We start from the raw sequence: 121896 nt of genomic DNA on the forward strand, positions 1-121896 counted from the left end.
AATAAAGAGATATAAAAAACTTATTTTTTGATGGATTTCTTTGGTCAGATGATAACAGTTTGATCAACTAACAAAGATGATCATAAAATTTGGTTATATGATTGCAGACATTACTTCTTTAAGTTGTAGCCATTTGAATAATTTAGAAAACCTTTAAATTTGTGAGCTTGATCAGTACCTTTATGACCAAAGTATCAGTAGCTGAGACGAAGCTGTTCCAATTACCATTAAGTGCGTCTGATGAAAAGTTCATTTTGACATTTTGATAAGAGTGATGACCAAGAGAAAGTTTGGGTTAAGTTATGAATTCTGTAAAGAATGTCGTCTGTGCCTCGTTGACCATTGTATAAATCTACTGATTGGTTGTTGTTTGTTGGGTCGTGTACACAATTTGTGTAAATAACAGGCAAGACCTCTAGAATTCTCTACTTGCTCAATTGTTAGTTGCCGTTTTGTTTGAGTGGAATGGAGAACTTGGCTCGTAATTTGTGCAGTGTCAACATCTTGTTTCAACAACTTACGTACCCCATATTGAATCTCCTTTTCAAATCAACTTAATACAATGTTACAGTGTCAATACTCAGTAATTCTAGTTTTACCATGATATATCAGCATTGTGCTGAGGTCATTTCAAAACATCGTCAAACCGCCTCTTTCTATTTAACGTAAATCTTTATAGGCTCGACACTTCCAAAGGACTATTTTTGAGTACCATTGTGACGTGGTTGTGTTGATAAGTTTGAGGATAGTAAAATAAACGTCATCAGTAAAAAGACTTTATTTACCGAGTAGGTAGGATCAAGGAGTGTAGACCTATAGCTCATTGTTACTGTTGTTGATTAAGTGAAAAAGAAAAGAAAAAAAGGATTTAATTATAATGAAAGCTGGTGTTGACTAAGGTTTAGATGTACAGTACCAACTTGGTTTAGTGTCGCTGCTATTTAATTTACTGGATTAACTCCATGGCAATGTGTTTTTTAGTGAATAGTTAACAGTACCTATTGGGATTACATAGTGTCATTGATGTTTTATACATAAACTGGTAATATTGTTTTTCTCATCAACATTTCTGATACTGGTAAGATTTTTTTTCTGTGTTTTGGTAAAGAAAACTATGTTGATTTGAATGACATTTTTTTTTACCCACTTGCTTTGTTTGCTCTTGGAATTTTTTTTCCTTGAATTTGCCTAGTTTCAGACAATGAGTTTCTGATCAATTGATTATTATTAATATATGCAACAAAAGTTAAAAAGTTTTGAGTAGAATGTAAACTGAAAACATATATGTTTGATCCAGTAGGTCCAGGATTCAATTCTTGTATAGATTAAAACAATATGGGTACTTTTTTTCAACCTTGTTTTCTATCGTCATTGAAGGTGGTTCAGAACAGACGGATTCAGTTGTGATATATAAAATCAACTGGCTAGAAAATTCAGAGCTAGTAATTGTGGTTGGAAGCGGTTAATCATGCTGCCATTTTAATTCTAAATCTAGATATTAATACTTTAAATATGGATTCTCAAATATATATTTCTGAAAAATTTGCGAATTTTGCTTTCAATCGCTTGCACTTTAAGTTTCATTACATTCAAAAAAAAAAAAACAACAGAAATCAAGCTGAAAATATTTGATGATGTGGTTTCAAAATGTCTGCCATACTTGTGTCTGATCGATTACATACTTTCTTCACAGACCTTGTTTCAAGTTAAAAATAGTCAAGAATGTTGAATTGTTTACCTGGAACAAATTTTGTAAATTTGTTGCCAGGAGGGCAATCCCTTTATTGGCAACTTTTTGTTTTTCAAAAATCTGGCCAATGGAAGTTCAATCAACTCAGTTCAACTGTCACTAAGTCAGCACATGTTAGGATTTAATTCTAGAATGTATTTTAGACCAAGATGAAAGATAGTAGTGAAGACCAAAGAAGAAACTTAAAGGTTGTTTCTTTTTTAGTTGTGCTAATCTTAGATAGAAATGAGGATATTGACACGGATACAATTTGATAACTATGGTGCTATGTGAATAAAGAGAGAATGTGTAAGACTTGTTCTTTGGTTAAACTTGATAATAATAATAATAATAATAATTATAAACACTTTAGGCCCAATACACAAGGACAAGATCCTGTCTAACCTTCAGTCCATGGGGACGATACAAGAATGAATGAAAAAGTTTAACAAATACACAATTACATGTGTATTAAATGGATAGATTATGTTGCTGTGATCAAGTACATGTGTATTAAATGGACAGACTATGTTGCTGTGATCAAGTACATGTGTATTAAATGGACAGACTATGTTGCTGTGACCAAGTACATGTGTATTAAATGGACAGACTATGTTGCTGTGATCAAGTACATGTGTATTAAATGGACAGACTATGTTGCTGTGATCAAGTACATGTGTATTAAATGTACAGACTGTTGCTGTGATCAAGTACATGTGTATTAAATGGACAGACTATGTTGCTGTGATCAAGTACATGTGTATTAAATGGACAGACTATGTTGCTGTGATCAAGTACATGTGTATTAAATGGACAGACTATGTTGCTGTGACCAAGCACATGTGTATTAAATGGACAGACCATGTTGCTGTGATCAAGTACATGTGTATTAAATGGACAGACTATGTTGCTGTGATCAAGTACATGTGTATTAAATGGACAGACTATGTTGCTGTGACCAAGTACATGTGTATTAAATGGACAGACTATGTTGCTGTGATCAAGTACATGACCACAAAAGATGTACAAACGCTCACAATTTAACCATTATATATATATATATAAAGCTCGATTTTACATCTCATCTAATCTTGCTTACCAGCTGATCCTTGGCCAAACTTTTCTTTCAATTTTCATACTAATTTAAAGCTAACCCAGAGGAAGTATGGAAGCCTAACATAATGAAGGTCAACAGACATGAACTTGTCAGACTTGTATTAAGCAAGTAGTAAGGGAAATTCTTAAACTTGCTGCTTACTGAAGGTGGTTGTTGATAAAGGGCCAGGCTGTACTATTTTCAGACAAAGATCATCATAGGTATAATAAAAAAAAATGCATATGGATCATTTCTACTTGCTGTTGATCATTCCGAATAGAGCTGACCATACTACAAGTTTGACTAAGTTGTTAACCAAAGATCTTATTGATCGTGATTGTTGTTAATTTTAGAAGGATAGGGAAAAAAAATATCATCAGGCAATCCATCCATTCTATTTTCTGAATAGTTTCAGACCTTCAGAAATATTAAGGATAAGATATAGTCTAATTTAGACTAAGATAAAGTTTAAAACTGGTTAAAAATACCCTCCTCCATTCTGTATTAAACTGTTATCCTATGGTGGTTATGGTTGCATATTAGGACAAAGGTTGGCTGGAAAATTGAATAAATGCGCATTTGGGCCTACCAACATGCATGATTGTTTACATTGGAGACCGTTTATTTGATACAATGACGTCAATGAATAACAATGTCATTGGTTAAAATTACTACGCCTAATGTCTTGGTGATGAGGCAATGGCGTTTATTGTGATATAACCGCCACACGAATTTGTATTGGTCCAATGGAAAAAATAATAGCTAATGTAAATAATCTATTGTAAACCTTCTTTTAACGTAACTCTGCCAAATGATAAAAGTCACATAAATAGTTTTGGCTGACCAATAAAACGACAAGTCTTTCACCGTAATCCTTACCACTTAAATCTTTAGTCTTTCCAACATTGTTTGTTAGTGCCTTTTGGTACTGGGTTTACGCTAACCCAATTATAAAAATATGTCTTATGTAAACTTGACTTCATGTAGACAACTAGGAAAAGTTGAAAATGTTAAAAAGATTATTTTTAAACTTGTCATTTTTTAAACTTTCACAAACATTCTAAAGTTCATTTGTCAAAATGTGGCAAAAAATTTTGTTGGTCAATTTTGTTGGTTTAGTTAACTTAAAGGGATTGTAAAAAGGTTTTCTAAATTTTTTATGTGTATCAGGGACACTGATAGCATCAATTTGCACTATTCCAATTTTCAACCAGACATCTGTAGTTCCTGCAATTCCTGCAATTCCATTAAAACTAATAGTTTGATGACATCACTAATAACAAAGGGCCTCTTGTGATATATGATACAGGCTTTGCTATTAGTGACATTATCAAATACTTATTTTTTTATGGAATTGCAGGAACCACAGAATATTAGAATGGTGTAAATTGATGCTATCATGTCACTGAACTGATACACACAAGAATTTAGAAAAAACCTACACAAAATCTTTTATGTGAAAGTGTATGATTGGATTTGCAAATTTGGTGTTAACAAACTACACAATGCGTGAAAAACTTGTTCAATAAATTATATAACCTACATATACTAATTGTTGTTCTAATAACACAATACAGGTGATTTTTCATAATTATCTCTATTATAGATTAACCCTACAAAATATATGATAACTATAATCATCAGACCAGCTGGTGTATTCCATTGTACACCTAACACTAGGATGGTTTATCAATAACATCACATTGTCATATTCTAAATAGTGTTCTCAGTCAAGCCTAGTGTTTATTTCAACCAGTCTAGTGTCATGTTATCATATTGTATAAAGCTAAATATCATTCACATACTAGTTCCTGATGGATGAAAATATTCTGATAACTATTGACCGAATTAAAAATGTTGTTGAAACAGATTGTAAATAGACAAGGGTATTCAACTTTAATTCAGTATGTGGTGCCCAGCCTTAGTATTGTTTCTCTGTGTGGGTGCTTACACCAAAAACACCATATCAGACCAGGCTTGACAGCAAATATTTATAAGTGAACACCTTTATTGACCAAATTTGACATGACATAGAGCTCTTGCTCTCAACATGGCATACTTGTATCCCCTTGGTTGGTGTGTCAATTGATAAAATGTGACATGAGACTGAGCTCGTGCTCCTGACTTGGCATACTTGTATCCCTTTGGTTGGGTTGTCAATTGTTAGACAATTTGACAGTAGATTAAGCTCTTGCTCCTAACTTGTATCTTCTTGGTTGATAGAATTGATAGAATTTGACAGTGAATAGAGAACCTCAATCCAACAATACAACAATTATTTTTGGTTCAAAAAGTCAAATTTTTAACTCATAAGTTCACATTTGTAAACAAATTTTGATTATGTTAAATTTTTGAATAAATTGGACCTGGGTTTTGAGCAAGGATTTTTAGCATCCCATGGAAGAGACATTTTAGGACCATATAAACTTTTTCTTGGGAAGTTTACCGATAATTATTCAACAGAAGAATTATAACCTATATTGTTTGACAGTGTAATATACAGAGTAGGTGATAGTAAATATATATTATTAATAGAAAAATACATGACTTTTCTATCTGTATATATTGATTCTTGCTCTTCACTAATGAAGGCCTGAATCTTAAATGGAGAATGGATTAATAGGTGAGTGCCTTGTTCAAAAAAAATATAATGACTGTTGATTTTGTCTTATGGCTAAATTTATTTAAATTTGTAGACCTATACTACGTCGTGTTGTCTTCACAAGGTTGTGTTACCAGCTCTGAGTTTGAGCAATTGCTCTAATAAGTTTTTTAAAGGGACAGTTGCGCCATTTTGGGGGGTTGATTTTAATCTTGAATATATGTTAATAGTCTTCAGAAGTACTACAAATCACATAATTCCTTTAAAAATACTTCAAACTAGGAATTTTACTCACTAATTCTATATATGCCTTTTTCTTTCTATATATATCACAGAGTATCTTAAATTGATGAGTTGTCCCTTAAACATTCAAATGCAGGTAACTCTGGATACACATGGATTTGAAGGCTCAAAGTTCGACTGTGAGCTTTAAACGTTTCTGAGACTAAAGTATGATTGTTGAAAAAGAAATGGCATACCTGTCCCTTTAATGCAAGCACAAGTCGAAAAGGTGTCTTATAATTTCCAAAAAGGTAAGTAAGTGATACATAGATATATGTAAAGCCTTTTATGATTGGGCTCATTTAATAATTTTTTGAGCCGTTTGGATCCAAACAATGGACCATTTTGATTGGAAATTTTGAAGTGGAAAATATTTGGCAATGGTTATCACTAATCACAATTAAGGCATCTTTGAATAAATACTACTTTTCATGCAATATACAACAATGTGAAGGATAAATTTGGAAATCTGCTATAAATCCTCTAACTACTTTGGATTTGATTAGATCTTATGTGTGGTTTGTACATGTATATTAAGTTAGGGTTACTATATCGTGAACAGAATAAATTAGTATTATATTGTGTCTATTATGACATCACAATGATGTGATGTAGGTTTAAATTGTTGTGATTATTTAGTTTTCTTTATCAAGTCAACATTGTAAGTTGGTGAGTGGAATTTGAAATGAGGCTGTGGGAGTCCTGTTTGATCAAGTTAGGGCCAAGGTAAGCTTACCTTGTGGCTTTTTATGTAAGAAACAAACACAGCATACTTTTGCGGAACTCAGAGCTTTTTCAAACATCCATCTTTGCATCAAGATCAGATCCTGTGTACCTTCAAGAGGCCTTCTGTCCTTTTTTCTTCACATACAATATATACCTGATCTTTTATCATGACCCTACTATTCTTGTATTTTTCACTGAGTGTGCCTTTCAATATAGTTTTTGATCACAATTCTTCTTCCATAAATCATGGTTTATAACTCCATTCTAAATCAGATTTTCATGAAGTATGTTATGCCTATGCAGACAGTATGTTGGTAAGGTAGCGACTTGATTGATTTTCATGAATTAGAAACAGTATTAGCAGACTTTGATATATTTGAGTGCCTGAAATTAGTTTTGCTTCAAATTTTGTGTATCCTTACATTATGCCATAAAATTTGCTGCATTGAGGCCATCACTCATCTATTATTTTACAGTGGACTGTTTAATATATTAATGAAAGAAAGGCCTGACATTGGACCAATGACCAACAACTTTTGACATGACTGTTAGTAGTATGTACGTGTGATGAGATAAAATGAACACTGAAGACCTTACGAACTGATGGAATTTCGTTGTGTTTGAACAATCAAGAATTTGTCATTCTGTTCAGATACTTGAGTTTGAATTGCGTCTTGCCTAACGCACTCTCGTTCTCGATCGTTAAACAAACAGATGACAACCATTAAATTTATATCACTAACAAGCTATATAAACAAAATAATGATAATAAAGAGTATTAATGTTGTTTTGTTGATGTCATTGTGTTAATTGTCCTATGAATTTTTTATACTTGAGTTTATTTTGTTATTGCCTTTGGTAAATGTCATGTTAATTATCATTATTACTTTATTAAATAAATAGATTCTCTGGTGCTCTATATCAATAATAGTTTACTTTTTACACCTTCATCTTTATAACTTGATTATTCCAATACAGTTCAAAGAAAATTCTTATGTTAAAGGGACAGTTAAGCAATTTTTGGGAGTCGATTGAGAGTCGTCATTTCAACATACAAACACAGATAATTCTGGACACACATGGATTTGAAGGCTCATATTTTGACAGTGAGCTGTGAGCACTATTACTGATTGGCTATGCTGAAGTAAGATACGATTGGTAAAAAAAAAAATTACACATCAGTCCCTTTTAGGTACCAAAAAAAATTTTTTTAGTGTGCACTGCAGTTATGCCTGTTTTTACTTCTACATAAGCTCTTTAGTGGCATAAATATAGGAACGTCCTGCTTGTTTCCCAAATTACAGCCGAAAATTGCAAGTTTTCACAACCAAATGCTGAAATGCGTATTCTGGATGCTGTTCATAACATTTTACCAAAGATTTTGGCTTCATTAGTACAAGTTGTCATATTGTTACATTAAAATGAATAAGCACTTGGCCATTATTTTTTAAGACAAATGGCCTCAATTCAGACAAGAGTTTATTGCAGGCAATGTGTTATTGTATTGAGAAAGATCAGTATACATAAATGGATGAATAATTTATTAAATATCATTATATTAGTTGCTTAGATAAGTTTTATCTGTGATTCCCTTAAGATGCAGGCTTTGAAACCAGATATTTATATTTTAGTTGACTCATAAACAAAATAAAAGGCAATGCATAAACAATTATATTATATATTTATGTTCAGAACAATATTTACACATAAAACACAATTAACACCAATTTATGCTCCAATAATTCCTTTCTGGTTTGTGTTGCTAGGCAACATTGGATCGGTCAGTGGAAAATACAGATAAGATATCGTGTGGGGCCAGGTAGGGTATACTTACTCTACTAAACACCTGATACCACTTTTCATTATGGAATACTTACTCACTTATGGTTGATATACTTCCTCAAAAGTTCATTAGCTGCTACCAATGTTTCACAAAATTGTTGTTTGGGATTTCGGGTTTTGTTTTGCGGTTTGGATCGTTAGTACTGGTTTTATGTATTTCAGATATCAGCAAGTTTGACATAAAGAGTTTGTATAATTGAAAGAAATGAAATGAAATGAATGGAGTTTTACGTCCTACTCTTCTGCACCATGTGGGCTAATGCAGGGTGCCATGAGGGAAATTTTTGCCAGGACAGGGGCATTAGCCTGCTCTTTTTCGATTTCCAACTGTCAAGGGATCTTTAACGTGCTCAGCCTCCCATCTGAACGACTAGACACTTTTTCCATGTCAGCCCCTCTTACCTGCATCACTGACAGGGGGAAACTAGGTTGAAAAATCCGAAGGTATTATCTCGACCTATGCCGGGATTGAACCCTTAACCTTCAGGTTAGCGAGCAAGCGTCTAACTCACTGAGCCACCGCGGCTCCCTATAATTGAAAGATCAATTCAAAAACTACTATGAGCATGAAAGCAGCAAATTTGATGCACTGACCATAGCTGACTTAGTCATATCTAGTAACTCAAAATTATCCCTTTAAAATTGCTGTCAAGAATTAGAAGATAACTACATGTAGGCCTATTGAAATATTAAAGATGGATTTCCTTATTTTTTGGTGTCAAATTAAGCAAAATATTGGATTAATTGGTGTTTCTAATGAATTATCATGTCATTAGAACACCTCTACTTTCTATTCATATAAGTATTAGCATTTTCATTTTCATAAATAAAAATAAGGGAACCCATCTTTAACAGCATCCGCATTTTTCAGAAGTTATTTCTGGAGTATTAGTCTGTGTAAGAAATAAAACTAATTTAAATGAACAATAATCCCAACTAAAATTCTAAATCTGAAAGGAGGTTATGACTTTCATTATCATATATAATGGATAATAGCTAATGAAACTATGCAGATAATTTTTAGCAGTGTATAGACTACTATAATCAACAGAAAACTTTTACACTGTGAAATTATAAATTTGAAAAAATAATTCCTGGATTATTAGTCAGTATAATAATAATGATAATGTAGAAGATAATATAATGTAAACAATATGTCAATAATTATGACACTATGGTAGATGTTGACATGACATTTTGACTGACATCTCATTATGGACATTGTTTCTATTAGTGGTTAGATGACAACAGTTTATTCATTATAGTAAGTAGATTATTAACTGTAATATGAAGTTTCTCCTTGAGTTGTATTAGGAACTTTTTGGGTTTTTTAAATTTTGAATCATATGTATATTACCGCCAACACCATTTGATGATAAACTTTTCTATGATAAAATCCAGCTTTTAAGAAATTGGATGATAAAAAAAAATTGAAAAAGGAAAATGTCTACTGCTCTGTATTTACATATAAGGGGGTGAGAGCCGACACCAGGTCAACTCTCGAAAGCACAGGCTTAGGCATCAAACTTTTTCTGGCCTTGAGGACCCGAGGCATCTAATCATATTAATGTTGCTGTTTGACAACAAAACTGAACATTGATAAACTTTTAAAATAACATGTGTAAGGTCATCAAATTTTTATTTGAATGTTTTCGAGATTTAAATAAATCACAAGGTAGTTGTCCTACATAGATCCATTTTTGTTAAAATCTTTTTTAATATGTTCTACATATGCAGTTATTTCTTCATTAACATAATAAACTTGAAAGTAATTAAGAAGTTAAGAAGCATTTAGTAGATGACGAGTCATTGTCATGGTAAAGTTTAGTATAATTAATATAAACTGTAGTCTACTAAATCAAATAGGAGACTTAAGTGGTTTGACCGCTGGTCAGTTTCAGACCAAAACTATTGCCTCTAAATATTGACTAGTAAGTTTGCTTTGTCTTAAAGATAGTGTGTGTTTCACATTGTTTTAAGATTATATACTCCTAGAAACTAGAGGTTAGTGTTCTATATATTTATTTCTCTGTTTTGTTTATTACTAGTTTCATTTCTTTATTCTAGGATTGACCATCACCATATTTGTATATATATATTATTATGTAGTATGTATAGCCGTATTTCAAAGTTTTCCAGAAAGTTTATAAACATATTTCAGGTGAAATTTGTGTATAGGGATTTTTTACATTCACATGATCACATTTCGTCCTCAGAAGTCTTATAATCTATGTCTATTAAGGAAATTGCTTTAAGAGGATGTTTACAAATTTTCACTATCAAAAAGGTCGTAAACCATACCTGAAAATATTTATTAAAGGTACAGATGCTTTATTTTTTGGGGTTGATTTGACTCTTGAATATCTGTAAATAGTCTTCAGAAATACTAGAAGTGTATGAAAATTGCTTAATTTCTTTAAAAAATACTTCAAACAAGGAATTTTAACTTACAAACTCAGATAATTCTAGACACACATGGATTTGAAGGCTCAAATTTTGACGGTGAGCTGTAAACACTATTAATGATTGGCTTAGCTACAAAATTCCAATATCTGAGACTAAAGTATAATTGATCAAAAAATAGCACTTCTGTCCCTTTAAGCTTTAGAATATAGCTATATCTATCATTGTATCATGGAGATCTTGGATGACTTCTTGTTTCATTTCATGACTGACTTATGGATAGCAATTTTGATAGTCATTCGTCAATTTTTTCCATGTGCTTGACATATTACATAATACAATTGGAGATATATACTAGTAATAGAAGTTGTTGAAGTAGAAGTGGATAGTGTAATATTGTTTTCAAGTAGGAGCTATCAATGTTATCTCAAGCACTCTCTATATTCTGTTTGAGTCTTTATTAAAACATGCTATCTATGTAAACAAAGTAGTCTATTATTTATTGATATCTTTGATAAATACAAGTGCAGATATAGTGATATTAGATTTGTCAGCTTTTATTTGGAATTTTGGAAATTACTTTTTACAAGTGTATATTATACTGTAGTAGCGAAAGGCATAGTAATTTAGTGTTTATATGTATATGTACACACACCATATAGAAGGTAATTCTGTATAACTGAATTAGATAACAAAAGATCAAGAATAATGAACATGATTTTGTATCATTGCTTGATAAAGACGAAAGCATCATCGTTGAAACATTGCAAGTTATTTATTAAAGTAATTGTTATCCATGTAATTGTGTCCAGTTCTGATTTGACACATGTATGAAATATTAAATCATATTTTTGAAATTAATATTTAATATCATTTTTCCAACAAGTCAACAAATCTGACAATGAAAGTTAAATCACTTGCAGGTTGTTATTACAATTAACATGAGGAGTTTTGCCAGTGATGTCATAATATTATTAATCTGCAAGTGAGAATGTTAAAAAACCTTGGCAGTGCCAACAATCTGAACTTTGAGTTTGACTTTCAACTGTCTTTACTTAAGGAAACTTCTTAACTACATTTGGCCATGTATTCTCGAAATGATCTTAGTGCTAGGATGTCCTAGACACAGTGTTAGAAGATAAGAACCTAGGACATCCCAGTGTTAAGATCTTCTCGAGAATATGCCGCATGATGGTAGTTTAGTAGAAAAAGGGCGGCTAGTTTGTGATTCATAGTCTGGCATTCTAAAGAAAACTCAAGCCCGTAGCAAGTCAAGGGTCTCAGGGGGGCAAATTTTTTGAAGGAAAGGAAGGCTCAACTATAGTCATCTTAAATTTTTTTGGCCGCCCTCTTGCTACGGGCCTGCAAAAACCTGCTGGTATATATCAAAACAAATTAAAATGGTTTACTTTGGTATATTAAGTGGTATTTGTTGCAGGTCAATTATTGTGGAAAGCCTAATGCAGTTGGATAAAACAGCTTGCAAAGTTCCCAAAGTTGTTGGCGTCGTGAATATAGCTGACTGATTATTACCTATCTCTCCAGACATAATAGTTTGTTTACATTCATAGACAAACAAACAAACAAACAAACAAAATAACCTACATTTCTATACTCAAAACTGTGTTTCTGTTGTCCACAGGTTTACTATGATAAATGTGTTGTTTGTTGACTAGCTTTGATGTTTTTTGTTGACAAATGATAGAGTAAAATACCTTACTAATACCTGTTTCTCTTCACCTAGATCCAAACAGGTTTCTTTTCAGTTGGTCAACTTATTTTCCCTTTCTCTCTGTCACTTATGCAATATTTTGGAGCTTTTTTTTTCATCTTTAAAGCATCAATTGAATTTTCTATTAATGGCATCCATTAAAGAAATATTGTCATATACAATTTTCACTTTATCAGATGATTCAGCTAATGTCAGATATCCAGAGCAGAGCATTCTTACTCTTTTCAAAACACCTGATGTTACTTCTTTTTGGAGAAGTCCACTGCTATACAACTATTACTCCCAATTTTGTCATACTTTGGATGGGATTTTTGATTTACGAAAATTGGCTTGCTTGTACAGATTTTTATTATCCATAGTGCTAAGTAAATCAATACCTGCAGTTATTTTCTCCCTTTGTTTAGTTTATTTGTATACAAACTTTCGATATCCTTTCTGAAAAGTGATATTAGGATCTAAAACTTAGTTGTATCAGCTGGTAAAAAATTGTCCATTTCTGGCTATTTGATTATCCTCTTTTTTTCTGTTGATTTGACAATTTATTTCAGTAAAAGAGATCAAATGATTGTGAAGAACAAAAGTTTTTTTTATTACAGCCAGTTATTTTCATGAGATAAGGGCATAATGTGTAAGCATAATGTGTAAGCATTTATGTGCTTTTGTCAGTTTTGTTATGTGGGCGGTATATATAACCTATAAACTTAGTATTCAAAGTACCAATATATTACTAAATGATATCCAATAGGATGATGTGTATTATACTAGTCGATAGTGATAATCACACTATTTGTCATTCAATAACATTCTATTCAATTTACATCAGGTGTGACAAATAGGAGGGTTGGTTGAAAAGTTTATTAAAACTTCTACAATTAAAGAAAGCAACAACAATATTGAACAAGGATAATAACTTGGGTTCACAAAGGATCCTATCTACCAGCTGGTCCTTGGCTCTTGGCATTGATCTTTCTTGTATTGTCCTTACTCATTGACAGGTGGGTAAAGATCATCAGAATTTCACTAGCCGACTGAGATTGGAACCACCATTTGTTCAACATAACCAAGCAAATTATGTCATGACATAAAAAACCAAAGCTCTTACCAACTGTGCTAACGAACCTTATGAGGCATGCTTGATACAAGTATGTTCTTATATCACTTTCTCTGAAAGACACAAAACTTTTCTATCAACCCTCCTACATCAGATGTCACAAATCATATCTCTAATTTACAATAGAATAACTGTGAACTATTTTGTATTATTTTGAATTTCCTTGAACCTCATTGACTTCTCAATAGGCTAATGATAAAAACAAACACAGTGTGTGAATTGGATAGTGCTTGAGTTGTATCGTTGATGTTTAATTCAGTTTCAACCTTTTGTATTGGTTGTGTTGGATTTCACGGAGACGACACGAAAAGGCATGATATTTTATTTTGAAAAACTGAATAACTTTTCTTTGTTATTTTAAACATGTATTCAAACAAGTGACTTTAGAACGTTTTCTTTCAATGGATTTATCGTGAATAACTGTAAGTCAAGTTTGAAGTTTTTAGAAGTAACACTCACCATCATATTTTTAACATGAACTAGATTTGATTCAGGATTTTTTGGTAAAAAAATTTTTCCCAAAAAGTTCTAATTTTAGATTGATATAGAAGTGGATTAAAATACAACGATTTCAAAAAGAGGAGAAATTGAATCTCAAAGATAAGATCAGGTATTTGTAGATTATGAGACATTTTTTATTTTTTAAGGATTGTAAAGAGGTTTTCTAAACTTTTTATGTGTATTGGGGAGACTGATAGCATCAATTTGCAACATTCCAATTTTCATTCTGACGTCTGTGGTTCTTGCAATTCCTCTAAAACTAACACGTTTTATGACGTCACTAGAGGAAAACTACATCTATGGTATTAATAGTAGCTAACAGTAGTTCTCCTCTAGTGACGTCTTAAATGGGAATGGTTCAAATGGTCATCAGTGTTCCTGATACATATGAGTATTACAAAAGGTTAATAAAAATATTTTATGATTCAAAATTCATTTCCTTGTGTTAGTTAAAAAAAACTTGAATGGTAAGATCTAAAGAATTCCTATAATTTATGTGGTTAATTCAGTAGAAATGTAGCAGAAGTACAAGCTTACAATTTTTAACTAACTTATTCTACCAGTTTTCATATCTGAATTTGACCGTCAAATTAAAATACATTATAACTACAGTGTATCTAGATATAGTCAATGTGAACTAGTGGTATTTTTCTGGCCTTGTTTTAACTAGGTGACTGTGTATTTATTGTGACCCTGTGCCTACAAAAACTTGTTAAACATTATCAAACTAGACAAACTGTCAAGTAATCGATGAGAAAGTGGTCATGTTGTTTCTCTATTGTCTTTATTACATTTTATTATAATATGTTTGTCTCTCTGTCTCAAACAGGTAAGTGGTGTATTATTTCTCTGATAGTTTCATATCTCTGATGGTGGATTTTCCTCTGATACTTTCATATCTGTGATGGTGGATTTTCCTCTGATACTTTTAGCAAATCGGGTTCTTTCTTAAATTATTAGAAGTGACTAAAATGGATTTTTGTTTTTAGTTTTAAGAGAGATTCTGAAACAGGCAGTGGAACTCTTTGATGATGTGTTTTTACCACATTTTTGGATCACATGGAGTTTTCTGTATCAATCCGTCATTTTCTTTTAACGTTTGGAATGTTGATGGTATGTTTGTGCTAAAAAAAATAAACAGATTTTTGAAGTTGGGTATTAATGGAAATCATGATTTTTTATTCTCATCTTCAGACGGGTTCTGTACATGTTATATTCTAGGTAAACTATAATTTATGACATCTTAAGGGATTTGACTTCTGATTTGTCATTTTGATATTGATATGAAGCCAACTCAGCATGATGTTGTCTCATATGACCAAAATGATATTTTAACCAGACAGTTAATTACTGGTAATAGGATATTATAAAATTAATTAACGTTTCATTTTCTTCTTACATTGATCTTCGTGGCCATCTTTGGTTTGATCTTCTGCTTCTTTTGGGTTATTTTTGTACATAGTCTGCTTATATGAAATATGATTAGCAGTATTTGATTTGGCTCATGAAGATAAGCATAAAGGAATTATGGGATTTCCAACATTCTACTTCCGAAGATTATTAACATATATTCAAGACTAAAATCAATACCCCAAGATGGCGCATCTGTCCCTTTAAATTAAACACATAAACACTGCCCAATATGGTAATAAAAGTAAAACAATACTGATCAGTTAAATCCTTACCTTAGATTTGAATATTTTCTTTCTTAGAAACAGGTCAATCTCTTATCAGTTTTTCTATGAAAGACAAACAGAAATTATCCCATGTGAATTCTTCAGCAATATCTATTTGTTCCAAGTCAATTTATTTTTCCAATTTCAACATTTCATTGTTGAATGTTGTCTACAAATATCTGACTTAATGCATGGCTGAAATTTATATTTTTATGAGGTATTGTCCTGGCAATGCGAAATTTTTTTTTTATTTTTTCTGTATTTTACGTCGATAAAAATATACTTTTTGTAAGTTTACATTGAAAAGAAAAACATTTCCCTCCTAGAACTATTATCCAAATATGTCCCAAATCTCGACAGAAAATTGTCCTCTGTTAAAACAAATTTTGAAGACATAATGTGTGTTTATGTTAATATTTTTTATAACAGTACTATTTTGAGGCTACTATTCCAATTCTCAAAAAAAATAATGGAAAAAATTCAAAAAACTTTTCTCAGGCAATAGCTAGCTGTCATGAAGGGAAATGTGGCTTAAGCTATGTTAATTATACTTCCGTGTTAGTGGACATTGCTGTATTATAATATGTAAATTAAACCCTAAAGTTAGAGTGTCTCGAACTATAAAACATGTGAAGTCTGTTCAAGTCTGTTCAAGTCTGTATTTGTGTAGTCTGTTCAGGGTTTGTTGATAATTGAACTGCAAGAACGGAGCAGGTGTTCTCTTTACAAATGCATGTCAAAAAGACTTAAAACAAATTGACAAAAAAATATAAATTGACTCTTTCTTGAGTAAATTTATTTAAAGGTAAATTTGCACTATTATTTTTAGCAATTTCAAGTGGAATGTTCAATGATGTAGCATAATATACTCCATTCAGTCCAAAAATCTGGTTTTTTTTTACTCTTGGTCATCTTATGAAGGGTGCCAAAAATTCACCGATCAATTCTGGTAAATTTACCAGTTGATGAGTTGTTTTATGAAAATGAGAGCACTATCCTTGAAAAGTTATACATTTGGACAGTAGTGTAGTCTCCACAAATCTTTATAGCAAAGATTTGGCTTCGTTAATAAAAGTTCAGCACACGACGTTAGGGCTTAGATATTTTGATTTCTTGTTTAGTCTTGTGGAACTGAAACTTTCAAGGTTTCATCCAAAAAATGGTTTATGCTTGTCGTCGGTTTTTGGTAATTTAATGTTATCTTAGTTGGCAGATCAATATTCTGATAGCTTGCCTCTTTAACAAATCAGTTCAGCTGTAAATAGATATGAAAAGGGATTTTTGTCATGAAGTACAACTTTGACTAGTGGACAAGATAAGCTCAGAATTTGCAGTTTTTTGAAAAACATTTCCTGATGAATTACTTTCATTATTTGTGACCATCATTTACTCTGAAATTTGACCTTGTTCAAAATACATCAACCATGAATTTTATTTATTTATATCTGTTAACCAAAGTTTGAAATATTTCCTTTGTAATATGATTCTAATACCTTCAAGTAATTAAGAGCCTTTTGATATGTTGAAATAAGGAAGTCAAATATTTACTATTGTACAATTTCCCATTAAAGTGGCACAAGCATGAGCCATCAAACATCAACATAGAAGCTATGTTTGATCTGATTATAATATGGATGATTTGGTTCATGTTTTACACCTGACGAAATATTCAGATTGATTTTAATCAGATTGTAATGTGTTATCTCAGTGCAGTTGCTAAAATTTGGCTAAACAAAGGTATATTTTGGGCACATAACATAAAATATGGGTTTTCTCTGATAAAAATTTGAGTTCTATATGTATGATTTGAGTTCTATATGTATGATTTGAGTTCTATATGTATGATTTGAGTTCTATATGTATGATTTGAGTTCTATATGTATGCTATCAGATGTTTGTACAAGCGTTAAAATGATTGGAAACTCCAGTGTAATTGTTTGAAAATTTAGATTATTTATCGATTGGTCGATTTGAGTAACTTCCTTCAACTGAGATTGAAAAATTAGGATCAGAAACATTCTAGTTCATCGTGTGGTAGAAGCATTGGCAGAGCCAGGTTTACATCCATGGGGGGGCCAAATATCTGAGATTGCACAAATTAAAAACCTAGTTATGAGATTTTTGCCCGAAAAACTGTTGGGGCTACGAGGGTGGAGCCAGCTGCCCCCCTCTTTGGCTACGCCACTGGCTGGAAGGCTTGGCTACACAATCCCCTAAATTATCCAAACATGTCCACTTTAACCTTTAACCTTCTTGACATAATGTTCACCTTATTTATAACATGTTGACTTAAATTAACAATCCTTCTTTAATTGGTATCATCATCAATGATGTCAGCCATTTTGTCTTCTGTTAGGTTAGATATTATTGTCTCATTGAGGAAAATAATTACCTCCATGTCAAAAGAGTTAATGTACTATGACACACTTATGAGTGTACTTTTTTATGTTTCCTCAATTTGTATGAAAACCATGAGTTTCCTCTTGAATTTTATTGTCAAAAGGTGTGTCATCTTCATGGGTTTTTGTTGTTTTATGTTTTTCAGAAGTTGAAGTGAAGTGATGACCTCTGGTATTCTAATTAATGGAGTATTGTTTTAAATGTTATAATTGAAAGTGTTTAAGTGTTTTAAGTGTACTATGTCGTTTGGATTATTTGTTATATTAATGGCTATACATGGAGTATATGATACGTGATGCCAGCCCCAGCCGATTCCCCGTTTTTGTCAGAAAATCAGACTGGCACAGTTTATATTCGGATAGCTATACCAGAACTTAAAATACAGGTAAGACCCTTTCTTTTCTTTCTTTTTTCCTTTTTTTTTTGGAAAGATTCCAACAACTAGTCTACTGAGGATTAAAAGAAATAAACTTTGTAGATTTATATGCTTAATCAAGTATATTATTTCTCTGGAAGTTTATTCAAGCCCATATCCTTTTTCGAAGTCAAAAATATTTGGCATATAAGATGATAAGATGATCCTAGAACTTTCAAGATGATATAAAACTAACAAAGTGAATTTCAAGTGTCATTGAACAAAAAACTAATTATAACATTTACATCTGACAGTTTAGATTTCTTCTACTTTTGTTTTCAATATAGTAAAGGATTCATTGAATCAAGATAATTCTCATGGAGTAAGCAGGGGCAAAATGGGTGTAAGACGGTGTGGATGGGACCTGTTGGATGCCCAATGAACATTTTCAGGGAGCATTAAACCACTTAACTCTCAGATAATTAAGGCTTTAATAAAATAACTTACTGTCTTCTTTTCTATATTGTCCTGTTATAACTTTGAACATGATTTGTTTTATTAGAAATGTCTACAGTTTGAATTAGATGATACAGTATGGCAGGCAAAACAACGAGTTTTAGCAGCATTTTCAAAGGTCAGTACTCCTTCTTAGTTACTCAGATTCAGTTCTAAAACTTGTACAACTCATGTGGTTAAGGTGTTTATCCAATTTTAATAGGTTGACGAATTGCATTGAAAATATGCCCATGAAAAATTCGCCAAAATATGTTAGTAGTCTTTCTGAATAAGTTGCAGATTAAGTTGTTTTAGTTTCTCTGAGAGATATTGCTCTCACGATCCATAAGAGACACGATCTATCTAAGAAGCATGCAATGATGGAAATTTCAGAGAGATTTAAGATTATAGGATGTCTTGTTTATTTTGTGAGACAATTTGACCATACATGTAAGTCCATGGATGCTTAGTGCTAAGTACTAACATGTATCTGAACTTGCTGCCATGAATTGACTGAGCTAGCAGAGTCTTCAAGAAAAAGGCAGTCTTCTATAATGAAATCTTTGGAAATTAAACTAGTTCTAAAATTTGGGTTTTCTTATGGATGTGTTGGTCAAATTTTGGATCTCGAGGTTGATTGAAAAAGTTTTATTTGAATGTTAACCCCTGATTTCAAATTGTCAGTGATAATATTTTGACAGGAAAAAATCATTCAAAAATACTGTCTGGGTGGTAACAGTTATCATGTTCAAAAAAAAAAATATATCCATGGGCACGGATTATCGAAACTATCCTAGCCCTAGGATGCCCTAGGTTCTTATCTTCTAACATTGTTTCTTGGACATCCTAGCACTAAGATCATTTCGAGAATACGTGGCCAGGTTACCAAGTTTAATTGGCAGAAATATTTTTAGTCTTTTTAGGTTTGTTCCTAAAAATTGAGCCCTCATGAAGAATGATATTTAATCTTTAATTCTGTAATTTAATCTTCCATTAAGACATTATTTAAGATGGAGAAAACATGTTTTTCTACCTCCACATAATGAGAGTTAGATAATGTTAAACTAACTACTTGATGATTTTTCGATTGTTTAAACTTTGTTATTCCCAAACCATTGACATTACATTTCATCCAAATTACAAGTTAAAAATAGATTTTAATTCATTTTGACCATTTTAAACAGTAACAATTCTTGAATTGTTTGCAAGAAAAACATTATTTTAATGAACAACTGTTAGATTCACAAAGATTTGGTTAAATTTGGAAGAAATTTCAATTGTACACAGTATTATCGGAATTCATATGTTTGATTTGGAAAATTTGAGTGTTGTATCCCACGATGGATTATCAATATTATAAACTTGTTTTGTCTCTCGACAAATTGAGGCCGTTTGGTGTGAGTTTGGTTTTATTTAAGTGTGAATTTTGTTTGGAGAGTAAGCTTATATCTTGTTGACTGTTTTTCTAGGATTGGGTTGCATTTGGACAAAGCCAGATGGAGAGATTGGCAAACCAGCAGCTCTATTGCAGGTGCATAACTGATTGTATCAAAGACAAAAATAGCTCAATTTGGTCCTTGTTTCTGGCATTCTCATATTAATCTTCAAACTAAACTGAACAAGAGAAATGTTTTGGGACCCTGGTTGTTTGGAAGTTTTCGTATTGATTTTCGTCTTTCAATGATTTAGTTTAAATCACTGAAATGAAATAAAAAGCGTTGTTTGAAACAATATCCAAGGTCCTGTATTTTACGTACAAATTAAAAACAGCCATCTTTATATAGTTTCTATCTATTGACGTTAATTTATTTTTACCATTACAGGATCTGAGAGATTCATTAAATTATGGATTATATTTACCACCAGTAAATGGAAGAGCAGGGAAGTTTCTTGATGAGGAAAGATTTCTTAAAGAATATCCTTTACAAGGGCCCATTGGTTTTCTAGAGGTAAGAACAAGACACTTTCCCAAATCCCAACTTGATTTACCAAATGTTCGCCTCGCTGTATTCGAAACCGGCCATTTTGTTAAATAAGGATATATAGCAATCTGATTTACACAAATATCATAAAACTCTTCCATTCTGTTTAAACTAAACAATATAAGAAGTTTTTTAAGGCAATGGTGAAGCAAAATGTGAATGAGTCAGCAATTTTTATTTAGAAATGCTGCCATCTTGTAAGGGGAGATAAGATATAACTTTACTGTGGTCTGGTGGTTGTTGGTTACAAATACTCTTGTGAGAGCTGCATCATTTCTGGTTAACTCTTTTTGAAATTGCACGGACCATAGGCATTAGACTAATAATTGAAATGTTCTAAATAGAAGTCAAATGTGTCCCTGATACACATAGAAAGGCTAGAAACCTCTTTACAATCCCTTTAAGGATTAAACAGATTTATTTGAAGGGCACCATGAAACATGAAGAATATTGATTGGCCTAAGAATATTTGATAGATATGATTAAGTTTTGTAACACAAGGGTAATGATTTTCGAGATAAAGTCTCAAGTGGCTTCCAACTTATTGAAACCGTTGCCTAACAACTGCTACGTCGTCAACTCATCATGTACTTTAATGTTTTGTAAAATGACCTCACAGTAGCGCGTGATTAATGTCACACACTTGAAACGAAGGTGTCAAACTTATTTTAACGAGAATTCTGCAGTAGAAGAAATAATGATTATCTTGTCGACACAAGAAGGCTAAAACTTTTACCAAGATATTGCACGAATGTAACCACTTGGCCCTAGTCAATGAGCACTTGACGTTTGTCAATAAGGTTTTTTCATGTTAGTCAAATGTCAGCCTACCACTTGTTAATCAAACCAAACTTTCAATTTTAAAAGTAGAGATAGTCAAAGTCAAATAAAATATTTAAGGTACCCTCACACTTTAGTGAACCAGAATAACGGTCATAAGTTTCGAATGCAGCATTCTTGCAACTAGGTACTCATGACCACTTTCATTATTCACAACCATACTGGTAATCCTTATGGTTAGCTATAGTGTGAGGGAACCTTTAGATATCATCTGGGTGTTACAGGATTCAAAAGACTTAAAACATCCTAACTGCCAGTCTGATTAAAATGAAGGATGGGTTTATATGCAGGTTACTACATTCATCATCATTGATCTGACAAAATATTTCTTTCATTTGTGTTGCAGGTAAATGTTTAACAAATTATGTTGCTATATAAACTTAATGTATAAAGTAGACAGGATTTTGTCAAAATTCAAAAGACAATTTTCTGATCAGTTTTATTGCAACCTCTGTTGTACCCTGCAGCATTGATTGGATAATGCACTAATTCAAATTTGTATGACACGTTTGATAAAATCACAAAACTTTTTATCAGATCCCGTAAAATTATTAACTGGTCACTGATCAATCTGCCGTCTGATTTTTCTGAGCTAATTTGGGACCGAGTATACTGAAAATTTTATCATTTAATTTGTTATACCAGTAATGTCACTAGTTTTTTCATTTCCAACATTTTCACAAACTGACATATTTTATTAATTAACAATTACACTTAATATCACAGCCAGACACTTTTGAACATCTATCAGACATGGCAGGCAACAACCCTGCTCTATACATCAGTGTGAATAATGCATAACTTGAGGTATTTAATACTAATCGAAATGCCTTTTGGTTTCTGAAGTGTCAAGTTTATAAAAAAAATGTACAAGTTCTTTCTTGATGAGTCAGTATCAAACACCATTGTAAATTTTTTTTAAAAGCCATTGTTAGGAAAGTACAATCATCAGCTTTATATATTTCTATGTTTATTTTGAAGGAGGGTATCTGTTTGTCATCTGCTCATTACCCTGATCGTTTTTGCTGGCACAAATCCTATGTTGCACATGTAAAGAATTTGAAAATTTTGTTGTATCTTGTGTCTAGATTTTGTGAAAAGTTGCACAAAATTGATGTCATCGCTCATTGGGCTTTTTTGAAATCCTTCAAAATTCTTCAAACATTAAATGGCTCTCAAAGTTTATTTCCAATTTGAAATGAGTTTTTGGGTTAAGTCTTAATAAATTTACACAAAGATCAGAATGACATCCGCAGCTTTAAAAATTTCTTGACTTGTGCTGTTTGGACGTCCATGTTTGTAATTCAAAAGTACAATGGCACACACTTTAATGCTTGATTTCCTACAAAAAAATTTGCTTTTACTAGATCTGAAATGGCCAAGCTTGGGTGCTTTTCTTTGGCCTTATTTAATTCATTGCTTAGAAATAACTCAGCCTTGATATTTGCAAAAGGGCTACTATAAGGCACTAAACTGTAGGTGTTCACTATATTTTTTCATTTACTTTCTGAAGTACTGGACACAATGCCTGGACTTCGGGGACAAAATATAGGTGTATTGCGTATACCCTAAATCAGCTGCTAAACAATTTCAAAATTCCAAGATGCCACATAAACATAGAAAATGAAGAACTGGATTATTCTTAACACCTTAAGATGGGTGGAGTTTTTTTAATATTCAGATGTAGTCTTAGTGTACATACATAACATAATGTTGACTTGAACTCTTCTAAAAAGAGATTTTTTTTTGTCCTTTTATTAAATCAACAAAACTTATCCTTGTGTTACCTCTTTGTAACTTTCTGTGTACATTCTCTGAAGAGGACTTTGAGGTTCAAGAGCAAGAACAGAATTTTTCATCCATTGCAAATATTTTGCCTTATTTTTAAAAGAAATCTAGAAACATGCATAGCTTGACATTTAATGTTTAATGGTTGTCCATATTTTTTGACTCGAAATGGAAGTCACATGCATAGTAAAACCAATAAAAAGTAAAATCAAAATGAGTAAAACCCCTTGTATCCTAGGTTTTGGAACCAGGGGCATGACTGGGCACTAACCAACATTCAACAAAAAGCATAGCCTTTTTTATTTCTTAAATATATCCTTAATTTCACTTGGTTTTTATTTGTCACTTAAAACAGGAATGCAGTTTATGTGGTTATAGTCCGTAAATAAAAGAATGTGGTAAAAATAAATTTAAAGTAATAAAAAAAAATCGAGGGAAACTTGGTTAATGTTTTTATAATCTTAGTGTTTTTTTCAATCCCTTGTATATATTGAATGGAACCAATCATGTGGATGTACATTTAAATTATCTATACTAATGTCCATCAATATAATCTTGAAAATTAATGCTTTTAATGATGGTGTATGATTTATGTCTATCGATCTCTATTAAAGAGATTGTAAAGATGTTTTCTAAACGTCACAAGAGGGGAGCTACCAGAAGCTACTATTTATATATGCAGTGATGTCATAAAACATCTTAGTTTAGTGGAATTGCAAGAATCGCAGACGTCCGAATGAAATTTGAAATGGGGCAAATTGAAGCTATCAGTGTCCCCGATACACATGAAAAATTTAGAAAACCTCTTTACAATCCCTTTAAATGCAGTATTTTATCCTTATTACCTTATGCTAAAGTGGGTGATTTGGATGGATCCACTGTTTAATAATTTGACTTTGTGACATTGTGTCATGTCTTAAAACGATGATTCCGCAATTTCTGATGATGACTTTAAAAACAGAAAATGTTCTTTACTTCGAGTTTTATACACCATTGTTCAATTTGATATCTTAAAATGTCTGATGATGTACACTGCTGTATTCATCATAATGGCCTCTTAATAGTAAACATAATATTTAGCTTGGTACAAACTTTGTCAGAATGTATAGACAACCACTATCTCTTACTGTAATTATAATTTCTAGAAATTTGGTTGAGCTTATGATGTTTCCTTCTACAACAATGCCTTATAATTGACCACCTGTCTAGACTCAGTCAAGGTCTACAAGAATATCTTAAATCTGTGATTCAATATTGCTACTCAAGATTAATAAGTTTTGTGTTATTTTGTAGTTTAAATACAAGCGAAGAGTTTATAAGGTGATGCAAATTAATCCACGTAAACTGAAACAGCTTCACACCAAGGTAAGAATTCTGCCAATTTGTATTACAAAATGGCCAAAAGAATATGAGAATCTTCCTTACTTATTACTATAGGACGGCAATACTGTTTAGTTTGTTTGCTTGAAAATATTCATAGTTTCAGAAACAGGAATTTTTTTAGTTTACATAATCAGTAATAGTGTTCACAGCTCATCGTCAAAATTTGAGCCTTCAAATCCATGTGTATTCATAATTATTCACATTTGAAAGTTAAAAATTGGACTTGAACTTTAGTGAGACTATGCCATATATTGAAAACATATACATATAGAAATAGACAGTGAAATTTCTAGTTTAAGGTTTATTTGAAGGGATTATGCAGTTCTCTTTCGTCTTAGTACTTCTTAAGACTATTAAAGCACAATAAAGACCCAAATCAATTCTTGAATCCGACTGTTTCCCTTTAACTGCATCAAATGAGTGATGACACATCCAAATTGTGGCTTCTTTTTTAGACAAAAGTATTATAACAGTAGAACATAAACCTCTTTCACTTTGTTTTGTACATGTTTCTTGGTATTGGTATACCAATACATGGGTGGAATGACAAGCAAGTGCTAAGAACTGCATCTATTCAAGTAAACACAAAGAATGACTGCAAATCAAGTAAAACTAAATGAGATTGTGGTAAAAAATGATCGTCTAGTGTTATTTTGTTTCTGGAAAGCCTTTGATCTATGTTGTGTAGATTAGTACAACTTTGGTGAAGATACAGTTTAAATGTTGATGTAACTTTAGAAGTATTTGACCTGTTGCCATAGCAATGGCTTGTAGTAATGTGCATATTACTAGTAGACTTGCTACTTATGTAAGACAGTCATCACAGGTCATTGGGAATTGGTTACTGATATCTTAATTGATAATATCTCATGTATTTGTATAAATCCTATGATCAAAATTCATTACTATTTATTAAGTTTGAACACATTTTGAAAATAAGACTTGGGTTTCAAGTCAGTCATTGAACATCAAAGGGTTCGTATGAAACAAAATTTATTTTTTTTATATTTTCAGACCCAGTTGAAGAACTTCCTGGAACAAGTACGCAATGGAAATTTAGATAAAGTTGTCAAGTTAACAAATAAAGGTTTAGATCCGAATTTTCATGATCCAGATAGTGGTGGTAGGTGTATTAAATTAACGTATGAAATTTCACTGAATTTTGAAAATTAGTCAGTTATATTTTGCTGGTGCCCTTGTCTGTCTGAAGGTTTGATTATTTGCTGATTGAGGCAGATGTTTTCATGTGATTCAGGTAAAAACCTATGATTATTGCTGTTGTGTGCATGTATCATCTATTCTGACAATCAATTTTGATATTGAGATTTGTCTTTCAGAAACACCATTAACCATGGCAGTGACATTATCACGTGATAAATGTAGAGAAATGATAATGAGTATTGTAAGTGGTGGAGCTCATATAGACTTCCGTAATAAACAGGGCTTAACACCCATGCATCAGGCAGCAATACGAGGAAATTTAGAAGCAATCAGAGTAAGTGTATAATATATATAATATATGAAAACCAAGTCTGACAAATCACTCTCCACACAGTTCCTCAGAAGTGATAAAACAAATTTGATATTATCACTGTGTAGGGCCATTTTATTTTGTTTCATTTTCTGAGCCATTTTGAGGAATTTTCACCCTGACAAAACCCCTACAATAAACTGAGTTCATAAAGTTGTTATGCTACCATCAACCTTGTAAAGCAGTCTTATGCCAATCCTATGGGCAATTTTAAGAAAAATTTAAAATGTGATATATCAATTAACCTTATCAATAATAGCTGATTATTTGCAACGTGGACTCTCTGAAAGAGATATGACATCACAGATATTCTGACATTCATTCTGAGCTTGAAATGTCATGTGACAGTAACACTTTATAATGCATAGCAAGCATAATTAGATCTTTGTGCTTTTGTTCAAAAGATTAACACTGTGCGTTACAGCATTGTCTTCGGATGAATATAATTGCAAAATTGCATGAGTAACAACAAACTTCCAAGCTCTGTTGTAGTATTTCTAATTACTTTTTTTATAGTAACTAACATTCAATGTTCTATTCCAGGCATTATTAGATCTTGGAGCATCACCTGATTATAAAGATTATCGGAATTTAACGCCATTATATTACTGTGTGTCCAATGATACCAACGCTATGTGTGTGGAAACATTGTTACATGAAAGAGCTGTGATAGGAACACATGATGAACAAGGCTGGTTTGAGATACATCAGGTAAGCTAAAGACATTTTAAATCTATTTCAAGCACCAAATTGAATCTTTGAAATGGTTGAGATGTATATTTATCATTTATTTCCTTTTAAAAGTTACATGGCGCTGGAATGCTTTACAGCCCTCCCCAATAGTAGAAGAGGTCAGAGGTGGGGATAAGATATCGGTCAAAATAGTACCAAAATTTTCTACCTAGTTTCCCTTATCTGAGAACCAAAAATTACCCATATCTATTTTGCTTTAAAAGCACTGTATGATCATTGCTGATAAAATTGATAGTTAAATTTGATACTGATCTTTGAAGCAGATTATATTAAGTGAATGTTTTGATTGTTTTTTTTTCAGGCTTGTCGCTATGGGCGAGTACAACACTTAGAGCATTTATTATACTATGGTGGTGATATGGATGTTCAGAATGCTAGTGGTAATACACCTCTACATGTGTGTAGTGTTAATAATCAGGTAATACACCTCTACATGTGTGTAGTGTTAATAATCAGGTAATCCACCTCTACATGTGTATAGTGTTAATAACCAGGTAATACACCTCTACATGTGTGTAGTGTTAATAATCAGGTAATACACCTCTACATGTGTGTAGTGTTAATAATCAGGTAATACACCTCTACATGTGTATAGTGTTAATAACCAGGTAATACACCTCTACATGTGTGTAGTGTTAATAATCAGGTAATACACCTCTACATGTGTGTAGTGTTAATAATCAGGTAATACAATGTGTGTATCTGTCAATATTGAAAATGTAGCTGTAACCTTGCTTTAATCAGAATGAATTTCTATATTTGACAGGAATCTTGTGCTAGAGTTTTATTATTTCGTGGTGCTAATAAAGAAATCCTCAACTACAATAATCAAACACCATATCAAGTATGTATGGTGGCTAATAATCATGATTTAGCAGATATGATTAAAAACTATAGAACAGAAGATGTGGGTAAGTGAAAATTATGTCTTTATTTGTATACAGAGCTTTCTTTTCAAACCACATTTCAATCATCCTCTATTGGTTGTTTGTGATACCACTCTCATAATTTTATCATATTGATTAAATCTGTGGTGGTACACCTGGAATTTTAATTTTTCTTGTAGAGAATCTGTCTGATAATCCACTGTTACTTCTCCTTTACTCTTTGCATTTTGAAATTTACATGATAAATAGTGATAATGACCTGTGTTCACTTCTATTTTTGTTTGTATCGATTATTCTGCACCATATACCATATCTCATTTATTCTCAGCTTTTAGGATCAATCTACAATTGAACATCATTTCATACATTTCATCTCATATAATTTATAAATAAGTGACAGAATTAAATCTGAATATAAGATATCTGGATTTGAAAATTTATTTGTCTGAAAATTGATGGTGACTTTTGTCAGTAATAAGACTAAGAAATAAGAAAATGAGAAATGCAAAATGTCAATCATAACAAATCTAATCTTTTCACCAGAAGAGTTCTAATTCTATATCTATAACAAAGCTATTATATTGATATTAATGTATTTTCTACTTCATTAAGAAAATTATATAGACCAGTAGCATCATTGATTACAGAAAATCATTAATCTACCCCTCTAACGTCTTATTACAATCTTTGAGAAAGTTCTAATTAGGTCATAATGAACCCAGATAAAGTTTGGATACTCGATGATGATATTTAAATATAGCTCTAGATGTGTACAATATATCAGTCTAGTTGGGATACGCCCTTCCACAATTTATCAATAAATATCAAGAAACAGATCCTCCATGTCCCTTTTTGATTGGTTTTGAGAATAGAACAGGACAGGGATTGCAAAATTGTTTGATTACAATTGACCCAGAGACAAAAAAAAAGAAAACAAAATACAGAGACTCAGAATTTTAAAAATATTGATATTTAAATTTGAATTAGACTAATAAATTCAGCCATTTCCCTCATATTTCTTATTTCTTTCTGGCCTAGCTGGAAACTATAACTTCAGGTGTTAACTGACACATAGACTACATGACTTCAGTTCAAACTACAGGGATTGGGTGGTTTTTCAAGTTGGACAACAAGTTTATGAAATTAGTAATTTTCTATTTTCAAACAATTTCCTGAATAAAATTTGACGTCTGTTCACTCTGTTGAAACAAAATGGCAGACATCAGGAGAGAAATCTGCTTTCACTATTTTGATTCCTATGAATTCTCTTTTTCAGTTCCTTTCCGAGAAATTCCTAAGTATAGTGATAGGAGAAAATTGACCACTATGCCATCTACCATCAGAAATTTAGTAAGATGTCGAAGTGATCCTAGGTTGAATCTCAGTATGTTGGAAGAACAATTTATAAAATCGGGAATGTCCAACCATAGTTTACCCAATAGTGAACATGATAATGGATCGTACACACTGTCAAGGGAATATAACTCTGATTCACCTAGATCTCTCAGTATCTCCAGTTCCAGTTCTGGCCCAGGTAAGAATTTTTAGCCTAGAATTTGTGTTTGAGATTGTTGAACTTGCTTTGCAATTTTTGATATCTCAATTTTTGAACTTTAAATGCTTATCAAGTTCATTTAAAAAATTTGACAATGACGTCCCATAATTTTCAAAATTTACCCAGTTTACCATTAAACTTAAAGGGACATTCTGCTTTTTTTATAGATTGAAAGATTTTTTTGCTCAAATTTATGAAATCTTTATACATCAAATTGAAATGTGTTCTTTAACTTGTAGCCTTCAGCCTCATTGATCAAAAATAATGACTGTATCAAGTCAATATTCAGAAAGGGATTTCTGGAAACCTCTGAATTCCAAATTTGATGGTTCTTAAAAGTTAGATTTAAGCTTCTGTTGAGATATCAAATATTGATGAATGCTTTCTTTATTGTTTGCTTTGCTTTGAGTGTTTATGCTTTACTTAAGACTGTTGTTTCATATTGTCTAATTGGCTTCTTGCTGGTATCACATAAAGGGAAATAACTCTTTTTTTCATGTTATTTGAATACAGTCTTGAATGGGCAAATGGAAGCAAATTTCTTGATGAATGATATTTCAGCATGTTAATTCTGTAACTCTTTAGAAAATTTTCAATTATGAATTAAAGGCAGAGTGTAGAGCCTGTTTGTTGTGCTTAAGCGCTTGGCAATATTTTGTTGTATGGCATAGAAAGGGAACATTACCTCCATGATTTTCTTTCATTTAAAATCTAAATAAGTACTAATAAATACCCAAATTCTTTGGATAGATATTAATATTTATTTTTGTGATATATGATATTATTTTTTGAAAAAAATGTCATGACTTTAGGTCTAACTGCGGCCTCTGGTATAAATCATTTATTTATGTGGCTGGAAGAGACGTGGCTAATTTTAAAAGTAATATATATCACAATAGCCACATTACAAAATATTGCCTAGCTTTGTTGTATTTCATATGATATAAGCTTGTTGTATTGTTAATTAATTGTTGTGCTAACATTTTTTCTAACAGCTTCTAAATATCATTACTATATCAATCAAAAACCACGCCGCCTAGCCACAGTATCTGGTAGAGTACTAGTCAATGTTCGAGATTGCCACCATCCTTGGTCAACTCGTCATCTAAATCATGTCAAATATCTTCAACGTAAAGGAGATTTCATTGAAGGTTCAATTATTAAATACTCTTGGCATGTCACCAACCAATCTCTTGTATCATTTCCCACAAGATGCTGGATGCAAAAGTCTAAGAATTTTTATTTGTCAAAATTATATTTGAATATCATAAAAAAGTACATTACACAAGACATAGCACTGTGCTTTTTATAGAATAAATTTTCTTGGATTTTTACAAAAGGCATATGAAATAATTTTTCTCACCTTTCTTTAACCACCTTCAAAATATTTACATTTCTGTTATACCTAAATTGATATAAATATAAAAAAAACTATCTTTGGTACTGGTATATATCATTTCACATGCATGATCATTTCTTGATATTGATAGGCCTATTTGCATTTATAAATATATTTCTGTATACATAAATTTGGTTCATTTTTTCCTGTTATATAATTAATTGATGCTTAATCTAATGATAATATAAATTCTGGTGATGGGTGATCTTAATAGTATTATCTTTAAAGAATAAACTTTACATTTTTTGTCAATATGATTGAAAGTTGTGTGTTACAAAAACTAAATTTATTACAGCTTTGTATAGTTGAGTTAAAAAGAAAAAAAATTAAACTGGCATATTTATTAATGTAAAGAATCCTCCAATGCCCAAAATCTATAAATCTTTCTTAGATACAAATGTATCAAAATACAAAAAAGAGGTAATTTTCATCATCAGTCAGTTTATCTGTGTGTTATTTCAGTGTTAAGTAATGATCAAGGTTTCTATGAAGGCAGAAGTGATGGTAGTTATTTTCCTGGTCAGATACAAGATTCACAGATTAGAAGAGGTAAAGTTGAACTTAAATGACAGTTAAGGTTTTTTGTAAAATTACTTGATAGTAGATTTTAGAAAAATAATTTTTAATGGTTTTGTTAATTCAGTGCATTTGTATATCTTCATTATCAAAAGTTTCAATAAGGTACTGAAGAGTGGAATTCTAAGCTAAAAATTAGACTGTCAACTTCTTGGATTTCTCCACATTTCAGTTGAATTTTCATTTAAACTTCTGCTCAATTGTTTTTTCTTTATGTCAATGTTTTTTTAGCTGGTTCAATGGGAAATCTTATAGGAGACACTGTCACTTTAAATCGGAATACATTAGCTGCCTTAGTACAACAACAGAGTCATGGTGGAGTACAAACTACAGGGTAAGTAAATAGAGTTATTTCCCTTGGCACATCACTTCTGCTGGGTTTCACTTGAAGCTGTTGACTTTATTCATCACTACACTTAGATTTAATGGAAACATTTAATAATGAGAGCTATTTCATGATTATTTGATCAAATGTTTTGCATGAAGATTCCAAGATGTTGAAATTAGTGCTAACAAAACAAATTTGTTTTATTTAAAGAGGAAAAAGGTAGGTTTTGTATCTGCCCATCATGTCCAAAATGACAGGGTTTTTTTTCCAAAGGGTTAAGCTGGATGCTTTCTGAATATCTAGAAATGTTATTTTGATTTTAACAAATGTTTTTGATTGGATTGTCAATCTAAAAAGTGATACAGATGGCTGAAGTAGAGTTCAATCATCTGATAAAGCTATTAATCTCTCACATCATACATGACTTTTTGCCTTAAATTTTATCATTTAAAATTCTTGATGCTAGTGTACTGCAATGCATGAATAAGTGAACTAGGTCCTTCCCATACATGTGTGCAGGTCAAGAAAAAAAATCTGGAGATTTTCCTTGAAAAATCTGGAGATTTTCCTTGAAAAATCTGGAGATTTGGTGAAATGTCGGGTGATTTTTCCGAAGTGCATAAATTCATGATTTTTTAAACTCCAAATTGATTATTTTTTTGTTTAGATAAGCCTTAAGCCTTGTAAATTAATTAAATTGATCATAGGCCTACATGACACAGTTAACTTAATTAAAATTAACAAATCTATCATAGGGATAAGCCTTCTCAGGCAAAATAACTCTAGAAAATAAACAATGTGAAATTTACGAGCTTCAGTAATCTGCTGGTAGTTGGTAGTAGGACTTAATAATTCATTGCCACAATCAATTTTGCACGGCGCAATTAATTTCATTATTTAGGCATTGTTTGATGCAGCTTTTATTCTATTCTTTTATTGTCCTGAATAAGAAAAATTGTCCTGAATAAGACACATTTTTCTGATTAAGACGCATTGTCTTGAAAATGACACATTGTCCTGAACAAGGGGCAGTCCTATCAGATAGGTGTACAATGTACACTGGTTTGATATAAGTTTGTCTTGAATGAATTATAGTCTGTTTTATAGAATTATCTGGAAATGGAAACAAATTTTACTCCATGTCTGATGTCATCAATTAGTGTGTATCTGTATCATTGTTTGAGTTCTTTTAGCTGTATTTGTATCATGGGTATATGTCATGATTTACAGTATTTAAATGTTAGCTTATATACCAACTTGGTATACCTAAATTATATCTTGTATAAGTCACTTGACCTTGTTCATATTTACCACAAATCTTACCAAAGTCAAGCAATGAAAAAGGAGTTCATCACCTATTTTAATATAAAATTATTTTAGGAGAAGAACATTTATTTTAAAAAGAGAAATTTGCTACATATTCTCTTAAATTTGAAATGAGATATTCGTTGTCACGATTTGTACCATCATTTTTTCCATGATCAATCTCTATGTGGGATTTATGTATTAGTCAAGAAATTTGTGCTTTATGTGTTGCTTGGTTCTTTTAAGAGATTCATTAGATATTTATTAGAATGATGGTACAAGGGAAAGATAGCCACAGAAACGTCGTTAGGGTGGGGTACGTTGGGGCTGGGCCCAGCAAGTGAAAATTAAGCAAAAAGAAAAATCAAAAAGATATAAATTTTGATACATTTTTGGCTCCTCAAAATTGTCAGAAACGAGTTCTCTGTGCCTTTTATTTTTCAAATTTCCTGAGTACAAAATCTGAGCCCCAGCTCCAATTCATTCCTGGCGACGGGGCTGGGTAGCCAACTTGAACTAATGAATCAGTCAGACGTTAAGTCATTTGAAAACTCAGCTTAAAAAGAACCATATATATATAAGATCCGTGTGCCTGACATAAACAATGTAATTTTAGTGCTTTCAGTCAGATATTAAAAAAAAAAAATCGTAGTTTGATTAAAAGGTTTAAAAAAATGAACACAGAAACAATGAAAAAACCTAAACCTCTCATTTGGTCCATGTTTGTTCAAGTATGATCTATATATGCCCTTCACCCAAATTTGAATATGATAATAGATGTCTATGCCCCAGATCAGTTAAATACCAATATTTAAAGGTTATAAAGTAGGTATTTGTTAATAAAATATGATCTATATAAGTAATATATTCTGATATAGGTATTAGATATCACATATTGACCTATCTTTTTGTATTATCTCATATCTGACGGCTATAAATTTCATCTTGATTACACAACAATAAATATTCTTTGGTATTAATATTATTATGGCTAGGATTTCCCATTCAAGTATTCAAAAATCTTTGCAATTAATGATAAATCAGTTTTAATGTCCATTTGGGAATTATTTCATTTAAGGGAATGTCAGTCTTTCTCCTGGTGATTTAAAAATTCATAGCTTTATTGTGAATGGAATTTTGTTGACCAAAGAATATTTGTTATACTTTTATGAATCTGAAAGCTTTTTCAACTCTGTGTCTATAGCACCTCTAGATAGATCAAAACTGTCTGACAGTTTCCTTGAAAATATCAGTGATTTCTCATATTATGCACGACAAGAATTCATGGTTATAATATCAAAACTTGATATTCTCTTCGTACCTTGCAAAAATATATTGACATCATTAATGATATAAGCTTTTTAAGCTTCAAGCTTGTTATATATACTTTTGTTACCTTCTATAAGCTTGTGTTTAAAGAGTTAACATAGCAAAGCTGATGTGAAAATCTTATACTCACAATCTTGAAGTATACTTAAATGAAGGGAGTATACTGTATACCTTTTCATAACTCTATCTTGAGTGCACATTTATATGCGTTTTTTGCATTCAAAACAAGTTTCATTTCTAATGATCAGACACTTTTAACATCTAGTTGTCAAGATTCTAAGTACATGTGCCATTGAATTTGAATTATTTAGATAAGAAAATACTTGTCGCTACAAATGTTTTGGGTGTCAAAGTTTCTTGAACAGAATTAAAAGGAAGCTTTTAATTGAAGGGCAAGCTGTGGGATTCAGTGTGGACCGTGTGTGAAAAAGAAATTGGTTAATAAGTAAGATAGATACAATTTCTACGTCAAAATAAGACTACTTCAAAGATTCATGTGCCCTACACGTTGACTAGAGTATGTTTGTTCACTACATTGTCAATATCAGTTGATTATGGTGTTTGTAAAGGAATCGTTGGCTCTCAGTTGAACTTTATTGGGTCAAGTATAAGTGGCCATCATGAACACATTTTTTTCTCTTTTCAATTTTTTGTTGAAGTTACTTTGGAATGTATGTATAACGGTATAGAAATAGTAAAGTTTATTTACTGATGTTGAAGTGATACTCGAAAATTATATGATTTTAGAAAAGCTGACGTAAATTAAATAAAAGTTGTACAGGCCACAAATTTGTAGCAGTTTCTATTGTCTCAGTTAGTTAGATAGGTGGGTGGATATACCAAGGGGGAGAGCGTATTTGTCTTGAGTAATCCAAATTTGTCAGCAATATCATTGTTACAAACTCAGCTGTACATTGTTCCATACTTTATAATGATACGGCATACTAGTAAACAATGTAACATACTTTCATGTTGATAATGTAGCATCCTGTATGAACAGTGTAACATGTAATTGCAACATTATTCAGAACAATGCAACATACTTTTGGAATAGTGTACTATACATTAGAACCATGTAACATACTTTCATGTTAGTTATGTAACATACTTTCATGTTAGTTATGTAATATACTTTCATGTTAGTTATATAACAGTGTTACTTTACAGCAATGCAACATACTTTTGGAATAATGTACCATATTTTGGAACCATGTAATATACGTTCATGTTAGTTATGTAACATACTTTCATGTTAGTTATATAACAGTATTACTTTACAGCAATGTAATATACTTTTGGAATAGTGTACATACTTTGGAACCATGTAATATACTTTCATGTTAGTTATGTAACATACTTTCATGTTAGTTGTGTAACATACTTTCATGTTAGTTTCATAACAGTGTTACATATTTTCACATATTTTTAACATTCTTAAAAATGTAAATGTAACATACATTGTTCTTATAGTGAAACATTTTTTAAATCAATGTGTAGGCTATAGTGTAATATAAATTGAACTAAAAATGTCAGCAATATTTTTTTAGATTATCAAATATTGATTGTGTATTGTGAACTCGTAATTTTCTAGCTTTATTTGACAAGGGGAACAAAGGATATGGAAATTTTCTACTATAAATAATGTTAAATTATACTGAAATTGTTCAATAAATATTAGATAAATTCCAATTAAATGGTGTACCTTGTGACTTTAATAATCCTTACAAAAACACTGGCCAAGGACACTGGTTTATAAATTACAGCTGATCAATAATGCCAAATTTCTCGAAAATTTTTAAGATGTAAATTTTTTTTACTTGTCTTGAAGGAATTCAGGAACTAATCATCTGGTACATATTTAAGAAAATAGCTCAAAAGTAGCCCCATTTACTTAAACCTGTGATACTATATTTAGAGATATTTTGACCTTGCAAACAGAAGTTATACTAACAATTCTTATACAGCTCATCACAAAATGAACCCCCAATTGACTTTAAATAATGGAAAGTATGATTTGAAACACTGTTAATTCTATTTTATATACATATAATACAATATAGTCAATAGTTTACTTTTGCTATGGTAACCAAGCAGCCATATTGTCTACAAACACCATTCTTCCATCATAACTTGAATCAATTTACAGATCAATTTACTCATCAAACTCTCAATGAAGCTGAAATAAAAATAAATTATTCATTGATGCATGTGGAAATTGATAAATGACAACATCGTGTTTCATTCAAAAATTAAACAACAGCATTGTCAAACTTAATGAAATCTAATTCACCTGAAGCAATCAATTGTCATTCACTTTCTCTGCTGTAGCAATGTATCTTCTAATAGCCGTTTCTAACGTCCCATTAAACAGTTCTATTGATTAGTTATCTTTTTTACCTGTAACAAACTACGACTTGGTACCTGCTTCCTATTTTTACCTCACTATGAGTCAATCGCCATGGTGAGAAATACCAATATGTTCACGTTTGTTTTTCTGTTTTAAAATATGGCCGTTTATAGGACATGTGTTGAAGTTCTCATTTCGAAAATGGTGTTAAATTTATAACGAAATCAATAGTAAAGTATACATATAACTTGAGACGGATATGGAATGGAAATGTGCAATATACTTAGTATGTTTTGAGTTTAAAGTGCAAATCCCAATTAGTTTCATACAAAGGAATACAAAGTTGTCAACAACAAAAATAACAGGATAAATATGTAGATATAATACAGATGAAAGTGATAAAATTGTTAGTGAGGTCTCACACCTATCACAAATACACCACAGTAAATATAGTGTGTTTGTTCATCCATTCTTCACTTCATGTGCATTGTGTGTTTTTTCATCAGACGTACCTTTTCTTTTCATTAAATTCAATTGGCTAGTTGTTTTTGTTGTTTGTAAACTCATTGTTATTGCTTGATCTACAGTTTTCTTCTACGCCTGATCAAAAACTAATTGAATCAATCTTTATCTCAGACATGTTGTCCAAGTTGTTGATATTGACAACTCTTCACAGTGAAGTCCTAAATGGTTTCTTTTCTCTTGAATACATCAAAAATACCTTGAGCTTTGTGAATTTTTAATGGCCAGAAATATCAGTGTCTAAAAATAGATTTAAAAGGAGAATCAATTTTCATTCCCATCTGCTGCATAAATCATACTGTTGTGTCATATGTTCGAAAAGGGACGATTCAACACAAAAGTCATTGATAATGTGGGAAAGGAAAAAACACACCTGCAAGTTTTTTGGTTCAAATCAGTAGAATTTTAAATCAGCTCTAGTTGACTTTTGGTTTAGTCTTGGTAGTGATGTAGAGTTTGGTATCATGTGATCAAGATAGGGGGTGTTTTTTAAGAGATTGGAATAAAGCTCACTAGATTGACACTTAAGAAGAAAAATATCAACCTCAAGACCAACCGCCATCAAAGTCTGAAGAAAATCCTCTTTTCTTAATATTATTGACAAAAAGATTGAGGCTGAAACAAGTATCAACACCAAGGTAGAAAATGACCGATATATGACTAAAATCTCATCAACTTGACAGTCAAAGAACAGAAAAGCAAGTTAAGTGTCATATTTATAAACAATAACTGGTTTGTCTCAAGTGATTGTGGTTATTTTTGCAGACAGACAAACAAAGAAGTGAAAATAAGCCGATAGAGGGAATTTATTTATCACGCCTCTTCAACTCTCGTAAAGTAAAGGAGTCAAATGATATAGGAGAGATACCAAGTGAGGTAACAAAAAAAAAGGGGAAACTGAAACGTTGCTAAAACCTGATTTATAACATGGAATATGTTTATCGTGCATTTTAGTTTATGAGATATCAATAACATTTGATTGAATAGAAATTTAGCCCTGGGTCAAATGTGTTTTATGATGGATTGCAACATTAACCATTTCAAAATGACTAAAGTTAACCCTATTGATGTAATTTTAACTCTATGAGTAAGAAGGGACACTCTTTGTTAAAGTTTAAATGCAAGTCACATTCGATGACTTATAATGTTCGGTGAGGCGTTGGCCACGTAATGGGTTAATCCCTAATGTATGCAGAGTCACTGGTAGATAAAACTATGTGATAATATTGACTATATAGTTTATTTGATTATGATAACTTTGTGGACCAAACGATTAATTGGTATACTAGATATATTTTACTAAACACTATTAAACCACAAATATAATGAACTCATACCAAATTCCCTCCATTTTTTAACCTGGCCACAACGTTTTGAATACCAAACATGATTTAGCAGACGTCACACATTGAACTGCTGTCAAAGCCTAGTTTTGTCATTTACAAGTGAACTATACTAACATAATATTGAATGATTGAAATTCAATACCAAGCTATTGTGATTTGGATTTATTTGTGAAGGGTGATCAGACATATATATTCACAGATAGATCTAATCGGCAGATTGGAGATTCATTAGTTAAAATCAGTAAATATTAATTACTTAATAAGGTCACAAGCTGTCATCTTTGATAAACTAGATTGAAAAACAACTAAGCAATTAAATAGGAAGTTAGAATTAATTAGTATTGGAGTTGATTTACCTACTTATCTCATTTAGATGTGTTCACTTTACATATTGGATATCACCTGGGTAGCAGAAGGACAAGACTTCATCTGATTTCTTTTAAGATTTAGTCCCAACAATGGGTCAACACTTGTGTTATTGTTATATGGAAAGTGATTACTAGTATTAAGAATGGACTAAATTAGTTTTAAGTGGATTACAGGTGTGTGAAGCCAGGCTTAATTGTGTAACTTAAATCTAATCAAGTTAGCATGAGTCAAAGAGCAATCTATAGGAAATCAACAGGTTCACCCCAACAACAATTTACACCAACAGTCAACAATGGAGTTGGGCCTCAGGCTAAAGCATTTCCATTTAAACATTTTATTACCTTGCCCAATGGTGTTGTGAGAAGTAGTAGGCCAGCCCGAGGTGAGAGTAACTATCATAATATCTCTACAACGTCAGGATACAGCAGTGTACCAGTTAAAGGTATTCACAGTCCCCCAGTCATACATTATACTGATAGTGGACCTGAATATGATAGACAACAGTATCTAAAGCCACCCGACCAGGTTAGATACAACTCTAGAGTCAGTAGAGAAAGACACAACAATGTCAATATTGTATTAGATTCAACAAGCCAGCTAGAAAGTTCAGTGGGCAGATATCGAAAGCGATCCAAATCCACACCTCCAGTGAGTGACAGGTCTTCAGGTGATTGGGTGGACAATAGTTCAGTTAGACAGTCAACAAGATTAGTTAGTAATGGGAGTGTAAAAGGCCAGTATATCACCAACGACGAAGTTATTTACGCTAATGTGAACAGAGGATCAATTTCTAATAACAGACCTCCTTTATTTATTAATTCACCTGCTTCTAAATATGTGGTGGATGTGAACCATACTTATTCTTCTGTTGGATTAGTACATAGTAAGGTGGATTATATTAGACCTTCATCTCCTCTTAGTGTTTATAGTGATCGGGGATCGGATTATGTTAGTAGTGCTGGTTCAATGAGGGGTGATACTGTGATATATAACAGTCCGTCTGCTCGGCAAGACGTGATTATGATGGGCAATTACTATGACCCTCGTGATATTTATGTGGACAATAGGAATAATGGTTCCTTGACTCACTCTAGGGCTAAATTCTCCAGCATGCCAATGTTATATGTGGACAAAGCCACTGAGAAAAAAATTATTAAAGAGGAGAAAAAGAGAGTAAAAGAGGAGCGAAAGCGATTTGAGAAAGAGGAGAAAAAACGTAAAAAAGCTGAAAAGAAAGCAGCTACATTGAATGCCAAAACTTTACCGAAAAGTTGGGGGTATGATGTTGTACATAGGAATATTGAGAACACTTATCCTCGACCAAGGTTACGCATGAGAGCAGTACCAATAGAATTTGAAGATGGACCTTATGTACCTCCTCCTCTAAGGCCAAGATATGTGGTTAACCCTAACCCCGGATTACAAAAAAAGCATTTTTATACCAGTACACCCAATTTACAACAAGCAATATATGCCAATACACCTAGTATTCAGAGAGTTGAACAGGTGTACGGTACCTCATCAAGATATGCATTAAAACCACATATACCTCCAACTAATAAACGGTAAGTTTCAAATTGGGAATTTTTCCTGGATTTCATTCAATGATATTGTATTATAATAAATGTATGAATAGACCATCATATATTAATAATGATTTGGATTTGTTTTGTTTAAGTGTATATACATGTGATTCATATTCAAAATGTGGGTGTTTTTAGCTGCCAAGAAGTACACCCACCCTAGGTTAATCAATAATTATTAATATTCTTGGTTTAGTGATAAGTTCACAAGTTCCTTCATATAAGTTGGATTGGCACGCCTTTACTGTCTTGGGACAATTATGTAACTTACTTTTGATCAACCCTAGTTTTAGGCTATCTAGTTAGATTTATAACTTAGTTGAAACTCAAACATTCTGATGTTAAGGGAATTTTAAATATTAATGTCAACGAAAAGATGACATTTCAACAAAGTCTCCACAAAATTTGAGTGCATTAAAATGTGATGCTCTGGTTGGCTACTCTAAAATTGCAGTAAATCAAATAGCCCAAAGACAAAAAGAAAGGAAATGAAATAAATGTCTATGAATTGTTTTATTATTTTAATAATGTCCCTGTCAATCAAAGATTTATTTTAAGATGTCAACCATATTAAATGTCACTTAATTTCTGGGAGAAAATCTACTGTCGTCTGCTTAACTTTGATCTGGGAAAGTTTGTATTTACTATGTACAATAGCAAGTATCACAGGTCAAAAAACTATCATGTACATGTATTTGGCTGTGAAATATTTTTTTCTCCTAACTATATTGATACATTGGTTACTCTCCAAATCTACCATTTTTTATCCAAATCAAATAACAAATTGTGTAACATTTCAACAATCTTGAGAAAATTTGCTTAGAATTTGATTTTCTCTCCATTCGTTAAGCCCTTCTAACATTTGTCAAAAATATTTTTTATGCATTGTTTTAGTGGGTTGTAGTCATAATGGCCCTAAACCAAAATGGTCCCAGGTCAAAATGGCCCCAAAAGTCAACATGGTTCCAAAAAAATAGTCAAAATGGCCCCAGAAATTACTCTTTGATTTCAACCAAATTTTCAAGTCAAAATGGCACCTAAAAAAAAGTAAAAAGTCACAGTTAAGTTTGATTATGTAGAATTCTGTATATCAGAAAAAAAGTTCAAGGTTAAACTGAACATTTTGAATCTTGAAGATGAATTAAAAAGTCACTTAGAAAATGAATACCATTATGGACTTCCAGATTAAAATGATTCAAAATAAAATTGACTTTCAATGCACTTTTTGTACGAATACAAGAAAAGTTGATGTGTGGTCCAATATGATATATGTATATTTAAATATTCATGAATATAAAAAAGTGAAGATATTGCTTAACATTTTCTTAGATTTTTTAAAATGAACACATTATTCTCACAAATTTGATTATGAACTATTGAATTTTGGTGTCTCTATTCCAATATAAAAAAAATATAATATAAGAATTATGACTCCAACTTAAGCTGGGATTATCTCTACATAAATAATCCTAACTTAATATTCATCATCAAACCTACTTATCAATGTTAGGTGAAGTGTAAATTATTAGAATTAAAAAAGACAGGATAGAGATAGTAATATATAGTCAGAAAGTCCCCCAACAGAATGGTTATTAAGTGAATTTTGTGATTAAGTTTTCAAAAACAGTGTAAAAGACAATACTTAATTTTTACTCTGAACACCAAATTTTCCATTCACTCTTGAAATTCTTAAGTTTTTTGCAAATTCTTTTTTGCAAATATTTGGTTGGTGCATTTATTTCAAGAGGTTTTTTTTTTTAGGGAAAAGGGGATTTTACAAAATTGATAAAATCTTACTTAAAAACTATTCCAATATGGAATTCTTTAAAATCATAATTATATGATAAGCTTACTGATTTTTTCTGACATAATTTTTGAGCACGCTTGTGAAATAAAATGAGGACAACCCTAAAATACAAGTTAGATATTGATATAATTATATAGAAAACACAGAGAACAGGTGTATAATATAGTAAAAAATAAGTTATAGTAAAGTGTTTGTCTATGGTTGATACACTTGTTCAATAATAATCATACCTTATGAATGAAATACTTCAATAAATATTTGAGTAAGCATACTATTATAGGATAGGCCAATAGACTTTTATTCTAATACAATAGAATATGGGGAAATTTGAAAAACAACAAAGGTGTAACTTTGCAACGTAAATAGTGATTCACTTTTGAAGTATGTATTATTCTAATTGAGCTTGAAATATGTGACCCCATTAATTATTTGTTTTTATGTTTTAATCTTAATCATTTTCTACGCAATCCCTTACATGATAAGATAGAGGGCTAGTAACTATTAAAATTTTGTGTAGGCGATTTAATTTGTCTAAATTTTGATTTTAGACTATTAAACATGACCATGGATGAAGCTTGGGCTATTAATTTGTTCATGGTTTATTGCAAGATAAAAAGAATGATTTTCATTGCCCATGTGTGTGTGTATTTTATGGCCACATCTAAACCAGAAAAGCCATAGGACCATGAAACTTGTAGTTGGTGTATATTTGGGAAAAATTTCATTTTCTTTTTCATGTGGCTATAAAAAAAAATAAAAAATCCCAGTTCAAATAATCATGATCTGCAAAATGAAACTTGAAATCCAAATAACAGTGGCAATGTAAACGGCAAATGAACAAATCAATTATAAGTGAGTAAGTATTTTGTTATGAAAAGTGGTATCAGGTGTCTAAGAGGGTAAGCATACCCTGCCTGGCACCACACCTATTATTCCTCAATATTATATACTGTTGTATTATAAATATGGAAAAAAATGCTTGGCATGTTCATGAATGTGTTTCATGTATATATGTGAATTTCAAGCATATGTTTTGACGTCTAACTTGAATAATATACAATATACATCTATTGAAATAAAATACAAATTTTTGTGGTTACTCTTAAATATACATATATTCACCCCTATCCCAATGTTATGAATCATTTTAGATAAGGGTCACCAACAATGACTATATAAAAAACAATTTTAAAAAGCTTGCGTCAAATTGAATGAAAATAATTTAAAATTTATGTGTCCTATCATTATCTGCTTGAATACCTTTTTATAAGTTATGTTTGTTTTTTATTTGATCTTCTGACACGATCATTTTTAAATTTATCTCCTGTCATTCATAATTTTCTTTGACAATTTAAAGAATTTGTGTAGATTTATTTGCAGTTTGTAAAAGTTCATTTTAAGATATTTGATGTCCAATTTTGACAATGATATATATATCTGATCAAGATCAATGAGATTGACCCAAACGTTCGAATTGACCAGTTAAATTGACCAGTTAATTTGACCAGTTAAAATGATTTAAAAATATTTGAATTTAGATTCAACTTTGACCTGTACATGAAATTGAACTTTGATGTTGAAGATTTATAGATGATTTGTGGCTTCTTAATTTATATCAATACATAAATCAGGCTTTATACAATGTCATCAAGCTATAAGTTAAAGTAGTTTCAAATGTTCTAAACAAGAATTTCAGACCAAAAAAATTTAAAAATTTATAATGAAATATGGAGAGAAAGATAATTTACTTCATCTATTCCATATTCAAAATCCTGCAAACTACAATCCTGAATTTCTTGAACTGTTTGAAGTAAGACAACATAGGCCAACATCAAGAACAAGGCCATATTATTTTCAGCATTTAAATTTTTATACTAATAGCACATTGGTATTTTGAATTCCATGTTGTAATGAGAAGAAAAGATAAGGTTCATAAATAGAACATCTTTTTTCTGTTCTTATAATGTTTTCCATTAAACAATTCACTATTAAACAAACATGATTGTTCCCAGGAAGAAAAATTTGAATGAATTGCCTTTTGTTTGGCAAGTAAATCATCTAGTTGTTTTTACACTTAGTATATTTTTAACTTAGATTTATAAAAAGATATTTTTCAGCTTAATTGAAAACATTAATGCTTATTTCATTAAAGGGACAGAGGTGCCATTTTGGGGGGTTGTTTTTAGTCTTGTAAATATGTAAATATTCTTCAGAAGAAATATATGTATGAAAATCCTTCGTCATTTTAACATTCAATTGCAGATAATTCTAGACACATGTGGATTTTAAAGCTAAAATTGCGACTGTGAGCTGTGAACACTATTACTGATTAGCTTAGCTAAATAATTCAAGTTTCTGCTAAGACAAAAGAATGATTGGTCAAAAAAAATTTATATATGAAACAAGCTTGACTTTTAAATATGAAATTAGAAAAAAGATCAGAACCGCAAAACAAACCCCACAATTTAAATCTGTAATAACAATTTGAAAATATTTCAAATGAATTTCACCTAAAATATATTTTAATAAATCACCTTTTTCTATAGCAGAAAAAAGTCAATTGTTTTAATATTCAGTACAAGTTTGGACATGAGGTATCATTAATTATTCATTTCTCTTTGTTAAGATTTAAACAGTGAGGGTTAACTGAAAAGTTTTGAAAGTATTGTAGAGAACACAAAGTATTAATTTATAACTTTATAACTGTGATATTGAATAATATAGTTTTATAGCAGTGGTTAACGTTTACCATCTTATAATTAGTTTCCATCCATTTCAGTGAAGTCAAGTATCGATACACAATCTTGTAATATGATACGCGTATAGTGGTGTGTGGTATCGCAATACCTTAATTCACCTGTATATCGTGGCAGTACTAATATATAATGCTGTTACACAGAATATCTTTTTTACGGTTGGTACTGCTTTGCTGAACAAGGTGTATTGCAAAGAAAAAAAGCTGCATCACCAGCAAAACTTTTAATACTCCCCTTAAATATCCTTGTTTCATTTGACTGTAAATATAAAAAAATTTTTATTTCTTACATGACAAGTTTTGCTAACATTCCTGTACATATTTACCAACTCATATAAAACATTCACCCAATTACTGACCTAAGGCCATGATAAATATTTCTAGATATTTATAAAACTAGTTTTAATCTTGATTTTATTATTATTTAAGTATTTTGTGTTATTTGTGGACATTTTTATGACTATTTGATCAAAAAAAAAAATTGCTTGTGGAATGTGATCATAAAAATATTAAGATCTTTGATAATTTAAGGTGATTTCCCTTAATAATTACCAAGAAATATATCAATTTTTTTGTTAATTTTCAATATGCACTAATGATAATAAATGTCTAATGAACCTTAAAGGGACAGATGCACCATTTATATGCCCAATCATCTCTTAGTCTCAGAAACGCGATTTTTTTAGCTAAGCCAATCAATAATAGTGTCCACAGCTCACCATCAAAATTTTAGCCTTGGAATCCATGTGTGTGGAGATATTTGCTTTTCAAAGTTCAAAAGACGAGTCGTCTTTTTTTGAGACACTGCCATGATATATAGAAAAGACATCTATAGAAATAGGAAAAGAAATTCCTAGTTTGAGATAATCATAAGTATAAAGTGCTAAAGCTAATCCTAAAGACTTAACCATAACAGCTTTGTTTTGACCTTTTATAATAGTTTCTTATGGTATAATTAGTATTCATTGTTATAACTATCAATGATACTGTCTTTGTAGGTGATAATTATCTTGTATTGATAAGTCTTTATAATATACAATTATCATAACAATAACATTATCATTAAGTGTTACTTATCTTGATAATATCAGGTGATATATTGATTGTAATGGTCTTACTTAATACAGATTATATTGTACATGTCTGTATTTAAAATAAAACTTTAAGCTTCTTGAAGAAATAGTCTACATATTACGTATAAAAAAATAAAACTAAAGATATCATTTGGGTGACAATTTTGAAAGTTGTATGGAATTTTTCCATGGATTACAAAGATCTTTACCTGATCAACATTATTGATGGCTTTCAAGAGTATTTAAAGGGCCTTTTTAAGTTTTCAGAAGTACTAGAAATGTATCAAATGGCATAATTCCTTCCAAAATATCTCAAACTAGGAATTTCTTTTGGACAGATAAGAAAAGTTAAAAATTTGATATTAAATAAAAAAGAGTTGGTTACCTAAAGTATTTTATTTTGTGAGTGATATAACTGAAAGTGACATTTATGACTACCTATAACAGTTTATTATAATGATATAGTACTGCTTATATTTTATTAGTAGTGACATTTCGGTCTTGTAGTATTGTATATTTTACTTGTTGACTAACTCAAGTTGTTGAAGGTTACCTCTAGATGGTCATTTTTGATTATTAAGACACTCCAGAGTAACCAGTGTTGGTCTATCTATCCAAAACACCTGTTATGCATTTTTGTACTTGAACAAGGAAATGGAATGATTATTTGGCCTCAGTGGTTTACATTTTCTTAAGCATCATTAAAGTTACAAGTGTGCCATTTTAGGGGTTGATTTTAGTCTTCATGAAGATAGTCTTCAGAAGTACTAGAAATGTACAATAATCGCATAATTCCTTTAAAAATACTTCAAACTAGGAATTTTACTCACTATTTCTATATACATTTTTTTATATATCACAGAGTATCTTAAATTGATGAGTCGTTATTTTAACTTTCAAACGCGGATAATTCTGGACACACATGGATTTGAAGGCTCATATTTCGAAGGTGATCTGTGAACACTATTACTTATTGGCTTATCTAAAAAATCCTGGTTCTGAGACTAAAGTAGGGCCTATAATTTTTTTTTTGAAAAATGATGCATGTGTCCCTTTAAGCTCAACAAGGACTTCATCACTGTAAAATGTAGTTATATATGTCTGTGTGCACTTGTGGTTCAAGGTCAGTTTTGTAGCAGTGTTTTTTTTTGACTACATGTACAGGATGACATATTGTTTGCACTGTCTTGTGTTTTCATCATTACAAGATGTTATAAATCTCATTTTACACTTTACATTATTCTTAGTCCTTGATGACCTGAAATAGAACTCAAAACAGCGTAAAGAAACAACATTATACACAAATAAACCATACTATATCAATGCTTGTTCAACATAACACAATCTGTTAATTTTGACACCTTTACCTGTTCAAAAAGTATTACATAATATGAAACAGATCATTGACCAAGTTTTGTTGACTAAGTAAGATCTGTTGACATGAAATTGTTGACAAAAATTGACAATCTTATATAATTTTAGAACTTCATTATGACCAGTCATTACACCATTTTCCTTTTACATTAACATATAGAAAAGGAAATTGGATTTTCACCTTCAATATTTTGATTGGTTATGAACCGGACGTATTATAAATTATCAAGGGTTGTCAATATTAACACAGAGTGTCTGGTATGATAAAGACAAACAGTAGACTTGATTATCATAGCTATTGATTTATTTATGAGCATTGATTAGGATTCAATGAGAATTTATTGACTAAGTATGCTATCATTTCAAATAGTTTCAAAGATCTATTCTTTTCAAAGGAACTTTAATCATGGTCTATCTAAGTTCTGAATATATGTTTCTGTCTGTGCTTATGGTGCTGTGGTGGCCTAGCAAATAACAATGTTTGCTCTGTTAATAAGGAAATTAAATGAATGAATTTTTCTGCACTAGTTTGGGCTAATAAAAAGAGAAAGCATTGTGCAATGTAGGAAATTTTGCAAGGACATCAGATAGTGCCAAATCTTTTGCAATCTCCAACTGACACAGAGCATTGATTCATTGTCCCTTCTGAACAGCTAGAAGTTTTTTTTTCTGTATCGGCATCACCAACAAGGGCAAACCATGTATTAAAGATCTGAAGGCCTTATCTCAACCAATGTTAGGACCTTCAGGTCAGCAAGTCTCCTAATAAGAGGGTTTGATCCTGTAAAAGGTAGAGATAAACTATCAGATTTTGAAATTCCATGTTGCATCTCTGCATCTCTTTGCATCTCGTAAATGTTGAAAATTGCTGACATAATTTTTACGATTCTTAAGAAATGAATTATTTGTTTGTTCCAGTAGCATGTTCTGGAATTGATTTGGTTCCAAGATATCTTGAGAATGTTCCGTCTAAATAATGAATGAATCATGTTGTACTGTCTAATGTATAATAGATTTCTGATTGACATATCCTATGTTTTTATGATCATTATTTTGATCCCAGAATAACCTAGTATATTGAATTCAGATTAACCTTGGTCTTTATGATTGATATTTTATCGTTAACAATAAGGGTTAATTGCATGAAAAAAAGAGGTCTTATTTGCAGATATGATTTTTATGTGAAGTCCTCAAATACTGTTCAGTTATTTGGCAGATTTGGGCAATTGCACATTATTTGTAAAAGTTGATTTTTTTTTTTTAATAAAAAAGATGTTACAGATAGAATAAAAATCTAATACTATCATATGGAAATTGGAATTGATCTTTCATGATAAAAGTAAGCAAAATTATTGATAATCTTGTCTTTATGTGGGATGTGGTTACTCAGTAAGTAAAGATGCTTGCTTGCTTGCTAACCTGAATGTCCAGGATTCATAGCATTGAAAGAGGCAAAAACTTTCGATTTAACACACAGTTGGATATAGTGGGGTAATTCCACTGTCCTTCCAAAACTTCTGCCCTTGCAAACTGCATGACATTGCCCATTTTTATTTATCTATGAGATTAAAAGCAGGTTGTAAAACTTCATTCTCTATAACGCATATTGGATAGCTATTCATGTTCACCTGTTTCACTGCACTTAGCATAGTTAATTCAAATGTCAGAAAGCATGATTGTTTTCAAGAATTGAAAGCAATTTTTTCAGGTATGATTGTCCTGGTAAGACATTGAATGCAATATTTTAGGGTTAGATATATAAGCCAAGGCTTTATCTGAATAAGTAAATAGTAGATTATGATATATTATGATAAGTATAATACCACACCCTATTGTTAACGGTAGATCTTTAGTTTACTTTACCTACTGGTAGGGTTACCCAGGACTAATACCCATTGTTGGTAGCTAACTCTTAGTATTTATTCTGTTTAGTCATTTTACTCTCTCAGTAAATGTACCTATTAGAGGTGTGACATTGAGCTATTGTGTCATACCTTAGAAGGGGTGACTTAGGGCTTAACTGTTACATTGATAGTCACAACTTTTATTTCTATATACTCATAAATCCTATGACCATATGATTTCATAAATTAAAATACTTTAATTGCTCATATCTAGAGTATCCTTAAAGTATATATATAGAAAAACATACACAAGATTTTAATGTAAAAACAATTTTTGGCAAAAGTAAGAAAACAAATTTGACTAAAATGGCTATGAGTAACATACTATTTGTAAGGCATTAAAAAAATATTTAAGAATTAGAATCAAAGTCCAGAATTGTATTCATTAACTTCCATTTATGAAATTGTTGGTAAGTTTCAAGTAAGTACAATGTAAGTGCTCTCATTAGTAATATAATCTGTTAGGCAGAAAATAAATGAGCTTACCATTTGGAGATTCTTTAAGTTGAGTTTTTTCCTATAGATGCACACACCTGACTCTCACCTTTTGATCCTTGCTAACCTAAAGTGCTCCATTTTCATAAATTACTACAAAAAGTCCACCTGTTACCAAGTCAACAAGATTTATTATCTTCTTAACGGTTTTTTTCTTGAAGAAAGAATAAGTTGAACACCTTACTTCATACTAAATATTGATTAAAGTTATTCTAATCACAACTTAATTGACCATAAAATATAAATATATACCTAGAGTTATTTTCAATTGTTTGTTCAGATTTTATATTGTGACCAGTTGTGAGTTAATTTACCAGTAGAGCAGAAGGCTATGTTGTTTCCTTGTGACACCATTTCAGTTCTGTGGAGATTTGACTGAATGTGTATTTTCTGTAAACTGCTTGAGTTTGGGTTTGTTGTGGTTGTAATTTGTGTATAGAACTAGGTTTCTGGTCATACCATTAAATTTCTGTGGAAATTTGACAGAATATGTTTCAATTTCATGTTCTTTGTGTTGGGACTGTTTTTGGTACTAAGTAGCACTCTTTACAATTTGGACGATGTTTGGATGAGTATGCTTTTGGGTGTGATTTTTGGTGCAACTGTAAAATGTGTTTATGTTAAGAAAATTGTATGGATTACTGTGTTTCTTGTGAAACCACTTCAATGCCTTGAAATATTTGGATAAATTCTGAATTATAAGATTTTGATGTGATTAATTCTGTTTTTATTATGGACTATTACGTACTTTGACTTTGACGAAATTTGTTTATTTCAGAAGGGTGTTGCAATGTTTAAGAATATTAAGATATCTTCAGTAGAAGATGAATTTTGTTTTGAGTTTTGAGTCATTATCACGATTTCCTTATTTTAATTAAATTCCTGTATCAGTTTTCTTTCTAAGAATGGGTGTCAATTTTATGGCAAGACGTTCTGACAAAATCTTGGTGAATATCCTGGTAATTTATTACCGGTTCCATTATCATAACAGGATGCTTTAAATAACACATGGTAACAACTGAGAATTTTGAAATTTTTATCATTCTTGACTTATATTTCATTTCCATTTTGAATTTTATAAATTAATTATTCTCAAAAGAATCAAAATCAGGCAAATCTGTCAAAAATGTGCCACAAATCACAAATGCTATCTTCAGAATTGCAGCCAGACATAACTGACAAACCAGAACCAAATTCTAATCTACTTTCAGTTTATGAAATGTAAGCTTGCATACAGTTATATTATGGTGTCAACTTAACATAGATTGACAATTTAACATGATTTTCTCTTTTATCTCAGTGGCCAGAATTAGACATTACGTTTGCCTGTGTTATAGATATCCCTAACTCTCTAATCAGTAAATAAGGAGATAAAATTACACGGGTAATGTCACTCAGAGTCTATAAAACTACTTTTAAAATTTGATGTGAGTTTTGGATTCAATTCTTCTTCCCTGTATGGCTCAGAATTTGAAACATCGGATTTAAGAACAATTGTATGGATTACATGTATTCACTGTGAATTTGGGAGTTTTGATGAAAAATAATCATTTGAATACAAATTGAAACCTTCTTTCCATGTATCTAAATTACTTCTGCCATTCAAGGGATAACGCTATACCCTAACAAATTGGGATGATTATTGTTGAATTCATGTTATTTTGAAAATCAGTGATCAAGTTTAGGCAGGATAGTTGTGGATTAAGACTTCCATACACATACACCTCAAGGATTATAAAGTTTAAAATCAAAAGGATTTACATCTAGGTCCCACCCAGTGGTATGATTTGAGGACAATAAGTCTTTATAACAGACCTATATCCATCATAATGTCATACCCTAAGTGATCTATGGTTAAACTTCTAAAATCATGTAATATTGTGTGAGATCTGTCAGACTGGACATTGGTCATTATTCAATGGTCATCTTATCTGAAAATTTGTTTTAACTTGATGCCCTTACCAAAGGAAAATGGGTCAAAAGAACTCGACTTTAAGAGTAAAATTAAAGGAATCTAAGTACAGGTAAGAAAATTTCAGATTTTTTTCAGTTTGAGTAAGGCTGCACATTTTTCAGTAATTTTAAATGTATTAAGAATTGGTTATTGAATGAAGTACGTGGTGTGGTCAAATATTTGGATATAGTTGTTATGGCTTGACCAGCAGTAGAAAAGTTAATTTAATGTTTCTGTACGATTTTCAGAATGGAAACTGTATGGTGATCTTATGATAATATCTTATGTCTTGGAATTTTTCGTTCCACTGGTTACAGCATTTAATTGGAACAAACTTGGAGTTAGAATTTAACTTCTGACTAGTGATGTGGGTTCATTGAAAACGTCCTCTAATTTTGAGTATCTTTTGCATCAGAATCTAAAAAATTATTCTATTTTCTGGTAGATAACTTCTACTTCATTAAGTAGGTGATATCTCTTTGCTTAAGGCAGTTTGATTAATTATCCTGCTAAAAATCTGTGTTTTTATGATTAATACTTTAGTTCATGCAATGTTCTCATATATTTATCTCTTAACCTGAACAGATCTATATTTAACTTGTTTCATAAGCTGACTTCGCATTCATACTTGATGATAAGAGAATTTTGATGGGTTTTATTTGAATATTCTGATATGGTATAATTAATTCAGTTTCACATCCTACTTTTTGTAACCTGTTTTTGATAATAATTGAAGATGGGCAAACATTGTGAAGTGTGCAATAAGGGAAATTTTGCCAGGCCGGCAGCATTAGCTTACTCCAAAGAAACCTCAACAGACAAAGCCTGTAGCACATAAGGCCTGGGTTAAATGTCCCATCTAAAGGACTAAATGCTTTTTATCAGGAAAAAACCTGCTCTAGACTTGAAAATATGACACACTTTTACTTTATCAAAAATATATAATCTGTCAACAAAATGAACTTTACATTATGTAAACAGGCAAGTATACTGAAAACGATTCAAATTCTGGGTTCAAATGGGTTGATCTCAACTCTACAGACTAGTGTAATGCCAATGGAAATGTTAACCCTTTCAACTCGGTCCATCTCTAGGAAGATGCCTTCAAACATTTGGTATTAGACTATAAATTGGTGTAAAAGCATAAGTCATAACTGACCTTTGGATCATCATTTGACAAAACATGTGGGATTTCAAACAACCTATATTGGGCTTAACGAGCACTTTAATTTGAAACTGATTCTTCCTTGCTATTATTCTCATATGACAATATAGGATTCACCCATATATACAAATAGAGCATTTTATTGTTGATAGGACTTATTGTTCAATCCTTTAAAAATTTTCTTTAATTTTCACACGTGTATTTCACTTAATTCTGATGTTTCATTTCTGCTTTGATCAAATATTTGATGGTGTCATGATTTGTATACAAAAAGTGTTTTATTTTGATTTTTTTCCCCTTGAATTGTTTGATCTGCAATGTTTTGATAGTTAAATTGTTCAGGCTTGCTATTATTGCAAAATGTCTATGGTGTTTTGCACCAGGGTGACAAGTGCAGCTGCATGCACTGATAATAGGGAAAAATCTTCCCTGTTCTAGGTGCATCCAAATTATACTAGAAAGAAAAACACAAATATTGGTTGAGCGAACCAAATCTTTCCTAGATTCATTAGACACTGATAACTTTTCAAATAACAGTGTAATTATAATTAGACCAAACTTTCGTTGTTTTTTTATTAGCTTTTATTTTTAATAAAGCCACTTAAATTGGATCTATTGGACAGCCCTCTGAAATGTTGATCAAAATATCCTTTTGACCTCACTCAATGATGTCTGCTTTAACCAATCAAATTTCTGTCCTCTTCAGCGCTGGTATTTTGTGTCTATCAGGTTAAGTCAAAAGGTTAATTTAACGAAAGTTCAAGAGGGCTGTCATTAGACCCTAACTGAAGTGACTATATTAAAAATAAAAGCTTATAAAAAAAAAACAGACTGAAAATGTGGTCTAATTTTAATTAGACTGATGAAAATGAGAAATAAGCTGTGGGTGAATCAATTGGAATCTGTTAACCTTACTTGGAGGGCATGCCTCTTTTGAAATGTCACATGCTTTCAAGGAAATCTTTTTATCACAAGCAGAAATCAAGGTTTTATGTCATCAAAACAGTCGAATGAATTCATAGTTTAAAACATGATAGTTTGAAGGAAATTTCCCTTTAAAATGTTATAAATATAAGTGTCAAGGTATATATGTAATGTGTTGGCATTTATGTGTTCAAGAATAGATATGGCTATCCATATCATTGTACTACTGCCCCACTTTTGAAACTGTTACAGAAATGTCTGTGCTCATAACTTGAAAAAGACCTAGATGAGTGCCCAGATATGCACTATTTGTGCTTTCATTAATCTGTAAGTGCCATTCTTTATTAAGTGCTTTTTGTATTCACATTTTGTACAAATAGAATCAAATTGTGTTCCAGTGGTCTTATGTGAAACTAGTACCGATATGTTCTGTTGCATTCGTTTCAATCAAAGTTGCATTAACCAGGATGTCTTGGCAAAGGATTTGTCCAGCATTGCCTGGTAATCTCAGAATGTATTATTGTGTTGCATTGAACAAGATTATGATGCATTTGCCTAGGTGAATCGGTCATAACATGATTTTGTGTTGCCTGAATCTCTCATGACATAACTTGGAATAGATGTTGATTGTTCTTGACATTCTTAAAATGTCTAAGTGTTTAGACAAGGATTTTGTGTTTTCATATTGAAATATATGTACATGAATAATAACCCTAATCATTAGAACATAGATATTGATTGACATTTGACATGATAGATTGATGATTCAAATATTTTTTTTCACAACACATTTACTTTATCTTCCTTATTTATTCATCTGTAAAATTTAAGTTAACTATATGCAGTTCAAATGTTATTGAATTCATAGGTTATTGCTGATACATTAATTTGAAACAATCTCAGGCATAAATTTGATTATGGTTTGCAATAAAACACAATATGCGTTCTGCACGACGCAATATTTATGTCAAATTAGATATAAAGCCCTAAGGTTTTTAATTTCATAGTATATATGCTTATCTATTTAGAAATTATGTTATATTATGCTCTATGCGTTAAGATAAAGAGTATTAATGATTTGCATTGGAAATATTTATGTACGGTTTACACTGAGTGAAAATACTCATGAAAATATTTTTTTTAATATTGCCTACATTAGAAATATTCATGATTTAGTGTAAAAAATACTCATGGTTGTGTGGAAATATTTATGGTTTAGTGTAAATGATGATATAGTGTAAAAATATTTATGATTTAGTGTTAAAATAATGTCAAAAATATTTATGATTTAGTGTAAAAATATTTATGATTTCTGTTTGTCTATTTTCAGTGAATATTCACCCAAGACAGTAGTTTTACAACGAAGACCAGAAGGCTATGGATTTGTTTTACGTGGAGCGAGATGTAAGTTGAAAATAAAACATTAAATATCTAAAACCTTTAATCAGGTTTAATCAAACACATTAGACAATGTCAAACTCATGCCAGAATAGTGTAACCTTTGACCTGTGTCAGTTCTGACTGAAACAGATTGAAGAGAGAGTTTTAACAATCATGTTTTATTCAGAGAACAGACTGATGTTTAAAAGATGAGCTGAATCACTAATTATTCTAGATGTGTCAATTGTTTTGTACTAGTTATATTATCCTTGAACCCCATTGTTTACATCTTTTGCTTCAAGTCAGAGTTTGAAAAATTATCTTGGAAAGATGTATAAGTAAGTGAAACTGCATGCTAATAATAAAGAGAATTGCAATGTGTTAACCAGCATGTATATAAAAAAATTAAAGTTCTGCCACCCAACCCTATGGCCAATATGCTCTTAGCGAATGATTAATCATCATTAACTACTTAATAAGAGAAAAAAAATGATTAAATTAAAAAAAAACATTCAATGTAGCTGTTGAGTCAGTATTAAAGTATAAAAATCATAAGCCTATCTATTCCTTATTTCAATTCTTCTTCTTTAAATAGATTGTAAAGAGGTTTTCTAAATTTTTATGTGTATCAGGGATATTGATGGGATCATTTGGCACCATTCCAATTTTCAATCATACGTCTGTGGGTACTGCAATTCCACTTAAACTAAGTGTTTGATGACGTCACTAATCACATGGTCCTTATGTGAAAAAGAATTGCAATTAGTGATGTAATTTAATGGTAGAAATTGATGCTATCAGTGTCCCTGATACACATGAAAAATTTAGAAAACCTCTATGATTAATTCATTTAATTCCAAACTGACTCTCAAGGGAAGATGAATAACCTAATTTACCTTCTAAACTAGAGATCATTTCGATTGATATAAATATTGTTTATATAATTATGTGATTTATAATAGGCTTATTATAAACGAGATAAAAAAAATACAACATAATAACAATATTGATAATCTTGTCATTGTTTATTGACTTTTGGAGTGAAGTGAATTTGGTTTAAAGAGAAATTAATTATTATTAAGTAATTGTTAAGTTAAAGGGCAAAGGTATCAATAAAATCAACACAAAAATAAAATTTTGAAATATTTCTCAAAGCCTGGCTGGTTTTGATGTATGTTGGATTGGATTTTGAATTCAAAGTTATCAAAGTTTATATCCACCATCAATGAAACTAAAACTTTGGAATGTGTCGAATTTGTGGGGACCATGTTATTTCAAAGTGGTCAACATAGCTTGTGTGAAATACAAGTCAGATAAAATAATAGAACAGTTTGTTGACTTCCATTTGTCACCTTGTTTTGTAGTGTTTGTCCAACTGTTAACTTGTTTCATCAATTGTTTTTACTGAGAAATAACTCTTAGCTATTTTGTCCCGCAGAGAGCCAAAAAATTTCAGAAAGTGTTCTCTTATAAATCGAAAATAAACCAATATGATGGAAGACTTTGGTCGTGCTGTTACATGTACTTCTAAATTCTTACAAATTCTGTTTTCATCTGCTCTAGACAGTTGGAAAAGTAGGCTAATGCCACAGTTCAGGCAAAATTTCCCTCCTAGTACACTGCATGGTGTTGCCCATCATCATTACCCATAATAGATGCAAAAAACTCATTCATTTCACCTGTTTGAATTTCAATTTTAGAAATACAAGAATCTGCAGTTTTAAGATTTCCTTCAATTTTAACCATCAAAACTTCAAGTGATTCTGTTTTATTTTCCAGCTCAATCTCACAGTGCAAGTTTGGAGTTCCAACCTACAGCAGAGTTTCCAGCATTACAATATTTGGATAGCGTTGATCCTGGTAGTCAATCAGATAGAGCCGGATTAAAAACTGGAGATTTTATATTAGAGGTAAGTTTCTGTCAAATTATGTCTTGGCATATATTGGTTTGGGTTCAATTTCGTTCATTGAGTGGCTACGCATACATCTGGAGTATAAATTGAGGCAGGCACATTGGGGTTGGAATTCAAAATAGGGGCAATTCATTGCATTTTGGTGTTCTCTCTCATCAAAAAATGTGAAGAATTAATTTTGTCATTCAAAAATGACACATTTTGGAACCAAAACTATAAAAAATCATATTTTGAAATTTCTGAAAAATAAAGTGTAACCTCTCTATCTGATCTAAAGGCTCGTGTGTATTCAACAAGGTTGAAAATCAAAATGAAGAAAAACAAATGGATATAAGAGGATTTTCTACATTGTATTATTCACAATTGTTTATTTGTCTAGGATAACAGTCTGAAATAAGCATATTCATGACCAGTATATATTTGAGTGTCCTTGACTTATGAAATAATTTTGATAACCTCTAATATATAACTTACAGTAAATAAACCTCCATTAGAAAAAGATTATATCATTGTATTTTTCCAACTTATTGTCATTATACAGTTTTAAAAATTGAGATTTCCTTGACACAGGGTGTTTATTTTAAAATGATTAATGTGACATCTTTCCAAATAAATGTTTTTCGTGTAAACATTGCATGTCATGTTCTTAAGGAGAAAACATGGATTAAGAAGTGTTCTCAGGGCGTCCCCCTCAAAATTTCTTTCATAGCTTGATATATCATGTCGTAATAAAGCATAATATCTGATTACATTATGGTTTCATAAGAACTTATTTTGAGAGAAGCAAAATCAAAGAGAATCTTTACTGGTTGATATTTACTTTACTTTATTCATTAAGAATACTAAAACTGTTTTTGGCACAATTCAGACGAAATTGTGATACAATCAGAACTATACAAATACTATATTGAAAATTACACAAAATAAGACTATTGAAAATTGCGCAATATAAGACCATTAAAAAAATTACACAATAAAGGACCATTAAATATAAGACCATTAACAAATTACACAATATAGGACCATTAAATATAAGAAAATTAAAAGATTACACAATATCAGACCATTGAATATTAAACCATTGAAAAATTACACAATATAGGACCATTAAATATAAGACCATTGAAAATTACACAATATAGGACCATTAAATATAAGACCATTGAAAATTACACAATATAAGACCATTAAAAAATGACATAATATAAGACCATTCAAAAATGACATAATAGAAGACCATTGAAGAATGACATAATATAAGACCATTCAAAAATGACATAATAGAAGACCATTGAAGAATGACATAATATAAGACCATTAAAAAATGACATAATATAAGACCATTCAAAAATGACATAATAGAAGACCATTGAAGAATGACATAATATAAGACCATTCAAAAATGACATAATAGAAGACCATTGAAGAATGACATAATATAAGACCATTCAAAAATGACATAATAGAAGACCATTGAAGAATGACATAATATAAGACCATGGAAGAATGACATAATATAAGACCATTGAAGAATGACATAATAGAAGACCATTCAAAAATGACACAATATAAGACCATTCAAAAATGGTTAGGAATATTAAAAATTCCAATAAAAAAACAATTTTGCGGTTAAATGTAGAAAGCAGGAAATAGACGATGACAGTTGATTGATTTAGAATAATACTACTAGATGTTAGTGTGGTGTGGTGGAAATAAGTCTATACTTGAAACAAGTATTATCCATTATTTATCCATGAACAATATGCTTATTATTTTAATTCATGTACAGTATTGTAGACAATCTTGTTTACAATATAGTATCTTTTTATATGACCTTCACGAAGAGTAAACTAGAAATATCTATTTAACTTGGTTAATACATTGTATCTTATCATGAAAGCAGCTTAAAGAAGAATTAATACTAGAAATTTCTATCCACTTGTTTTGCCGGTTTAGTTTTCTGCTGAAAAATGATGATATGTATGATCTCTTTATTTTCAAAGTCTTTGAAGAAAATTAGTTCATATACACTTTTATGTACGATAACAGAATATTTTCACTGTTAAAATAGTGCACAATACATCAATTGTAGAGTAATATAAAAATATTAAGACAGAACCTGAAACATGCTCAGAGTTTCACATGCTCAAGACACCTGACCTATTTCAGCCTGGGTCCCTACACTTTTATATATTGATTAAAAGTAAATCTTGTATATGTGGCTTTATTTTTTTATTTTCAATTGTAGATAAATGGAGAGAATGTAGTTAAAGCTACTCATGAAAGAGTTGTACAGTTAATAAGAACATCTAAAGAATCGTTGATTATGAAAGTGGTAACAGCACGACCAGTGGAGAAATCTTCTGATTGGTTTACGCATCAAGATGGATCAATGACTTTGCCCAATCGTAAAAAACAAGGTATGTCAGGTCCTTGTTCTTAATTTTGAAAACAAAGAATATCTAATGTTATGAATGCCTTTTTTTCGTTGGATGTTTTCTGCATTGATTTTTGATTGTCCACTTTAAGATTGTATGATCAAAGCTTTCAAATGTGTGTTAAATGGCTATAAATGGTGATCATGCTGTGGTGTAAGACAGTAATTTGGACACATAACCATGAAAACTCAATATTCTGTCAATAATTGTATCAAGGGAGGTAACTATATGTTAAATGTTATTTCAGCTCCACAACCACCCAGACGTAATCCAGATACATCATTATCCTATAGTAAAGCTACTAGTAAGTCTATGGCAGAGGGATTAGCTGAAATAGGTAAATATTGTCTTATATACTTCGAAGGTCAAAGTTAAAGAAGAAAATTCCTAGTCATTTTAATGTTTGAGAATTTTCAATAAGGAACAATGGTGGCTAAGTGAAAAAATTACAAAGTAAATTACCACTTGATTGTTAATTTGCCAAAAGATAAGGGGCTCATCTGTTAAAAATTAGATGCAATGAAAGAAAGTATCTGAACAATTCCCGGCAATATTTTCTAAGGGTGTTTTTTCTTACCAATTTTCATATCATATGTTTGTCTCAACCAATTGTTTTTGCACTAGCATAGCATAATATATATATACTGCAATGAATAAATATATAATACACAAGTTTTTACTAAGAGTATACGAAATTAGACTGATTATTTATATCTTAGACAATGGATTAAATTAAATTTCTTTATTTTTCAGAAAAACTGGATCAGACACTAGCAGAATTTGATTTAAGTGGTAACAGACGGAATTCATTAACAGTCAATGAAATTTCAAGTGAACAGAAGACAGCCTCTGTTCGAGGATCCCATGCCATGAAGAGATTGTCTTGTGTAGATATAAACCATATAGTAGTAGGAGATCATGTAGAACCAGCTGACCCTACTTACGATACACCACATAAATCAAAAGATTACATGAGTCCAGCTGAATTACGTATCAGAAAATACCATAAAAAACAAAATGGCATTATGGAAAGATCAAAAAGTACACCAGACTTAGCTGTGCCTGATGAAGTTGTTTATGCCTCTACAAATCTTCCAGGGAGTGGAACAACTTTATATGATCGCTCAGCTGTCACTAGAACCCAGAAGATCTACCAAAAACCAGGGTCTCCAGGTCATTATCGACAAGGTCATATGGCTGATGTTAAACGACCTATGTCCCAAATGAACCCTGATAGACTTAAAACATCTGTGTATGCTGGTCCTGTGGTAATCAGATCTAATTCTGAAGAAAGTGATCCACCCAGTATTCCTGGACGTGTTCCAGTGCCTGCTCCTAAAAAGCCTGCCCCAACTCCTCCAGGCAAGTCTGAAGTTGTTAGCATCAGTACATCCAGGAATGATAATGTTTATGCCAATGTGTCAGCAGAAATTCAAGCTCGCAAGAAAGAAAAGGAGGAGTCTCCATATGAGTCTAGTTTCAGGCCTGGTACACTTGCCAGATTGACAAATCAGCCAAAAGTAACAACAGCTTCTCTGGAACAGGCCAAGTTAAAATCTCACAGTAGAAGTAGTAGTTATGGTGTCATGTCCTTGCCTCAAGATGAAGAAACCAGTGATAAAAATGTGTCATTTGCAGATGATAAAACCATGACAAATGCAGCTTCCTTCATTCAAAAACACCCTAATGCACAACTGTTGGTGACAGCAGACGTCCACCAGAAGAAAGATAAGAAAGTTTATTATGAACCAGAACCTGATTATGATGATAGTGATGAAGACAAGCGCAGTTCAAACACAACAAAGCTGCAAGTTCCTGCTAATATCAGTCGGCAATCCAGTGTGAGTTCCTCAGGTTCGAAGAATGCTTCAGAAGACACTAGAAAGGATGTTCGTCCAAAGTCAACTTCAGTTACTGTCATTGCGGTGGGTGATACAACAATGAAAAGGAAGTCTCCGGTTACAGAGCGCCATTTTGCTATTCATTCTGATATTCCATCAACTAAGAAATCAACACCACAGTCTCAATCTGGTGAAGCAAAGATTATGATACCACCTAGACCTAATGAACCAGCTCCTCATCCACCAACAGTCATTTCCAACCACTATTCAGGACACAGATCTTCTTCTTCACCTAACTCAAGTAATAGTTCTAGAAGATCTTCGGTACAATCTAGTCAAAGTGGTGGCAAGGATTCATATGATGGTTCTCCAATGAACCAAGCACCAGTCACGTTCCCTAAACCTCAGATACAAGAGAGTGTACATCACACACCACCACCCCAGGCACCTCCTCCACCCCCACCACCGCCTGCAGCACCGCCAGTTCCCTCAACCTTGCCAACAACACCATCATTTCAAGAGTCACAAATGAGGAGTCCACCAAAACAAGAAACTCCTCAAATCTCAGCTTCTGATATCATGAATGCTGTAAAGCTGCGTCAGAGTAGAATTGAGACTGAAGGACCAAGAATGGTTGAAACAACACCTTCACAACCTCCACCACCTAAAACACCTATTGATATGAATCAATTAGCATTAAAGGCGGCAGTTGAAGCTCGTAAACAGAGATTAAAACAAGAAAATGACACTGCTGTTGTGGATCAAATCGAATCTAGACTTCACAAAACCAAGAAATTGCAGTCAGCTAAATACTTCTTTTCAAGTGACACAATAAAGAATGAGAATAAGAATACTGAGACCGAACAGAAAAGTGAAACACCTGAGAAGACACCAACAGCTAAAAAGACACAGGCACCACCTCCTCCAAATGTCAAACCAAAAAGTCCTCAAGTTGCACCTAAAACTAAAGCACCAGCTACTCCTCTCAAAACAGAGGTTAAATCATCTCCAGTTCCAAAACCAATTTCTAGCTCCACACCTGTTCAGAAACCAGTCTCCAATACAGTTACTAGTCAGAATGAAGCCAATGATTTTCTTGCCATGGCTGAAAAGGCAAGACTGGAAATTTTACAGAAAAAAGGTGGTGGAACTAAAAGCTCTTCAGTAACACCTATTTACAGCTCATCAAATATTTCAAAATCAAAGAAAGCAGATTCAAAAACACCTGAAAAACCAAAAGAAGATCCAAAATTGTCAATCAAAGATAAAATAGCCGGTTTTGAGAAACAGAAACAAGAGGCTAATGGAGTTACTAACGGAACTAATATTGAGTTAGATGGGGTAACTGAAGATCATTCCCATACTGAAGCTGGTAATACACTCACACGCAATGGAAATAGTGCTTATTCCCCCTTTGTGGCCCCACCACCAGGATTTGGTGATACTAATACCATGAACTTGGAAATAATTCCACCGCCAATATCATTTTCTAATGATGCTAGTGTAGATAGTGGACAAGGTTCAGATCATTTTAATTCTGCATTCGGACATGATGATTCTGCAAGTTTAGTGTCATCAGCATCTACTTTAAGTACATTATCTAGTGAGCAGGGTGAAGGGAAATCCCATTATGAGGATATTATTGCTCCCCCACCCCCGGGATTTAGTGATATTAGTGAATATGATGAAAGTGATGTGATTCCCCCACCCCCTCAGTTTTCAAGCAACGATAATAAACCCAAACCTTTGAGACCCTATCAAACAAAAGGTGTGGACACATGGTTGTGTACAGATGTATTAGATTGGTTGGAAAGTTTAGGGATGACCCAATATAAAAGTAGCTTTGCTAAAAACTGTATTGATGGACCTAAGCTGTTAATGTTGGGTCGAAATGACTATATCCAATTAGGAGTTACGCAAGTTGGACATAGAATGAACTTAGAAAGATCGATTAAAAAAGTGGCTTTGGGTAAAATAAGTACAGCAATGTGAGTTTGTCATAATGTGAACTTCTAATAAACAATACATATTAAAAGGATCCAATGATTGTGCGTTGACAATATTCTTATTGCAGCAGATGGCTATTTTATGGTTTGAAGAGTTTCCAAAGGGGAATAATTACTATTTTGCTACAAGTACTTAAATCACTTTTTTGCTTTGAAATGATACATATATTATGGTATAATCATGGCTAATGTATATATACATATTATATTAATAATCTGAAATTACAGATTTTGCCAAAAAAGATATTTCAGCACTGCACAGTGTCACGAAGCACTCTTATATTTTTGTATGATAGTTTTGTAGATTGAAAAGATGTATTTATTCATGATATTATTATCAAACTGTATATTATGTAAGTGTATATACTGGTATTGTTTAGTTTATTTGATAACTGTCATATCATTCATAAAATATCAAATTGATGAGAAATTATTTGGTATTTTTCCATATCAAACTTAAATGAAAAATTTGTTTTTATCCAAATTATTACGGCTTTTTCAGTATCAAATTTAAATGAAAAATTAAATTTTCTGATGTATGTCTAGAAAATTATTTGAATTCAATTGTAACATTTAACTGGTTGCATCATGTAACTATTTGTAACATGTAACTAATTGTAACATGTAAGTAATTGTAACATGTAACTAATTGTAACATGTAACTGGTCCAACATGTAACTAATTGTAACTGATTGCATCATGTTACTAATTGTAACATGTAAAAGGTTGCAAAAAGTAACTACCAGGTAATTGTAACACAAACATATATAGTTGCACTAATTCGGATATCTAATGGAACTTTTTGGTTGATAAAAACATGTATGCAGCCAGTGGAAACATGAAACAAAACTCAGACTCTACCTTGAAAAAGCATTTAAATTTCTGTATAAGTAGAAATATCTGGTTGAATTTTATATAAAGATGAGTGAATATCTAGTTTTATATTTTCTACATATCATAAACTTTGTCCCTCTCAGTACTCTATGCAACTATTTATATCAAGACAAAGATGCAGAAATTTTCTCTTTTGTACATAATGTAGACCTGAGCTTTTATCCTCAAAAACTTAAAACTTTATAAACTCAAAATTTGAAGAAATACAGTATTCAGAAAGTTTAAGGCATGGATATATAAATGCATGGAAGCAGCTGATAGACCTTATCAGCTATACATTTCACTTCTCAGAACGGAATTTCGACATTTGGATAGAATTAACAAAGGAAATAACAAGTGTTAAGATTCATTTATTATCCTGCATGAATTATATTGCAATATTGCAGACAAGACTCGAGTTGAATTTCGACTCTGAATAGTGAAAAGGGTAGTTGATATTGCGTTCTATTAGCTACTTGATAAAAGAAAATTTCTGCACCCTTGTTTAAATCGTCTGTCCAAAATTGAAATTGGTTGTTATTTTTTACACTTGCCATTTTGAATTGTTACCCATCTGAATTAGTTAAAATATCTTCTATAATATATTATAATCCAGTTTTGCTGTACTTTTTGCAAAAAATACTTTCATATGCTTACATAAAATATGCATTCCATACCTTAAATTGTGATCAATATGTTTCTTGTTTTTTTTTTATATTAAATAATCTGAAATTTTTCCATTTATTACTTAAATATGTGACCATAAAAGATGTTTTTTGATTATCACTGGAAAAAGAGTTACAGCCATACAAATTAAGAACTTTTGCATGTGGTAGAGACAGTGAGTCTGTCTTTGCTTTTCTTAGTCATTCCAGCAAATAATAAATGCCATTTGTTGATTTGTAAATAGAATATTTATTTTATCTAAAATACTTTGTTAAAGCTATTATTATCTTGTATGTTTAAATGGAAATTATTTTGTTGAAGTCAATATATTGTCTTAATAATAAATTCTTCCAGCTAAATATTGATTTTGGTTTTAGAGTTGTTTCAACTTCCACATTTTCTTTACTGTTTGATGATTCAACCTGTCTGGATATTATCTTTCATATCTCTTGATAAGAGCTATACAAATCACTGTTTAGAATAAAGATTGAACACCTGGTTTGTTAGCAATTATAGAAATGGACGTGAACTAATTGTGATCCTCAGGTGCAGCTATTTATTAACAGATGTCAGCATGGAAGATGGTTAAAGGTATACTACCTCTAAGAATCACCAAAAATAGAAATGTTTGAATTTGACAAAAATTTGTCAATGTTCATCAGTGGACTTACCAAGTGTCATAACTATACAACAGAATCACTCTATAATCCAATAAATTCATTAAACTAAGTAATAATTCATTAATCTATGTAATAATTCATTAAACTATGTAATTTTTGTACAGCCTTAGAAACGTTTCAATATTTATTTAGTTTAATGAAGATATTGTCTTTTAAAGATACTTGTTGACCAAGTTTAGACTTTTTGTCCATTCTAAGAGGCAGTAATCGGTTAATAAGGCCCTGTCTTCAATGGACACCTTTAATGGGCTTCATATGGAGTATTCAATTGACATTTATGCTCAATTCCTTGATTTTCAACGAACTATTTGAAGATTTTGAATATTTATTGCTGTAAGAAATGTGAATAATATACAACAATATCTTACAAATACTGTAACTGTGTATGACATAAAAAATGACAGAATTGTAATAGATATACATGTGTTATTGTAAAATAGAAACACTTGTTTCATAGAGAGTATCGCCTTATGATGCACACATCAATTATTATCATAGCTGTCTTAATATGGTTTACCATATATTTTGAAATATTCTCAGCCATTTTCAAAATTTGATTCTGATATCTGCATTAACAGCCTTAAACCTTTTCACACTAAAGTTTGTATAATTATAGTGCCTGAAACAGCTCTACATCTGCACAAGCTGGTAAAATAAATAGTTATATCACTTTACTGGCATATGCTACAAACATATATTTTGTGAACCACAATTGATTAATTAACAAGTTTACAATATTTGAAGTTAGATTTTTATTACAAGATTCACTATAGTTTACACCATGTGACTATATGGAAAGGAATTATGAGGTACTTAGATTTAGATAATGAAATTTATATATCACAGAACAACAATATATACACAATGACTAAATTATTATATATACTTTATATCTTTGGCAGATATGAATCAAGTCTGCACACCACAAGGTGTTGTTACATGATTTAAAATGGTATTGAAACTACTGTAGATCTACATAGTAAATACTTTAGGAAATTTGCATACTACACATTACATTGGACAATCAGTTAGCATAACTTCAAAATTTTGATCTATTAAGAAAATTACATTGACACGTATTAAAAAAATATCTTCAAATTTCATTATTACATGCAGAACCAAAAGTTCCCTGCCATAAATTTTGAGTTGAGTTTAAAAGGTTTTATATCAATACAAAAATCACCACAACATCATAGGAAATTCGTTAGATGAAATTCAAGCTATCATGATTCTTTTAATAAAAAAAGAAAATTCTTGAATCTGAATATTTGCTATCCAAGCTTGGTTTCCAATATAAATATAACCATATCCATCTAAGAAGAAAATATAATAGCCAAAGTAGTCATCACATCGACATTAGTGATACAGATAACTTATTTACCAATATCAGCTCAATAGCAAATAATCAGACAATAAGGAACAAAGAACCCTTTGACCGATGGCATCTAAAAAATATTCAGTGACAGGATGGTAGGCAAAAACCTGGCTACATTTAGCAATTTAAAGGACGGAATTTGTGAACCCACAAACATATAAAGCTGGAATGAAAGATATGCTATATAAAATGTGTTTCAAGAATTAGGTTTATCATCTGTACTATGAGGTGAATCTAAGCCACTGTCTGAGATCTCTTCTTTCTCTCCAATATTCTTATCTGTTTCTAACTCAAAATTCTGAAATTACAAGATTATGAATCAAATTACTAAAATAGCCATTCAATCTCTGGTGTGGCTTAAAGGGACAGGTTCATCATTTTTAGGGGTTGATTTGGGGTCTTTACAGTCTTCAGAAGTACAAGAAATGTATGAAAATCACATAATTCCTTTAAAAATATCTCAAACTACATACTTTCTATATGACACAGTCTAAGAAAAGATATGTTGTCATTTCAACTTTCAAACACACTTAATTCTGGATACACATGGATTTGAATGCTCAATTTTCGAAGGTGAGCTGTGAACACTATTACTGATTAGCTTAGTTCAATTTTATGTTTCTGAGACTAAAGTCTGATTGAACGATTGCATGGCGGAACTGTCTCTTTAATTGTAGTTTCATATACAGAAAAATTTACCTCTAATTCATTCATTATTTCATCCATAAAATCAGTAGGATTATTTTTATAGGCCACTGCTGCTTTTATTGCATCTTTAAATAACTACAAAATAAGCAGAGTTATTTCCCTTTAATTATAAGCTCATCCCAAAAGCAATATTAAGTTTTGCTTGGTATCTTTTTAGAAGAATGAAGTTAGGCAATGTCATGCACTGTGTACTGATAGATAATCTCCTAAATCAAACTGGTTTTAAAGGCGGAATAGACAAATTGAGATTCCACACAATTATTAACTTCCTTAAATTAAATGAAATTTTTTTTACTTTTGTTTTTAATTGCAGGTAAATCAAGTTTACATTTTAAAACTGCTATGACTGAAATTCTACTGGGTCGCCAATAAAATCATTCAAGGATTTCTTTGGTATGAGAAAATTTTGTTTACCTTGACAACATTGGTACCCTCTGAGGCAGAAACAAAATAAAAGGGCATATTGTGCTTCTTAGCAAAACCAAATGCTCTTTTTGTTACCCCAGGATCAGCTGCAAGATTCAAATAAACATAATATCAAAGTTAAGATCTGGATCAAGATCATGAGAGAAACAACATTAATTTTCAAAAGGAATTTAAATTCATGTTTAAGTGAAAATTATAATGCATTTTCAAGAGAAACATGAGATAAATGTTCAAGGGAAACTTTAGATGTTCAACAAGAGAAACCTGAGATAAATGTTCAACAAGAGAAACCTGAGATAAATGTTCAAGAAAATCTTGTGATGAATGTTCAAGAGAAACTTAAAATAAATGTGCAAGAGAAACTTGTAATGAATGTTCAAGAGAAACTTGTAATGAATGTTCAAGAGAAACTTGTAATGAATGTTAAGAGAAACTTGTAATGAATGTTAAGAGAAACTTGTAATGAATGTTCAAGAGAAACTTGTAATGAATGTTAAGAGAAACTTGTAATGAATGTTAAGAGAAACTTGTAATGAATGTTCAAGAGAAACTTGTAATGAATGTTCAAGAAAAACTTGTAATGAATGTTAAGAGAAACTTGTAATGAATGTTCAAGAAAAACTTGTAATGAATGTTAAGAGAAACTTGTAATGAATGTTCAAGAGAAACTTGTAATGAATGTTCAAGAGGTATTTGTTCAACTATGATATTGTTGCATACTTACCATCTATTTTATTGGCTGCACATAAGCAGGGTATTTCAGGCCTATATTCTCGTAACTCTTTTAACCAATCTGGTAAATTTTTATATGTCACTTTCCTCGTTGCATCAAATACCTAGAAAATAGATTAATGATTTTTTTTTAAATTAATGATTATTTGTAAAATGAAAATAACCTGATTCAATAGGAATCTTCATTGCCAAATTTTTTAGTTGGTTAACATATGCTTTTGAAAGTCAAACCTAGTATTAAATAAATGACATAGACCTTTAAAGGGATTTTAAAGAGGTTTTCTGTTTTTTATGTTTATTCACAGACACTGATAGCATTAATTTGCACCATTCCAATTATCAATCTAATCCACTAAAATTGTGTTTGATGACTTCACTTGTCGCAATGGGTCTTTTGTATATTTGGCAATTAGTGTCGTTATCAAACAATTAGTTTTAGTGGAATTACAGGAACCACAGACATCTGATTGAAAATTGGAATGGTATAAAAATTAATGCTATCAATGTCCCTGATACACATAAAAAAATTAGTCTGTCTTTACTCAGTAGAGAACTAGATTTTGTGGGATTTTTGTTAATTACTGTACTGGCCCTATGAAATGACTTGGCAAGTTTTTTTTCTTTTAAAGAAATGGGTCCATTATAATCACTTACTATGATACATGCATGTGCTTGATGATAATAAGATGGATGCATATTATTAAATCTCTCTTGACCTGCAGTATCCCAAAAATCTGAAAAAAAATGAAATGGCAGTTTGATTTGTTATGGACAATGCTAGTGTTATCTTACTTATGGAAATGAGAACTTTGAAGCATTTAATCGGCTGACTCTCGAAAGCACTGGCTGTTTATTTCAACTTTTACCTTGGGTAGGATTCAAACACACAGCACCCAATTGTCTGGCAAACAACAATCCGAATTATTCCAACCCAGCACTACAGTAAAGTATTTAATTCAGTTTGGAAATTAAAAAAATATCAATGATGATAAAAATAAATAAATTTCTTAAGTGTCAATCTGCCATTTTTTAAATTTTTTTGTCATGCATGGAAGATAGATATAAACAGTGGCAGTATGTGTAACCTACTAGTACTTACCAACTGAAATTGACTGTTTATTGTGTTCAGTTTTATAATTAAATAATGTTAAAGCATAAGTTGATAACTGTTGAGGTTTGCTAATTAAATTGATCAAGGAAAATGTAGCAAGTTTACAAACTCAAGCAAAAAAAATATAAAAACATGTTTACAGCTGCTCAATAACTTCCACTGAAAATATGAATCTTAAGAAGATTTCTATGTTTATGTATTAGAGACTGTAAGTAATATGGTATCCAGTTAAAATGGTCACAAATCTTGATAGTTGAAACAGTAACAGATGAACCTAATAGGTAACATAAAATTGGTTAAAACTGTAACATATCAAGCTGAAGGGTTTTAGGGTTGAAGATATGAAAATAAGGAAGTTAAATTTCAAAGGATACTATCCATCCATCAAGAACCTTTCAACCAATCTGAAATATAATTCATACTAATTCTTAATTAGGCCTGGACAGTGGAGACTTCTTATAACATTACATCGTTACAAACAGGACTTATTTTAAATCGCAAGATCGTTGGAATTATTTGAATGGCATTACCAATAGTAATACTAGGCTATTGGGACAAGTTTGTATAAATATTAAAATACATTCATTGAGTGAACTATTAATTGTGAAGGAATAACTCTTTTAGAGAAGTCCAAAATATCAAAAGAAAGGCCGAAATTTTAAATGTGGCAATGTGAGACATAGCAACGGACTTCTTAACAGGAACTTTATGTACTTATATTGCAAAGTACTTTAAGAATATACTTCATCTACAAACGGATCCTTCATACTTTGATTTCCCAACTGCACTGTCTCCAAGACATATGATTTTGACCTTAACATCATCAGTTCCATCAGTTTTGTCATAATCCGGCATTGAAGTAGTCGCCATTTTCATACAAAACTATGTGCTTCCGCTTTAGAATTGTGGGAATTCACTAAAATGAAAATAACATCTTCATAAATCAGTAAAAGCCTATATAAATTTGCTCAGTGGTGCACAATATAGTAAAACGATATGATTATTCTGACTTGCGAAGATGATTGAGTTATATATCGGAAGTAACAGGTGCCCGTTTCTGCGCATGTGTGAACTAGACTAATTCCGGATGCAGACGACGAGCAAGCTCTATGTAAAGATTCGATTTATTCCACTTGTAAGTTCTAATGTGACATAATGTTGATTTGCAATACACGTCGGAGTAACTTATCATGTTCTATGGATAAATCACATAAATGGATACAAAATTTAACTGGATAGTTATAAATTCATTGGTTTTAATGGATACTGACTGGTGCTGACAATTTTTATCTTCGAGTTTTTTAAAATAGATCCAGGCCTAGATTTTGACATTTGCCTGATTTGGATTATTTCGACTTTAACTCAGCGCTGACCAGTCACACTTATACAACTGTAAGTACTGACAGAGAATAAAAATATAAACAAACCATTGACAAGCAAATGAAAACAGATGTCTTGTCTTTATGAATGAAGCATGTTTTGCTGTTCTATTCTAAAACTAAACTAGGTGAAATTTTCATTTTATTTATAAAACTTTTCGCAAGGCCTATGTATCCTTTACCAATTTTTTGGTATCCGCGACCTAATAAAATTTCTCAAATGAACTTAATTGGGCTATCAATTAAATTACAAACGTCCATTAAGGTAATTATGACAAAATTATTATTATTTTTTTTTAATTTGTTAAGATTTGGTAATATTTATCCTAGCTAAGCTATATGCAAGTCTTTTTCAAGTGCAATTATGTTAACATTTAGACTGTAGGCAAGTTCTGAGTAATTTAACCTCTTGTTTCCCAAGAAGTAACCTGCACATTTAGATTTCATTTTGATCTCTAAATATAATTTGGGAAATGACGGACAAACTTCAATCCAAAAATTCCATACCTTAATGAGTAAAAATGGAAATCAAATGTGTTGGCCTGACTAAAATGTTAAGCATTCATTAATGTTGTTTCTCTATTTGTCAGCTGAAGTGTGTGTGTGCAATTTGAAGTTTACAAAGTAGCATAAGTCTGGAACTTGAAAGTGGGATCAATTGATAGTCCACTGGAATAATACATGCAATCTTGAATTTTGGTGGTAGTTTAGTTTCATTTGTGAAAGGAATAAACTTTATTAGTAATAAGTATAAAATGTGCTAAGATTTACTCAAGAGTAAAATGAAAATTGTCTTTTAGGATAGAAATTAATTCCACTAAGTTTTTCAAGTTAAAAAATTACGATTTTCCTTTGATTAAAAAAGATAGTTCAGTAGAACTTTACTTATTTGAATAAAAGATAAGAGAGAAGAGAACATAAAATTGTTATTTTTTTTGTACCGGTATTTAGTTGTTTATTACAAGTAATAATGCAAGCCCAAAGTTACCAATCAATTATAACTTGAGACATTATTAAATTTCACACTTCACCTTTTGTTTATAACTTGAAATGTTCTTGTTACCCAGGATACAATCTCACTGTTAGCATATACAAAGGAAATATGGACTAGTTAGCAGTATTATTTGTCTTGTTCTTTCCAATGGTTTACATTTATTCACCTGCTAATGATACCGTAAGCATAGAGCACAAAGGATACTACACAAACTGTGAACTATTAAGATTTAGAGTAGTTTAGGATAGATCATATTTTCTGTTGACATTGTGGTGGTTCTTTATTTAATATGATCTCCACTTCTAGGATTAAGCAGGAGAAGGTAGTACCGGTACTTTAGGTGCCATTATCTCTTTCCATACTGGAAATTAACAAGTTTTTAATACAGCGCTGTTGCTATTTGTTGAAAATAGTAAGTTTTTGATTTGCTAGTCAATCATCAAGAAAATACCTCCAATATTCAACAAAACGAATTTTTTTTTTAAGCCACATCAGGTATCGATTATTAACCAATTACATTTTAGATTATGCCTCTGATTATTTCGATTAATAGATCATTATTTCCTTATGATTGCCCATCACTAATTATAACACTTGAATCATGATATGTATTGTATCGTGGCATGATTGATTGGCAATAACCAGCACTAGTTGTACTGTAAAAAAAATGACAAACTATTTGGTTTCCATTAGCTCTTCTGACTAACAAATCATGACGTAAATGATTTAGCCGAGAATGATATACCGGTATTTTTTTCAGATAAGTTATAAGCTTACCCGAACCTCATTTCTGAAAAAATTCAAAATTTAATATTTGATGAGTAGGGATAAATTATTATTAAATTTAATTTGTTTTCAATTCTTTTTCTATTCTGCTATATAGATCAATTATTTCCATTAAGAATAGGATAAAATGAAATAATACGAAAACAGGAAGTTCTACTTTAAGCAGAAATAGGCTTTTGTTCAAGATGTGAACTTTCTGTTTGGTATCAAGAATACAAACTGTAAAATTTAAAGTAACAAATGAATTGTGTTCTATTGATTAGCTTTACAAATCTTAATGGTAGTTTGATGAACAAAGAATGTTATTTTAATTTTCTTAATGGAAGATTTATGTCTTTTAATTTTAGATAATGTAAACATATCAACTTTAAACTCATCACAACAAAGCTATTGATCATAGAGATTTATCACATTATCATCATAAGAATGGCTCCAGCGAACATGGCCTGATAAGTAAAGAATGCATGTCCATTTTGAACAAAACACCTCGACCAGAAATGATTCGACTATACATTCATTATCATGGATGGGAAAAGTTCCAGATGGATTACCAGATGAAGGTGGAGGATGGAAATTAAATAGATCTCAGTATTATATGGAAGGATGGCTAGCTAGTGGTAATGCTAAAGGTGTGGTTGGAGTTACCTTTACCACAAGCCATTGTAGAAGATATGAAGCACCTCCACGTTCTAACTTTAATCTGAGAGGCCATCGGAGTGAGGTAAGCATATTACACTAACCAGATACTATTAGGGCTGCAACGATGAATCGATGAACCGCGATTCTATCCTTCTTATCGATGCATTGCATTGGATAGAAATAATCGTGATGTATCGGCATGATTAATTCTTAGTCCCCCTTAATAACAAATGACACAGAATCCTTGTGTATAAGAAATTGTGTCATGTTTTCATTTTCCAAGTTTCACATCAAATGTTTCAAAAATTTATTCTGACCTTAAAAATTAAAATTTTTTTCATTCCTTAGTGACAAACTTGTTAGTAATTTTACAAATTTCTACTTTTTTTTTCTCTTTACTTCTGTAATAAATGAATCGCGATAGTTATCGAAATAAATCGTATCGTTGGATGAGTATCGTATGGTGTATCGAATCGCAACTTCAAGAATCGTAGCAGCCCTTGATAGTATATGTTTTTGCATGAGTTTGAGAAAATTGTTCTTTATGCATTAGTTCATGACTGATATGATATATTTTACCAAAATCTCTAGAGCTTATGACCAAAACAAGTTAATTACCAGTACTTTAGAAGAAAAATACACAAAAATCATTCACATTCTGGTAAAAAAAACTTGATGTTTGATTGTACAGATAAATCTGTTCTCAATATTTCCCAGGACCTGTTTGAGCCACATCTTAAGGATACATGTGTATATGTGTTTACATGCTTCTGACTTAGATCAGTTCAATCTATAATTAGATAAAAACCACTTTGGTTAATGACAGTTTCCTTAGATTCAGTGATTTTATCAAAAGCTGCTAATGCTGGCCACCTCAAGTCAATACAACTGTAAACTAAATCTAATAAGCGAATAACATTGATGGCTAAAGGGATGGGTGTGCCATTTTGGGGGGGTTGATTTGAGTCTTGAATATGTAGTTAGTCTCCAGAAGTACTAGGAATTCCTTCAATAGTATTTCAAACTTGGAATCTCTTTACTATTTCTGTAGATGTATTTTCTATCTATATGACAGAGAAAAGACAAGTCATCTTTTTAACTTTTTAAACACGGATAATTCTGGACACACGTTGACTTGAAGGCTTGAATTTCAACAGTTAGCTGTGAACACTATATAAGCCTATAGCTAAAACTTTTCCGTTTCTAAGGTATGATTATCAAACTGATGGCGAACATATCTTTTTAGAGGAAAGAGTGTATAGAATATATCACAAATGACTAGATTCTTTTTAAATACTTGTGTCCTGTAAAGTTGTCAAATTTCCCCTCTTACACAGTCTTTTACTACAGTTATCATATCTTCTATAAGACTTATTGATTATATGTCATCAATATTTGTGTTGGAGAAAGACAGTCAGGAACATGAGTTGTTGAACCTATGGAAAGGATGTGTAATAATTTAATTCCCTCCACTTGTTACAACTATTCATCCATCTCTTAATTGTTATAATTACATTGCAATCTTATTAGTTATTAATTCTGTGTTTGAATACTTGATCTTACTGGATTATGATATATGATTCAGGTGTATTTTTTGTCTCAAGTGGATTTCAATGACTTTTTCTTTCCTTCTTCAATAATATTAAAAAGGAATGTATTATAATTCTAACATGCTGCAAATAATTCAATTAAATTTGAGTACATCATTTTAAATTTTCAGACGATTTTGTCTAAGGCCAGACCAATTTATTGAAAAGTAGGGAAAAAATTTGAAGAAAGATTGGGAAAAAAAACATTACAAAAGCCAGAATTGACCTGGATTTTCCAAGCTTCTCAGTCTTGATTTAATCAAAAATCATATATTTTACTTAAAATGAGAGTTTCTTATGATGATTTTTGCTTTTATTTGGAATGAAGGTTTTCTTGTTTTCCAGCAAAGCTGATTTTTGTTTTTTATTCTTCTGATTTCTGGAAAATATAGGTAGGAGGATCAGTAATTGGGTAATTTAAAAAAAAACAATAAAGACATCTTTGCATGACTTGGTATTTCTTCTTTAACTTGTCCAAGTAAATATAACAGACCTCTGAAAATGCTTTTAATCTTTCAGAGATATCAATTTTAGGGCCCTTTTAAGTAAACAAGGGCCATTATGTCTTATATTTGCATTATTCCATTTTCCAGCAGACCTCTGTGGTTCCTGTAATTAACCATAAACCATCACTTCTGCTTATTAGCAGCTTTTGTGATAGTGTCGCCTTGCCTATTTGCAATTGCAAGTTGTCTTAGAACGGAAAATGATGCAAATCAATACAATCAGTGTCCCAGATACACACAAAAAGATTAGAAAACCTCCTTACAATCCTGAGAACAAAAGCTGTCCCAACACGAAAATTTCTAGAATGTCCGACCATTAATCTGATATAGTATCTAGTAACTGAGATAAAATCTTACTGCTTTCTTTTCTAATAACCAAGTAATGTCAACTTATTGGATCAATACCCAAGTGTCATCTCCTACTATCAAAATGAAATCTTTTCTCCGAAAGAGATCAGAGGTGATTTATTTAGGTTAATACTAATGTAAAGATTAACATATCTTGAGATTGACTCCATTGACCATTATGGTTCTAAAGATAAAAATTTGTTAGTTTGGTTTAAATCCATGTGATGTTTCTAATAACTTTCAGAACAGTTTTATCTTGAAAAATGGCATTTTGTCCAAAAAAAAGGTATAATGACAAAGATGATCAACTTTTGTAGATAATCCCAGATGTATGATTTAGTGATCACACCAGATTACGGTACAAAAGAGTATTGCGTTTTGAAATTAATGCAGGAAGCCTTAGTCACATTTAATAGTCAGCTTCTTCCATCTGATAATGTCTTGTTCAGATATCAATGCTATAGTATTTGAATACAAGCAGAAGTTTTTTTGTAAAACCTGTAACAAATGGGGGCAGACTAACCTAATAAGGGGACAACTGTTTCCATGTATCTCACTGCTGAAAAATGTTTGTACAATTTAGATCGCTGAGCTGTTGAAATTCATTGCACTCTACTTGGCATTACAAGTCTTCATTGGCTCAATCAGGAGCAGAAAATAATCTAGATCCCTTAACTGTTGAAATTCATTGCACTCTGCCTGGCAATACAAGTTTTCATTGGCACAATCAGGAGCAGAAAACAATCTTAGATCCTGGAGCTGTTGGAATTGATTGCACTCTGCATGACATTGTAAGTCTTTATTGGCTCAATCTGGAGCAGAAAATATGTAAAAGTCTACTTGACAAAGGTTAGTTCTTTTTTTCATCCATTATTTGAGACATAAACAAGGATGAATCAGAGGTTGTTAGTGTTAATATGTTTAACGTGTTCAGTTGTTAATCAATAATAGGCCAATTTTTCTTCTCTTAAACTACATCTGTTTTATATAATAGTCTTTATATTGATTTTAAACCTTACTGTCAACTGATTGCAATATTATATATCTTTATCGGAAGGTCAGGCTTGAAATATTGCAGTGATTTCTTTCTTAAACTGAGCCACTTAGAAAAAATGTCTTATTCGTACTTATTTAAAAGAGCTCAGTAATAAAAACTTTTGAATATTCTCCAGTGAATTGTTACTGATATCATGATATCATGATTATAATTACCCATGGAAATGTTAAGTACTCTCAAGAAGAACCAATTTGAATTCTGAAAAGTGAAGCATGAACTATAGTCACACTGGTTGATTTACTAATCAATTATATTTCCATGGTTGTCCTGGTCTAACCTTTTCCTCAACTTTCTTTATACAACAGATTCATTCAAGTGTAGAACAAAGGGTATTCACCATACTAATTAACTGATTAAGTGTAAATGACTTATGTTCAGGTAATTTGAACTTTACTCCATATGTAACACATTTTGAACAAGCAGTTGAACATAAATACCCAGAAATACATAACCAGAAAGAGAAAGATGCACAGTAACCTGTACATACATAAATCTTAGCTTTCATAATATTCTATGATTAAATGTTAAGTTGAAATTTTACAGTAGGTGAGTCTAAATATGTTCTTTACTGGCTATTAGTGCTACTATTTAGCTTTCCATTTCAATTTTCAGAATTAATTTCCTACAACCTTTTCTCCTGTAAATGTTGTTGCACCAATTAGATTGTTGTCATTTCCAAGATGTTATTGAATTTTTCACATGCAATTGTGACTGATATCATTCTGACAATGATGAGAATTACTGGCAAGAATGACACTAACTTTCTGTAAGTGACAACAATCTCAATGGGTTTGGGAAGTATTTGAATATGTGTTTTCAAATTGACAAGACCTGTTATGGCTGAGATATTTAAAGTGAATTTCCTATATACGATATCTTTTGTGCTCATGTTCATATTTGATAGAGTTTTCAAACTCTTAGAGAAGTTTATTGACAGGAGACTTGACATTTGAAAAAAGTAACATACAGGCCCTGTAATCCCTTCAGTAAGGACTTAGCGTACAATATATATACTGTACAGTACGCCTTTCTAATTTAATCTAATGCTTTGGCTGGTGATATTAACAGCAGCATCTAAAAGGATGAATCAAGATCTCCTAAGTGATAATACTTGTCGGAAAAATTTATTTATTGGTGCTAAATTGAGGGTTATAATTGAAAATCTGTGTTGCAATAATCCTTCATCTAATGCAGCGTAAAGCTTCTAGATGCTTAATGATGCAAACTTCACATTAAACAGCTTTATTTATTCTCTAGAGTTTTTACTACCTATCTCACTTATTTGATGTGCTAAATGGTTGCAGATTAATCTGTTTAACTCTTGTTTTTGTTCTGAATTCTATTGAAATTGTGCGTGCTGTGCAATGCAATACCAAAGATTTGTCTGTTTTAACAAATTTCTAGAGGTTCTTCTCCTGAGGAGAATAGGTTGTAAAGTGCTCATTCCTTTCATTTGATATTACAGATAAATCTTTGATTATCTCATTTTCTGTCCAAAAAATGGATTAACAAATTAAGCCAAAAAAATCAACAGCAATAACGAAAGAAATTTCCTAAAAGGGGTATTTATTAGGGAAAAGTTTGGTTAAAATTGTAAGGATCTAAGATTAAGAGTATTTGAAAGCAATTTTTAACTGATGCAATTTTAATATGGTCTAATATTTTTGTCAAGATCTGGAAATGTCTAAAATCATTGATCATACCATTCTGACTTCTTCAATCCAACAAATTCACTTGAGATTGAAAAATGCATGCTATGTATTTGTGAAATAAATCAATGAATGGCCAGCGTTAAATTAGATTGAGTTTCAGATGAGAAGTTTTGTCTTGAATTCCAAAAAGCTTGTTACGCACTATCTTGTGTCATTTAAACAGTGGCAAATTAAATTAAGTTTTTCTAATGATGAGTTTTTCAGACAGCACAATTTGATGTTGATTACTGATCTCTTTTTACTACTGACATCCAAGATTTCATTTTCTACACTCATCAACATTTCAATTAGAATTCCCTTAGAAATCGATGGAAACCTAGGTTTAACTTCTGAATCTGATTAAATTCTATATTCAATCTAATGAGGTCAATCAGTAAGAACTTAACCGACAAAAGGTGACGTTGAAAGTAGTGAAATTACACCCATATTCCAATAAAAGACCACAGGTATGTGAGCCAAATAAGAACACATACTGAATATTCAATAGGGGCAAAAATTTGAAACCAAAAATATTCCACAGCAGGTCAAAAATTTTAAACCCTTAACTCATTCTCCTGTCTTTATTAGCCCATATGGTGTAGAAAAGTAGGATGTAAAACTCCATTCATTTCAATTCATTTCAACCTACCACTACATTTCATATTCTTGGTTATAGATAAACCCAGCTCATCTCGTATAAAGGAGTGTAATACATTGACTTATAGTAAGGACCCTTTGAGCTTTAATAACTTGTCATGGAAGCAGTTATCAGGTTTTTCTCCCACAATACTTCTTTCAATTAGTTGTTTTGAGTACAATACCTTAATCATTTCTAGAAAATATAATGAAAGTTTATTGTTTTGAAAATTGTGTGCATATAAGCCTTTGCAATGAATTCAACTGATCAGAACTAGTCTTATGGGACATGCATGTCCATTTGGAAATTTGCTTTGGGAATTGCCTACAGCAGCTCAATGATGAATTGACAAATTTATTGCAAGTCAGGTTTCTTGCTTGGGAAAAGTTTCCTAAGAATAGAATAGAATGATTTGAATATTCTCACCAGTCTGTTTTGTTTGTCAGTGTGAAAAGTGAAATTGATTTTTAGGGGTGAACTGGCAAGCGACCTACTCACTAACTGACAGTATTTCTCTAGTAGTCCGTTTGGTTATCAGTCTGATAGATAGTTTAATCTCACACATACAATCCACTACAATGTAACACTGATCACAACAAATGATTTAATTCCTTGTGCGTGGTCATCCTTTCTTCTCTTTATTGACAATATCTTATTGGCTGTACAATGTACATCATGCTAGGAGCTTGGTAAGCTGATTAAATGTAACTCAAAGTTAAATCAGTATTGTCTGATGGAGAAGCTAGGTTCGTGATTTGTACCAGTGTTCTATTTGGGTCATCTCAGATGTAGGTCTTATCACAGAAACACCCTATTTATTTGAAGATTCTGACAGATTTTGCAGTAATTACATGTCATGTCAGCAGGAGAAGTCTAGAAATTTCAGAGAAAAAAAGCCAATTGAGCGAATTACTATAAGGTTCATATCTATTTTGGATTCAAAATGTCTACTTTGATCAATAATCAATATTGGGAACAAAAGAAGTGGTTTAATAGTCATTCACTTAGTCATCACAGGACTTAATAGAACTGATTCTATTAGAAATGTGTCTGATTTCTCCATTATTGAAGTATTATTATCATACCATTACTGTTTAAATATCATGTATAGCTATTTGTCATGATGAAACTGAACACAATAGCTTAGCAGGAGAGTATTTATCACCTTGTGAACTTTTTTCAAAAAACTAAATAACCTTTTAGCATTATTTTTCAGGATATATTTCAATATCCACAAACTAAATAGCATCATTATTTTTCATATCAAAATTGAGGTCCATAGAACAGTATTTGACAATTGTGTTTGATCTTTACATATTATTTTCTTGAAATGATAGAAATAGATTTTATTGCTGCTGTGACATCATATGAATTTTAAGCTTACTTAATCAATATTTTTATTAGTAATGATTAAACCTACTGGATAACAGAATGTTTTATAATGTTTCAAGGCTTTTGCAGTAATCATGATAATAAATGTTAATTCTGTTCTTACTGTCTTGTAATATGGCTTATTGTACATAATAACAATGATTATATACAGGTGCTGTTTATCTATATAGTTAGGATCAATAAATGTAATAAGCATATTAAGGTCAATATCGATATGGCACATTAAGCCTATTATGACCAGTAGGAAATGATAAACATTTTAAGATCTTCCATAATAGTCAAGCTTATTCTCATGTACTTGGAAAGCTGATATAATAGTAAATGAATTTGTTTAAATGGTGTTTGTTGTGTTCATGGCAGTGTGCCGCTTAAAACTGAGCCTTTTGCTGTGTTCATGGCAGTGTGTGGCATAAAACTACTTAGGCCTTCTGCTTTGTTCAGCATTTACAAATATACTGATAATGTGCTTGACCAGGTTTCACAAAATAGCTAAAGGGACAGTTTGGGGGGGTTGATCTGAGTCTTGAATATATGTAAATTAAATAGTCTTCAGAAGTACTAGAAAATGTATGAAAATCACATAAATCCTTCAAAAATATCTTGAACTAGGAAAGTCTTTTCTATATATATGGCAGTGCCTCATGAAAAGACGTCTTTCGATGTTGAGCTGTGAACACTATTACTGATTTGCTTAGCTTAATTATTCTTGTTCTGATGTACAATTGGTCAAAAATATGGCGCATCTGCCTCTTTAAGGATCTACATTTGTTGGAACTGTGTTTAAATGAATGATTAATCTTTTAAATGAACTTGTATGAAACAGGTAGAACTTCAAGACATAAATCTGTATTTCATCACTTTTATGTCTGTTGTGGTACTAATCAAATTGGGTACAGACTTTAAATTAAAAACACATCCATTATAAAGATGTAGAATGTTGACAAGACCAGGAAATCTTTACATTGTAGATTAAATCATACAAGTAAAGTTAATGGGTGAGACGCTTCGATTCCCTGATCTATGAAAACTCATGAAATATTGGTTATTTCACCAGTTTGATCTGACAAACACAGACACATTATAGGATATGTGGCAAGGAAATTCTCAATATGACTTGATTTGATTAGCTGATTAATTCACCATTGATTACCCCATTGATCCCAGATGAATGTAAACTCCTGACTGTGTTTCTTATAACAATACCACTGACTATTTCCGATTGACCACTTTCAGTACAACTCACGATTCATCTCTGATTACATTTCTTCTGAACAATACACTCTTCTGATTGCCTGGCCTGACTTCCCCTAAATTTAGTTTCTATGGTAATATCGGCAATATTCGTAGAAAGTGGCTGTATAGTTACCTATTTATTGAAGAAATTTGGCTGGTCATTGTCCAGTACCAATTTCATTATACCGGTACCTAAACCCAATCACACAGTCTACAAGAAATCTTTAAGTAATTGGTTACCTAAAGATCTTTTAAATTCTCATAAGACTAATTTGTTAGTCAGGGAGGCATGGGAAATGATGAAAATTGAAAGAAATGATGGGTTTTCAGTCTCAATTAGTGTTTGATAAAGAAAGAAAATCAGAAGGAAATTGAATGGTATATTAACGTGGAACTGAAGAGGTCCTTTAATACATACTTCAATATGACTTAGAACATCCTTTTATGTTTCAATGATTGAGATTTAAGCATGTTTTGATTCTGTCTGTAGTCTAGTGGATAGATAGTGATGCTAATATTTTTATTCAACAGGTACTTAATTTAATGTCTTTTTATGCATTAAATTACCTTTTATGTTTTATCTTTGGCCTTTTATGTTTCTTTTGATGATTAATCTGCTTGGTTAGACTAAATTCATACCTACATGGATAGAATGAATTCATGCATTTGCCTATACTAAATTATTACTTATAATATGGTTAAATAGACTTCACAAATACATGGTTAGACTGATTTCATAAATGATCAGACTGAATTCATACCTTCATGGATAGAATGAATTCATACATTTGCCTAGACTATTACCTCTGTATGGTTAAATAGACTTCACAAATACATGGTTAGACAGATTTCATACTTATATGAATTCATACCTACATGGATAGGATGAATTCATACATTTGCCTAGACTAAATTATTAAATAGACTTCAAATACATATCTAACTAAACTTATTTCATACTTACATAATACTTATTTGGTTAGACTATACTTACTTGATATGACTTTATACTGTATACTAATATTAATTTTCAGGCCGTGTGTAATTTAAGGCTTTGTACAATTTTTGCTTAAGAGTTATTTACCTGTCAATTAATTGATCCAAACTTTTAAATGAATTAAAGATTTGCCTCTGTATTTTGTAGGTAGTATTAGTGTGTTGGAATGAACCATATCAAAAATTAGCTACATGTGATAGTCGAGGGGTTATATTTGTATGGATTAAACATGAAGGAAGATGGAGTATTGAACTTATTAATGATAGGAATAATCAGGTGAGTAATGATGGATTACAAATGATAAACCGAAATCAACATTCAAATTGTAACCCGCAAAGGGATTGTAAAGAGGTTTCCTAAAATTTTAATGTGTAACAAGGACACTGATCAGTTGCAGTTACCAAAGGGGATGGGCAAGTTTTTTGGGCAAAAATCTCATAACTAGGTAAGCAATTCGGGCAATCTCAGATATTTTGCCCGAAGTCTTGGTGAACATGAACGCTTTCAGTGTTTCTGGTACACATAAAAAGGCTTACTGGGAATTTGAGCTACTTCTCTAAATTGTCAACAAGTTTGTGCATGAAGAGTTGCAGTTAACTCAGTTGTCCCATTGCTGTTATTGTGAGCTTTGCATCATTTCAATTTTCAATCAGTCGTCAATTGTTCCTGCAATTCCACTAAAACTAAGTGTTTGCAGGAACCACAGACGTTTGATATGATACTTAATGCAAGAATTACAATTAATGCTAATCACAGTCAAACTTTGATTTTCCATGCTTACTTCAGTACCAAACCTCACTATTATTACCGTCTTTGTGTTACTTTCATTCATAGAATGATTTATTGAAAATACCCAATGACTAGCATGACTAAGTAAGCGAGCTTAAGTTTCTACCCTGCAGATTTATTAGTCACTCTTTAGAATTCAATACATCATTTGTGATGTCAGTGACAGGCCAGATTAAGTTTCCTATCGACTATTATCCGTAAACTGGCAATACTATACAATGGACATAGAATACTAAACTAGATTAGTTAGCTACTGTGATTGAAACCATTTTATCTTTCCTCTACTGGCTATGAAAATGGAAATGAAGCTTTTATATATGACAGTGGAGAAAGAGGAACAATACCAACTAGTTGTCAAATTGAATATTACTAACTTCTAATCTCAGTTTGTTAGCTTAGCTCAAATTAACGCTAGTTTTATGATGATGAACTATAGTAGATAGATTGATCATGTATACAAATTCATCATCTTACTGTGGAGGTTGTTGAGTTTTCAAACATGATGTTCCTGTTTGACACAGTTTTTGTTGAAAATGCTTATGTTAAGCCTCATTCAAAACTTTATTCTTTAAAGTGGTCATTCTTTAATGACCAATGGACACTTTGGCTTTATTGGACACTTAGAATTTTTTGGACACTTTGACTGTTCTGGACACTTTAGCTGTTCATGCTGCATTAGACACTTTGAAGCTCAGACTGTCATGTTTCTAACAGATAAAGTCATTGACAAGCATTACCAAAGGCATTGTTATTCTCACAAAACTGGAAAATTGAAATTTAAAATTCATATGAAATGTATTAGAATAAAGATTACTGTAATTTGAATCAATTTTACTTGTAGTGACCACAATATCTACAGGTATTGTGTACAAAAAACATTCTGATTCTGATATTTTGTATTACATCACAACTCAGTCTCAGATAGTTTGATCTCTCTAGGTCACACAAATGATATGACTTCGATGACCGTGAGATTGAAAATGAGATTGACACACTTCTGTCACTGATAATTATAAGCCTTATCCTTAACATGTTGATTGACGCTGTGAAATAGATAGTCAACTACTATTTCAGTACATTGTCTGACTATTTCAGCCATTAGTATTAGTGCTGGCACGGTATTTCGCTGAATCAATGTATCATGATACAGCATGCTATGATACATATCATATCGCAAGGTAATTTATCAATACTTGACAAAACCTTTCATTTCATATAAAAAAAAAAAGCGATTTTCATAAGTCAACAAATGTGATGTCAAATATTTCTCAATGACTTGACTGTAATTTTTGTATAAAACAGTGGATGTTAAACATTCCTATAAAACTACATTAACAAATATCACAGTTATATAAAAAAAAATATTAAAACTATGATAATTTTGTTTGGATTACCCCATATTGTTAAATATATCGTATCGTGCCACTTGTATCGCGATACATATTGTATCATGGAATAATGGTTGCCATAATGAAGGTAAGGACAAATCATGATACCACATTTGAATTGGTGTTGATTTATATGATTGTTATGAAGTTTGATAAATTCACTTGACAGAGCTTTGGAAGTGTAGTCCATAAGCACTTACTAATAAGATTTCAATAAGAAGATTATATATTGTAAAATGAGTAGTGAATAGATAAATTCTTCGAGGTTGAGTTAGAATTATAAGTCCAAGTTGAATATAAATATCATTCATAAGTCCAAGTTGAGTATAAATATCATTTATAAGTCCAAGTTGAGTATAAATATCATTCATAAGTCCAAGTTGAGTATAGATATCATTCATAAGTCCAAGTTGAGTATAGATATCATTCCTAAGTCCAAGTTGAGTATAGATGTCATTCATAAGTCCAAGTTGAGTATAAATATCATTCATAAGTCCAAGTTGAGTATAAATATCATTCATAAGTCCAAGTTGAGTATAAATATCATTTATAAGTCCAAGTTGAGTATAAATATCATTCCTAAGTCCAAGTTGAGTATAGATATCATTCCTAAGTCCAAGTTGAGTATAGATACCATTCATAAGTCCAAGTTGAGTATAAATATCATTCATAAGTCCAAGTTGTGTATAAATATCATTCATAAGTCCAAGTTGAGTATAAATATCATTTATAAGTCCAAGTTGAGTATAAATATCATTCATAAGTCTAAGTTGAGTATAAATATCATTCATAAATCTAAGTTGAGTACAGTATAATATTTCAACTGTCCAAGTTGAGTATAAATATCATTTATATGTGCAATTGAGTGTAGATATTATTCATATATATAGTTGATAATGTCTTCTAGGTTGAGTTGAACCTATTTCTGAGTTGAGTTGAAGAAAAATGATTGGAATGCCATGGTATATAATTATTTGTCTTCATAAAAGAAAATTGCATATCAAAATGTCTCTCATTTCCTAGCCAAAAAGTTGACAAATGTCGATGATAATGGAAGAGATTATATATCAAAAGACAAGTGCTCATCTGAGACATGTATATTTTGTTTTTGATTGTTACTTCCAAAGCTGTATTTTTTTTCAAGATTCAGACAGAGATTTATTTTCTCTGATGTATAATCATTTTTCATACTGAAAGGTTAAGAATACATGCCAATTATATATTTCGAAAGAATAACTATCTATTGTCTACCTACGTAGTCATCTTCTTAATCTTCCCTCCAGAAATCAGCAAAACCAAATTTAATTTAAAAGAAAATCTTCATTCCTGAAAAAAAAAGGTTAACATCAGAAGAAACTCCTATCATTAATGAAATATATGATTTTTTATCAAATCAATACTGAGCTGAAAAAGTAGACTTTCTTAAATTTTTTTTTGTTTTTCAACCCTTAACACAAATTTGATCTTTCTATTCCCCCTTGCCTTTTCAGATTTTTCAAAAATTAATCTGTAAAACAAGAAAATAAATTGGTCTGGTCTAAGCTTATTTTATACATTCACCACACCATGTGTTCTATCATAAATTTTATATAAAAAAAGATCAAATAAGTTTAGAAACAGTGGCTAAGAACATGGGGAAGTTATTTAAATTATTTACCTGTTTTTATACGCCCACATGACATGCAGGTAATCATTCTACCAGGCACAGTATTTGACTGATTTCGACAAAACTTAGTATGGTTGTTTGTAATCACCCAAGGATGGACCCTATTGAAAATCAGAAAAATCGAAAAATAATTAGTATGAGTTATTGCCCTTGTTTTTAAAAACATGTTCAAGGTTTAGCCTGTAAACACTCCAGAAGGCCCAATTCTTAACAGATTTTTATGAATCTTAATATTATGCCTGGCAAGCTATCTTTTCCCATCCAATGTTACATTTAAGTCAGATGACATCTGCACACCAATTGGAATAGAACCCATCATGACAAAAAGCATTATTTTTTTACTTTGCAATTTTTCTTTGCAGGTGACAGATTTTGCCTGGTCTCATGATGGGAGAATGGCGCTTATTTGTTACAGAGATGGTTTTGTACTGGTTGGTTCTGTTGCTGGTCAACGTTACTGGTCATCTATGTTAAGTCTAGAGAATACTACAATAGCCTGTGGTGTGTGGTCTCCAGATGACCAGAAGGTATGAAGATCTTATTCATCTATTGCTTGATCACACATATTCCCCATAGCTTCAATATAATTAACTTTCAGTATCTTTTTGATTACTTTTCTGAAAGACAATATTCAGATTTTGATTATGTTTTGCTAGAATGTATCTTTTTCGTATGATTCAAGGTTGTAATAATACCAAGGAGAATGATATATTTACATATAGCAATTGTTCCATCACCTTTACTTGACCCAAATTTGTATGCATTAGCTTATTAATCCTAATCCGATTTGTTCTTGCAATAAAGTGTTTTGAGAAAGTATTTACTTAATTCTACTTCTATTATATATACCACAATGTTTTTTCATGTTTCTTGATTTCCTTTTTCTTTACTGATAATGAGGTTCTCCAGGGCAATTACATGTATTTAGTTGAACAAATGTGATCTTTTTTTTCGCAATTTGAACCAAAAAAACAGTCATCAGTTTTCTGAAGGAAATTAATGTAATTTTGCTGCCTGTTTTCATTAGCCAAATATAGTGCAGAACACAATAGGACATGAAAAAAAGCCAATTTTATTTCTGTAGTAGAGAGATTATCAATTACAAAATTCTGTTACTTTATTTACATTCAACTCATAAACAACATCCAAAAAATGTTCCATTGATACTAAATTGATATCCTGTGGCTTACTGGCCATAAAAAGAAATAACGAGTTTCATGTTTTCTACAATTAGATAGATCATCTTGTCAAAAACACTATTGAATATTACCACATATTTTTCTTTTTTACAAAAAAATCAGCTCATAAGGCAATAGTGAAAATGATAGAAAGTAATTGATAAAACTTCTTTTTCCCATCATTGAAAATGGTTTTTATAGTCAAGTGTTGACAACACAATCTATCTCCTTCTCAATAGAATTTTTATTTTGTTTCACACAACAAAAAATGTCATCAAGTAATGACAGAGAAATTTACAGTTGTGTGGCATCCTGTATTTTATGTCAAAAATGTAACTCCGTTAAAATTTATGATTTATATTGGCAAAATCTTTGAATTTAGACATGTTATAGTGTCTGCAAGAGACAATTTTGATGTATAAATATCTGCTTTGACAATTGAAGTACTTCCCATATTATTCAGAAGAAAAGAAAGACAATTGGTAATCTTATCAACTGACTTTACTCCAGAGATTTCAAAACCAGTCATTTTCTGAACTGAACTGTATAAATTCTATTTCTGAGTCAGAAATATTCTAATAATGTGAAACACATTGACCCAAATGTTTCTAAAATTGTTTTGTTTCTGAGCATTTGAACTAGATACAAATAAGTGCAAAAACAACTGGAAGTTATTCAGATGGAACTGGATAGAACCAAATTACTTCTGCAGTATTATTAAGTATTGTTACGAAGCCTTTCTAGAAAAAAAAATGTTGTGCTTTAGATTATCTTCAAATATATTTTGACATGCCTTAATCTATACTAGAATCAAATAAAAAGAATGTCTGAAAAGAACTCAATCTAACTGCAATTATCCCTTGAAGTCTGCTTCATTTCTGGTACATTATTAAGCTCCAGATTACTGACATACGAGCAAGTTAATTTGAAGTATTGTAATGTTTTCTTCTAATGAAATTGATTTTGTTTTGCACTTACTGTCATTGTGTACTGTGTTTTCTCAAACTTGATGATCAACAATGATCAAGTACAAAAAAATAGAAAAGTTTTCAACTTTTTTCTACCTTTGTAAATAAAAGGCTTTGGTTGAAATGACTGATTTTGCACCTCGTCAAGTTTCATTCTTGGTAAATACCGTGTTTTTCTATCTGACTTCTACAAATGAATAATAAATGTCAAGATAAATTGTTAAATGAGATTTAAAATTTTAGATAATTTTCGAAAAAATGCAGGGATAAAACCTGTGGTAGGTGATAAACAGTTTATCTTTTTTATAAATGAGAACTTGGTACTTCTAGCGATAATACAGCCTTGGATCTCAGATAATCAGATCTCAGATAATTAACCCCTTGGATCTCAAATAATTAGATCTCAGATAATTCAGCCTTGGATCTCAGATAATTAGATCTCATAATACTGCTTTGGATCTCAGATAATACAGCTTTGGATCTCAGATAATCAAGCCTTGGATCTCAGATAATTAGATCTCAGATAATTAAGCCTAGGATCTCAGATAATTAGATCTCAGATCGAACAACCAGTCGATTTCCTTTTAAAATATTGTTTCCAATATTAGGCAATGAAAAAAACTGAATAATCAATATCTGGAAAAGAAGTTTTAAGTATGTTCACAAGCTTGATGTGTTATAAATATTCACACTCCACATTGGGATATTGACAATTTATTTTCTTGATAGAATATTGACTAGATTAGCATCACAAACCTCTGTCTAATATTTCTCTCTAAAATGACATTCCCATGTTGTCTTTATTCACATTATTTTTACACGGTGACAAATTATCTCTTTATCATTAGTTGCTTTGAATATAAAGAGGTTTGAAGGATTTCCGATAATAAAAAACATGAAGTGCTGAATTTTGGATTGCTAACAAAGTTAAAGTTTTTATTAAAGATAAGATTCCCCAGATAAATTTAAATGTCAGAGAGTTAGAGACAGAAATAGTTAACAGAGCTCAATCTCAATTCTGTAATTTCAGGTTATGTTTGGAACCACTGATGGTCAGTTAGTAGTCATGAGTTCAACTGGTGCCATGATTATGCAGATATCAATAGCTGAAGGCATGGAAATCACATCAATGGCTTGGTCATGTGAAAAATTTAATATGGAAGAAGGGGAAACAACAGGCTGTCATCCAGATGCTCAAACAAAGACAGAAGGTATGTCAAAATATCTACACAGTGCAGATACTGCTATCATAATAGTGGATAGAAATCATGGCACAATCCTTCTGTACCACCAAGGTATTGGCATATATACTGACTTTGATATTACTGCAATGACAACAAGCCTTACATGAATGCTTTAAATTGACTTTTCAGCTTTTTTGTAGGCGGAAAATATTTGTGCTCAAATTTGTGAAAACTAGGTAATATTATTCAGTATTGCCTCAAACAGTTCAAAAGAAGAGTAAGACTGAAGGTTGAATATTTCATACTGGTAATTGTTACTGTACTGCCAAAATTTTTTATTTAAAATCAAAGCTGCCAGTAGGCGTATATTACCTTGCCTGGCAAGCTATCTTTGTATAAATAATTTTTTTGCTGATAATTTAAAAGAATAGTTTGATTAAAAAAATATTTCATAGCATTTAGTTTGAAACCTCAAAATTCTCAAAATATAAATTTTAGTTGGCACATATTACCACTTTTCTTTTAAACTTGGTAGTTTAATTGGAAACAAGGCAGTTAACCAGACTTTCCTTCACTTAGTTGACTAATTAAGGAATAATTTTCATGACTATGGTCATTAGAGTGAATCGTTAATTAGAGTCCCTATTATTTGTTTCTATTGTGTATGGTAAAAGTAGACCTATCAAATATACATGACTTTATTTCCAATACCGATCTGAACTTATTCACCTACCAACAATTAATCATGTAAGAATCATAGAAAACTAGACAATTACCAACTCTCTGGATAATGTTTGACATATAAATAACATGGAGTCAGATTTTTTTTTTGTCTGGTAAAATACAATATGTAAGCCTATTTATTTCTAAATGAAGTCCTCTGCTTAAGAGAGGACTTCATTTAGAAATAAATAGGCTTACTTGCAATTTCTTTCTTGACGTACTATGGGTAATTTGCTGATGGTTGTTTCTTCTACCATCTTCTTGTTGGTACCTGTATCCAAAATAAATCTCATCTGGAATGAGATCTAGAATATTTTGGCAGCTCTGTATATTTGTTTCAGAAAGATCACTTTGTGTCATTTGCAGCGACATTCTACTTCAAAACATTTTAAAAGCTTTTATTTCAAATCCATTAATAATTGTGTACCTGAGATCAAAGCAACAGAATTCAACATCTTTTTATACTGATCAGTGATGCAAGTTACAGAGACTGACAAGGATAAAATGCTTCAGATGAGATGTTAACCAAGACTGGGACCCTATATCAGTTTGTGTATATTAAATAAGAAAAATCTTGACAAAATTTCCCTCATTGTACACTGCACATAGTTGACAATCCTCATTAGCTCAATCAGGTGTAGAAAAGTAGGATGTAATTGTTTCAATGAGACTGTTTAGTTCTAGATGAACTATTAACCACAATCAATTCTTTGATCTCTTAACTTTAATATTGACCATATATCTGATAAATATAGTCATTGTACTAATAGTCTTAATTAATGTTTTGCCAGCCAATCAAGTTGAAGTTTTTATTGATTTTAAAGTACTAGGTTTTCTCTTGATGATTTGAGAATAATGGTATTTATATACAATTAGTTCTAGGTCCAATTATAAACTGTATTACTTACTTAGGTTAAAGAGACAGTTGCACCATTTTTTTGACCAATCATACTTTAGTCTCAGAAACAGGAATATTTTTAGCTAAGTAAATCAGTAATAGTGTTCACAGCATTGAAATTTGAGCCAGGTTGGGAATCAGGGATTTATATGGAAGGTTTAAAAGCACATCTAAAACATTTGATATGGGATATAATGAATGAACTTTTGGACCATGTCTTTTGATTTGCATGTTCTCATGGTATCTGTCAGTTATCTTTTTGTGTAAACTGAAAAGAAAAAAAGACAAATATTGATCAGCTATGTTTATAAGAATTTGAAGGATAAAGACAGTGATAGCTAATTAAAATTGATTCATTAATCAATATAAATTTACTAATTATATACACAGTTACAAGTCACATACTTCTTAAAGAGATAGTCATCTGAATACATGATTGACTTGAGCTCAATTTCAGCTATTTGTATTAACTAAAGGCTTTGTGGCATATTCTTGAAACAATCTTAGGGCTAGAATGTCCTAGGTTCTTATCTTCAAACATTGATTCTAAGACATCCTAGCGCTAAGATCGTTTTGAGAAAACGGGGCCAGGTTATTTGTGGTGGGACAGCCAGACTAGACGAGATGGCCACTTACATATAACCAAACCCATATTGACATAGGGAATGATAAAAACATCCAAATTATCCATCATTTAATTTATTTTAGTATTTATACGCCCACATCTCTCTATGTGGACGTATATTGTAGGCACCCCTGTCCGGCCGTCCATCCGTCCGTCAACGCTTCAAGATTTTTTGATGAAATCAAATGAAATTCGGTATGTGTATACATATTCATAAAACGAAGATCAAGTTCGAATTTGAGTTATTTTCGACCATTAGAAGTAGAGTTATTGCCCTTGCCCCTAAATCTTGAATATTTACCATCCGCATGCAATGGTGGGCGTATATGGCTGTGGTCCACTATCTTATATAATATTATTTGCAACTTATTAGGTTGATAAAGTCATACAACACTGTTTCTGACTCTATAATAAAAAATTAATAACTGTAAAAAATATGGAAGGAATGCATCAGAGCAAATTGAACATCAATTTGTAATTTCTATTACATTAGCTATAATGCTATATCAGAAAAAAATTATGCAACCACCTCCCTTTCTATGGACTGAAGAACTTAAAAAATATAAATTAAATTTAGCTAGCTTACATTATTCTTCCAGACATAAATAATGCTAATCTTTTTTCTCTTTTCATTTCAAGTGACTGAATGTAATTAATAATCTTTGACATGCCTTTTAGACATGTCTGGTTTGATTAGAACTAGATGACATATTAAAAATTACCCTGTTCTGACTGAAAATTGAATTGAATTTATGTTATGGTGTGGAAAATATATTTTCTTAGAGAATTTGTCTCCTATAGGAATACAATTCCATGTATTGATATTTTCAAAGGGCAAGGCTTAATTCTTGCTTCCACTCAAAAGGGTTGAAAAGAGACACAGGATCAATGCTTGAAAGCATAAGCGGTGTATATGTAGTGGTCATTGACCAAATCGGTCTACTTGCGTAGGGGCATCAGACTTTTCACTGACCGATTAGAACCACACAAATGATTAGAACCACACAAATGATTAGAACCAAACAAATGATTAGAACCACACAAATGATTGGAACCACACAAATGATTGGAACCACACAAATGATTAGAACCATACAAATAATTAGAACCACACAAATACCACACAAATGATTAGAACCACACAAATGATTAGAACCGCACAAATGATCAGTAGGTCTTGATAGCCTATTTTCTACCCACAGATTCATTCAAATTCAAATTAAGTTTTTTTGTAAAGAGTATGCTCAAAATTGAAGTAGTTTTTTGACATCATGTCATCTTCAAACTCTATGGAATACCTCGCTCTTCTTTATAATACAAGCATTCTTTTGTAATACAAACCAATATAGCCTATCAGAGCCCTGACAGAAAGACTGAAAACATTTAGGCCTTTTAACATATATGTAGCCCGATAAATCTGGCTCTATCTGTTCATGATGTATGGATGAGAAATGAGCATGCTTAGGCCAAAAACAAAAAAAATTCACTTTTCATGTAAGTGCCATGACACACTTTTGGGTCAAATTTAGCAGAACTTTAAGGGGAATACAAAGCTATAAAAATCCATTTATCACATCTGAGGAATTGGAAGGGCTAGGTTTGCCATGCTAGACATTATGAAGATGACGTCATGTTGGCTTTGTGATAGGGATTACTGTAAAAGCTCTCTTTGAATCTGACAAGCAAATAGACTATCTTATTTTTATCTCAGATTGAGTGATTATAGTTTGCTTCAAGTTTTAAAGGATGAAGATGGATAGCTTCTAGATCAAGAAGATGATTTTAAGACTATATTACTGTATCAGATTCATTCCATCTTATTTTTTCTGTTCTTAATAAATGAACTTCAGAAATAAAATATCTTTAAAGACGATGGCTCACCATTTTCAGGGTTGAGTCGGGTCTTGATTGTATGTAAATACTACCAGAGCAATATGAAAATCAATTGATACCTTCAATTTACCTGAAACTAGAAATTTCACTTTCATTTCTATATATGGCATAGTGGCAAGATAGGACAAACGATCATTTTAACTTTTAAACGTGGATAATTTTCCATTTTCGTGTGTAAATTTAATTGAGAATTATGAACAAGCTCAGTTGCAGTCTGACTGTTATATGAAAAGATAAGTGTTCTCAGTCTGGCTAGTGACAACCACCAATTTACCAGTTTTTGTAGTAGACATATAAAAAGAACTAGTTTGAAAGGTACAGGTTCGCCATTTTTTTTAACCAATCATGCCTTAGTCTCAGAAAAGTGAATATTTTAGCTAAGCTAATCAGTAATAGAGTTCACAGCTCACCGTTGAAATTTGAGCCTTCAAATCCATGTGTGTCCAGAATTATCGGCATTGGAAAGTTAAAATGACGACTCGTCATATCTCAAGAATCTGCCATATATAGAAATGAAATTCCTAGTTTGAAGGAATAATTTCAGATATTTCTGGTCCTTCTGAAGACTATTTACACACATTTAAGACTCAAATAAACCTCTGAAAATGACAAATCTGTCCATTGAATTGGACTAGTTTGATGTATAACCACAAAGACAGTCCTGTAGGAGACATTTACATAAAAAGGTCAAAATTCCAAAAACAGATAACAGAGCAAAGAAGAAATTTTGATTAAAAAACTTATTCAGATTAAAAAAAAAGCAGAGATATCTGGGAGTTTCTTTGTACGATCTGAAAGATAGAAGCCTTTCATGTTTTAAATTGTAGGGGTTTTTTTGTTGTTAACCATACTTTAAAAGGTTGTCTGCCATGAAGAAGTTAAAATGAAATTGAAAAACTTTAGAAGTAATTTAGCCTAATTTCCGGTGATTAAATCAAAGCGAGATCTAGAAACTTAATTTAATTTTTTGATGTGCTGAAGTGGTTTGGATTAGAACATTTTCTGGATGTGGTGTTTTATATTGTATAATAATATGTATGAACAAAGGAAGTTAGACTTTTCATTAGGACACCCTTGATCTGGTGTGTATGGCACGACAGGTTTCGTTTTGGTTGATCTCTTAAAGGTGCAACTAAGCAAGAGTGAATTCTTTACCTCAATTTATACTCAAAAATGCAGAAGCGCCTGTTCAAATGCAGAGGGGACTTCCTTGACTTGATGTAGGAGCAAAGTTGACTTGAAACGGTTGAGTAAACGGTCAAATGCGAAGGTGAAATTGACCTGATGTGGCAAGTTGACAGGGACACATGGGGTGTGTCTTGCCATAATAATATGTATGCATTTTAAGTGTAAAAATGTGTCTTGATGTTTGGGTAGGATGTAAAGCTGAGGCCCTGTGGATGGCATCATCATGTAGATGCATTTGACACATTATTGATTACCTTGACAATCTCTTACAGAATTGGATTAAATCCGGCTATTACATGTCACTCAGTAGTGACATTTCATTGTTAGTAAGGAAATTGGATTTGATCCAATATTCTTTAAGAGATTGTCAAGGTAATCAATAATGTGTCAAATGCATCTACATAATTTTATGTAATGATCTGGCCATGGAATTTCGATTCAATTTTAGTTATAGGGCAACATTATATGCAAGTTCCCTTGACAATTGTAAATTAAGCAAGGTTGCTGCTTTTTTTACCTGTAGAATTTAGGTGATTAAAAGTCAATTTATTTCATTTTATCATTTCAGATAATGAGTTAAATTCTGCCACACCTAAGAACCATACATTAGCTGTGTGTTTTAAATATGGTACAATATTTCTATTAACTAATTATGATGATTTTGATCCTAAAGTCATACATACTATGTTAACTGGTATGTATCTATGTTAATCTAACTTGTCTTATATCCTATGCAGTATCAGAGCTAACAGATGGGATAAAAAAAAAAAAGCAACAACACAATGTGTAATACTGGTGATTGTTACTGTACTGCTCAATATTTTTATTCAAAATCAAAGCTGCCCGTATATTACCTTGTCTGGCAAGCTAATTTTGTAATTAATTTAACTCCATTTCAACTAATGGATTACTTTATATTTTGTGTTAAACTTGTTAACATGAACTACATCTGATTGCCATTTTTTTGTGTTACTTCTTTTATTCTTGATCTGATAAAGTCTTTTTTAAAGCAATTTAAGCTGAAATTGACTGAAAGGGTTATTGGAGTAATATTTAATCATGCAAGCCTAGAAAAATTACAGTTCAATGCAGTTGTCAGTGATAACTATTCCTTATAGATTCTATACTATGTTATCATTGATATTGTAGAAACTAGAAGAAGTGAACACGCTTTTGGGTCAGGGTACGATTTTCTACTATATCGACAATCCTACAATGTACATCGCATTGGATACTGTATCTGGTCTATTAGCGACATAACCAAACAAACTTTGGTGACCTTTGTAATTAAATTTATTGTGTTTTTAGGAGTGAAAATGGATTGGTCAAATTGTGGTGAATATTTAGTAGTTGGTGGATTTGATAGATTACCTAACTTACAATGTCGTAATGAATTACGCTTTTATTCTAAAGATGGTACATTACGTCATGCCATCTCTATACCAACGCAGGTAAATACCATATCAAATCTTCGTTCATAAAACAGACTTTATAGATGCCTCAACATGCTTTATGTCTGACAACTATATTCTTCAATGAACAAATAGAGATAAATTGTACACTGAAAGCATCATTTTGCACCATTCCTCTTCATTCCGACGTCTGTGGTTCTTGCAATTCCACTAAAACTAACGCGTTTTATGATATCACTAGAGGGGAACAGCATATAAGGTATTAATAGTAGCTTATGGTAGTTCTCCTCTAGAGACGTCATAAAACGTGTTAGTTTTAGTGAAAAATTGCAAGAACCACAGATGTCGGAATGAAAATTGGAATTGTGCAAATTGATGCTATCAGTGCCCCCGATACAAAACCTTTTTACCATCCCTTTAAGTAATGACTACACATTTCTATCAGAATCTAAAAAGCTGTTATATTTGACAATGGGGGTACATTGGATGGCACTCTGCTGTCTGGTGCTCCTGAATTAAACAACAATATGTTAGAATATGATTTTTCAATTCCAGGGAAAGCCTTTGACAGCATTAAAATGGGGTCACAATGATAAAAGGTTATTCATAGCAGCAGGATGTAATTTATATGTAGCCTGGGTAAATAAACAAATAGCACCATTATACTTCCTATGTCAGAGAGCTACCCAGACCTGTATTCAACAAGAAAAAAATGCTGTTAAACTGCCATTACCATTGAGATTACGATTGGGTATTCAAGCTTTATTTTCACCCACTGTAAAGGTAAGTTATTTTTGTGAATTAACGATAACTGTAATGACTTCAGAAATTTTTAGTTTTTATGGGAATATGAGCATTTCCCATAAAGATAACATGGGATTATTGCCAAAAATTAGTCTATAGCGAATTTTTAAGTACCGTAAGTAACACTGTATAAGGCACAATTATTGATTAAATTAATAAAACGCGGATAATTTTGATGGTTAGCTGTGAACACTATTACTGATTGGCTTAGCCAAAAAAATTCCCGTTTCTGAGATTAAAGTATGATTGGTCAAAAAAAGTGTAAATCTGTCCCTTCATATGAAATAAATAGCAGGGATATGAAATAGATTAGTTTAAAGAATTAATTTGGTAAATGAATTGTGTAGGTGCAAGCAGATTATCAAATAAAAACATCATTTGCATATCTTGTTATTATTAATATAAGCTTATGGAGGTAGAGAATTATGCCCGAGTAATTATCTGGATGATACAAATCTTTTCAATTACATGTTTAGAAAAGATTGTATTCAATGTTATATAAAGATAAGGCATATTATGTTATTCATTTACAACTTAATTAGATTTCTGTATAGAATTGGATATTGAAATCTTGCCAAGACTTAGATTATCCTGTTTGAAATAATGAGATAAAGATGACAATATTTTAATTAAAAAAAGATGTTATTGAAATTTCAATACCAGATAAATTTTTTATCAATAAGCTTATTCAAATTTATTATTTTAAAAATGGGTAGTCCATTTCTTTATTAGCTCTTATTCTGACACAACCACTCAAGTAAGGGTCTAACTACTCCTCTATATAACTTTTATACTGAATCATAACACCGTCTCTATACAACTTAATGCCATAAACCAATCAAATTTATTCGCTCATCAGTCTCCAGCGCTGGACTTATGTGACACCAACAAGAAAACAGACTGGTATAAATATTCTGAGGAACATTAGACTAGTTCATCAAGTCTACATGGTGTTGAACATTGTTGGAACCTGAATTTTTAATCGGCTGTTCTGACTTTTACCAGTTTTGTTGGATTGGTTAAAGCAGGTCATCAGGTTAAGGTTACACAGACCTTAACTTAAGTGATTGAATGAAAAAATAGCTCTAAATAAATGTATACAATATATACTAAACTTTCGTTTAAAGGGATTGATGCGTCATTTTAGGAGATTGATTTGAGTCTTGAATATAATGCATATAGTCTTCAGAAGTACTAGAATTGTACGAAAATCACATAATTCCTTTAAAAATACTTCAAACTAGGTATTTTACCGATTATTTCTATATATGTCTTTTCTATATATCACAAAATATCTTAAATTGATGAGTCGTCATGTTAATATACAAACACAGATAATTCTGGACACACATGGATTTGAGGGTGAGCTGTGAACACTATTACTGATTGGCTTAGCTAAAAATTCTAATTTCTGAGCCTAAAGTATGATTAGTCAAAAAGAATGGCACATGTGTACCTTTAATGTTGATAAGACTGTAAAAAAAGAGGCAATGTAATGTTCTGTAAAAATGAGTAAAATACCACAATATTGTCCATTTCTACAGAACATACAGAAAAAAACTTGTAGATCTTAAACAATCCAAACAAGTTTCATCATAGTGAGAAAAAAATATCATTCAAGAGTCTATTTATCCAAATCTATTTACCCCATTAATAATTCAAATGAGATAGTCTGGATTATTATGGAACATGTCAAAATGTACCATATCCTATTTTAATCAAATTTTTCTTTACACTTGGGACTTTACTGTACACTACCATTTGGATGACCACAAAATTGAAATATTTTAACTTAAAATGAGCCTTTGTTCATCACTGAACTTACCTGGTATCATAATTATACAAAAGAATCCCTTTATAATCCAATAAATCCATAAAACTAAGTAATAATCTATTAAACTAAGTAATAATCTATTAAACTAAGTAATTTTGAAACCTGTGTGTTTCAATAATTATTTAGTTCACTGGATATATCATTTTATATAGAGATTCTATTCTTTAGTCATGACGAATATATAACACTTGTTGACCAAGTTTGATACTTGAACTTTTATGTCCATTCTAAGAGACAGTATCCTTTTTTGATACATACATAAAGTTATGTTTCACAGTGTGTATATTAGTCAAGGTATCGTTTCTATCTGGAATGTCATCTTTAAATGGAAATTCTTGTAACATTCTGTGTACTTTTTATATTGATATAAGATTATTACTATGTTTATCTTTTACGACAAGCCGACTCTAATAAAAGCAAGATTTGTATGGAAGAGGAGGAAGTCATTTAGACGGAGATATTCTTGCAGAATTCAAGACAGTGTTTCAAACTAATTGCCAATAAAGTCAATCCGACTGAATTCCATTAGAAATTGGGAAGGCTGGCTAACTATCAATAGATTTTCTTCTCCTAACTTTGATTACTTTCATTTTATTTGTCTGCTGATTTTCTATTCTTTACTCTTATTTCATACAATCTAACGACATTCAGTCTCGGCAAAGGGTTAATGATTAATTTATCTCTTTGGCTTCCTCCAAATAAATTCAGTTTTTAAACAGAGAAATATTGACATAGCACACTTACTGTGTTTGCAGATTGGCAATTCATTTTCTTGATTGATCTGAAATTTGGCATCCTACCTTGTTGTTTTAGACTGAGGAGATCTTTATATTCTTTCTTAAAGGTCATGGTTTGGGAGTTGATTTCTATTTTGAATATATGTAAATAGTCTTCAGAAATAGTAGTTAACTGACACAAAAATCGCATAATCCCTTCAAATATACCTCCAACTAGAAATTTTACTTTCTATTTCTTGACACATTGTATATGACTTGAGTGTTAAAAAAAGATTAGTGGTCATTTTAATTCTGAGACTAACTTGGATTTGAAGGCACAAATTACAACACTATTACTGATTAGCTTAGCTACAAAATATCCCATTTCTAAGGTACTGTAATGAGATTAAATGAATGGTGAACCTGTCCCATTAGGTATTTAAAATGATACTACGTCTTAGAATAAACATAAAATTTAATTCTCAAGAATGGTCAATAAGAGTATATATTCATCAGTGAACTTACCTGGTGTCATAAAGTTACAACAGAATCCCTGTAAAATCTGGAAAATTGGAAAATTCATAAAATTAAGTAATTATTGAATCTTAATATTAAGCGTTTTTCAATAGTTAAATGCATATTTATGGATAATAACTAAGTTTTTTAGATTTATCGGATTATATAAGGATTCTGTTATGTTATTTATGAAACCATGTATATCTACTGATGAATGTATGCTCTAAATGGCCTAGTTTAAAATTCCTTTATTTTATGTTCATACTTAGACGTAGTATTCCTTTAAGACATGGCTTAGCATTTTGGCTTTGTCAGTTGGTAAAGCACATATTGCAAAAGCTAAATAATTAAAATATATATTAGCACCTTTGATCATTCGCAATTAATAACAAAATGGCAGATGGTCAGTATTGTTTGGAGAACCTCTGGTGAAAAATTCCAAAGTTTTTGTCACTGTGTACCATATATAATTTACAAACCCAGTTTGGAAAGCCCTTTTGCGGGTAAAAAATGTGCATTATAAAAGCAAATATACGGTATACATTACTTCCAGCTTAGTAGAGGATGTTACAAATCAAGTTTTGATTATCTATATAAGGCTATTAAAATTTAATCTAATCAGAACCAAATTTGAGTATATTCTCAAATGACAAACAGTAATTAATTGCATTAAAATAACTAGAGTTATTTAATTGAATTACATATTTCATTTCACATTCTGACTGGAAAACCTTGTGAGTGATACTTGATAATCAAGTTTATATTTCATATTTCAATGTCTAGACAATTATGGATGTTTTCTTGAAATTCATCTTATTACTTCCTTTGACGTTACGATGGTTTTTTTATGAGTTTTTATCTTGTTTGAGTTGAGGATATGATTTTGAAATGACACATCAATTTCGCTAATGTATCGGTATTACGCAGTATGGAAACACTATTGATCAATCTTCAAAAAAAAAAAGATAATATTTTTACTCTTGAAATATCTCATTGAAGCTATTGATTTATCAAAGTGTGCTGTAAACCACTTATAAACTATTCTATAAAAAGATGTAAAAGTAGCACCTTCTGTCCTTCATGCTTAACTAATATCTGTAATTTGAGCTACTATCAGTATAAACAGTCTCTCTCTGTATAAAATACTTCTACTGGTCCTATTGATTTACTGTGGGATGAAATGAAATTATAGCTTGTAGTTGATATCTTTATCAGAAAATCCAGTTGAATATATACTAAGACTACTAATACTAAAGTGATGCAGAATGATTTCCATACTGATGTCTTACCACAAATTAGAATTATTTGACACAGATAGGTGACTGCCCTTGATGTACTGAAAATGTATCAGGAAAGTGGGCGTATTTTTCTAGGCAATATGCTGTTAGTGCAGTATATTATATTAGTCAATCAATTTTAGGCCCAGCCAATTTATTTTCTTGCTTTACTGATCCTATGACCTAAATTTTTCCAAAAATCAGAAAAAAAAAACAAAAACAGAATCAGCTCATCTGGAGAAAAAAAACAGTCTTCATTCCCGATGAAAGCAAAAATCGTCATAAGAAACTCTCATTATTAATAAAATATATGATTTGTGATTAAATTAATACTGAGAAAATGGGAATTCTGGCTCTCCTGCCATTTACACCATTTTGGTCTCTCTGTTTTTCTATTTTCCTTCTTCCTTCACAGATTTTTCCAGAAAAAATCTGTAAAACAAAAAAATAAATTGATCTGGTCTTACTGCCATAAGATATTACATGATATATGTTAAGTATCACTAGGTTGCATATCAATACTTTCACATTACTAGGTTCATAAAACTAGTTGTCCTGACTGAAACAGATCTAGCTGAATTGAAGAGTATAAGTTCCATTAGTGAATATGACAGCAGTTAAATTAAGCCTAGACAGCCTTTGTATCTCATATCAAAAAGAAGCACTTGTATTACATTACCTATCATATCACATTGCTTTGTAATTATTGTATGATTGGCTGTATCCAGCACTATTTTTTATACCAGTCAACACAAATTAGGAATATAGCTTTGAAAATGCAATATAAAATCACTTCTAAAGAACTCCATGAAACACAGATATAATGCTATTCTCATGGTGATCACTTTGTGATATTATGACTGGATATTGGACCGAATAGTTTTGTTTTTGCTCTAAAAACTGACTGTTTGCTGAATTGGCATAATGTTAATAGTCATCAAGAATCATAGCATGGTTCAGATTGCAATAGATTAAAATGCTTTCAGTTAATTAAACTTAAGTAATTAGGAATAATATTATTCAAAAAGAAATATGATTGTGTTATCTATGACTAATAATGTCAATTTCTTAATGAATTGATGTTATGATTTCATAGTACTAATGTCACACAGTCTCTAGAGAGAATAGGTCATTGACATGATATAGTAGGTCAAACACCTTGGACAACATAAAATATAGTCCATTACTTTAAAATGAATTTGGAACCATGGCAGTGCAAATGGATTATTTCCATTAATGGATTAACTAGTTAAGTAATTAACTTTTCTTATGTATATACCAAGTTATGGTCATAACTTTTCCAGCTGATCCATGTTTGAACCTCTTGGTGTTGATGATTTCTGAATTATCTATACCACAAGCACCATTGGTTATTTCAAAGAGGTATCACTAATAATAAACATGATATTTCAAATAGGTATCACTAATTTCAAATAGGTATCAGTAATAATGGTCATGATATTTCAAATAGGTATCAGTAATAATAGTCATGATATTTCAAATAGGTATCAGTAATAATGGTCATGATATTTCAAATACGTATCACTAATAATGGTCATGATATTTCATATAGGTATCAGTAATAATGGTCATGATATTTCAAATAGGTATCAGTAATAATGGTCATGATATTTCAAATAGGTATCAGTAATAATGATCATGATATTTCAAATAGGTATCAGTAATAATGATCATGATATTTCAAATAGGTATCAGTAATAATGATCATGATATTTCAAAGAGACATCACTAAAAATGGTCATGATATTTCAAATAGGTATCACTAATTTCAAATAGGTATCACTAATAATGGTCATGATAGTTCAAATACGTATCACTAATAATGGTCATAACATTTCAAATACGTATTAGTACTGTCTGTCTTCATGACCTTTTTTCTATTGTGGCATTTCCATGTGTGATCTACATTTTCATTTTTTGAAGAACAGAATAAAATTTAGATTCCTTCAATGTTGATGACAAAAATGACAAACTTAAGTTTTGAATATTGTGATATGTATACATTATAAATATTGATCAATAGAAACTTCCCACAGTTTGAACTCATAGGATTTTATTGATACATTTAATGATTATAGTGAAAATTTGTATCAATTTATGATGTAAAAGCTTTATGTATTATATCCCGTAGCTTTTAATTCATTAATGATACTATAATATTTAACCCAGATTTTATTGACAGATTTTATAGTGTCTGTCTAGTATTGCACTATCTATATAATTGTGTATCTAGATACATGACCATTGACATTACATGTATTGCAAGTTGATCTACAATAGATACATTTTGTGATTTTATTGACAGATTTTATAGTGTCTGTCTAGTACTGCATGTATCTATATAATTGTGTATCTAGATACATGACCATTGACATTACATGTATTGCAAGTTGATCTACAAGAGATGTACATTTTGTGATTTATGTTGCTTGTAAAAATTGAGAGACACTGGTACATATAATTTTGCTACCAGCTTAATTCCTAATGCAATTATACAGTTTTATTCTAAATGCTGCATGTCAAATAAATATGCTCTGAGAGATTTCAGAGTAGGAAAAAGTTTGGAAGAAACTTATGTTAAAATAAGCAAAATGGAAAAATCAAAGCATTACAGTCCATGAAATTATTTGTTCAGATTGTAGCTGCACTAATTGTCTTGATGTATGTTGTGCAGATATACACAAACATTGTGTAGAAGTAGATTTTGTTGAGCAATGTGCTGTGTGCATGAACACATAAATATGTTGTTTAGGTATACAGCAGGTACTTCGTAGATATACACAATATACATCATGCAGTTATAAGCTCAAAGAAATGTATTTATACATCATTGTAGAGACTTAAACATAATATTCAAGATAAATAAAATACTTGCACTGTTCAAATAGTGCTGAAAACATCAAAAGTAGATATTATATAAGGATATAGAAATAATAAAATTCTGTTTTGATATTTCAATTTTGAAGATTTCGTGGGCGACAGCTTAAAACTTTGTATTACTTTATATGATGCGAAATTACTTTTCAAGAAAAAAGCATAAAATTTTTGTATGCATATTTGGTTAGAATCTTATTTATTATTATCTTTTTTTTTTAATTCTAGGTTTGGCTAATATCTTATTTTTTTTAAGATTTATTCTATTTGGTTAAAATTGCTTTTTTTTTTTTGTGTTTTTATTCGTTTGGCTAAAATCTTTTATTATGTTTTGTAGGTTTTTATTCTGTTTGGTTTAAATCTTATTTATCATTTTTGTAGTTTTTATTCTATTTGGTTAAAATCTTTATTTAGTTTTTATTATATTTGAAAAATAGTTTTTGGCTTTTATTTTTTGACAATTTAAACCTGATGTAATAATTCGAGGTTTTGTTGTTGTTGTATATTGGATACCAATATCTTTATATGCTGTTTTCTATATTTCAGAGTTATATACCTGATCCATTTAAATTACGAGAGTTTGTGAGTACCACTCCGCCTGGAAATGAGAGACTATTTTGTACAATGATTAGGCATGGTGATGAAACGTCTGGTGGACATTACACATTGTACCTAGAATATCTGGGAGGTTTGGTGCCGCTGCTGAAAGGAAAACGAGCCAGCAAACTCAGACCAGACTTTGTGATATTTGATCCAAAAATTAAAACGACAAAAGGTAAGAGCATTTCTTTCAAAATTTGTCAGATCAGGTACAGTCATAGTCAGAAACAATGGTTTCATAGTCAGAAACAATGGTTTTATAGTCAGAAACAATGATTTCATAATCAGAAACAATGATTTCATAGTCAGAGACAATGGTGTCATAGTCAGAAACAATGGTTGCAATGTCAGAAACAATGGTTGCAATGTCAGAGACAATGGTTTCATAGTCAGAAAAAATGGTTTTATGATCGGAACCAAGTAGTTTCATAGTCAGAAATATTAGCTCTTCCAATCAGTAATAGTGTTTAAAGCTCACTGTTGAAATTAAGCCTTTAAATCCATGTGTGTCCAGAATTATCCGTGTTGGAAAGTTAAAAAGATGAGTTGTCTTTTCTTGAGACATTGCCATAAAGAAAAAACGTCTTTAGAAATAGGAAAAGAAATTCCTAGTTTATGATATTGTCATAGGAATTATGCAATTCTGTACATTCAAGTACTTCAGAAGACTATTTATATATATTCAAGACTCAATTATACCTCCTCCCCCCCAAGATGGTCACGTGTGCCTATAAAATGTAATGCAGATAAGATGCATTAAAAAATTTAACAAGTATGGTCTTATTTTTAGGAGGGGCAAAGCATCTCAAAAATTGAGTAATGGTCTTATTGTATAATCTGAATTCAGTTATTGTATAAAGACTGCTTTATAGCAGGCTTTTTATTTAGAATATATCACTTTGAAGTAAAAAGCAATCTATCAATTCTGTCTAGAAGATAAAAAAGAGAAGTGTGATTCAAGTTAGTTACAAAAATGTAATTTCAAATCTGTTCTCAAGGTCATAAAAAGAGTCAATATTGCCTGTTATAATTATGAACCATTTCCATACATAATAAAATTTCTTTTTATTTCTGTTTTATTTTCTCACCCTTTTGAATTATTAAGTGGATTTTATTTGTCAGTAATAAAATGAGAAAAAAAATTTGAATTGGATCATATAAAAACAAGTGGAAACAAATCAAAACTTTGATTAAATCTATAAAACTGAAGGAGAAGAGAGGGAATAAATTTTTGAGAGAGAAATGAGCAATTCTGTGCTCTTGCATTAATTCCAGTTACTTCAATTTTTCCTTTATTAGATAAATATTCAGAAAGTATACAGCTTGCTGTTTATTTTTTATACATTAACTATCTAGAGATGTGCAACTGTCTCTGTCTAACTAAAGGACATTTGGAATTAGCATATTTATGATCCTTAGTATTTTGGAAACCGTGAAAACGTGTGACTTTAAAAATAAGGCATTTCTTTTCTAATCAAGACACTCTAGGTTTCGTTATTTTTTTTTTTCCATTTTACCACTTAAGGTACAGCACAGTCATTTTGTGATCCTATATTCATTAAAGATAGGCCACCCTCTCAAGAGAATCAAACCAGGTTCTGTAGCCTTTGTATAATGTATTTGCATCATTCCATTTTGGTGCCAGACTTTCCGTAATTCCAGAAAAACTCAGTCTGTTCATGATTTATACCCTTTGTGATAGTGACATAATCTGGTCATGTTTGTCTGTGATTACAGGAACCATGTTGGATTAGAATTCAGAATGATGATAACAGAAACAGCATGAGCCTGTGAAACACTATCTAAAAAGATTAGAAAATCTTGATTTTTCATGTGTTTCAGTAATGTCTATCTTTTCTAATAAAAATTCCAACAATCATTAAAAAAAACTTAAAGCAATAACCTGAGTAAAACACATCTGTATGTTGTTTAATCCAGGAGACCAGAAACAAATCAATATGGTTGTAAGATATCTGTACCATTCATATAAATGATATCTAGCTAGATAATGTTATTTTTTGATCTTTTATTATCATTCTGCACGATTTTCTTGAAAGGAAATTGAATTTTGTGATTCTTTCCTGTACAATTTTCTAATTAGTCCAGCGAGACATCTCGAGAAAAACTTTTGTACTAATGAGCAGAATTTCTTATCTTTTTTCTTCTTTGACTATTCTAATTTTTTAATGTTATGATGAATGATTCTTTTATGTTTTTTTCAAACTTATTCAGAGCTTTTTTTAATTGATCCTTATGTAGTTTAATTCTTTTGTAGTTTTGTGATAAATGATGTTTTAAGATTTACTTCATTAGATTATGAAATAGAATAAAATAACATACAGAAAATTTGACAAGAATGAACTGGGTTTTTTTTTTTTTTCATTTGGTATCTGAAATAATTTTTTTTTTCTAAGAAATTCAAAGTAAATAAAAAAATAAATTAATAAATTAAAGGGATGGATGTGCCATTTTAGGGGGTTGATTTGAGTCCAAATTATGTGTAAATATTCTTCAGAAGTACTAGAAATGAACGAAAATCCTTCAAAAATATCTCAAACTAGGAATTTCTTTTCCTTTTCTATAGAGGTTTTTTCTATATGACAGTGTCTCAAGAAAATATGACACGTTATTTTAACATTCAAACACAGATAATTCTGGACACATATTCTGGCTTATATTTTGATGGTGAACTGTGAACACAATTACTGATTGGCTTAGCTAAAAAATCCTGTTTCTAAGACCAAGGTATGATTGGTCGCTTAAGGATAAACAGAATGTACTGCAATCAGTTTGAGCATTGGAATCAGACTTCATTTTCTTGGTTACATTGAAATGATGGTTGTGGGTTCAAATCTTGTTAGGATATGACTTTAAATAAGCCTTAATATTCTAGTAAACCCACTTGTAAATGTGTCTGGATAATCTCAATAAGATCAAACTAAGATACTGTTTGGCTTAGGAACAGTTGGTAGACAAGATCATTGTGAACCTTAATTGTTATCCTAGTAAAAAATGGTTCTGTTTTTATTTCTATTTTGTCATGATAAACATGGCTCATTATTTCTTCCCTTGTGAAAGTTTTTTTTCTGGTTTCTCCATGGGGTGATGATATATTTCACAATAAACATGCAGGGAAAAAATATTAGACTGCAGTGTAATTAGAATTAGATTACAATTGCGTTTCGTGTTTAATGTAGATACATTTCTTGATAACGATAATGAATGGTGGGATATTGGCTGCAAGGGAACTGTCACAATGGTCTACTGTGGGTTCAATTGTATCTATGGCACCATTCTCGCTACACCTGACAAGAAACCAGTATGCAGATGGAAGAAAATCTTCTTTAATTGTTAGGCCGAAGTTACATTAGCGTAACAAAATATAGTTCTTAGCTATATGAAATAATTTTATTGTCACATGACCTAATATTTGAAAGTAGTCCGATGTATCCGCCACCTGCATATGAGGTTATTAGGAATGGTCACTGAATGGGTTTCACTATCCCACAATGAATCATTGTTTGCATGAAATAAGTTCTACATGACACATTTTAATTGGTTAGAATTAATGTCATAAAAACAGGTAGAAAACTTGTAAGATGACTAAAGTATCAACAAAAAAACATAAATTTTCATCTTATTTTTTTTTGATTTGTATTACTATTCTCCCAAAAATATCAGAAGATTGGTATAATGTATATGTTGATTTCATTTCAGTTGTTGATCAGAGAACAGAGACTGGTGGTAGGTGTGGTGAAAGTAGTAGTAATGATTCAGACACAGATATTTCAGCAGAGGGGTGTGGATCACCAAGAATGCAGAGACGTAGACGGATTAAACAGTTCCGTGCAGAGAAAGTGGAAAGAAGTATTACATTCCGTACATTAGATGAACTGTTATATAATGACAATCTTCCAGAGGTATGTTCACTAAGTTCTTTTAGTGGTATAACAGCTCAATCATTAGGAGCATTATTCACCAAGGGCCTTATTCTCGAAATACTTAACTGATATAGGTTCTTAGTGTTTTGATCAATCATTGGCCAATCACTATAATCTGTTTTAAATTTATAATTTCATTATCCAATGAGATTACTCCATTTCTTGAAATCATGATTTTATCTTTTATAAGTTTTTGAGAAGAAGGCTTCTGTACATCAAACAAATGATGGTCTTGGGTTTTTTCCATCTCATCCTCATAAAATCATCTTTACAATCTTTAATTCTTACTCTTATAAAAGCCATTTTGAAACCTTAGAAAAACAAGATTACATACCAGATTCTTTAACATATGCTAAGGATTTGGATATAGATAACAACGTAAAGAAAGAACAATTCAAAAAATAAAAAGCTTTATAAGAAAAAGCTGTACATCAGAGGTACCTGTAACGAAGTACACACATCCTCCTTCTTCTCCTATCAAATCTTACTATTTCTATATAAACTCTAACATGTTCCAAATACAAATAAAGGGACACCCTTGATCTGGTGTGTATAGTCTGTGGGTATCTTCATGACCAGTCTTTAAAGGGACAGGTGTGCCATTTTGGGGGATTGATTATAGTCTTGAATATATGTAAATAGTCTTCAGAAGTACTAGAAATGTACAAAATCACATAATTCCTTTAAAGATACTTCATACAATTTTACTCTCTATTTCTATATATGTCTTTTCTATATACCACAGAGTATCTTGAATTGACGAGTCCTCATTTTAACATTCAAACGCAGATATTTCTGGACATACATGGATTTGAAGGCTCAAATTTTGATGGTGAGCTGTGAACATTATTACTTATTAGCTCAGCTAAAAAAAAAAACAGTTTGTCAGACTAAAATATGATTGGTCAAAAAAATGGCCTACCTGTCCCTTTAACATTGCTTTTGAATCTTATGTTGGGATCTTAAGGATGATACCAAAGGATATGACCAACTTGTCTATCATCAAGAAACAGTAGTATATATGTACTATGCTTATGTAAGATTCTTGGCGTGATGGATAGAAGTCGGCCCATCGTCACAGAAATGCATGCTTCAGGTACCTTAATAAAAATAAATGTGTGTCACATATAAATTTCATCTGACAACCTTCCCTTTGGAAATTGCTTATGTTTCTTCTAAAATGTCTTCAACCAAGCCAGTTTTAGAAGTCTATTATGTGTTCTAAAGATGTAATTTACTATGTTGTTTATTGTGTGGGAAGAAGTCAAAGTATCATTAACCTCTCTAGAAATATTGAGACATAAGAAGTAGCTGGAGGGTGTTTATGATTTTAAACATTATTAACTTATTGACTAATAGAGAAAATAAAGCTGTGTCGACAGCAAGCAATTAATTAACAGTCTTAAGAAGATTATTAGCTCTTCACTATGATGGCCTTCAGGGAGTTTTAACTTGAAAATAGCTAAACCATTAACCTCTCTGTGGAATCACTATGTATTCAAGTTTGTTTACGTGTGTTTAGACTTTCTGAATAGTGTGATACAGTAATAACAATGTATCAATGCATGAATCAACAAACCTTTCATTGAATAAATATCTCATGTTAAAGACACATTAAGTTAACGAAATGAATCAATGTCCTATTAACAGTTTCACTTTACATGTTTTCTTGAGATACCGGTCAAAAAAGCACAAAGAATGAAAATATTAGAAAAAATCTCTTATTGTTTAAGGAATAACAAAATAATAACAGTGAGTATCTCAGAATAAGTTGCATGAGACTGGTGCTCAAAACTTATCACTGCTATTTTTATTTGCAACTGGAGATCGTTATTGTGTGAGGCCCTTTTAAAATTTTTGATACAGAAATATAGCAATATTAAAACAAAATCTAAAACATGTTGTTACTCAGAGTGTAATCTTCAGACAACTGACCTATTTCAGCCTGAAGTTTGTCAAGTTTTTTTTTGATACATAATTTTCTTAGATAAATTTAGCTAATATATCAGGAAGTTCAATTTAAGAAGTAACAAAAAGCTGAAATTAGAAAGTTCAATTAAGATTTTGTTGACTTTCATGTTAGCAATGTTGACTTTGATTGATTACATTGCACTATTCCAATAGTACAGTAGTAATTTACAGAGTGTGGCATAACAAAAACATATCACTAACCTTGTGTTTAATTGAATATTGATAGAGTTGCAAGATTTTGATGGACATTCTGTTGTTTTTATAACTAATATGGTGTATAAAAGTAGAGGAAACTCGCTTAAGAATCATCCTGTCTGTATATGTTATATTGGGGTTTGAAAGATTAGTAAAGCTACGTTTTCATATTAGTGCTGGATCAATAAATTGGTGAATCAATGTATCGGGATACAACATTCCATGATACATGTATCGTATCAGAAGGTCATGTATCGATACTTGACGATACCTCTCATCCTTAAAAGAGTGGGAATTTTTATGGTGAATGGAATCACAATTTTTTGCACTGACTTGACTGAAAGAGGAAACTATTTATAAGACAGTGGACACTATAAAACAACATTTCCAAATATTACAGTTATAATTTACTATAAATATTGACTTTAAATAAAAATATTATATTTTTTTTATCCCATTCCCCATATCGCGATACGTAATGCATCATGACCTTTGTATCGTTATGTATCAAATCGTATCGTGTCATGATACTCAGCACTAGGTTATATATAAGTGTAATTTTCTTAAACTTTTCTGCAGACAAAATGACAATGATGCCTGAGAAAACCTAATAATGATCAAATGTTCTTACATTAGAGACAAAATGTATTATGTTCAAATGTCATGATGGAAAAAGGCAAAATGTCATTTTCGATGTATGGTACAGCTGACATATATAAAAATTCTATCAGATAGTTTTTACTTCCAATGTAATTATTGTTGTCAAATTACTGTTTCATTTCTGAGAGATGTATTTCGTTTTCGAAAAAAAAAATTTTTCTTGAGGAAATGAAATGTCAGATATCAAATATGGCTTCTTATGCAACTTGAAAAAATGGCTGCATATTGATGTACTTTCATATTTTATTTTCTAACTTGTCATTGCAATCAAGTCTTTAGTATTTGCCTCTCGGTGATTAATACCTTTACTAATATTAGTATAATGAAATTCCTAATGGAAATTTTATGTAGATTTAGTAAATATAGTACTAAAACTATGATTAGTGTTCAGACAACTAATAAAGACTGAGATTACTAAAATGATACCTATATTGTTTTTGATGGTGCTCATGACGTTTTATGACATCTGAATTTTTGTATGGTAATTCTGTTACGTAATGCATCCATTAATGTCACTTGGTAAAAAGAATAAAATTATGTCATGTGTTTTTCTGAGATAGCATCAAGGTTACTTTTTCTATGGCTACTCAGTTGATGCTGAAGTCATCAATCAGATCTTATCACCATTTTTTTTTTTATCTTTTGTGAGGTTCTATGGCACAGTCGGTTTTTCATTATTTTTGATTATGTCAAGCAAATGGTGGCTGTGGGTTCTGATTTGGATCGGTGTGTTAAAATCAAAGTTTAAGTCAGCTTCACTTATAATTCAAGTCAACCCAGCTGTAAATGGGTACAGATGATCCAGGAAAGATCAATGCCTAGAGGTTTGGCCAAGGACCAGCTGGTAGAAAGGATCCTTAACTGTGAACCTAAGTTGTTATCCGTGTTATATATAGTTGTTTCTTTCCGTTCTTTCTTTCTAATTAGGATCTTATAGATACAATCCTTTAAGATAAGTTGTTTGTAGTTATCTGTTTCATTAAAATCCTTTTTATGGTCAATGTAACATATCATAGATGAAACAGCCTTTGAAGTTCTCCAATTGGAATATATTATCTTTCCAATGTCAGTAATGATTTGAAGCATGTATCCACCTACGTATATAATATTTAGACAAGGTTTGATGGTTTAAAGATGGGTTCCCTTATCTTCATTTATGACAGACTGTACATACATGGACATTTAGTATTGGTCAAATCTTTTAATTATATGCAATAAGAACATATTGATATGATTAAGAATACATGATAATTCATTAGAAACATCAATTAATCAAATAGTTTGCTGAATTTGACACTAAGCTATAAGGAAATCCATCTTAAAGACTTAAGAAAGTCGGGCAAGAGAAATTATGTAGCCTACTGATTGACAAAATTTACATAGGAAGAAGAACTTTCATTTAGGACACCCTTGATATGGTGTGTACGGTCTCATGAAGACACCCTGACTACATTACCTCGTAGGCTGTCACTGGTTAAGCTTATTTTATAAATTTACTTACTCAGCCACAATGATATAAATGTATGATTTTCAGTAACCCATGGCATAAAACTCAAATTTGATCTCATTTGTCTTTTCTGTAGTGTAGAAAAACCGAACTGAAAAACAGATAGCGAAGAACATGCCTTCAATAGATCTTGAATATATTCAAATGAATTTATCGCGTGTCTAGAATACATGTACTTTCCAATTTATTCAAGAGCACATGAGATGTTGTCAAGTTTGGGATTGTTTCAGTTTATTCTTAGCTCTGTGATTTATGTGTTAATTCCTATACAAGACTGGCAACTTAATTATTGGACTGACAACAATTCCCTCATTGACAAATCACTGAAGATTGTAAACAGAGATTGTTCAGTCTAGTTTAATATATATCAGCCAGATTAATATCTTCAAGTCACTGTCCTATTTTGTAATACTAATTAAGATGGACTTATCCTTTGGTTGTCTGAGACACATAGTGTCACATAGGACTGTTAATCTACCTTTAGCTGTGATCATATTGCTTGATTAAAGTGCAGTGTTCAGGTCATTGGTCATTCTATTTGACTGGACATAGAATGGACATCTGATTTCAGTCAAATGCGTTTTTCAAAATCAAATACATTTGGCAAAAAGTTATTCCTTCCTATCCTGAGATGAAAATTAACCCTTTGAACCCTGACTGTAAATGAAATATAAAGTCATATACCCTGAACTCCAAGTAATAAAAGTAAAAACGTGTGACGTTAACGTTGTATCACGTCACTGGATGGTATATCAGCTGCTCAGGTGTATATTACGTTAGTGTGTGGCCGGTAAACAAGTCGCTAGGGTCAAAAAGGTTAATTGTAAAGAGTTTTTTGGCTTATTATATGTATCAGTGGCCATTTATGTCTTTGATTTGCCTCATTCAAATTTTCTCTCATATATGTGGTTCCTGAAATTAATTGCATTACTGTCTCAAAAACTCCTTTAAGGACTGGAGACAGACCAGACATCTGACAAATTGATGCTATCAGTGTCCATGATGCACTTAAAAGTTAAGAAAATCTCTTTACAATCACTTTAAAATGTGTGATACATGCTTTTAAACAGTCAAGCTGCCTTTGAAATATAATGATGCAGGTAAGAGGGGCTGACATGGAAAAAGCGTCTAGTCGTTCGGATGGAACAATAAACCGAGGCCTCGTGTGCTACAGGCTGCGCACATTAAAGATCCCTCGACAGTTGGAAATCGAAAAAGAGCAGGCTAATGCCGCTGTCCTGGCAAAATTTCCCTCATGGCACCCTGCATGGCGTTGCCCGTCTTCATTAGCCCACAAGGTGCAGAAGAGTAGGACGTAAAACTCCATTCATTTCATTTCATTTGAAATATAATGGACTGAGTATGTCTATAGTTTGAATCATTTGTGGATATGCACACCTAACTATAGTAAAGAAGTGATTATTTGTTTATGTTCATCTGAGCCTGAGAGCCTGGTTATTTTCTTCTTCTATGTTTGTGATAAGATTCTACAGTAATAACTTATCACTAAGACTGATACTTGAATTAAATATTAAACTAATTATATCCCTAATTACAATCACTTTACAGCAGATCTCTGTCATTTATTTTCACGAACAGCTTTTATTTTAGTCTTCACCTCACACTGTGTCAAGTGATGAAGATAAATGAGGCATGGTTTAAGGGTTCAATGAGATGATTAACACACTATTGTTCAAGTTAATGATGGAAAAGGTGAACAAGAGAAAAACGCTTTGAAAATTGGATTAATGGGCCTGATAAATCAGCTGTCTCTTGAAATGCAGAAAATGAACCGAAATCATGTATTGAATATGAAAGTAAAACAAGGAAGGCCATGTGACTGTGCTAATATGAGAAAGGAACGAACAACGGCACAATATTTTGGAAAACTTACATTAAAGAAAAATCAATGCTCTTTGACTGAAGTTTTTTTTATATTTTTGAACTTAAGTTAATTTTTTTTATACAAAATAGCTGTATGATGGCTTGAGTTGTTATTTGCTTAATAATTAAGCTCTGAACAAAAGTTTTCAACAAGCTCTTGGAAAAAAAGTATTGCTTATGCCATGGCCTGTGATTTCAAGAGTTGACTCTTAAACCACATTCATTAATAGCAAGCCAAGTGAGGATAAAGTCTTTAATACTAATATTATAGTATTTGATAGAATTACAACAAATCTGGGTTTCGTTTCTTGTTTTTTCTGTGGGTGAAGTAGCACTCGAATTGGAACATAACAGCATTTCAGCAGATGTTTATTTCTTGAAATTGATTCATTTGAAGTAATATTCTGTCTTAGAATGAACATAAAATTTAAGAAATTTTAAACTTGGCCAATAAGAGCATATATTCATCAGTAGATATACCTGATGACATAAATAACATAGCAGGATCCTTATATAATCCGATAAATCCAAAAAACTTAGTTATTATCCATAAATATGCAATTAACTATTAATTAGTTTTATGAATTTTCCAGATTTTACAGGGAATTTGTTGTAAATTTATGACACCAGGTTCAAGTTCACTGATGAATATATAGGCCTACTCATATTGACCATTCTTGAGAACTTAAATTTTATGTTCATTCTAAGACGTTGTATCATTTTAAGACATCATTATTACAACTAAAGTTGAATTATTTCAATATTGCAACACTTATTGAACTATTTTTAATAAAGGAATGTCATTTCTTAGTTACAGCAAATAACACTGATATCAAAACTGATCTCTACTTAAAACAAGAATTTTATTTATCAGTTTTAGTATTTATATTTCCTGACTCATCAAATATAATTCATTTGAGATTTGCCATGCATGTCAAAGATAATACAATTGTTCAATAATTTTAACAAAAAAAAGAGTAGGAATTGTTTATTATTTCAGATCAATTATCAAACAAAAATCTTCAACGATTGTTTTCATTTCCAAACAGTTGACATGAATATTTCATCTTTCCACTTTGGAGAGAAAAAAATGATTCCTTTTTTTCCACCCTTGGAAGTCATCTTGGTATATTCTACAATTTCTAGATTCTACTTCTATAGGTGTTTGTCCAAAGCGTGGTATAATCTTAAAGTTGAACCACTGCAGTTATGATCCCATGGCAAGGAATTTTGATGACTCAGTGAGTTAGGTAGACATTAAGATAATACTTTCGGATATTTCAATCTGTTTTTTCTCCGTCAGTGATGCAGACATGAAAATAGCTGACTGTCTTTCAGATGGGACAATAAACAGGCCCCATGTGTACTGCAGGCTGTGCACGTTAAACTACCCATGACAGTTGGAAATAGAAAAAGAGTAGGCTAATGCTGTTGTCTGGGAAAATTTTTCCTTGTTGCAATCTGCATAGCTTTGCCCATTTTCACTAGCCCGATAAGGTGCAGAAAAATAGGCTGTAAAACCTAAAACTCTATTCATTTCATTTATTATCACACAGATATGTTTAGGTAACAAATTTTAAAAATTATGCCATCCTTTTACATGGATCTTGATTTTGACTGATGATTTAAAGCATATTTGTATAGAACTAAGATCCTTAGTTCGACATGGAAGCAGCTGTTATTTTTTCAAAATATATTTTTTTTTGTATGAAGTTGCTCAATGTTTCAAGCCCAAGCAGGATGTAAAACACTATTTGATGGTCTGTATTTTGTTTTAAAATGGTTTACCTTCATGAAAAACTTGATTCAATGTGTTATAAGTAAGGTATATTCTGGATGAGAATTACAAGAAAAGAATATTGATCAACCGACTCTACACCAACCGGACCTAACACAGTCTACTTCCAATAGGCCCTCCATTTAACTCAATTGGATTATCAGATTGCAAACTTTCCAATGGGATCCATGACAAATCTAAACTTGGACACCCCCACTTCTTTCTTTGTTATACAATATTGATATATGGTCAGATTTTGTGATTGAATACATTTGTTTTATTTAAGAGTAATATAATTGATTTTCTCTTATAATTTATTTGAAAAACTCTTGGAATTTGGATCCTTCTTATTCACCCTTATTAATCAATGGATATGTATCATTCTGAGCTAACCAAAGATGACAGATAAAGCACAAGGTCTAACAATCCTCATGGCAAATCGAAACTAAAATAACAGATTGGCCATACATTTGTAGCAGCAAATGAACTATTCATATGAGGAAGTAGGCCTAAAACAAGGGAAAATATTATTAATTGTGATAAAAAACATGTAAGTGGGAAAACCATTTTACAGCAAGACAGAGTTCTGTTGGTTGTTTTGAAAAACAATGTGATAACCTTTTAGTTTAAAAGGTAGAGTGGCTGTCTCTTCTCCAAAGGGTACATAAATTGCCACTGGCTTAACAATACTTTATTGAGACTGTCTACACACAAAGTTGACATTTTATACAGTATGACAATCAGTATCTAGCCTGGCAGACAAAATCAATTTAATATAAGAGGATTTGATTAGATACATTATATTTTTATAATACATTGAAATGTTAGAGATAATATCATCTTCCATCTCTGTATCAACAGAGTGAAGTTCTTTCAAATACACTGCACTGTTATTTCTAGAAAAAAATTAATAAAATTTGTAATAAGCTTTAATATTTAAGAATATGTAAGAACATGAATCTGGAAAATTGAAGATGCAAAAAAACTTCGGGTAAATATTTAATTCTGTCCAAGGAGCAACCTGAAACACTTGTCTGAAATGAAAATATCCAAGATATTTTGATAAATCCAATGGCAAAAAATGTTTGAAGTTTGTTTTTGTCACAATAAAGCCAAACTTGTTCTGGGTGTGTTTCTTTATGTCCTGGACCAATTCTGAAAAGTTTCTTGGACTTACTTTTTTTAATGCACACAGTTTCCTTTTAAGTTTTTGATATGCTTGGTTAGTTTTCTTTTTTATTATCATATTTCAAATGTTTATACAGCCTTCATTTTCAAGAGGTTTGGCGAAGGATCAGCCAGTGGTTGACAGGGTTTCTTGTGAACTCAATCTTGAAAAAGGTTTTTCTTGTCAATCTTTCATATCAGCATATCAGCTGAAAATAAATATTATGAAGGTTTGATTTTTAAAAATTCAAAATGAAATATTTCATGGAACTGTGCTGTTTGCTCTCCCAGAAAGGAATTGGTACCTTATGTAGTTGCAGGTTTAGACAGGTACTGGTATATAGCAAGAAATGTTAAGTTGTCTTAATCTTGCAATGCCCTGGATATGGCAGAATAAATGAATTATCTGTCTGAAATGACTCATGATGTGGATTAAAAGCCAGAAATAGTCTGGGTTATTTAATTCCATTTTCTCTTGTATTTAAACCATGTCTGTATCAATACTGATAGCTACATTTTGGTTGATTACCTGTTCAGAAAAGATGATGGAATGGAGTTAAAGGTTCCGTTTGATTCATTCCAATTTCTCATACAAGGTCTGAAATTTCTGAATTCTTTCTGAGTTGAGAGTTGACTTTCTTAAGCACTTTTTTTAACAACAATTTCTAACAATGAAAAGGAGACTACTGGTAACCAGCTTAGTTTAAAGGAACAGGAGGTTTGTCATCCGTTTGACCAATCATACCTTAGTCTCAGAAATGGAAAGTTGTTATCAAGTCTAATCAGTAATGGTTTTCACAGCTCACCATTGAAATTTGAACCATGTGTGTCCAGTATTATTCGTGTTTGAAAGTTTAAATGAGGACTTGGTTTGAGGTATTTTTGAAGGAATTATGTGATTTTCATACAGCTCTAGTACTTATGAAGATTATTTACATATATTCAAGATTCAAATGAATACCTGAATATTGCGAATCATGGCCTTTAAAGATGGTTTTCCTTATTTTCAGTGTCAAATTAAGCAAACTGTTTTATTATTTGGTGTGTCTAATGATTCATGTATTCTGAATCATATCATTATGTTCTTATTGCATATGATTAAGAGTTTCAACCAATCGTAAATGTCCATGTATGTACATTCTGGATAAATAAAAAAATACTTTTTGGTCTTTCTTGATCGGTCACTTATTGGAATTCTGCTTGTAAATTCTCTTCTAATTTATCTAATTATGAATTAATTATGGACATGTGAGACAAACCGGTATTTTTTCATTTCATTAGAACACAGTCTACTTTCTAATCATATAAGTATTAGTCATAAATGAAAATATGGGAACCCATCTTTATGTTTCCCTGATGTACACAGAGAAGAAGAAAATAGATAGTTAATATAGAATATAATTTGATTATCTGATCTAATTGAAAATAATAACCTAAACACCTTGGTGTCTGGGATATGTCTAGATATTGAGACTGACTTTATTAGCATATTAGTATTAGATACTCATATCAATTAGATTTCATATCCTTTTCTCATCTGGAGACATCATTTGTTTTAATCTAGAATTAGATTGAGTAATCTAATCAATGATCTATCTTATTGAATTATTTTTATACTGGCTATCGTGTGGTATGTCCCACACCTATTCATCATTATAGTAGTATACGGATCTGTCTCTTACTTTGTGGATGTAAAACTCCATTTCATTTTTTTGTCGCTTACATTCGAGATGTTTTTATAGAAACAAATCGTATCAACTCGTTTTGACGGCTGATTATCAGCAGGTGGTATAAATTAAATTGCCTGAAATAAATGACCATTGGCATAACCAAGTTACATGGTTACTTGTTTACTTGTATACTTCACAATAATCCCAATACAATGGTTATTGAACAGTTAAAACTGCCAATGGAATTTCAAAATTTCAAACTCTGGTAAAATTAATATTTTTGTTTTTACTTGTTGTCAATATTGCCCGCCATTTTGAATCTCAAACAAATTGTACCAAAGCACTGAGAGCCACATGAGAAAAGTACTTTGGCAATCCGCTAAAATAAATTTGTATTGGACCTAAAAACTCTAGTTGTTTTGTAGTATCGTGTATGTTCACTTTTTAATTATTTCTCATTTCAGAGTAATAAATTGGTGGAAGTTACATCAAATATTTGGGGTACAAAGTTTCAATTAATGGGCATAGCATCTTATCTACCAGAATCTCTGGGCAACGTAGTTTATAAAACTAGTTTATTACATCTGCAGCCAAGACAAATGACTATAACTTTAACAGAAGTTGATGGAAGTTCACAAGCTTTATCACGAGATCCAAACTTCACTCCTGCTGGAGCTCCTGAAGATGAAGAAGAATCATGTGAGTATTATATTTTGTGTTCAAAATGAAACTTTATACACCTGTTGACTTTTATTCTCAGTCCTTATTTTTTGCATCTGCTTGGCACCGTTTAGTTCATTTTACCAAGTAGAATGTCATGGAACTATTGACAACTTATATATTTAAATTGTATTGTAACTTAATCTTTATACGCCCACATGAAATGGCGGGTGTATATTGCTGTCACCCATGTCCCTCAGTTGGTCCATCCACAATTCCTCCACAAGGC

At 31.2% G+C, this 121896-nt stretch overlaps 5 protein-coding genes across 5 annotated transcripts; 4 read left to right on the plus strand and 1 right to left on the minus strand.

Annotated features, from left to right (window-relative positions):
- Nucleotides 1–18395: 18395 nt before the first annotated feature.
- LOTGIDRAFT_171723 (hypothetical protein) lies at nt 18396–32752 on the plus strand (the record flags this gene model as incomplete). The annotated part of the gene is made up of 13 exons (XM_009047922.1): nt 18396–18485; nt 19018–19089; nt 20774–20899; nt 24854–24925; nt 25958–26066; nt 26281–26438; nt 27018–27185; nt 27529–27645; nt 27994–28138; nt 29391–29648; nt 31531–31617; nt 31876–31978; nt 32728–32752. 13 exons carry the CDS (start codon nt 18396–18398, stop codon nt 32750–32752), a joined length of 1530 nt encoding a protein of 509 aa, XP_009046170.1.
- A 6660-nt stretch (nt 32753–39412) lies between these two features.
- LOTGIDRAFT_171724 (hypothetical protein) lies at nt 39413–43261 on the plus strand (the record flags this gene model as incomplete). Its single annotated transcript, XM_009047923.1, has 2 exons — nt 39413–40755; nt 43129–43261. 2 exons carry the CDS (start codon nt 39413–39415, stop codon nt 43259–43261), a joined length of 1476 nt encoding a protein of 491 aa, XP_009046171.1.
- Nucleotides 43262–52152: 8891 nt separating this feature from the next.
- LOTGIDRAFT_171725 (hypothetical protein) lies at nt 52153–63788 on the plus strand (the record flags this gene model as incomplete). Its single annotated transcript, XM_009047924.1, has 6 exons — nt 52153–52205; nt 55555–55628; nt 57384–57514; nt 59766–59937; nt 60203–60292; nt 60709–63788. The coding sequence occupies 6 exons, from the start codon at nt 52153–52155 to the stop codon at nt 63786–63788; spliced, it is 3600 nt and encodes a 1199-aa protein (XP_009046172.1).
- A 3804-nt stretch (nt 63789–67592) lies between these two features.
- Nucleotides 67593–71243, minus strand: LOTGIDRAFT_171726 (hypothetical protein; the record flags this gene model as incomplete). Its single annotated transcript, XM_009047925.1, has 7 exons — nt 67593–67694; nt 68096–68179; nt 68519–68616; nt 69255–69366; nt 69917–69996; nt 70362–70441; nt 71143–71243. The coding sequence occupies 7 exons, from the start codon at nt 71241–71243 to the stop codon at nt 67593–67595; spliced, it is 657 nt and encodes a 218-aa protein (XP_009046173.1).
- Nucleotides 71244–73992: 2749 nt separating this feature from the next.
- LOTGIDRAFT_137881 (hypothetical protein) lies at nt 73993–121675 on the plus strand (the record flags this gene model as incomplete). Its single annotated transcript, XM_009047926.1, has 10 exons — nt 73993–74253; nt 83769–83897; nt 87827–87991; nt 90641–90821; nt 96690–96815; nt 97430–97572; nt 98089–98316; nt 106122–106374; nt 109785–110032; nt 121412–121675. The coding sequence occupies 10 exons, from the start codon at nt 73993–73995 to the stop codon at nt 121673–121675; spliced, it is 1998 nt and encodes a 665-aa protein (XP_009046174.1).
- Nucleotides 121676–121896: the final 221 nt, after the last annotated feature.

The sequence above is a fragment of the Lottia gigantea genome (assembly GCF_000327385.1).
Source record: "Lottia gigantea unplaced genomic scaffold LOTGIsca_119, whole genome shotgun sequence".
Lineage (NCBI taxonomy): Eukaryota > Metazoa > Mollusca > Gastropoda > Lottiidae > Lottia > Lottia gigantea.